This window comes from Polyodon spathula, chromosome 7 (genome assembly GCF_017654505.1).
Source record: "Polyodon spathula isolate WHYD16114869_AA chromosome 7, ASM1765450v1, whole genome shotgun sequence".
Lineage (NCBI taxonomy): Eukaryota > Metazoa > Chordata > Actinopteri > Acipenseriformes > Polyodontidae > Polyodon > Polyodon spathula.
The window spans coordinates 12,443,743-12,561,730 of NC_054540.1; the positions used below are offsets into that span (position 1 = coordinate 12,443,743).

The 117,988-nt window shown below is 35.9% G+C and overlaps 7 protein-coding genes across 10 annotated transcripts; 3 read left to right on the forward strand and 4 right to left on the reverse strand.

Annotated features, from left to right (window-relative positions):
- The first annotated feature begins 6,851 nt into the window (after positions 1–6,851).
- Positions 6,852–24,412, forward strand: LOC121319049 (cadherin-related family member 5-like). Its single transcript, XM_041256272.1, has 15 exons — positions 6,852–7,066; positions 10,121–10,255; positions 11,000–11,208; positions 11,474–11,530; positions 11,640–11,732; positions 13,259–13,345; positions 13,777–13,887; positions 14,257–14,427; positions 14,914–15,004; positions 16,632–16,738; positions 16,947–17,147; positions 17,466–17,597; positions 17,902–17,980; positions 21,523–21,716; positions 23,460–24,412. The coding sequence occupies exons 2-15, from the start codon at positions 10,165–10,167 to the stop codon at positions 24,096–24,098; spliced, it is 2,262 nt and encodes a 753-aa protein (XP_041112206.1). The 5' UTR covers positions 6,852–7,066; positions 10,121–10,164; the 3' UTR covers positions 24,099–24,412.
- Positions 24,413–35,550: 11,138 nt separating this feature from the next.
- Positions 35,551–47,468, forward strand: LOC121318179 (interferon regulatory factor 5-like). Its single transcript, XM_041254585.1, has 9 exons — positions 35,551–35,849; positions 41,893–42,101; positions 42,620–42,803; positions 43,213–43,238; positions 43,923–43,950; positions 44,203–44,574; positions 45,069–45,458; positions 46,009–46,127; positions 46,471–47,468. Exons 2-9 carry the CDS (start codon positions 41,928–41,930, stop codon positions 46,666–46,668), a joined length of 1,491 nt encoding a protein of 496 aa, XP_041110519.1. The 5' UTR covers positions 35,551–35,849; positions 41,893–41,927; the 3' UTR covers positions 46,669–47,468.
- A 2,200-nt stretch (positions 47,469–49,668) lies between these two features.
- LOC121318178 (transportin-3) lies at positions 49,669–72,113 on the reverse strand. 2 transcript variants are annotated; one of them, XM_041254583.1, is made up of 24 exons: positions 71,837–72,113; positions 69,597–69,797; positions 66,129–66,202; positions 65,700–65,856; positions 65,161–65,304; positions 64,428–64,603; positions 63,671–63,809; positions 62,396–62,542; positions 61,686–61,793; positions 60,868–60,959; positions 60,631–60,770; positions 59,942–60,133; positions 58,132–58,223; positions 57,679–57,755; positions 57,319–57,379; positions 56,836–56,976; positions 56,395–56,511; positions 56,056–56,150; positions 55,739–55,895; positions 54,775–54,942; positions 52,058–52,170; positions 50,957–50,995; positions 50,778–50,867; positions 49,669–50,465 (listed from the first exon to the last, which is right to left on the reverse strand). In XM_041254583.1, exons 1-23 carry the CDS (start codon positions 71,954–71,956, stop codon positions 50,807–50,809), a joined length of 2,811 nt encoding a protein of 936 aa, XP_041110517.1. In that variant the 5' UTR covers positions 71,957–72,113; the 3' UTR covers positions 49,669–50,465; positions 50,778–50,806. The 2 variants fall into 2 exon arrangements, with proteins under 2 accessions (XP_041110517.1, XP_041110518.1); XM_041254584.1 differs by lacking the exon at positions 50,957–50,995.
- Positions 72,114–81,407: 9,294 nt separating this feature from the next.
- opn1sw1 (opsin 1 (cone pigments), short-wave-sensitive 1) lies at positions 81,408–84,455 on the forward strand. The gene is made up of 5 exons (XM_041254586.1): positions 81,408–81,753; positions 82,030–82,198; positions 82,787–82,952; positions 83,345–83,584; positions 83,990–84,455. The coding sequence occupies exons 1-5, from the start codon at positions 81,408–81,410 to the stop codon at positions 84,107–84,109; spliced, it is 1,041 nt and encodes a 346-aa protein (XP_041110520.1). The 3' UTR covers positions 84,110–84,455.
- Positions 84,456–85,511: 1,056 nt separating this feature from the next.
- On the reverse strand, positions 85,512–92,940 carry LOC121318181 (calumenin). Of its 3 annotated transcripts, none has more exons than XM_041254588.1 (7): positions 92,850–92,940; positions 90,661–90,898; positions 88,667–88,860; positions 88,056–88,222; positions 87,545–87,605; positions 87,176–87,375; positions 85,512–86,976 (listed from the first exon to the last, which is right to left on the reverse strand). In XM_041254588.1, exons 2-7 carry the CDS (start codon positions 90,885–90,887, stop codon positions 86,872–86,874), a joined length of 954 nt encoding a protein of 317 aa, XP_041110522.1. In that variant the 5' UTR covers positions 90,888–90,898; positions 92,850–92,940; the 3' UTR covers positions 85,512–86,871. The 3 variants fall into 3 exon arrangements, with proteins under 3 accessions (XP_041110522.1, XP_041110521.1, XP_041110524.1); XM_041254587.1 differs by lacking the exon at positions 88,667–88,860 and adding an exon at positions 88,921–89,114; XM_041254590.1 differs by lacking the exon at positions 88,667–88,860 and adding an exon at positions 88,921–89,114 and having other exon boundaries at positions 92,843–92,938.
- Positions 92,941–93,462: 522 nt separating this feature from the next.
- On the reverse strand, positions 93,463–100,586 carry LOC121319007 (protein FAM71F2-like). The gene is made up of 7 exons (XM_041256240.1): positions 100,444–100,586; positions 98,425–100,295; positions 97,976–98,139; positions 97,223–97,493; positions 96,380–96,516; positions 96,224–96,252; positions 93,463–93,683 (listed from the first exon to the last, which is right to left on the reverse strand). Exons 2-7 carry the CDS (start codon positions 98,575–98,577, stop codon positions 93,463–93,465), a joined length of 975 nt encoding a protein of 324 aa, XP_041112174.1. The 5' UTR covers positions 98,578–100,295; positions 100,444–100,586.
- A 3,089-nt stretch (positions 100,587–103,675) lies between these two features.
- LOC121319008 (general transcription factor 3C polypeptide 6-like) lies at positions 103,676–109,172 on the reverse strand. The gene is made up of 5 exons (XM_041256241.1): positions 109,119–109,172; positions 106,975–107,055; positions 106,412–106,475; positions 106,051–106,095; positions 103,676–105,794 (listed from the first exon to the last, which is right to left on the reverse strand). The coding sequence occupies exons 1-5, from the start codon at positions 109,170–109,172 to the stop codon at positions 105,679–105,681; spliced, it is 360 nt and encodes a 119-aa protein (XP_041112175.1). The 3' UTR covers positions 103,676–105,678.
- Between the last annotated feature and the right edge of the window lie 8,816 nt (positions 109,173–117,988).

Sequence of the window (117,988 nt, forward strand, 5' to 3'; positions counted from 1 at the left end):
ATACTTATTGATACAGACTGATTGATTTAGCCTCATAGTAAAAGAAAATCTATTTCTGATATATAGTTTTTCTTTTACTTTTCATATATTTACATATATGTACCTGTTCTCCATATGAACGGATAACTGTACATTGTAAATGTAGAGAACTTTTTTTTTTTCTTAAGGGTTAAACTGAACTACTACAGAAGTTTGTGGTATAATTAGGAAATTTCAATTTCAAAAGTAAAAGGACAGCAGAGAACTGTAGCTCTAAATCCCCAAATCCATCATTCTGACATCAAGCCACACAGTGTGCAATCCTTTCACTCTTAATAACAAATGACTGAGTGGAGACTTTACACTAGATCCATTACAATGGCATTGTTAGGCAGACAGTCCAACCCCTTCGTAACATACAGCTACCTGCTACATTGCCTGCAGTCCTTTAAATAAAAATGAATCACAAAATCCCATCTGCTACGATGCTAATACACTTCTTATTATATTACAACTACATGTGACATAGTGTGATCATCATCATCATCATCATCATCATCATCATCATCATCATCATCATCATCATCATCATCATCATCATCCTACTCAAGGATATATTTACATAATATAGCTTAAAAGCAATATCTACTTTCCAGGAAGGTCCTTTCCCTAATAAAGGTTTTATTTTTTTATTTTATTTATCTAAACCGGGAGAAGACCACATTGTCTCTCACAATTGTTCCATTACAAGATTGTTTAACTTACAACTCGTTTCTTATTTAAATGACCTTGTTGAAGAACAACTAAATAATTGCAGTCCTGATTGGGTGCCTACCCCAGAGCTAGACCAGTGGGATTTGGGTAAAATAGTGAAATAATGTAATCTTTCTACAAAGTAAAAACAGTATAATGAATTGAAATAGCATTGGTCTCCCATTGAGTGCCGAAATTGTGATGAGGTACCAGTCCCAGTTTTATAAATCATTATGTTCAAGTTGGAATTACTGCATTGTACTGCATAACAAAGTTACTTGATAATGATATCTTACAATATCAGGATACAAGATGGTGGCTGCTGGAATATTCACCATCATCAGGATAATAAGTAAAATGTAAAGAACAACAAAATACAATGTAATAATGTCTTAGCCATAATAATAATGACATGTTTTGGAAATGCCAGTAACAGAATTACAACATATTGTATGGTATCTGAAAACACTATTAAACTATGAGGTCGGGCAATTCTAGATTAATACTTGAACTGATAAAACATAAATCACATTGCGCATAGCACATAGTATAATACATTTATATAGAATATAACAAAATGGATAACTGTGGCAATGTTGCCCCGCCCCTGTGTATTTCAGTGTTGCATGTTGCGTGTTGTGTGTTAATGTTGGTGTTTAATCATTGGTACGCGGGATATAATATGGGTTATTGGCACAAGTGTTTCAAATGTATATTTGTATTTAGGCACGAGGATTGCACAGCACTTCACTTGCAGGTAAAATGTAATAATATGTGAGCAAAGGGAATTGTACTTTTATTAATTCACGTGCAGTTGTACCGAGACTCCAATTGAATGATTGATTACCAATCGAGTCTTGGTACAGCTGCATAGAAGCAGCATGTTTTCACTCACTTGGGGTTGTGTGTTCAGTGAGTGGAGAACGGGATTGGAGACGGAGGTAACAGTTAGAATAATAGTTAAAATAATATCAGCTCACCGTGTTTGTCTGTGTAGTCCGTTTTGTTTGTATATTTATTTTGGCTATAGTGCAGTGTCCTGTGTTTTGTTTGTCTTACAAGCTTTTATTTTTCTGTTTGTTGAATCATTAAATGTTGAGGGAAAGCAAGCACTCAGCTTCACCAAAACTCCATGTCTCTCTGTTTATTCTGTGTTGGTTCCTAGTTCTGGTCTGAGGTCACCCACTACAGCCGTCTTTGTAACAATAATATAGCAAAATGAATATAAAGTGCAATAAAATAGATATAATATAAAAAGAATGGCAAAAACTGCCACCTGGGAGACTTGGAGTGGAGCAGCAGTTGAGCTAGCCAAACTATTGACGTCTGTTTAATTGTCACTGAGACAGTGGGGATTGTCGGGGTTCGCTGTGTACCTGCTACCTATTTGCAGAGTCAAATTACTCTCGGGAGGAATGGGGGAAGGGAAAAATGTGCTCATTATTGTATGCAGTAGAGTTGTTTTTGTGTTGTATAAAATCGCAATACAAATTTGTTTACAAAAAAATGAATGGATAGAACAAGTAGCAAAATTAATATAACATATTGAAAACAGATATAACATGTAGATGAGCTGCTTCAGGCAATGAAGACCAAATTGTAATGCCCAGTAACAGGCCACGAGGACCATGAGAGCAGAACATTAAATAAGATCATTTTTTTCCCATATCGAGTTCTTTTCTATGGCACTTGCCTTTCTGCCAGTGCAGGAAAAGATCTTTGTAAAATCTCTTGTTTTGTATGCTTTACATTCATTTTGCTACATGTTATAGCCATTATGGACATACCTATTCTGCTACATATTGTATCCATTTTGCTTTATGTTCTACCTATTTCATTATATGCTTTATCTATTTTGCTATATATCATATCCACTGACTGACTGCCTCATATTATGTACATGTTATATCAGTTTCACTGTATGATAAATGTTACTATATACATTATTTATATTAGACTATATGCTATAAATATTCTGCTACATATTGTATCCACTTTGCTTTGTCTGTTTTGTTATGAGCTATATCAGTTCTGCTGTGGTTTATACATCTCACTATGTGCTATATACTGTATATTCTACCATATATAATATCTATTATGCTATATGTTCTATCCATTTCATTACATGGTATATCCATTCCATTGTATGTACAATACATTTCCGTATATGCTTTATCTGTTTTATTATATATTAAATATATTGGTTACAATATGCTTAACCTATTTTGTTGTATATTACATTCTTTCTGCTTCATGTGATATGCATTCTTCTATGTAGTATATGCAACGCGGTATGCTAATTTCGAATTGAACGTCCTCTCATATTGTAAAGTTTTACTTTTGTTTCACTGTCTAAGTTATCCAAAACAGATCCTGAACAAGAGTCCCATAGCCAAGTGTATCCAGCTGTCTGTGCTGCTGGATATTGGATGCCAGCATGTTTTGTTAACGGTTAGTATCGTGGGGGAACTCTATCGTTGTGGTTTGTCTGTTAGGGTGAATTTCAACTTTGCATTCGTTCAAGTAAGATGTTATTTTCAGTACTGCCACCCAGATAATGTTTTTTATAACTGGCAATAGAGTATTTTAGGGTTATTTGGTGTTTTTCCTACACCATGACACTCACTAAAGGAAAATGGTTTTCCTCCTTTGGTGAGAAACACATGAGTTATTAAATGTGTGAGAAAGATATATGCACTCTCTGCATATAGACAGTCACATTACAGTATACAGAAATAACTATGATAACCACTGTTGTAAACTGTATAAATGAATTATTAACAGTCACAGAACATTCCAGAGGCTTACTCCTTCACACAAGGCTGTTTAATGTTTACTCCTACTGCTCTGAACCATAGTGTAAAAATGATCAGTCCACCATTGCACAAACATTTAGTGAGTGACTAGTAGTTGTACAATTCCTTATATGATTTTACACAGTCAGTATAGGAGGGGAGTTTGGTACATCAACAGTTGTAGACAACTTAAAAATAATAATAATTAACATTGTCTTAGTAGTATTATTATTTTTGTAACTGATTACTTACTAATTGAGAAATAGAAATAGATCATACCTTAAATTGGACCCCAACTAGGATTCTTGGACATCTATGAGTTTACATCCCAGCATTGCTGCTGCAGCATTCAAAGAATTCCTTGCTCTCAATCATGCAGGGAGAGGGGGAACACTATAGGGGTTACTGGGACCAGAGGAGCCCACTGCAACAGCAGGCTCTGCCATTCACAGCAGGAGCTACTAAAGGCAATGTGTACAGAGAGAGCCTGTTCTGAAGCGAATAGCAAAAACAATCAACTCAACATAGCTACAAATCTGAAATGCTGCTGATATTAAGGACTTTATGTTGTCCCTGGTCCATAATAGAAAAGAGTGAGGTTTTTCTTGTGGTTAAGCTAAAATATGGAACTTTCAGACACACTCTGGGAGAGAATCAAATGACCACCTTACATTTAGTTCCAGCCCAGCTGCAAAACTGGATAAGAAAAACCCTGACAGCAGTGCCAAGAAGACTGTGTGTTAAATCCGCAGAATGCCGGCATTTCTGAGAGCAATGCTTTAAAATATTTTGAGAAAATAAGATTTGTTTTCCTTTACCTAATGAATCCTAATTCAGCCGAATTTACAAAAAGTAACACGTGAAGTTAAAGAAAATAATTGTTTAAAAGGATGAGATGATGTTTTTGGATTTACTTATCTAAGAAAAAATGTTACATGTGCATGCTAATACGACTACAACAACAACTACTACAGCTACTACTAACACTACAGCTACTACTACTATTACTAATAATAATAATAATAATAATAATAATAATAATAATAATAATAATAATAATAATAATAATAATAATAATAATAATTACAGATTCTTGTTTTAATACATTGGTAAAACTGTGACCAGAATGACATTTGAGAATGTTAATCTGCTAGTTGAAATGTGAAGAGCTCTGTGAGAAAGTTGGGATGAGACTGATTAAGAATGAATCCATCTTAACTAACAACAATGACAAGATTTAAAGATAATTAGACAGATAGATGAAGGAGTGGTTAACTAACTACTCAGCCAGTTGGGTTGTGCCCATTACTAACTGTAACACATTACAGTTTTACATTTTTACTTAGATTTTACTGACTCATTTGTTCTGGTGTTAAAGTTTTAACATGTTTTTTTTTCTTCAGATTCTTTTTTTAAAAATAAATTTAAAAAAGTATTCATATATCTAAAAGGTTTCAGATTTAATCGTGAAGTTTCGATTCCTGACTTTTTTCAGAGGCTCTCTAGGGACCTCTAGTGGTAGAAGGTTATAATTGTTTTAAGAAGTGGAAGAAACTGGTTGTTGCACTCAAACCTGAAGCAGAGACGCACAGAGGAGGCCAATGTTTTTTTTTTTTTTTTAACAGAAATTCATACAATAGTTAAAAAAAAGCAAATTGAATCACTGTACTGACATGCCTCAGATTGTAAATATTGTATCGTATTTGTATTGACAGAGCAATGAAAAATAAAAGCCACAAAAGTTTTCTGTGCCTTTAACAGGAGAGACTTGGTACTGATAAAAAGAATGCAAAGTATGTGCAAACAGTATACAAGCTTTCAAATTTGTTCTAGCCTTAAATACAAGGGCGTGCCAAGCATTATATGTTACTTTGAGGCCAAATTCTTTTTAATCATCACATCTAAAATCACTCTGTATTATATAGTAAAACATGAACAGCATTAACATAAATACATTACAATACATTATATACTGTATAAACAATGTCAGCCTTTCAGCCCCATTAATGCTATTCAGTAGGTTCTAGACATTACCAATGCTAGTATGCATGCCAATTGATATGACAATGCGCTACATTCAATACGCTACCTGGATTTCCTTGTTAGACCACACTTACCCCTTCAAATTGTGATGGATAGTACTGTACACTGATGATAATTTAGGAAACCTTCAGATATTTTTTTAAAAATGTGATAAAACCCCAAACCTCTTCACACATTCTGGTTTGTAAACTTCTTTTTTTTTATTTTTTTTTTTTTACTTTTTTTCTATGACATTCACCAGCTTAGAAACAAATTGCTTTGAAAGTAAGGCAAGTCAGACATTTTCATCTGAGTTGTGTAATTTTAGAAGCATTGATGGTTAATGTTTGACACCTGCTTTTATGGAACTTGGATCGTTGCGTGTAAAATTAAACAGGTGGGGAACATAAAGATTCATTATGAACTACATGTGTGACTGGTATATGATACAGAGGTTTGTTCTTTTTGGGCTAGAACTAGATTGGTTTCATGAATACGTCACTAACCAGGGAAATCATCTAATCTTATCCCGTGCAAAGCCCCTTAACAGTGGATCAGGAATGACAAAAATAAAAGTGCAGGTTACAGTTAATTAAAGTAATTCATTCAGATTGAAGGAAAGAGTTTATAAGGGAAGAAGCGGGCTGGTTATTGACAAGGCAAAAAAAGGGACGGGAACAATTTCACTTTGCAGGTGCAATGACCCAGGTAGTGTGAGACAGTCTAAAAGCATGGCTTGTAAAAAATCTAGAAATTACTTTCTTTTAAAACTGTATGTTTGGGACCTGTGTAATGAATGGATGTGCATGGCGGAGGAATTTTTTTAATGTTTTGTTAGCTACAATTACTTAGAGAGAAAAATGTCCAGTTAGTCACGCTTACTATTTTACCTCTAGTGGTCATTTACAGAAAATATCACATGCCTGGCATTTCACAGATTATTTACAGAAGGACACTAGTCTCTGTACCCTGTTTTACAGAGGAATGCAAATCGGTGAAGTACTTTGCCCTAATTTTGTACCGAGTTTTGAATGAGGAATATCATTGTACTGCAATTATTAAAATACCTGGTAAGGTTCCTAACAAAAGCAGTGGGACAATCAATAATATTTTTAGTGCTGAGTACCTGCTGTTGTGAAAATTGGTTTGCATTTTTCTCCTGCTTTATTATTTATTAATTTTTTAACTTAACAACAGCAATGACAAACCAGTTCTCCTGATGGCGTCATCATTCTCCAGTTAGTTAATGCTTAGCTGAGCGCCTCAGTTTAACCTCTCTGTCAGCTGGTAGTCATCCTGTCCTAGAAATGCGTTCTAAGCCCTTTCTGCTTGGGAGAATCTTAATTCCATGCAAACAGACAACTCTGTCAGTGGATCGTGTTCAACAGTGTAATACATTCAAATGTACAAAGGTAGGCATGACCAGAACAATACAGAGAAGGAATATAAGGGACACATTGGGAATATGTACTAGAAACTAAACAAGAGACTGAGCATCAATTGAGGACTCCAAAGAAGTAAGAATTGAAGATGTTTTATATAAGTAGCAGACTTCTATAAGTACTATTGCTAAATTCAAACCTCTTATAGCATGTTCTTTCTTTCTTTCTTTCTTTCTTTCTTTCTTTCTTTCTTTCTTTCTTTCTGTCTGCTTATTTGAAACTTTTCGGACACAAAAAGTAATTATGTCTAGCCTGAGCCATGTGCTTGTAAACATTTCATACAAAGAAGACCTTACCAGCACAGTATCTTGTTGAATATGTTTAACTAAATGATATACTGTACATATGTAGTATTATACTTATAATTCTTTAAAATATTCACTACAATAAAAACATATTGTTTGGCAGTTATACTGTATATTACAAGGATTTAAAAGTACGGTTTGATTGAATCTTGTCAGGAAAATGATACAGTATACAGTATACAGAGCACATTCATCTCTTTGTTTGTAGGGACAACTTACTGTACTATTATTACCTGCTTTTGTAATGAATGTCTACCCAAAGCTAATATTATGATTACTACTACTACTACTAATAATACTAATAATACTAATAATAATAATAATAATAATAATAATAATAATAATAATAATAATAATACACTATGTTAAGGTCATTGATGTACCTTTCCAGAAATGTGTTACCAAAAGCAAAAGACCCCAATCCCTGCTGCTCGCTAGTTGTAATTACAATTGCATTTTTTTGCAATTGACGATGAAATGTGGACCATGTATGCTTGCTCTCAATGGGGGAGTATATTGTGAACAATTATTTTGTATCTAACTGAGTTTATTAACAGAGAGCTGTGTCACTCTGTCTGCTACAAATGCAGCTTAGCTGTTTAGGTGTAGCAGGCCTCAATGTGGACAGTAGTGTTCAATACCTGGTCACTTTCTACACAATACATCATGATAAAGTTGTAGCTTTCAATCAGTTCCTTACATAATGCATGACCCCCAACTATGCCAGGGGGCCCAGCGCTTATACAAGCTGGGTCAGGGTGCATTACTATTAAGAAGCATGTTTTAGAATCTTGTGACTTTAAAGCTATAACTATCTGCAGAGTAATTATGTAGGACAAAAAATGTCAAGTCCTTTCATCTGAAACCCAATCAGTTATTACATGGCATTCATCCACCCTGCAGACAATCATAAAATAAAAGCCTTTTTGCTTCCCTTTAATTGGGTCGGTAACAATTTGTTGAACTTGTTATTAATGTGTGTTGGCATTCACAATACAACTCAGTAACAACACAAAGAAATACTGGAACCACATTGTGTCATAATCGCTAACCCGCCTGAATAACACTTCTTATTAAACTCTCATTATGTCACTAATCCTCGGAGCTAAAATAACTAAGTGGAAATAGTTACTGTGTTAGACCAAGGAGGATTTTATTTGCATTCAGTCATGAACAATACATTCAATATTTTGGCAGTAATCTGAATAGCGTATTCTGTGCTGCAAAACCCCACACTTGGTGGGTGTGTGTCAAGATCTGTTTCCATCACAATTGCACAGTAATGGGATTACTTTTCTCTGAATTCAGCTATCCATATCTATCCAGTTTTATAGCCCTGTTCTTTAATGTACTTTTATCCAGCATTCAGACATGAGCCACATTCAAGTAGGAATCCGCCAGGTCCTATTCCTGACAGTATAGTACATGAACACAGACAGGGAAGATTTTTGCTGTGTCCACAGGCAGTATCTCATATTTCAATTAAGCATAATTCCTTCAATTAAGCACTGCTCGTGTGAAAGCTGCATGCTGTAAATACTTATTTTTACTGGTAATAATAATGACTAAAGATAACATTCAAACAATGTTATGCCTTAAATTACAAAAAATAATGCAGGAGGTGTGCACAAAGCCAAACCCAAACTGTCATAATTAAACCTACCAAAAACTGACTTATTTTTGATTCTACCAAAAACCCTTTTAGCGAACTTAAGATTCTCTCAAGTTTTTAGCTTTTTCAAAAAAAAAAAAACATTTGAAAACCATAGAATTATTATAATCCAGGATTTAACAAAATGCCATTTATATATATATATATATATATATATATATATATATATATATATATATATATATATATATATATATACCTGTATATACATTGTGATTTTAGAAGACTTTTTTTTTCTCCTGTCAAATGCTCCTGAGTAAATGTTGTGAAATACTGTATATTACCCAATTGATTTATGAGTATATTGTCCAGTATATTGATTTATGAGTATATTGCCCAGTTTATTAAATATTCCAAAAGGGTTGGCAATATGTTTAAAAACATAATGATGCGATATGGACAACTTAGGACAAAGGTAACATAATGTTTTTCTTGTAAACTTTGCAGGGTTCTGTAACACTAACTGCAGAGTGTATAGGTTCCCTCATGAGGGATTACAATTGACATAACTAAATGCATGCAATGGAAACAGACATGAGGGATATACAAACAAATGCTGCTTTCATATAGGCTACATCGATTATGATTATTCCTGTGACATTCTTTAGTATTGCATGCCTCATCTGATGCGTGCACAACACAAGCTCACATCAAACTACTGTATGTAAAATACAATATACTAATTTAGCAGTATTCACTAACCCATTATTCAGAAAATGCAAAAAATGTAAATAAAAACAGTAAATTAGTAATGTACTTTTACCAGGTGCTCCCCTTTTTTTTTTTCCCAAACATGATTATTCATGTGTAACTAAAGCCCCCTTCACACTGGCACTCCTAGCTACCTGGGTCACAACGGGTAGGTTCTGACCTGGCTAGATCATGCCAGTGTGAAAGGGAAATGCCCCCTGATAACCCAAAAAACAAAGCACATGTGTTCCCAAGGCTGGTGGCTCCAGTGTAAAGAAACCATCCTAAATAAGATTCAAGAGAATTATAAGGGATGAATGTCTAAAAAAAGATCATCTGTATCTTAAGCTGGGGGAGGTGTTGGCAGAGAAATGCCTAATGCTGGATACAAATGCTTAATGCTTTAAGGGTGAATATATGTTTAATAAAACCTTAAGATAATGTATTTCACTTTTATTTCAGGACAGTGCGTTCTCAGATTTGCCTTCGTACATCGATAAAGAAGAATGACAGGATTAAATACATGCAGCATGCTGAAACTTTGGAGTACACTTATCTGTCAGCTGGCTGTAAGCCTGTCCTACCATATTGTAAAAGGTAGATTGTTTTTCCTGGCCTAATACATGTAGAAATCTACTAATTCAAGCATGTAGCTGAGGATGTGCCTGGCCCCATTTACAATGAATATATATATATACACATATATATAGTCATTATCAGTAAATCTGTAACAATTTGTAACAGGTGTATTTCTATAGTGTGCTGCGATGTATAGAGTTTACCCATGTTCAAACACAGCCCAACTCTCCTGAGTTGTAAACCATGGTAACACATACTGAACAGACATTAATAAAGACCTCTAGTCAAAACATTTGTCAAATCATTTCCCTGGTTTCTTTAGCATTTCTATTGTATAGACCACATTCTTAAAAACAATTTACACCAAAATCAAAATATTATTGATAGCCGAGTCCAACTTTGATGCAGGCATTGATCAGTTTGTAAAGGCTACGTGAGGCTGGAATTTACTGGTGTAACACATAAATTGTGGAGATTATTTTTCTCATTGATAACCCCTATTAGTAAAGGCATGTTGTAAAACATTTTCTGTTAGACAAATCAATCTTGTAGGCTAAAAAAAATTCTTAAGTATTAGCACTGTCATTTGCAACAGAGGAGGCAGAAGGTGAACATGAATTCTACTCTAACTCATACAGGATTAATACACATTGGGTTCATCATATTAGCACCTGGTTAATTACACCACAGTAAGATTGTCTACAATTGATGAGATACGAGAAACAATAGACAAAAAACATAATGATCTATTTTTCTCGTCAGCTAATCTGTGTCATGGTGGCAGTGACATCACAGCTGCTGTCCGAGAGAACAGCCCAAATGGAGAATTCATTGCAAATCTCAGTATAATAGGGAACCCTGGGGTCAACAGCATTCGCCTGTGCCTAACTGGAGATAACGCTGACTGGTTTTTCCTAGAAGGTAAAACCATCAGGTTAAACTCTTCTTCCACAAGAGTACTGGATCGGGAGGTAAACAAACTTACACTGCTACATCATGGTAATGTATACAGCATGAGGCCTGAAAAAAAAAATGTATATTTATGTTACTCACTATGTGTCCTGTAGTTATAACTGTAAATGTTTTCTTTTTTAAAATAATTGCAAGATAAATGGATCACTTTCAGTTCTTATTAGGAACAAATGCTATTTTGTAATGACAGCATGTGCTGTAGTTCAAATTGTGGTCTAGCTTCAGTCAAACCATGTGACATTCTTTGTTTGTTTCTCATTAAAGGAACAGGGTTCCATTTTGGTGGCATCCTTGACCTGTTATGAAAATGATGCAATTCAGGTTAAGTTTTCAATTCTAAAATTGTATTTGACATAAATAAACAACTGTGAAGCAAATGATTCATATGTAAAATGGCCGAAGAATTAATCACCACTTTGTTTTGTTTTAGGCTATATATCGAATCATGGTTGAGATCCTTAATGAAAACGACAATAGACCCAAATTCCTTCCACACTCAATTCAGCCTCTGAACATAAGTGAGGTAAGATATCTTTTTATCCTTTTGTCTACTTTTAATGTCTTTTTTCTTACTTCACTTTTCTTACTCACTGGGAGACAATACTGTCTGCTTTTGGTTTTATAATAAAATCATTTTTGATTTTATTTGACATGCTATTCTTGTAATAAGAGATACCATACATATTTGCAAGGGTTTAAATCTTTAATTCTATGCCGACTCTTAAAGTCACCATTCCAACTCAAGATCATATGTACTACATTTGAAAGAAATAGAAAATCTTATGGGAAGATGCCCATGCTAAAGAGTAAGTAGTGTGATTCTGAAAAATGTAGCGTTATTATATGTCAGCAGGTGTTGTTACAACAGTTTAAATAACAAAACTCCAATTTTTCTTTTCATTGTTAACATCCTGACACCTTTTCACACTTATAACGTTAAAGTCTGTTTTTCAAAATGGCCGCTATAGTGCACTGGGGTGTGAGATCTGTCTGCTATCTAAGCACTACAAGAAGAGCGATTAAATAAAACCAAAAAGATAACAAGTGCTCTGGCTTTTCTGTTCCATAGCACATCACTGATCATTATTGCTGTCTTACCTGTTTGACAATGTGGGCAATAATCCTTACACTATCAGTGCACTAGAGCGGCCATTTTGAAAAGAGCTTTGAAACAGACTTTAAAGTTATAAGTGTAAATATTGTCATGATGTTAACAATGAAAATAAACAAATACAGGTACGTTATTGAAACAATTGTAGCAGCACGTGAGGATGTGTAACGCTGTATTTAAGCAGTTATAGCAGCACGTGAGGATGTGTAACGCTGTATTTAAGCAGTTGTAGCTGCACATGACGATGTGTAACACTGTATTTAAGCAGTTGTAGCAGCACGTGAGAAAGTATAACGCTATATTTTTTTCGGAGCCCCTCTGCTTACTTTGTAATAACTTTTGTTAAGCTGTCTGTGGGCCAAGGCAAGATTCGAGTGCCATTTCTAACAGTTTGAAAGAAGTAATATACTGTACATATAGTAATGTTCTTTACATTGTTGTATACATATAGAAAGGCTGGAAAGGCACTTCAATGCCATTCAAGCACAATAGGAAGTTACATCTTTACAACAGGTCTCCAGATTCAAAGACCAAAATGTCAACTGCTGTACTGTGCTGAAAAAAAAACAAACAAAAAAAAGGTTTTATATTAATAAAACTCAGTCAATTAGCAGAAAGAGTTCATTACAAACACAGTAAGAACATGAAAATAAATTGCTGATAGTACATTAAACTCAAAGAAAGCTCATATGCATTCAAATTCAAAACTGTAATGTTAAATTAAACAATGGGCAGCATAATTCAGCTCCTGAAATACAATGTTGTTTTTACATGTTTGCTTGCAATAACTGAGATTCTAATGGATTGGTTGATTGAGGTGATTGAATTTCAGGCTATAAGAAATAGACTAGTATAATTATGTTTTTGCCTGTCCAGATAACAGACAGTCCAAAAAAACAAACAAACAAACAAACAAAAAAAATGGTTTGTTCCCACAGCTGACGTCAGTGAACACTGTTATATTTGCAGTGCAAGCTCGAGATGCAGACCATGATACTATTGTATATATTATTGATACCACTTTGGTAAGTAAAACTTTGAATCTCTAAATTGTGTCTCTACATAATATATCACTGTAGTATGAGCCTTAACTATAAAGCTATTGTACACATTTTATGAAAAAGATGAGTGAAAAAACAAACAAACAATAAACAACAAAACAAGGACAAGGCATTGAAAATGTATTGTCTGTCTGAGCATTTATTGTCCATATGTATAAACTGTTTTAAGGATTTGTTTATATATATATATATATATATATATATATATATATATATATATATATATATATATATATATATATATATATATATATAAGTACACCCAACACATATTACTGTATATATATATATATATACACACACACACACACACACACACATATATATATATATATATGTATTTTCTCAGATTTAAATTACACACTGCATTTATTTTTTTGTCCCTCTCTTTACAGCCTGAAGCCAGCTACTTCAGGATAGACTTGCCAAACAGCGGTAGAGTTGTTTTGGCCAAACCACTGGATTATGAAACAAAATCACAACTGGAATTAATCATTTTTGCTGTGGTATGGTGTGATAATATCGTAAACCTTTAGAAAATATATGCTGAAATGATGCTCTGTACAAAATAATTTCCAGTGATAATACTATTACATGCAGCGTAAGTCCATCTTGGGGATCGCGTGGATATTGATATTGTTTTTGTATAACTTCATCAGATACCTGGGATAGGCTTACGGTATTATAATACATGAACTGTCAACCATTATTCTATATGTACAGTATTTTTTAAATGTATAAATATAAATGTCTGCCTACTTGGTTTCTCGTATCATCCCATGTAAATTGTGATCTACCTGTATTTAGGATGAAAAAAAAAAAACAAACTTTATACTTTGTCTGATGTTTAATTCACCTTTGATGGTTTAACACAGGAAATGAATACAGACCAAAAGTATAATACATCGGTGACAATAAAAATCAATGTTCTGGATGGAGATGATCAGTATCCGCAGTTTCTCCCATGCACCCCCTGGTCACAAGACCAGACCAGATCAATCTGCACAAACCCAGTCTATACAGTGAACGTTACAGAAAAACAGCAGGTAACCACCATGTGCTTCTTTATCCCTGTGATCTCATATACTGACATTTTGTTTTTCATCTTAAACTTGTTCCAATTCAAACACTACAGAAATCAAAAGCTGTAGTGTATCATGACATAGTCTACAGCGACAGAGGAATCCGATTGGTTGTAAAGCTTGTGATGGTGTATAAAACCTCAGAAACACTTTCTAAACATGCCGTTGAAATTGCAAGAAAAGTCCTTAAATGTTTTCCCTAGATACTTCAGTATGCGATGAAAAAATGTTGTATTCATGTTTTGTTTTGTTTTTTTCATTCATTATAGATAATTAACCTAGTGTCTGCATCTTATTTAGTTATCTACTGAATAATATAGTACTATTGAATCTTTTAAGATGTGATATAAAACAAGAGCTTTTACCTTATTTTTCTATTTCATAAAACATAACCTCAAACATTGAAAGACATATGAAGGCTATATCTTAATAATGCATATTTCTTTACAGGGTGGTTCTTTACATTTTTCCCCTGGTCCAGTTTATGCAGAGGATGGCGATAAAGGTTTAAGGACCCCAGTAAAATACACTATTCTGTCAGGTTGGGCTCAAGTATTGAAGTACTGGTGTATAAATATGTATTTAAATAGGGTGGTTCTCCTTGTAAATGTAATATACAAGTAGGCTTAACAGCATATTGTCATGAAAGCTAAGAAGGAGCTTGAATATATGCCCTTGGTAAAAGGTGCAAAAAGAAAAACATAGTACTAAATAGGACAGACTACAATGGTTTGCAGAAGTATTCACCCCCCTGCAAAGTTTTCACATTTTGTTGGCACCTGAGCATACGCCATGACACTTTCAAATTAGACTTTACAGGTAGAATCTACACAAACTACTCCACATTGATAAAGTTAAAAAATGCATCTAGAATATAAATATGTAAGATTTACAGAGAAAACAGATTAATCACAGTTGCTTAAGTATTCAACCCCTTTGATACTGCAGCCCTAAATCAGCTCAGGTGTAAATTATTTGTTTGAAAGGTCAAAAAATTAGTGAAATGGTTTCAGCCTGTGTGTATTCAAAGTGGTTTAACTTGTAGACAATTTCCCTCAGGTATATAAAGACTTTCAAGCTCTAACTCACATAGTGATCCAACAAAGCAACTATGAAGACCAAGGAGCTTTTGAAAGAAGTCAGGGATAAAGTGGTAGAGAGTCACAGAGCAGGAGAAGGGTACAAAAAAATTTCAATGGCGCTGATTATCCCTCTCAGCACAGTGAAGTCCATCATTAAGAAGTGGAAGATGCACCATACCACCCAGACACTACCCAGATCAGGTTGCCCTCCCAAACTGAGCAGCCAGGCAAGCAGGAAACTGGCTCTGGATGTCACTCTGAAGCCAACACTGACCTTGAGAAATCTGCAAATTTCTGTGTCTAAGATGGGAGTCAGTGTTCACACATCAACAATAAGCCGGTCCCAACACAAAGCTGGCCTGTATGGACAGGTGGCAAGAAATAAGTCATTACTCAAAAAGCCCCATCTTAAGGCACGTATGAAGTTTGCGAAAAAGCATGTAGATGATACTGCAGACATTTGGAAAAAGGTTTTGTGGTCAGACTAAATTCCAAGCGTTACGTCTGGTGCAAACCCAACACTGCACATCACCCAGTCAACACCATCCCAACTGTCAAGCATGCTGGTGGCAGCATCATCTTATGGGGATGCTTCTCTTCAGAGCCAAAGCCACACTGGAGTGGTTGAACAATAATAGAATTACTGTTCTTGAGTGGCCCAGTCAAAGTCCTGACTTGAGTTCAATCAAAAATTTATAGCAAGACTTGAAGATTGCAGTTCATCGACAATCCCCCCAAAATTTATCAGAACTGGAGCAATTTTCCCATGAAGAATATGCAAAAATGTCACCATCCTACTGTACAAAACTAGTAGAGACGTATCCTAAGACTCATGCAGCAATTGCTGCAACAGGTGCTTCTACCAAGTACTGACTTAAGAGGCTGAATACTTTTGCAACCAGTAAAATTTCATTTTGTACATTTTCTTTGCAAGTTTTGCTTACATTTAACCTCCTCCTCATATAACAGTGTTTAGTTTAATTGTGTTAATTATTGGTAGGGTGAATACTTCTGCAAACCACTGTATATGTGCATGGAAACAAGCAACTGATCCAAAATACATGTATAATTTCCTTTTCCACTTAGGCGCAGATAATGGCAGATTCACAATAAACAATGTTACTGGGGAAGTTGTTCTGACAAGGCCTGTGGAAAATAGACTACTGACACCAACCCTTAGGCTACAAATTATGGTAAGAACCACATTTCTTTACTTATGAGGGTGTTTGAAAAAAATCCCTAGAATAAGGCTCAAATGTACACAGTTAATAATACAGAGAAACTTGCTATATGTTGAATCTTTGATGTCGGGTTTAATGATGTAAATGGAGTAGCATACTTTTAAGTTTTATGATAATGATTGTGATTAACTATTCACTACAGGCATTTCCTTCATTACAGGCATTCCAGGTAGATGATCCAAAAAAATACACAGTGACTACAGCTCTGATAAGAGTGTTAGCTGTGAATCGCTTTCCACCACAGTTTAACCAAACTACATACAAGGGGTTTATCATGAAAAACCCCGGCCCTGCAGCCCTTGTAACTACATATAGAAATGCAGTTCTACTGGTACAGGCCCTTGATCGAGATTTCAGAGAGGTCAGTGAATTGACTTTCTGATGGTGTAAAAAAATCTTTTGAGAATTACATTAAAGTTCATGCAAACTGGACCAGATTGTTGTTCTCTGAAGAGCTTAATCCTAAAATATAAAAGTTTCATCACAATTTACTAAGTGCCTCTGTAGGCATATGTTAAATATACTGTAAGGAAGCACTTACTATAATAGTAAATAAATAAAGTGATTTGTTTATCATCTTAAAATATTATTATATCAATAATTAGCAATATTATTTTTTTCTATTTTGTGTGAAAATAGGATGGGATGGGTTAAAAATCAAATATTTTTTTTATTTTAGGGGCTGAATCCTAAAATCCATTATTCTCTTACATCAAAGTCCAACAACACTAGGGTCTACCAGATCACACAAGAAGGACTGCTAATTGCCAAAGCAAATCAGCTCCGGACGCACGAGAAACATTTCTTGGAGGTCAGTTTTAAAGTTTTGTGTCTATATAGTTGGACATATAACAAAAGAACGAAAGGATTTCTGGAACAGCAGCTGTAGCTGTTGTGGCAGTGAATTAGTTCCTTTGGAAATTGTATTATTGACAATTAACAGTAAACATGCATTTTTGTTCTGGTTCTTTATCTTTGCAAAATGTTTTTGGTGTGAACACAAAACGTGTCAGTCATGTTGCAGTGTCCAGCTACTTATCCAACTATTCTTTGGGATACTATTAATAGATGTAAATATTGAATAAATGCACAGTTAGCATGGTTTTCCTTTGCAGGTAATCGCAGTGGATCAGGAATCAGGGGAAACTGCAAAGGCCTCCGTTGATATTGAAGTTCTACATAATGGTCAAGAAGGTACAACATAATAAATCATAAACCATAAGCCTAATATTTTACTATATAGGAATTCAGTCTTTAGTTTATTTGTTCTGTTATTCTTGGTAAATTGTTAAAGTCCTTTGTGTTGGCACATTATGTATCAATACTAGGACAGTCTGGAGGAGAATGTGTGTTTACTTTTGTATTGTGACTTCACAGCAGACTATGTATTTTAACTCATGTGCATGGCTCAGCGAGACTGATATGTGTGCACTGAACTTGAGTGTCACTAATAATTCGTTTTTATGTAAGTAATTATAGCTAAGCCTTAACTCATTGTCAGGGGCAATCTGTCTAAGAGACTGGATTATCTTAATGATCTTCTTTAGCATCAGTCATGTGTACATGATGGGGGATGGAGAGATATTTAAAAAAAAGTATACCACATTGGTTATTTGATTATTTGTTTTGGTCAAAAGCATTTGTACCTTAGTATGACTTGATTCTGGTTATAAACCATAAAGTCTCAGCATCCATAACTAGTAGTGGTTTGAGCACTGTGGCAAGGTGGTTTGCAGTGCGCAGGTGCAGATGACAGACAACAAAGTTCACGGTCCAAACAATCCTTTATTTTTATAATCCGGGTTGTTTGGCAACCGTTAATAATAATCCCTGGCAGTACACAGCAATGTGTACTGCACAGTGAAACCTCTGGGTTCAGTCCCGAAATAATAAACACAGTATAAACACACACAGTACACAAACACTATCACAAGTAGAGCGTGAATGCTAACGTACAAGTGGTGAAATACAGTTTATTAGTCAACAGTAGTGCAGTGCTGTCTGGGTTGGGGCTGGCCTTTAGCAACAGCTCCCAGTATGTGTTAGCTGTCTAACAAAAACAAAAGTTTACAATTAGTATGACAGAAACAAACAAACATTAAAAACTCACGGTTCGTATCATAGTCCTTCAGTGGTTCTCTCGTAACCATAACAAAGGAGCAGTTCGCTTGGCCACATCCACTTGGTTAGCGAGTGCAATCACTTTTCCTCCAATCCGCGATTGCAACATCGCTTCCTGGCTGGGGTGTACTATGGATCCTCCCCCTTCTTGGAAGGCCGACTTCCCACTGATCCTGGAATGAACTGCCAAGCCATCCAGTCCAGGGCACACTGTTCCCTTTAGACAGCTCCCTCACAGGTCGGGAGGGAGATTTATAACCAAGATACATTCTTTCTCTGTCACAAGCACTTATTGACTTAGGTGTTGATTCTGTTATTGGCACCTTAGGTTCAGGTTTCAAAACTGGAAAAGTGCTTATGATAAGAGAAACTAGCTCTAGAAGAAAAGACACAAAGAACAGTTTGTCTAAATTTAAAACAAAGTTTCTGATTGTTTGGCCAAAATCTGTGAAATGGTTGGTAATTTTTGAAAGCAGGGAATGGTTAATAATTAGTTAAAATGAACCACTTTTACTTGTAGCAAGGGGTGAAATATTAAGATTACTAGTACTGTACAAAACAAAAATGAATTCTACAAGGTAGTCTGAATGCTTTAGGGCACCCTCTTGTGGTTTACTGTGTTTAAGGAACCTGCTTTTTCAGCTAACATGGACATAGATGAAGAGCACAATTTTCTCAAAAGCAAAGGGCATCCATTCTACAGGTATGGCCAAAAGTTTTACATCACCTAGAATTTATATATATATATATATAAATTATACACACACACACTGAACAAAAATATAAACGCAACATGCAACAATTCCAAAGATTTTACTGAGTTACAGTTGATATAAGGAAATCAGACAATTGAAATAAATTAATTAGGCCACTCCTCTTCAATGGCTGTGCGAAGTTGGTGGATATTGACGGGAACTGGAACACGCTGTCGTATACGTTGATCCAGAGCATCCCAAACATGCTCAATGGGTGACATGTCTGGCGAGTATGCAGGCCACAGAAGAACTGCAACATTTTCAGCTTCCAGGAATTGTGTACAGATCCTTGTGACATGGGGCCGTGCATTATCATGCTGAAACTCGTGATGGCGGCGGATGAATGGCACGACAATGGGCCTCAGGATCTCGTCACGGTATCTCTGTGCACTCAAATTGCCATCGATAAAATGCAATTGTGTTCGTTGTCCGTAGCTTATGCCTGCCCATACCATAACCCCACTGCCACCATTGGGCAATCTGTTCACAACATTGACATCACCAAATCTCTCGCCCACACGACGCCATACACGCTGTCTGCCATCTGCCTGGTACAGTTAAAACCGGGATTCATCTGTGAAGAGCACACTTCTCCAGCATGCCAGTGGCCATCGAAGGTGAGCAATTGCCCACTGAAGTTGGTTACGACGCTGAACTGCAGTCAGGTCAAGACCCTGGTGAGGACGACGAGCACTCAGATGAGCTTCCCTGAGATGGTTTCTGACAGTTTGTGCAGAAATTTTTCTGTTGTGCAAACCCACAGTTTCATCAGCTGTCCGAGTGGCTGGTCTCAGACGATCCCACAGGTGAAGAAGCCGGGTGTGGAGGTCCTGGGCTGGCATGGTTACACGTGGTCTGCGGTTGTGAGGCAGGTTGGACATACTGCCAAATTGTCTAAAATTACGTTGGAGTCAGCTTATGGTAGAGAAATGAACATTCAATTCTCTGGCAACAGCTCTGGTAGCCATTCCTGCAGTCAGCATGCCAACTACATGCTCCCTCAAAACTTGAGATATCTGTAGCATTGTGTTGTGTGACAAAACTGCACATTTTAGAGTGGCCTTTTATTGTCCCCAGCACAAGGTGCACCTGTGTAATGATCATGCTGGTTAATCAGTTTCTTGATATGCCACACCTGTCAGGTGGATGGATTATCTTTGCAAAGGAGAAATGCTCACTAACATGGATGTAAACAAATTTGTGCACAAAACTTGAGAGAAATAAGCTTTTTGTGCGTATGGAAAATTTCTGGGATCTTTTATTTCAGCTCATGAAACATGGGACCAACATTTTACATGTAGCGTTTATATTTTTGTTCAGTGTGTGTGTGTGTGTGTGTGTGTGTGTGTGTGTGAGTGTGTGTCTATATATATATATGAACATAATTTACATCTTTTGTCTGCATGTAATCAAAGAAACTACAAAATAATATTGCAAAAGTATACCAGAAGCTATAATAGTGGTACAGTATTTCATGTTAGATATGTCACATTTTATAGTTTTTGTCAGTTTTTCAATAAATTTATGGAAAATGACAAAGCGTTATGTAATTCAATATGTTAATGTAACATTATTCAGCAGGTTTCTGAAGCACAATTAGTTAACTCTACAGGGTGATGCAAAACCTTTGGCCATAGCTATAAATATTAGTATCCAGAAGACATATTTTTTGAAAACCAAAACAGAAAAAAAAAAACAAAAACAAAAAAAAAAGAGAACTGATTAACAATTAATATACAAATCATGTTAGCTGCCATGGTATAATAAATATAGCTTATTGTTAGTAATGTTTTAATATAATATAATATAATATAATATAAATAAATAACATTTAAAAAAACACACACATCTTATTTGCAGCTCCAGAAAGTCCATTCGGAGGAGACAAACTTTATAGTCTGGTGGACATGGCTGTTCTGGGGGGCAGCATGGGAACAGCCCTGCTTCTTCTCATTTTAGCTGTGTTTGTGGTTTTCTGCTCTGTGAAGAAACAAAGAAAGCATCAGGACATTACTGACAGGGCTTCTGTGGCTATGGATAAACATCCAAATGTGGTAAGAAATGAAATGTAATTTCTCATTAACTAACTTGCGTTTCTACTTGTGTGTGTGTGTGTGTGTGTGTGTGTGTGTGTGTGTGTGTGTGTGTGTACCGCACTGTATGTCTCTGTAACAACTATATATTTGTATTAAATTATTCAAATAGATGTGATAACTTTTAGATTTCAATTCAAATACAATACATATTTTTTACAAACAAATAAAAGCTTGGTTTATACTTCCAACTGCGACCCCATTTTTGGCCTCAGTCAGTGGTCTCCGACAGTCAGAATGACAAGTCTTTTTTAAAAAGGAGTACAACTTTTTCTTGTGTGTCTGCGACTGCAAAATGCACAGGGTCAGATGATGTAGAAAAAATACAACATTTGTCACATGGTCGCAAGCCAGTGAAGCGCGATAGAGCGTGTTTTTGTGGAACTCTTAATAGAAGAAGTTCATAAACATGAACAACAGAACACGATTTTAAACTTGCCCCTAAACTGAATGAAAATAAAACATAAACAAACTTTTGCTAAAATTATTATTGGTACGTAAATAACATGTGCAGCAAACTTTGCAGCTGACATATGGCTTTTGTCTGTGAGAGAAGTACAAACCAGCCTTTATTACTTCCATTATAGTCTCATATCTTTTCAAGTGCTTTCTGTTGGTGGTCCACTATGAAAGGCGCTATTTAAAAATAAAGATTATGTATACTGTGTCAACCACATAAGCATGTTGACTAATAGAAAATTAAATCCAAATTTATTTACAGAATGTGAAGAAATATTTTTTTTGTACAAAGAAACATCCTCCAGGTTTCCAGCTTGCTACTCTAATTATTTCATGTAGCTTTCTTCTGTACTTTTGCACAAGGTTTTTCATTACTTCTGTTTACTCCAAAATTAGTTTTTGTTCTGGTTGAATACTCTAAACTGAGTGAGTTTATTATACCTTTGGGTAGATGGAGCCTCTACTTATTGAGAAAGTTCATGAGAAGCCATCTTGTGGCAAAATGTAATTTTCCTTTGAGGTTGATTTGAAAACATGTTGTGAAATCTGCCTTGATTTAATCAACATCCTTTTTCTACGGATAACCACAGATTAGTGGAGTAATCAAGGCTGATTCCCCAATGCTGAAAAATATTTCAATAAAATCCAGCTGTGTGGAGGGTTAATCTTACAGGACTGAATACAGTATGTTAAACATAGTATAAAATATGACATAGGTTTGGAAACAAATGTTTCAGCAATGTGCTACATTTCTAGCAACTTTCTATTTCTGTTAAAAAGAGACTTCAGTCTGGTGACTAACACATTGTAAGGTTTTAGCATGATAAAGGTAACAATATATTTTTTTTCTTTTGTGTGTGTGCGTTTCTGGTGTTTTTGTTCTGTATCTGTAATAATCTATCAACCTTTTTTTTCATTACTGCTTTTTTTCTTAAAAAATGCTGCTAAAAAGAGCTTAAAGTGTTTCCAGTTGGTGAGTCTAGGTGTTTATGGGTGTTGGTGGATTAACACAGTGATGTGAAAAGTAGATTGAAAGACTATATCTTTAGCAAAACATGTGTTGGTCCTAAAAGACACCCCTCCTTTCACCCAAATAATATTTTTTTTGTAGAGGTTTCCATATTGTGTCCCTCATTTATAGATGGGAATGCAGCAGATGCCACCTAATCTTGGGTTTACATAAAACTCACAACTGGTATACCGTTAATTAATTCAATAGTAAAATGTGTTTCTTCGCATAAACAGGTTAACCCTGGAAAATCCATGCCCCTTGTTGAGGAAATCTCCTATCAAAATGAAGGATACAACTTAGATGAAGATGAGGTTTGCTCAAACATCAGTGACAAAAAAGGTCACACAAAGAATGTCGAGAAGGCAGATGTTATACCACATTTTTTAGAGAAAATGAAAAATAAAGAAAACAACCTTACACAAATTCCAAATGATATAGTGCAAGCAAATCTGGCACCTCAGCTGGCAGCAGGACATAAATCATCATCTATCATGTGCAATGGAAAAATGGTTGACAGATCTGGCTATAAATCTGTGTGGTTCAAAGATGAAGTACTACCTAAAGAAAGTAATTTCAACACAGGGCAATATTCTGTTGTCCAGACACTTGAAGTTAATTTGGAACCTGTGCAAAAAAATGAAAAAAATGATTCTCACCCTTTGAACAAAGAGGATCATGTCACATCTCAATTCGAAGATCCAGCTGCTGATATGATTTGTAAAACAAAGAATGAAACACCAGACATTCATTTAGAAGAATCAAGTGTGATACAACAGCTAAGCAGTTATTTAAAAGATCTGGCAGAAAATCAAGATAGTGTTGATGGACCGTTAGAAAACCCTTATAAAAAGTATGTATGCAGCCATTTATGAAACATGACATGAAGACACGTCTGAAGAGCAGAACTATGAAAAAACTACCAGTGGGCCCCAACATTTTGAAGAACCAGACTAGTAATAATGAAGACACAACTGAAGGTTTTTTTGGTAGGTGAAACCCCTTTGTTACGAATGAATGAAATTGAAAGTACATCACCTACAGCAGTAAATTAGTTTCCTTTGATAGAGTTTGAGCCACAGAAGCAGGATTGTGAATGCAGAACACAGAGTGGACTTGTATTTTACATTCAGGATTCTATTAAATTACACTATGTAACACAATTTTTGTTCCTGGGTAGTAAGTGTTATTTCCTAATTGCTTATGCCTCAAAAGTATAGAAAATGGCTATTATTCCCCACAAACTTTGCTTTGCTTTGCTATTTCCAATGAGAAAATGGGCGAATTTGTGTCTTTTCGTTCACATAAAGTCAGAAAAAAACAACACATGAATCCAAATTAACATGTATTTATACTAAATACAAACATGACTACAAAAGATTTAGAAGTGAGTAGTTTTTCAAGATTTACGATTATACTGTAAATCACTTTCACGAATCAGCCCCCAAATGTAGTCTCCCATCATGTAGCGGAGTTCAAAGTCCAGTATATCCTGGTGGAAGCGCTCGCCTTGCTCCTCCGAGCACACTCCCATGTTCTCCTTGAATTTATCAAGATGAGCATCAAAGATATGGACTTTGAGGGACATCCCACAGCCCATTGTGCCGTAGTTCTTCACCAGAGTCTCAACCAGCTCCACATAGTTTTCGGCCTTGTGATTGCCCAGGAAGCCCCAAACCACTGTGACAAAGCTGTTCCAAGCCGCTTTCTCCTCACTAGTGACCTTCTTGGGGAATTCATTGCACTCCAGGATCTTCTTTATCTGTGGTCCAACGAAGACACCGGCTTTGACCTTTGCCTCAGACAGCTTAGGGAAAAAGTCTTGAAGGTACTTGAAGGCTGCCGACTCCTTATCTAGAGCTCTGACAAATTTTTTCATAAGGCCCAATTTGATGTGCAGTGGTGGCATCAGCACCTTCCGGGGGTCCACCAGTGGCTCCCACTTGACGTTGTTCCTCCCCACAGAGAACTTGGTCTGCTGTGGCCAGTCCCCCCTGGTAGTGCGCCTTGGTGTCCCTGCTGTCCCAAAGGCAAAGATAGCAGGGAAACTTGGTCAAACCGCCTTGGAGACCCATCAGGAATGCTACTATTTTTAAGTCTCCTATGACCTCCCAGAAAAATGCAGATATGTATCCACTTAGGCAGCTGGAACTAAACTGAACTGGTGGGCTTAAGGCCCCTGTATTTATACTACTATTTACATTACTGGAACGTTCTAGAAGTTACTCCAAGTTTACTCAGCACTGAATCTATCTGGAATGTTCTGGAAAATAGGTAAATTTCAAAATATCACTGTCCTGTTCACAAACGCAAAGTTTGTGGGGAATAATAGCCATTTTCTATACTTTTGAGGCATAAGCAATTAGGAAATAACACTTACTACCCAGGAACCCAAAAAAAAAAAAAAAATTGTTACACAGTGTTATCTGTGGAATAGAAACAGGCAAGATAAAGCCAACATTTTTAAAGCTACTCAAGCAGTACTGAGTACATATGGGAGTTTTATAAAACTACACAACGTGTATATTCATTTCGATTATTTTTGGTTTTTGGTGTTACTGGAATGTGTAATTAACCACACAGTAAACTATTTAAAATTAACATGTTCATGTGCATTAGCCATTTCATATATATTGTCAACCAGAGTATTAATTTGCGTCTTCACTAAATTATTTTTAAATGGACACTAATGTCTTAATGTGTTTTATGTCAGAGCGCATATTCTGTTGACATTGACAAAAATGAACATGGATCCTTTGTAGTATTTATATGCATGGTTGTGTCTGTCATAGCAATTAGCCATACAAATCTGCTTGTAACTTTACTCTGACTATGTCCCATATAGTGACGGGTGACAATCCTATATAAACAAATAAATACATTTTTGTGACATATACCAGTATAGGAGTGTTTTTTCCTTTGAAAAGAAATCCAGTCTCAATACCAATGATAGGCACATAATGCAGTTGTATAGGCATGTACAAAATTTTGTAAAAATCAGTGTAGAAATTATAGTAATTCAAAACTGGGTAATCATGACATGTATTTAAAGAAACTACATACAGAATTGCAGGTCCAATACAAATGGGTCCAGTAAATCAGGACAAACCCCCACAACATAGAAATTTGAATAATCCCTACTTTATTGATGATAATGTGACATACAGAAATTCATTTTTGCTCCAAACCTGCTTGGTTTGAGGGTCCTCCACCTGGCCTGCTGCACGAGGCAGTAGACCCCATAACAGATTGTACCATGGGGTAGCTAAAAGGGTCGAGTTGGGGGAGGAAGAAAGATCATACACAACAGAGTGGTAAGTTACCAGTCTATTTATATTGCTCTGCTAGGTCAAAATTGGATAACATAATGTGTGTATGAGGAAGTCCTTCCTCTTTATTAACTTCATGTTCAGAGGAGGTTTATGAAAAAGCTGCCACATGGAGAAATGTGATTGCATATGGTTTAGTAACCCTGAATTACATAATCTATACACACCTTTTGTTACAATTTACTTTAATGAAGCTTAAATATAAGTACTGAACTTAAACGGCAGCTAATGACAATGTACACATTTAAAAATCCTAATTATTTACAGATTTACAGCATACATGAAACTACAGACTAATAATGGATATATCTACACTTTTTGAATGAGATGTGATGGGGATGTTATATTAATTTCTACAAATCTGAAGGCTTTCAGGATTACAGCTACTTGAAGCGCCGCTCCTTTCAGCATGTCAATAAAGATATTGAAAACATCCCTAAGGCTTGCAGACACATTAACCAGAAGGATCACCAGAGGCTGAAATACATGATTAAATAATGCAACCAGGAATGGCTTTACCATATGATCTCCTATTGATGTAATTAATCCCAAAATTATAATCTGAAAAACAAAAAAAATATGCATATATAAATATTTTAAAACTAGACTTTAAAGGCGGGTGGTCTTTACATGTTTTACTTCCACCTTTGATCTTATATATAATGGCAACCGAAAAACTTAGCGGGCAGTTGCAAATCCCAGTGAGGGGCACAGGCAGACACATTTCTGAATATTGTTAAGCAACCACTAAAAGCAATTCTTTAATAAATCTAATTGTGGTGTTGTTGATGAATGGAAACATAATGAATCAAAAGGTAGGTTTTATGCTCCTTATTGAAAATGGTAGCACTTATGAACTAACTGTAACCATCTGTCTGTATTTGCACCAATCTTTACCAAACTGTTATCATACATTCCTATAGATGTTTCTGGTTGCATTTAGTTTAAATTGTTTTGGATATTATTTCTGGTCACAAATGTTAATGGACTATTAAACATAAAAAAGCATAATGTGGGTACTCAATTGTCTGTTATGTTAACCTAGGCACAATGTGTTATTTATTTTGCTAGTATTACCTGAAATATAGATTGACTAACACAGTTAATCATCTCTATTAGAAATATAGTAATAAGGATAACAGGGATTCTTAAGATTCCAAATAATTTCCTCCAAACTTGACGAACCATCTTTTCAGAGCTGCAAAATGAAAAAAAAAAGTTTTGGAACAGTTCAGACAATGATGCAAGCCCGCATTACTCAATTTGTTACAGAGTTTTTTATACTATTGATACAATTATATTATTACAATACCTGAATGACATTCAGATCAGGTTTCGGATGTTTGATCTACTGTAAATATTTGCTGGCAGGACTTTCCTTTAACAGTAAAGATCACATCTGCTGGCAGTGTGCTGCTGAAGTCAATATGTTGTCACTAACACCAGCATGATGCAAAAACACATATCTAAAAACCTATTGCTGTTTTTCATTCTCACCTGCTGAGATTGATTATATTTTTGTAAAGCAAACAAACACCAATGACAAGTAAAGTTTACAGCATTTTAAATGATGAATGGCACTAGACAGTAACTGCATATTTAACACTGTACACAGTCCCCAAAGTTATGCAACTTTATTAATCCTGTTCCGTGCCCCTGATCTCTGTGCGCCGCTTTAACCAAGATATGTACTTTAATGATGTACAGTATCAAATGTATTTAAGAAGGTTTGGTATAGTCAATTGTCACTGGCAATTAAATAAACTACAAATCAATATTGGCTCCATGAATAAAACCTGCACAGCAATTCTCTTACTAACGACATACAACTGTTAAACAAATACAAAAAATGTTGCTTAATGATGTAAATATTGCTTTGTTCAGAACCAAGTAGAAACATTTACGAAAGTAATGCAGCTGTGGAATCATAACCTACCTTGTTATAAAATTACCCAGTTAGTATCTTTGTGGGTGTGCCATGAACAGGTTTACATTGTATTTGCTATCTGCTGGTTGAAAACAAACTAAAATGGAGAAGTTCGAAATACAAGCCTACCCTTAATATGTGCCACCACAAATATCCTATGTTCGTTGATTTCCATCCTTACCTTTCTGCCAGTTGAATGTGAATAGTCTCATGTTCTTGTCTGGTCTGATAGCAGTGCATGTGTCCATAATCAAAATAGTAAATGTGTCTACACAACAGTAAAAGAAATAAACATAAGAACCCTGTTCTTAGGCCATTTTTTGAAGTATTGTCTATTAAAATGGATGATGCATTTCACACTTTACATGAATACATATACATTACTCACCGATTATCCTTGTAGCTAATATCATCTGTGACATTTCCTGATTCCCTGCTGACATGTCCTAATGTGAATGCATGGTTGACACAGCCAAGCTGTACACACAAGAGACAAAACACAAATGAAAAGCTGCACACACCTGCAGTGGTTATTTCAAGATTGCTGTTTTATTCTGCAATTGATTAATCAGATTAAAGGATGTGTGAACCTAAATAACCTCATAAAAATGTTTCTTTTTTCATCTCTGGATCAATATGGCTAACATAATAAGTAGATAACAATTATAACATTTGTGTTTTTCCCCACTATTAGACCCAGTACAAATTGCCTACTATTTAATGGCAAAAGAGTGTGGTGATGAAGACACAGTCATTTCTAACATAACAGTTATCTTTGGAAAATGCTGATCATACTTGTGAAGCTCCCAGACTTCCACAATGTGTCCATGCAAATATGTCCAAGTCATGCTAATTGTGGTGCAGGTTGGGTTCTATGCTCCTGGAAGCTATACATGTACCTAACCTAACCTTCTATAATATTTCAATTCTGAATTAAGGAGTGACTTTCCTGTGCTCTTTGGGGAAAAAAAAGTTAAACTCAATATAAGAAAGTAAAGTGTATTCTTTTTTAAATAACATGTTGATATTATTTCTGCTTAAAGTCACATGTCTTCAAGACCAGTACCTCTTTCTGTTCATAGGCAGCATCAGATTCTTGAGTCTGTTCACTGTCAACTCCATCCACTGGGTTCTGTCCAGTATCAGAGTTCCTGTTTTTGTAGGCAGTATTCAAGCTTCTGAAAAGTGTGCTCGTGTTTACAGAACTGTCTACAAAAGAACAACAAGAAGGACCAAGAAAAGCAATTCTATGCTATGGACATCAATTCACAATAGGTCTTAAAGAGGTAGTTTTGAAAGTCATGTATTTGGCTAATGCATATGTTTTGGCTAACAGGTATTTTCATTTTATCATATGATATCTGGTACTACACTAGGTTAAAGAAATATATGTTTGCAGTCCTTGTTTTCAGAAAAGTCTTGCACTTTCATGTTATTCACAATGATAAGGGCACCTGTGACAATGTTGCTAATGTTAATAAGAACTCATCTTCAACTATTTTATTGTGATAGAATAATACTATTGTTACTTTAATTTCATCCTTATTTTTATTCAGATATTCAGATTGAGATTCGGCATCTTCTGACAAAGCGTTATAGTCACAAACCTTCACACTTTATTTAAAGGTAGGGTGATTTCTGAAGCTAAAAAAAAAATCTGACCTTTTTGGTCATGCCCCTTCTGTTCTTTTGCATGAGGTTTAGGATCCTGTCTTTTAGCAAGAAACAGGAAGTCATTGTTCTCATGCACCATTTTTTCATTCTGGGATACCACTGCACCCTTAGAAGACGAATCTTCTTTTGATTGACCTTTAGCAGTGAAAAATACATACATATGTTATTGTTTGCAGGATTTGTGATTTATCAATGTTTTCATTTCACTAGCTGGGATTATACACTACTCCAGATTAAATGAGCAACATTTCAAACTTGAATTTATCCAAAACACAATTAAAACTTAAATACTTCAAGAGAGCACTCTTTACACAATGAAATTAACAGATTTACGCATTTTAGTATGTGAACTGATACTCATGGAATTAAAAATGTCTATATATTTTTTCTCTGGAGATCCATTTTTCCTACAGTTTGAAAGTGGTTTTAAGAAACACAGAAAGAAACTTAAATGCAATGACAAATATTTTGACTAGAAGCCTTTTTCAATGTGACACTGAAAAATAATTCTAATTGAAGCATTTGGCAATGAATTAGAAGCCTTTTTCCATGTGACACTGAAAATGAATTTTAATTGAAGCACTTGGCAATGAATTTAGGTTTCTTTCGGTATTTCTAAACACTATTGAGTGTTTAATAGTTACGGATGAGTTTGAAAGCGGTTCACATACATTTCTCAGTATGGGCTCCTCTGGCATAATCTCTACATTAACGGGCATGCTTCTATTCAGATGGCAGATGATGACTTGGGGGGGATCCTATCTTATTCTTCAGTCAGTGCAACTCCAAGCTCTGTCACATACAGGATTACAACTCTGACAAACACAATTTCCAAGGTGGTCCCAAAGGTGTTCTATGGGATTAAGGTCTGGACTTTTGCTGGTCAGTCCATAACATCTATACCCTCGTGATTAAGATAACCCATGACAATCCTGGCTGTATGACAACAGGCATTACCTTGCATCAGAACAAATATCACCAGTAAATGGTTTTACTACAGGGTTCAAGACTGTGACAGTTCCGGTGATCAAGGCAGGAATCACAATTCCCTTAGGTGTTGTGGGGTCAATTGATGAGCTGTAGCTGATCTTCTTGACCTCACCAGACTCATGCAGTCTGTTTACTATGGTGACTCCTTGTTTTTCCTTAGTGCTATGTTGCAGAGATATCGGTCAGTACATCATGTGGACGACTGTTTCACGGTCTTGTCTAGGACGTCTAGTGTACAAATCTATGGTTTGATGAAGTGTCCACAATCTGGAAACTATGAAGATGTCACAGCGAATTGACGAGTCTCCAGTGTTAGAACAGCTCTAGCAGTCTGAACATTCAAAAATGTCTGCCTGCCACTACCTGACGTAATCAGGATCGATGATTACCAAACCAACAATAACAGACAATGTTATCACCTGAGCAGTCACTTGACTGATGATCAAATCTGAAGTCTAAATGGGGGTACCTGCTTTTAACAGGGCAGCTAGTACAAAATGCATCTCAACAACTGTCACAATTTATTCAAGAATGCATATAACCTAGTGAATGCCTTAACAACTTTTTTGAATCTCATGGTGGGGTTTTTTTGCCATGCTTAGGCTTTGCTCATTTAATTTTTGCACTGGTGTATTTGAAATGATCTGCCTTGTGATATTATTGTAAGTGGTGCATCTATTATGCACCCTATTTGTATCATTGTCATTCTTGTAACTCATCTTCTTCCACAATACTATTTTAAGACCCAATAGACAAAATATTACATCACAATTCCTTGTCAAATTTGGTACAATGCAACTTACCTTGTTTTTCCAACAAAGTAGGCTTGTACTGTGTACTCTTCTGAGGTTTATTAAAGGTTGAAGAAGATTTTTTCTTTTGATGCTGAATTTGATTATTTGGACCTGTATCTAAAAAACAGAACATTTAACAACACTGCAAGGGCAAAGAGACTTTTTCTGAAAGGCATAAACTACCCAGAAAAACAATTTAACTGGTCATGCTTCCAACTTATTTGCTTCTTTGTGATGTTATATCCTTAAAATTATTTTATTCCATGCAGAATCTTTACCTTTGCCCTTGTACTCATTTCTCATAGTGTTAAACATTAAATTAATTGTTTATATAAATATATGTACCTTTAGTGATATCACTGTAAATTGGTATTTTATCTCTTGCAATATTTGTTATAACTTGGGACTCTTCTGCACATGGATTCATTTCAAGGTCTATGCTTGAGCAGGATCTAAAAAAAATAAAACCACAAATTTCATGAAATTAAAAATGCCATTAACCTATTTTTAGCAAATGGTTAACATGCCACAGTGATACACTATTACCCAGCGTGATAAAACTACTTATATCACATTTGATTGGCCAAGTTGATTATAAAAAAAGATACAGTAAAAATGTGATTATCCAAATCCTGATTATCCAAACACCTCTTTTATCTGAACAGCCCCTTGTCTTGTGTGCTGTGCTCTTCTGTCTTGTTTGAAAGGAAAATGTTCTATTCTGCCCTCAATTTCTGGTATCTACAGAACAATGTAGCACCGTAGGTTATATATGTACAGGTAAAGGGGTGAATTCTATATTTTAGGAGGCTTCTAAATTGGGAGTCATGTAAAAAATATCACTGTCATAATCTGTTTATCTGATAATCAAAGTTTTACTGTCTATAGAGAATTTCAAGCCAGGTACCTTTAATAAATAGAATACACAGATAGTGAATTGACACACCTATCTGGAATTTCCATCAGATGGCTTGTTTCTATCAGACGGGTGTGTCAATTCACATAGTTTCATATAGTTTGTTTCAGATGGAAATTATTTCACCAAAAAATATTAGAAACGGTATATTACATTCATTAGAATTTTGAAGTAAACCTGCTTTTTTTTGAGGAAATAAAAAGGCATAAAATGAATAAATTCTGTTTAACTAGCAAAATCTATTTTAACTGTGACTCACAATAACTGGCTTGCTCCTAGCTGCAATGAATTTGTTTCTGGCTAATGTTACACATTTACAGTGGTATGATGATTCCTTATGTCTTTCTTCTCTTTGTAAAATACGGCCTGCAGTCTTTACCTGTTATGTTTTAAAGATGATTGTTTTTCACAACTTTTTTGATAATTTTTATTATTTTCTTCAATCTTTCCTTCATTGCTGGACCAACTTAGTTCTGTATCACTGTCCTTTAAAAAAAAAAAAAAAAACATACTTTGAATGAAACAGTAATCAACTAATAAATATAAATGTCATCCTATATATATATTGTCTACTGTAAAAGCATGAATATACCTTGTGACGACCAACCTCAGTATAGGGCAGGTTGTCACAGGTGACCGACGCATTTTCAACCGTCTAAATATCATATTTCTAATAAAGTTATGAAAAAAAAACAAAAAAAACAAAACAAAAAAAACATCAATTTGTCGGTGAATTTGTATTCTTCAATATAACGAGACAATAGAAGAGAACCTCGCAGCATGGCACCAGATTGATGAAAACAATAAAGAGTAAAAAGTGTGACAACCAGCCCCGGTCTCCACTACAGTATTTAATACTTTTTCTGTTGCCCCAGGCACGTTTTAAAGCATTGTCCAGCATTACAAGCACACACAGATAGTATATTTGAATGCCTTTCGAAATTGTAACCTAATATAAGAATACATAAATAATTAAATACATATTGTTAGTTGAAAATAATTTATTACCATTTTTGTTGGGACACTTTCCTACAGACGGTTTTTTGATGTTTTGCGGTCCATAAAATAATCAGCTATATTATTAAATAAATCTTTGCCACAGTCCAGAGCAGAAGACAACCATGCAACCATCATAAAAAGAAAAACACAAATAAAACCGACAGTAAGAATAATGACAATTATTTCAATGAGAATATCAATGTTCATTGTACAAAAAACATGCTCTGTTAGGGTTCAATTGACACTGTGTTCAATCCGGTCTTTGAAAAATACTGACTTGTAATTATTGATAGATAAACCTCAAAACAATTATTTCCAGTTGATTCCTCGGCAGTTCGTTTTCAAACAGCTGTTGCCATGGAAACGGTATGTGTCAGAGACGTGAAATGATGTGGAGCTGTCACTCAAGCGCTAACCCGTACAAAATTTAACGCACCCGCTTTTTTCACTGGTATGCGAAACCGAGAATTGTAAAAGTTACATATCTCGTTTGTAGCCTAGTTTGGACAATTTGTTTTACTTAATAACACTCCAGTTAAAAATCGTATCTATCCTAGGGCAGGAATGGAGGTTTCCTAGGTTCCGTTAAGAGGAAAGTTGTTAAACTTATATTTTTACTTTATGTAATCATGTGAAAATACAGCTCAAATGTGTAAACTGCATCCATAGCAGTGCGTGACAGTGATAAAATGTTTCAATAATCCTGCCACCTAAGATCAACAATAGGCCTATTTGTCTGCGATTGTATTGTATTCTGAATAAAACCGACAGTAAGAATAATGACAATTATTTCAATGAGAATATCAATGTTCATTGTACAAAAAACATGCTCTGTTAGGGTTCAATTGACACTGTGTTCAATCCGGTCTTTGAAAAATACTGACTTGTAATTATTGATAGATAAACCTCAAAACAATTATTTCCAGTTGATTCCTCGGCAGTTCGTTTTCAAACAGCTGTTGCCATGGAAACGGTATGTGTCAGAGACGTGAAATGATGTGGAGCTGTCACTCAAGCGCTAACCCGTACAAAATTTAACGCACCCGCTTTTTTCACTGGTATGCGAAACCGAGAATTGTAAAAGTTACATATCTCGTTTGTAGCCTAGTTTGGACAATTTGTTTTACTTAATAACACTCCAGTTAAAAATCGTATCTATCCTAGGGCAGGAATGGAGGTTTCCTAGGTTCCGTTAAGAGGAAAGTTGTTAAACTTATATTTTTACTTTATGTAATCATGTGAAAATACAGCTCAAATGTGTAAACTGCATCCATAGCAGTGCGTGACAGTGATAAAATGTTTCAATAATCCTGCCACCTAAGATCAACAATAGGCCTATTTGTCTGCGATTGTATTGTATTCTGATGTGGTGTGACGGCAACGTTTTGTTACCTCTAGTTGTTTCAGCTAATTTCTCCCAAGCAGTGGATCACAGGTTTACGCAAATTAGTTTTTTTTTTTTTTTTTTTTTTTTTTTTTTTCACTATACAGATATAAAATAAATAAATAAATAAATAAAAAGTATCCCATTCTGATTCCTGGTGTAAACTCAAACAGGCATATTAAACGGGGTAATCTATAAGTTATTTTCACAGTTAGGTGGTCGCCGGTGAGTTTATCGTATTACAGAAATCTACGTGTTGCTTATGTCACTGCGACCCGGAAGGGTGGGACCATAGAAGTTCTGCAAACTTTGCGTCACTTTCGAATCAGGTTTTATTCCACTGCAAGAAAACCAGGAAGCAGAGGGACTTTAAAACAAACCAAAAAAAACAAAACAAAAAAAAAAAAAAACAACAATTAGGTTTCATGTTCTAATCGGATCATTATAAATGAGGTGTAGACGGAGTTGAAATGTATCCAAGACTGTAGCCTATTTGAACTTGAACTGAACTGTTGTCGGTGCGATATTAATTTAAATTCTGAAAGTAGCTGGGGTTGGAACACTGAGGAAACTGAAGGACGAGTTAAGTATAGCAGTTTATACGGGAGTCTAGGTAAGTTGTATTGAATCGTGACGTGTTTAACAGACAGTTAAGCCAGATAAGCCATTTTGGTGGCTGATGCATTTTGAAGCGGTTTCACCCAACAAGCGTACTAGATAAGCTTTTTCTAGAACTCAAAGAAATCCTCATTGTTTACTTGCTTTGTTGTTGTTTTTTTTTTTTTTTTGTAGACCGTTTCATGACTTTATTTCAGTATTTAAACACTGATATTTAATGGGTTGATGTTTTTTTTTGTTGAATTTTGTGACTTTTTAGTGTTGAATAATGTATTTTATTCATAGTCTTCTCATTTTTTATGATTTATTTCTAAAGAACTTTCCTGTTAACACAATAGCATTTAGTGAACAGAGTGTAGTATTGTGATTCTGTCACACAGTGCTTCCCTGTTACTGTCCCGGAGTTCAGATACTGTATTACTGAATCAATCAGTAAAATACATTCATTAGTTAATTATAGTTGCTTTAATGTAGTGTTAATAGCCATGGCTTTATGTTGCGCTGTTTTTATTTTTATGTTTTGTTTCTGTTATAAATCATTGAAAGATGACATTAGGTGTGTGTACTATTCTTTTTTGGTGGAAGGTGTGACACAAGTAAATCTCAGCAAAAATAAAATCACGTCTTTCACAAACAAATAGTAAGTTAGGTTTTTTATAGTAATGACAAGGGCATATTTATGTAGGTTAAATACAATTATCCAAATAAAGTCAAATGACTTTTTCCATGATAACCTTTAAACCTACAGTAGCTGATGGTACTTTTTAAATATGTAGGCTACATAATCAGTTGCACTAGACACACACAAAGAAAATGTCAACAGCTAACATATAGGGCCTCCTTCAAATGATGGGATCCTCAAACATCACGATAACTCAGTAACACGCTTTTTAATAGAACTTTAAAGTCTCATTTAACACACATCAATTGCTTTCATTTCCGAGAATAAGTCCAATAAATTGTGTGTGTTGACTATTTTAAATCTTACGTTATTTTATTTGTGGTAAGACATACAGTATTCTAAATTCTTTGTCGGAGACTGGCGAGAGTCAAGTGGTAAAACGGTGACATGGTAAAACAGTAACCCATTTCCTATTCACTTTACTTGATAATGTACCTTACCTTACAATGTGTACATTGCATGTGCCTTGTGATTGTCATCACCACCATTGCTCAATAAATGCTCACCAAAAATACGTTGTAATGCCTTTGTAATTATAGCTTGTGGTTTCACAATGAATTAAATCAATAAAATCTAACACTGAAATACTGTACATAGGAGGATACTGTGATGTGCATGAGCAGCCATTATACATTTCTAACTTTCAAGTAACACAAAGTAATTAAGCAAGGATAAGTGGATATGTTAAGTCACTTATAACTGGATCATTATCTATCTATCTATGTTGGTTTCATTTTTTCCATTATTGACCTCCTGAGATTTTGAATGCTGAATGTGTGATAGAATTTGTGGGGATACTAAGCTAAAGAGGCAAGATTAGTTTTATTTATTGTAATGTTTAATCAGCATGGGCCCTTGAGCCCTTTCTTTTTTTTAAGATTAGGACTTTGTTGTGTTGGGACTATACCTGTACACCTCTCCACTGTCCATTATCAGTAAGTCTTTTTGTTTTGTCGCAATAGAAAACATCATTCAGTTGCGAAGCAGGTTTCTATTGTAGAGATCTGGCAATGAGGGAAAATACTACTTTACCTGTATATGAGGCAGCTAGAGGATCTGTGAGGATATCCATGAATGTAGGAGGATTGGAAAGTATGTTATGAGGAATACTTTTATTCAGGCTTGTCCGAAACAGAAGTATGCTTACCATATTATCTTGTCTCTGTGTTTTAGAAGCATAACAAACTAACTTGTAAGGTCCCATTTCCCAAAGAGGATGGAATATCCCGCTCATTGTAACTTCAATAATACTGTCATGTTTCAAATTTTCATTGTTCAGGGAGGGAAATAAAACTCCTATTGCATAGCAGTTTCACTTATCCTAGTTTGATTAACCATAGTGTATACGCAAGAAGCCCATGGTAAGTTCATACTCACCGTAGGCCATTGTAAAAGATAAAAGGGGAAGGTTCATGTAGATTCAGCTCACGCATACTAATAACAAAGCAAGGATCAAGCCAGGCGTATATTACAAGCACATAAAATGCAAATGGAAATCTTAATTCTTGATTTAAGCTTGAAGTTGTGTTCTCGTATGTCTTGCTTAATCCAAGCATGATCCTTACGTTTGTATTGGTCTTGGTGCTCGAAGAAATTGTGATGATTCAAGCCCTGTTAAATATTGTTGCATGTTTGAAGGACAGAGAAAGATTCTTTTATCTCCGTACTCTGCTGTAGTTTTGCACATGAGGGTAGATGTTCATCCAGTAGAACCTAATTGATTTTCTTATAAGCAGATGTGTTTGTGGATTTATATTAAAATTAGGTGATGTGAATGGAGGGAATTATATATAAATTTATTGTCTGGAAGAGACTGGATTTTTTATTTTTTATTTTGACCCATGTCTAAGGTGTGTTCAGTCAGTTGAAGTGTATATCACCACCGTTGACTATTGTTTTTAGAGCTTAAAATATTAAATGTGAAGGGATTAGAAAAAAAATACTTTTACTAATGCAATGAAAACTCAGAGAATTATTTTGCTACAAAGTTGTTAAGTTGATATGTTGTCTGATAGTGTTTCTTTAAATGCTCCTCAGGCTATAGAGTTTCACTTCCATTATTGCCAAGTCCTTCCCCCACTTAAAGCTTCTTGTCAAACTGTTTAAATTCACCAGACCATCCTACTGCATTTAGCCATCTTCTTAAAAAGGGGAAGTGTTGAAATCACTTTTTTTGCACAAGACACTCAATTTAGCTTTCAGATTAGGGTTTGATAGAATTGAAAATGAATTCACACTGTTTAAAAAATGTATAGTGTAAACTGCATCGCTGTTTTGACGGTTGTCAATTAAATTATGGCAACAATAGAGCAACCATTTTTTCCCATTACGGATGTTGTGGAATTCTACCAATCTTTTTATAGGCTTGGTTTGTATGTGTTTTAAATTAAAGGCTTGATTTCTTATGCTGTCCAGAGGTGCTTCTGCTATGTCTTGAACTTGTAATTGTGGCATAAATAGTGCAACGATTTAAATATTGCATTTTACCTGTGAAGAACAAATTTCGAGCCTACACTTCATATCCTTTACATAATGTCAGAATCTCATTAAATTATAGTATCACACTTAGGAACATGTTCTAATCTATGGGAATGAAGGAATTTAAAACTTTATTTGTACATCACCTTTTTCCCAAGTTATAATTACACAAAGATGAACTTGCAGATTATGGTATGAATAAATATTAAGGACCCTACATACCGGAACAAAATGAATAGAACCTAATACTTTTGATAAATATCTTTCACACGACAGGCGACACAGGGGAGACACCAGGGCGACGCTGGAGCGACGCAAAATAAATAGGATTCAATCCTATTATTTATGGTTTCTTAACGTGACAACTAGGAAATTCAGTAATCAGAGAACAGCATTAATGCACAGTGTCCACCAGGGTGAAGCTGTATCCAAAATGACAGAGGAAAAAATTACTAACCGTGGAAAAATACCCAGAGCTTTATGGCAAAGAACATTGCAATTATAATGATACAGAGATGAAAGATAATATAACTGGAATAGCCTGGTATGTATGATGTATTGCCATATATGTTTAAATATCATCAGAGAAGACAATCATAATTTCCACATCTTGTTGATGAATATGTACCAGTCTTGTTCATAGTTTTTTCATCTGTCAGTTTTCAAATCTGTCGCATCGCGTCTGTGTCGCTTCACGTGTGTGTGGTCATACCGCTGTGAAAGTATCTGATCACCTGATGAAAAAACGCATTGTATCTGGTGTGTAGCGGCCTTTACTGTTCCCTTTGAGCTACATAAGCTGTGAGTCAAACACCATGCTTGTCAAAGACAAGCCATCTCTCCTAAGTTTGTATTCCCCTCAAATTAATTTTAGTATTTATATACTTTAACATAAGTTGACTTTTGTTGAAACAACTTTTTTCCAATGAGATTTTTTTATTCATTAATTTATGAGGATATTGATATTTCTGCCTATTTTCTTGAATTTTTGTATGCAGCCAAAAGCACATACTTTACAGTAATGGTAGATTGTTACGTGACTGTAATTGCAAAACAACCATTAGATTGCCTTACTGAGCACACATTGCTGGTGATTTTAACTAAGGTCAGCATCACATGTCAGTGTCTGTCCTACAGAGATGGGGATGCTTTGACTTAATTCGCAAAAACATAGACAATACTAGTTTTTAAGATGTACTGTTTATATCAGTCAGTATGATATGCACTATTTACATTTTCTGCTATTATCAATGCTTGGTATGTTAATTTCAGCAGATTAGCTGTGTTGCTGATAGCTTATTAAGGTGGGTTAGTGAACAGGTTTCAACTGACTTCTGTCAAGAGAATTTTCCAACAATTAGTCAGAAGTAAATAGTTGTTTAAAGAACATCGAGGTTATTAAAATTAAATGGATTATATCATACTGCATCCCTCACACCCACTTTTCAATCCACTCACACAAAGACAAGTATTTTAAGAGAAAGGCATTTGTCTTGAAATGCAGTGTGATACAGCTTCAGCACAAATAGTTGGGAAAAGCAAAAATCATACCTTAAGGAAAGACTAGTCATCCCTAGTTCTGTTACAAGACTATGGTAATGGATCGCATTTGGTTCTTGTGAACACATTGTCATCAGACTGCAAAAAGCTACTTGCTGAAAAGCAGACATTTGAATTTGAAAAGGCGATCTACCAGATGGAAAACCCAAATACAAAAATAAATAAATAAATAAAAAAATATCAGCCTCCAGGAGCCTGTTGGCAGGAAATACTGAGCGGACCAGCCAGACTGCTGTTCTGTGTGTTCTGACATGCACCGTACCAGGAAAAAACACAACTTAGCACTCTGACATGGGTATGAAAAATACATCTAGTCACCACGAGCAGTGTCGACATAGCTTAGTCAAAACCAGAAAAGCAATTCTTGCCCAAGGATTTACTGTAGTTGCTTAGACAGTCGGGTGTTATTACCATACAAATAGCTTAAAATCACAAGCATTAAAAAAATAAAGCAACCAAGACCGCTTCACATCCCATCCCATCAAACCCATCAACACATCACTGTATGGAATCCATTTGATAAGCAAGGGCCTTTAACCTGAAGGTTTCATATTACTGGTTGTTATCCCAATTCCAAGCAAATTTTCAAAGTTTATTTTTTATTTTTATTAAAACAGTTAATTACTACAAAACATTACTTATTTTATCGAAACAGGTTTAAATTAACTCATAAATTAGATAATGTATTTGTTGTTAAAACTACTGTGTGCTACTGGAATATTTTAAGTTAGTCAGATGAACAAAGGCTTTCTTGGAATCTATGTGTAGATAGTTTGAATAAACCTGCTTACTGCTCATGTTCTTTTTTGGTCCTTGGGCATCTCCATAAATATTTGAACAACATCCTCCAATAACAACAATGCTGCCCTGCTGCTGAATCGCGTACAAACTCTGTGACTTACTACAACTTATTCTCAGTAGTATGCCATTTTGTTTACATAACTTAAATTCCTTCTTCACTTACTTAATTTTGGTGATCCATTCAGAAATTCTGATAAGAAATATGGTTTATGTACAGATGTTTGGGAAATCGCTACATTTTGCGGTTGAGGCCTGAGGAAATAACTGTTAAATGTATGAAAATAACTATTTAAAAAAACACGTCTGCTAAAAAAACTAAGCAAATGGCCACTTCCTTTTTTGCTCACACTGGTTGACAATGCATCTCAATAAACACAGGCCTCTAATATGAATGTTAGTTTATTGTACAGTATTTTTAAGAGGTGCATTTTGGGCTAGTTGAATGTTTTGGCTTTGAAGCATGTAAGCCCTATAAATGATATAAAAGGACGGGTTCTCTTTTTTTTTTTTTTAAAAGCCTTTTTAGGTTGGTGGTGGGGGCACTTTCATAACATGAGTCTCCAGCCACGGCGGATGCGTCTGAAACCCTGGCTGATTTCCCAGGTGAACAGCGGGAAGTACCCTGGGCTGCAATGGTTAGACCATGAGCAAACACACTTCCAGATACCCTGGCGACATGCTACCCGCTACGCCCCCATGCAAGAGGACGAGAACACCGTCTTCAGGGTAAGTCATTTAGAGTCATTTAACTGTTGGTGATGCGGTCACCACTAAAGGCACATTAATTCTGTACCTACTCTGCACTGAACTGATGTTCAACATGAACCTTTGTTGACACTGTCGCAGTGGATTTTAACAGCTCAGTTCAGTCCTCCCAATAGAGTGCCACTCATGAGCCACACCAATCACGATACAAAGAGCTTCCAATAAAAGCCGAAGCCCTGTGTATGCAGATGTTTTTAGACTCTATTAGTAGGGTAACTGTCACTAGCACCTTTGATGAAAAGAGGAAGAAGTAAAAAACTCTGCATGGATACAACCAAAATTAAGTTGTTTTTGTCCATACGATAATTTATACAATTCAGTGGCAGTAGGCTACAATTTTCCTCTCGTAAGCTTTGTCTAATGTTTTTTTTTTTTTTTTGTCAGACAGTAAGCCAGGTAAGTGAGGCCCATATTTCACGATGGTGTCCTCCCACCCACTTTGTGACTCTTAGTTTCAGCTCTATTTTCCTGTTTGGCAGGCCTGGGCTTTGGAGACTGGGAAATACCTGGAAGGTGTGGATGAGCCCGATCCAGCCAAGTGGAAAGCGAACCTGCGCTGTGCCCTCAACAAGAGTCGCGAGTTTAAACTGAAGTACGACGGGACAAAGGAAACCCCTGTTGAGCCTTTTAAAATATACGAGGTGTGCGACCAGCAATGCAATGGTAAAAATAAAGAGAAAAAAAAACAAATTAATTAAAATGCATTTTTCTTTTTAGTCTAGTGTGGACAGCAAAACACAACTAGTACATATTGAGTGCTGCTCTGTTTTGCCACATCAACATCCTAACAACTTTAAATACGCCTTTCTCCCTACAATTTGTTTTGTGTTACTATTATAAGGGAATATTCTTTTTTTGACAGGTTGTTCAGTGCTCTTAAAACACGTTTCACCTTAGCATTTCAATTCCATTTTAATAAGAAAACAAGCTGACAATTATGGGGCCACATGCAAGTTAGAACACGTTTGACAAGCCAATTCTTTAAATAATAATAATTACAATAATAAGCAAAGTGTTATGCTAATAATGAACTGTGTGTCTTCAGGTTATATATGCTTTTTTTTCTCCCCAGATGCAGCCGAAGAGGAGGAAGAGGAGGTGAGATTTAAAAAAAATAAAATAAATTGTGTTCCAGCTTTTGTTGGTTTACCCAATTATAACTGGTGAACGTTGATTGCCTGGGTAGATGTATGGCAAGAGATGAACATCTTATTTATGGAAAATTCAATTTGCTCTGGAACACCCAAACATATTGGCGAAAAAATGGTGGTATTGATTTAAAAATCTTTGAAATACATTGTTGCATACCATGAATTATAAAGGTAAATTATATAGGTAAACACCATACCAAATGTTTCTTTTGTCTTTCCCTACAATATATTGGATACTGGAATACAGAGTTGCAAAATTAGTGACTTAATGAAATTAGGTTTACTTTCACGTTCATTAACTATGTCACAGTGTTCAGAACACCCTACAAAGTTCACAGTATCCCCTTGTCTGTTGCCATTGCTTGTTTTAGTTGCATCAATTTTAATGCATCATCAGATAACTTGTACTTTTCTCAACATATAAATGTTTTCTGAGGATCACAGTGTATCCAGATCACGCTCCCTCCTGCAAAAAGGCTGGTTTCTATTCCCACAGTACTCATTTCAATTAGAACTCCACATTGGTGCACGGAGAAGCTGAGCCTGGATACACTACAATGATTTGCTTCTTCTTACTGCACTACTTTCCTTGTTAAGTAATATCAGTCTATATATTTTTTGTTATTTATAGCTTCCAAACCTAGGTGGCCTCTCTATTGGTAAGGAATTTTATGTTCAGTTAAGTTTCACAGTAATGTAGCATCAGTGTCATGTTTGTCTATGCCTGGTTCATTTAAACGTTTAATTCCATACAACAAACTGTTAAATTGGGTTGTTTCTCATGTCAGTTGTTTTTTTGTTATCTAAATGTTTTGACAAAGACAGATCTCAAGACATGGCTCAAAGTACCCAAATGCTGAAAGCTGATGCACCTGACTTTTCAATGTGAAATGAATTGTTCTTCTTTCCAGCCCCCACCAGTTTCTCATCTTATCCACCATTCAAGCAGGAACTGCAGTTCGACCCCTGTATGAATGGAACCTTTATTCCTTGCAGTCTTCCCGCAATGGAGCCAATGCCTTGCAACATCACCACCAACCCCAATGGCAATCTTGGTATAAGAGATGGTTCTTACCAAACTGTGCCTGTGACTGCTAGTAACATGCCTTTGCCAGAACATACAGTGGGAAACCTCGGACATGGAGGCTTTGCACATGCCAATACCCCGGCTGGTCATGTAGATATGGAACATGGAACCATTCCTGCAGAAACACTTCCTCAAGTAGAAGTACCTCCACAGCTGTGTATTAACGATCTGCTCATCAGTCCACATATGCTACCATGTAAGACGTGTTTTCTATTTCCTAGACAGTATATAATCTAACCATTGGCAGGAGGCCTCACAAGTGCTGCATATTGAATGATAAACCGCCAGTAAATCTGAGATCTGTCAGGCTACTTCAGCTCAGTAAATGTGGGGTTAGGTGTCATATTCTTAATGGCATGGCATGGCAAACTGAAAATCAATATAACCCACTCTGGATATGTGAACCCATGCTTCTGAACCAACACTGGGCATTGACTAGAAATGTCTATGTGTTAATTAATTGTCAGGTTAGTAATATAATACACCCCTGTCTAAGTGCTGATCATTCTCAGAATATTGCTCTTGGGAAATCTTAGAGGATTTCTTACAAATGTTTGGTCTAAAGTACCGTATGTAATTGTGGAGTTGGTGATTCCATTGATTGTTTAAGTGTTGTATGGCTGGCTGGTTGCTTGCCAGTACTAAATTAAAATGTTATATAATGTATGTTTTATCATCTTTGCATTTTAGTGACAGATTTAGAACTAAAATTCCAGTATCGTGGGAAGCAAGCTGGGACCTTGACTGTAAGTAACCCCCAGGGCTGTCGTCTGTACTATGGTAACTTAGAGCCCATGCCAGACCAGGTGGAATTGTTCGGGCCTGTGACGTTGCAGCAGGTGCTGTTCCCTAACACAATGGAAATTCCCAACGAGAAGCAACGTTACTACACCAACCAGCTACTGGACGTCATGGACAGAGGCCTCATTCTGGAGATCCGCGGACAGGATATCTATGCCATACGCCTTTGCCAGTGTAAGGTATACTGGTCTGGACCAGCAGTCTCGGAGGAAGCTGGGCCCAATCCTATCGAGAGGGAAAAGAAGATCAAAATATTCAGCTTGAACGACTTCCTTCATGGTGAGTAGATTGGTCACCTTTATCGTGAAAAGTGAGGGTGTGTTTATTCAGTTGACCTAAACAGTAGCATATCTAAATACCTCAGCTGTTAAAATGATTAAAATAGAGCCCTTCCTGTCAGTTTACATACAATGACATTGATAACTGTGTAGTACCTGCTTCTGAGGTTTAATTGATTATTCTAACTTAATGTCCTAAAGAGTCCTCCCTGTTTCCCATTACTCTGCTACAATATTAACCAACTTCTTTACCAAGAATGCATTAAGCTTCACATTCTGTAATTCCTGATATGCTCTATTTGTCACATAGAAAAAAAAAAATACCCCCCTTATAACTGCAGGAATAGGATAACGAAGGAAATAAAATATACATTGAGTCGCTTCCCTGACATAGAATTGCAGTAATAATTACTGAACTTGTACTTTATGCTCCAGCCAGGTAAATCTGCCTCTGTCAAGTCTAATGGGTTTATTGTTCCTTACAAAAAGAGAAAGGCTTATTGTAGTACGGTCACAGATTGATTTTTTAATTTTTTTTTTTTTTGTGACAGGACTGATCCTGTATCAGAAAGGAGAAACTAACGCCCCACCTCCCTTTGAAATATACTTCTGTTTTGGGGAGGATTGGCCAGACAGGAAACCAAAAGAGAAAAAGCTTATTATTGTCCAGGTAGACACTGACACCAGCCTTTCCAAACCCATAATAATGTTTAAACCAACAATATGAAATTAAGAGGAATCTGCACAGGAACCAGCTGTAATTGCTGTGGGTCATATTTTAAGTATTTGCTATTGTGAAATGTATCCATCTCTTACACATATGTAATACTTTTTTAATTATAGAGGCTATAGTCACATGAACTTTCACAAGAGGCAAATAATACTGAAAACAGTTTTTCAACCAAAATACACTATTCTATTGGCTTTGCAAGCATAGTTTTATTTACAACCTGAATTTGCAAAAATGTTTGTTTTGTTTCGGTTAACCATTTTGTTGCCCTATTCTGACTCAGGTTATCCCTGTGGTTGCTCGCATTCTGACCGAGATGTTTTCTGGTGAACTGTCCTGGTCAACAGACAGCATCCGCCTGCAGATCTCCAATCCAGACTTGAAAGACCAGACAGTGGAGCAGTTCAAAGAGCTTCACCGGATCTGGCAGAACCAACAGACTCAAGGGCAGTGGGGCGTGCAGCAACCAGATCTTCACTAAAGAACTGAATACACTTGACAACAAAGAGCTCTTAAAAACTCATATATACTGATGATCGATGTGTAGTAGAGAAGGATAAAAACAATTGAACATAAGCCATACTGATCCAAAAGACTTAACAGAAAGAAGAAACGAAAAACAGTATGTGCTGAACACATTGGCAGATCAGCATGGCTTGCCTTTTGTAATCATTTTAAAGCACGACCCTCTTTTGGCACTAATTGTTTTGCCACTTCATTTTCTGAATTTTAGATGATGGATTGAAAGTGTTGAAATCAAGAAACTTGAAATTTGTGGGCAGTCTGCATATAGCTAAGTCCGCACAAGCTTGATTTTAAAAAAAAAAAAAAAAAAAAAAAAAAGGTGTAGCAACCTTGAGGACAACAAATGGATGAAGTTATGAACTTTATTTTTTTTAATAATGTTACTTGCCTCCAACAAGTGATAACCAGTGACGTGTAAAGGATGATGATAATTAACCATCTGCTAGTATTTTTAGTGCCTGATATGTTCAAAGTCTCAGGTCTGAATTTGTTTCTGTCGGCTGCTGCAATTAACAAGCTTATTTTACTCATTAAATTATTCCTTTAATGGTGCAATATTAAGATATAGTTTGGTAGGGTGGAGGGTATCTGTAACTATTTAAATTCAGAAACATTAAAATTAATTGTGACAAGAGTAAAAGACGACACTGCCTACATTTCAAGAATGTGATCCTTTTTTATTTTTTTTTTCTTGCCAACAGATTTACATTTGGAATTCACTGAATCGTAGAAATTAAATAACTTGAAATGAACTAATAAAATAAGTCTTGAGTTTTTAATTATACTGGTAATAGCAACCCAGGTTGTAAAAGAATAGAAAATAAGTGTTGATCTCATATGTGGAAATAATCCAAGCGCCTGCTGAAATCTGAGCAAAGTCATGGTGTTTGCAGGAACTGTTGCTGTAATATTGACAACTCATTTGTGTTCCTTTTCAACCCTTCCCTTTTCATCTGGGGCTACCACCTCCAAAATTGTGTCTACATTACCCAAGAGCACTACATTCCATCAATTCATTATTATCTAGGTATTGTATGCCAAAATAAAGCATATTTACCAAATTATGCCAGGTATCGTTACCTGGATGCCTGAATAATAGTTACTACACAATATTATTTTTCAATTAAAACTCTTAGTACTTTGAATTGTCATATTTGTCCAAATACCTCTTGGGAGGATACAACAAGTACAGTACTGGGGCCACTTGTGGTAAAGCCTGACATGCAATGTAATTGGTGCGGTTGTAGGACTACTACCAGGTGAAATTGCACAAGATGTTGAAATTGACGGTTCCATTATCAAGATGATGATAGTAATACAAACGTGGCATACAGACTTTAGAACTAGCTTGCTAGTTTGTTCTGGTATTAATGAATTTAACTTCTTAATGAAGAGAATAAACATAAATGTTGATTGAAACACCAGGTGCAGTATTTTTGTACAAGCAACTATTTAGGGTTCAAGACACTTCTACTGTCATGGTATTTAGATGCTTATTTGATTAGATTAAGAGATTGCTATGGTGCAAAGGATAGAAAGTACAGATCCAGCTTTAAGGTGAAGGTTCTGGTCCAGCTTTCTTGATTGATTTAGCCTTTTGAACATGAACAGTATCTAAGTACTTCAAAGCCAAGCATGGTCAATCTTATATTAAGATGAATATTATACTAGGTAAAAATGTAGAACTTTACTTAGTTATGCATGTCACACGTATGGACCTGAGAATAGTGTGAACATATTTAGAAAATGGGTGTGGCTCTAAAGTTGCGCTAGTGTTGAACAAATCCAATCAACATGATACAATGGTGAGTGATTCACTGCCACTGGAGGTACTGAACAAGTGATGGGGTAACCAGCTGATACACATGTTGACATTCTCTTGACATTATATTGACATAAAGATGACTGATTAAAATGTTCAACTCTGACCAAGTTAAACAAGACACGGGATAACTATTAGAATAAATTAAACCCAATACATTGTTTTTACCCCTTTATTTGTTTACAACTCTCTTTATGAGATCAAGAACTGGCTGGATCAAATCAGATTTGGATCAATATTTGAGCAATCAGTTGAGAGGTCAAAGTGAAGAGTGCCATTAGATTTTGCCCAAGGCTGAAAACATGAAGTTGCAAGCTGAAATAGTTTGAGAGCAGTTGCAGAAGAGGAGCCAGCAGCTTTCCTCATGTGGATGCTTAACGACTGCCACAAAAGGGTGAGGTTTTCCTGTATGATACCCACTATCGGACTTGACTAAGAATTAAAGTATATAGTTGTGTATCCAGTGTAAAGGCAATATCTCAAATCTTCGGGTCTTTTTCATCAGGAAACCAAAGTCACATGACCACAACATGGCAGCCATCTTAGGTCACAGGTCAAAGTGAAGTTGTACAAAGGAATTACCTTGACAAGCTTCCTCACAATTGGATAAGGAGCTCTCTATATATCATTTCAAAATTCAAGTGGCTACCACATCACCATGGATAAGCATCTCTAGTCGGTGATAAAATCAGTGTTAGACACAAGGAAATATTTACTGGATGACAAATAACTTTTTGGTATGTATTTTTGGTAGCTACACTTTAATGATGCAAAAGCTATAAACATTGCAATATGAGAACAAGCAAGATTGTTTTCCTCTACAGCTTGTAACCAACAAATGTTAGTTGGGAGTTCTTTCTTACGTTAAATATCATACTGAGTTAGTAGAACACCCTGATGAACGGCATTCAATATTCTGTAGTGGGAACTATCCTTACTCTCCTCGATACACCATCTAGGACACTTGTGTAATCTAGACAGGGGGTTATGTGAGACAAACCAGTCAACTGTAGTTCTAGTGAAACAAAAAGTGATGTGACCAATGGTATTCTTAAACCTGTGTGACTAGTTCAATGCAAACAGGACAATAGAAAGCCCTGCCTTAGCATAAAATCAAAATGCTTAAACAAGTTGTGTCCTCACTTTTATTTATTGTTCATGAGATGGCTACAACACCAGATGGAACAGCATGTCGGCACAAGTCCTACACCTCAGCAGCCATCTTTTCATGGTTTAATTCCAGATCTGCTGCTGGAGGAGGGAGGAAAAAAAAAAAAAAAAAAAGAAAAAAAAAAAAAAAGCCAGAGTCCGCTTGTCAGTCTGTCACAGTCTAGCCTGGATTCAGATCAGAAAAACTCCAGCCAATGTTTAAAAAGGTAATGGGCAACTGTAGTTCCAAGCCCGGACTCCCAAGGTCTTTTCGTGATTGGAATCTCAGATTTGCTTTTTATTTTTTATGGCACAGACAGCAAACCATGTTTGGTCATTCTCAAGACAGTCCATGAAAATAAATGATTTATTTACTTTTTTTTTTATTTTAAAAACTCACAGAAGTCTTTATTTTTAAATACCAGGCACATCCATTTCTTTTTTTTTTTTTGACGGATTCTTGATTTGCAGAAATCCAACCAACGCTGAGCAAATGTATTTATTTATTCTTTTATAGCACAAGTCCCCCAGGAAATAAATCTTCCATTCATGCTGTCTGCCCGGCTACAGCCATCTTTACACCAGGCCTGACGGACTCCCCCCCCCCCCCCCCCACTTCATTCTTGCAAGCCATGTAAGTCACGGTAATGCTGAAATGTGTCCTTTGCGCATTACATAGTAGACTAAATCCCATTTGTCCTTCATGAGGGAGTTCCCTTTTTATTTGCAGACAAACTATACCTAATGTTGTTAACTCCCAATCTTGCAAACAAAATTCAGACCTGAAAAATAAATTTTAAAAAACAACATGATCATTTAGATCTTTTATTTAAGAACATGTAATCAAAGAAACTACAAAATGATTTCGCTAAAGTCCACCGGAAGCCACAATAACAGTACAGTATTTCATCTCGAATTCAAAATAAAACATTTGTCTGTTTTTCGTTAAGTATATGGAAAACTACAAAGCAGCATGAAATTCAATATGTTAACATAAGTTTATTCAGCAGGTTTCACTTGACTTTATGATGCAACATTTGTTAATGCTGTAGGGCAATGCAAAACTTCTGGCCACAGCTGTACATTGTCCTTACCTGGTCTTTAGGCGACTGTGCAAGCATAGCTATCGAAACAGTCTGGTGAAGTCTCTTAAAGCCCAGCACACATGTTTGCAGTCTTCAGCACTGAAGAAAAGCAAGCACAGAAGGTTACTAACAAAATGAAATAGGACTTATCATGTATGCATATTGATCAATCCAACTACAACTATTACCTGCTGAGGGTGGGGCACTGTGCTGTAAGGGGTACTGTCCTGTGAATGGGACATAACACATAACCTATAAATACTTTACAGCTGTTTATGTTCAGAAAATTAGGGGAGAAATGCCTTTTTGAATATTTAACTGGGAAAGCGACACCCAATGATTTGTTTTAACATATAAAAATGCCACAAGGTAGCAAAACATGACTTTAAACGGAAATCAATTGTTTTGCAACACACAATGGAAGAAAGAATTAGCTACAATTATTTTAGCTAAATAGCACAGCGATTCTACCAACGTTTACCGGTACACCAAATGAAAAATAAATATACCTCAAAAGATAACAAAGCCTCTCAGTGATGCTAAGCTAAAGTCACTAAGGAATAAGAGGTGTACAACAGGTGGTTCCAAGGAGGAACTGTTTCAAATGCTGATACAGCATATGGTGTACAATAAGTCTAGTTTCTGTTTGAATTGCCCCCACAGGGGGGCAGTGGTTATTTTTGGAATTGGGTTTGAATAAGTTTAAAAGAAGGTGGTTAGTAATGGAACACAACACTTGAACACTCCTAAATGCCCGTTCAAACTTGCCCAGGTATCCTTGTCTCTCGTCCACATTTACAGATTTTGTAACAAATTAAAAAGTAGACAATTCTTTGCATGCCTACACAGGTCTGTACATGAATCTTTACATATCATGAGTCATCAGGGAAAAGCAACTCAAATAAGGTACTTCTGCAAGTATTTCTTACACAACACTTGCTAATGGAACTATACCTCAGTATGGTATGTGGGTAGGACTGGTTTCCTGCATATGGTCAACTTCTGTCTTTTTTTGCAATGTGAAAGATAGCACAGCATGGCCGTTACGAAACAAGGGCAAAGACCCTGGTGCATTGGCTATACTTATAGACTCGCATGATATGCTTAAGAAATCAGCATGACCGTTTAGAAGCTACCCTGAATTCATTTTTTTCCTTTTTCTAATGTATTAAACATTTTATTCTCATTTTTCTTTTCTTTTTTTTTTTAAATATTTCAGTCATGTATTTAGCCAAATCTGCCGTTTAGGATTACGAAAGTCAATAAATCAACAAGTATTTTCTCCTTACCTGGTTACTTGTTTGTGGAAGTCTGTGAGTTGCTTGTGTGTCACTGTCACTGCTCCACCCGATGTCTCTTTAGGGAGTCCCTTCAATGCATTTTCTAGCCAGCGGCAAAATGTCTATTTTAAGAAAAACTCACTTTTATTTATTGACATTTACCCCGAAAAAGCACAAACTGCAGAAAAAAGTTAAAAGCCAAAAAAGCTCTATACATTATTTACATTTTAGCACACACATAGAATTCATTTTCATATAACACAATATTATAAGCCTGGGCTGATCCTAGTATGTTAACACTGATCCAGAATGGTTAGTAAATTAAAACATGTCCTGATGTATTGTAGCATTTGGTATATTCATAGCAGTGAAGGCGTAATTGTGGAAATTCAACACAATGATTTATGTCAGATAGACACACACACACTACCTTTAATTTAATGTTTAGCAGCTTACAAAATCCTAACTATGTGCACTTAAGAAAATGGGAGTATTTACTTTAGGATGGAAATTACAATGATCTAGTAAAGCATGGAGTCAGGAAGCTTTGACTGTATCCATGTTGCCTTGTATGACTCCTGTTAAAGTCAACATCCTCTAATTTCTGCTCAGTCCCTTTGAAGTTACATTAAAAGGGTGTGACTGTAGTCTGAATACTCTAACTTGACACAGGCGATTGCTGCAAAAGGTAGACAGGCACAGACTAAATTCTGAACTGAAAAAAAAGGTCAGACTAGACAGTCCCTAAAAAGGCATATGCAGCAGTATACTGCCACAACAGTAGGAAACATTGTTTTAGGGCCATCCTGTGCCCTCTTGTGGAGGGAAAATGCTTAGACAGGTCTAATATAGCAAACAGAAAATTTTACAATAAACACTCATCTTAATTATAAAGTCATCAAAAGAGCACAGTAAAGCGGTTATAAGACTACTTTACTGATGAATCAGATGTGATTTATAGGTTTAAATGGGTTCTTAACATACAATAAAAAACAGGCTCTTACAACCACTGATTTAAAAGGTTGTTGGTACAAAGAAAAAACATGTTAACAGCAGGAAACAACGGATTATATGGTCTTAAAAAAAAAAAGGGCAACCTTACAAAATGAATCAGAATATTTGCTTGTTAAGAAGCCTCACTAATACAATTCTGCCCATAATAAAACATGAATATAACTTTATAAAATAAGTATGTCAGCAACTGTAAATACAAAATCAAAATGACATGAAAAAGCAGATTGTGAACTACACCCAGATTGACGCTCATTAATTCGTGCTAAAAAAATGCACGGACCAAGTTTTATAACAATTGAAAATTCACTATAGATAGATAGATAGATAGATAGATAGATAGATAGATAGATAGAGATTGATAGACACACACACACAGTCAACCCTCTTTATACCGCCAGGTAAGGGCCATGGGCAATAAGCAAAGGTGGCGTTATAGTGAGGGTCAACAAAACAAAGATAAAACACACACACAACCTTCTATATCTGCAATAAATTTAAATGTTTTAATTTTTGTGTTATACAATTACAGTACATCCAGGCCATTTTAATAAAATATGAATCTTACTTCATTCTATTTTTTTTTATTTATTTTTTTTTAATTCACTACTAGTTCTTAACACAACAGTAGTTCTGCTAGTGACATTTTCTCATCTTTTCCCATCTGTATGAAAAATACATGGTTACTTCTGAGGAACAGTTAATATAAAAAAAAATTAATAAAATTGATTCAAATCACCCAAACAACTCCATAAAAAAAAAAAAAGCGTATGATTTTTATTTATTTATTTATTTTTACTGTTAAACATGTTGAATATGTACAGGAAAACATTTTTTTTAAATGTACACACACACACACACACATACACACACACACATATATATATATATATATATATATATATATATATATATATATATATATATATATATATATATATATATATAATATATATATATATTTATAACTTAAAAACTGATGTTTTAGTTTAAATCAGCCTTAATTTGTGCAAAACTTGCATATAAGCAAACCTCTTACTATACTTTTTAAACATTTACTGTGGTTTATAAGTCACTTATTTTAGACTGCGTCAAGCCTTTCTCAGGTTAAACAAATCGACCCGTTCCATCAAGGTAAGCCATTTCTTTTAATCCATTAGAATGTCTCTGATTGTTCTTCGATTAGTATTATATGCCTCACTTAGGTGAGAAAACATTTGCTATGTCTTGCTGACTTGCTTTCTTATTTTCAGATGCATACATGCAGATTTTTTTCTTTTGCTCTGGTGTTAAATGTAGGGTTGACTCGCCATGTTGTACTTTCTGTTTTGCATTGGGAGCGGGAGTGTTGATGACATCGATATGAACGTTCAGTTAACAATGTATTAGGAAAGCGAGTCAAAGGTTAACCGCAACTTTGTTGTTTTAATTGGCCATGAATATTTCACTGATGCTACAATGAGGGAACCTGCAATGCTTATATTTACGTTTGCTTGGCTTGGAAAGTTGACGGGTGGCGGACAGCAGGGTGGCGATATAACAGGTAAAAATAGCACTGCTTTTATATTAGTGACATTTGTTCAGAGGGAATAGCTGGCTGTATGCGAGGGTGGCATTATAAATGGAGGGTGGTAGCACGTGGGACAACTAATAATATTTATTTATTTATGTAAAAATGTGTGACACAGGGACAGACAGTATGGTTTTCTGCTTACCGGCCGGTCAAAGAGCATGATCTCCCAGATTACCTCAGCCACATCAGGCAGAGTGTAGGGGGGCAGGCAGAAACAGCATGTGTGAATCAGCTGGTTCACCAACTGCTGCCCATTCTGGGACATAGCCTGCTGAATCAACTGCTTGCGCATCTCAAAGTCATCTTCATGCTACAGAAATAAAAAAAAATATAATAAAAAAACAGATTTAAGATCTAATCTATATTGCCAGTCAGTTACAGCTCCGCTCAGTTTGGATTGCAGTGTCTGCTATTACTGAAGAATGCATAAGCTATAAAAACTTGTTTTAGACCACAATGATCCATATACCAACTCAAAAACATAGTAGCAATTGCAGCAATACAGTTTTAACTCTTAGCGGTCTATTTATTCAGCGCCCGTCAGGCGTGCCATGTCCAATTTATTTTCACACTCGCCGTTTAAAAGTAAAACAGGTTTAAAAGGCAGTGGATATCAACAGGACACTCAGTCCTGCATCTCCAGCCAAGCCCCACCCCTTGTTCACTGCATTTATCACACACCTCTTCATAATTATGCATACTGAAATCGTTTATCACCAAACGTCTCAATAATGCGATCCAAGTCATTATTTTATCTCAAAAAACTTTGTAAATGTCTGACGTTCTTTGAGTGCTGGATGCGGAAGCAGCTATCTCCTTTGTTTATGTTTGTGTTATCTCTGTTGTGCAGGGATCTGTATTGCTTAGATCCGCCCCTTTTTTCGTATTCTCTCTGTCTCACTCGGCCATTGAAAGGTTTTCTCTGCTTTTTATGGAGAAAAAAACGACTAAAGACCTGTGCTTGAAGTCTTTTTGATGATGTCGCACAGGGTCCGTCATTGGCCCGGAAAGGGAAAATTGCAATGTTCGACCTGGGTCTGACATAGGAGCGCAAAGGGTTAAAAGTCACTAGTCAGAAGTGTCTCTAGTGTGGGAACAACACTCACGTCATTGGCGATGCCTGTGTGGATCAGATCTCTCATAAACTTCATAACACTGCAGTTGGCATCCCTATGATCAAGGCTGGTGGCAGCAATGGCACACTGGATAATATGAACTATAATTTGGCTACGCAGCAGTGTGACAGGACTTCGCTGGATAAACCTACAAGAGAATGTGAGAAAAAACAATGTATAATTCTCCACTCAATATATTGCACATACATCTTGACTTCTAGAAATCCTGTGCCGAGGCCGAGGGCCAGCAACCCTTTTGACAAGCGTACACAAAATGTTGTTACTGCATCACCAAGCCCATCCTTTACCTCGTTGCCAATCGGAAAAGATCATCCACAGTGTCTGGGTGATTCCTAAGACCATTAGGCTGTTCCAGCAACTGGAAAGTGGGCATACATAGAGCCTATAGAAAAAAGCAAAGCAACAATTATAAAAAGGTGTTAAAGACATAGTGTTATGTTGTATTTAATAAAACAATTGCTATAGAGAATGGAGAGGCATCAGCCATTTTGCATATGCATATTGGATTCAGATCTAATATTACAGTTTAACTACTTTCTCTTCCATTGTCAGAAGAAAATATATTTTGGAAAAAGGAAATTGTTATCCACTACTCTCCATGCAAACACAAACTATGTGTACAGTACCTGTAGCATGTCAAGCAGTCCTTGTTGACAGCCCTCCTCCATTCCATATTCATCTACCAGGATACTCCCCAGGTACAGGAAACATGAGTGTGGATAGACCTGATATACACTCACCATCTGTAAGGGACAACAGCAAGGTATACACAAGACATATGTAAACTTAGTAGTGCACTTAGTAGTAGAGATATGGTATATTAGTATGCTATAAACTCTTATTAACCACAACATGTAGGCTATGAACACAAAAAGCAGATAATTATGTTTTAAATTGCAGGCAGCAATAATACTTCAGTTGGCTGTTTAAATAGGACTCCTGCTCTTATCACAAAATGTTCACTCATAAAATACTGCAGTTAGCTGAACTGGTAAGGATTTAGTGCCAGTGAGGATTTCGTATCAGTAAGCAGAAAAAGTATAAATCTGTTGCGGTGCAATCCCTACCTGAGTAACAAGAGGCTGCAGGAGTGCAGCTGAGCCCTTCCCAACACAGCGCACTGCAAAGCGCAGGCAGCGACAGCACCGTTCCACAATTCGGTTATCTGCTTGGTGCTTGTTCAAGGTTTCCGACAAGACAGGCCAGATCTAAAGGAAAAGGAACAGCAAACGTAAAGCCTAAAACTGCACACTGTTTATTTTAACCACAAGTTCTACTTAAAGATTTTATTAAACTTATCCTTGAATGTTCCTCTTATAGATGGATATAAAATACAAGTTTGTTTAATTTTTCCACAAATACAAACCTGCAATGACTGGCAGGGGAAGGATTACAAATAATAACACTGCTGCTGTTGGATGACAATGAGCTGAACTAATACCTGTGGTGACACAAAACTCTAAAGAGGAATTCAACAGTTCTTACCATCAAAATAAACTCACGATGGCCTTGGGAATGTTTAATAACACTTAACTGTTGAAACGACTTACTTCTTGAATAACTTTTTGACATGGATGGGTTTGTCCGTTTTCTACAATAGGGTTTGTATGCCTGATTAGAAGAAAAAATACATGTTTATTCCTGCCTCCTGGCTTTTGCAAGTGGCTCATCTGCTTGTTTTTAAAGATAGTTTGCACAAATTATTAGACTGATAAATATTTCTTACATTGTGCCACTTTCTAAAGAAGCATTCTACTGGTTTATTAAAAAAAAAAAAAAAAAAAAAAAAAAAAAAAAAAAATTTGAAATTGTCAAAAGTATGTTAGTTGAAATAAAGAAAGTTTAAATGATGGTAGTTCAATACTAAGACCACAAAAAAGTAATAAGAAATAAATAAAATAATCACTTACCTGAATATTACTGCTAATCTATCTAGCCACACAGTGGGATCTGAAGATTTACCATTACTTGCCTCCTGTGACAGGAGCTTTAAAGAAAAATAAAAGACATTTAGTTATAGAAGACGACTTTAAATTACTGGGAATGTTAAATCTTTGTTTTAAGACCTTGTTCACGATGCAATATTCCTTCTTTATGCTTTATGTAAGCTGTTGCTCAAAAAAGTGTTTTTTTTATTTACCGTTTTAATTGATTAATTGGGTTAGTTGGTTTATTGTTTCTATGTAACATGAAAGTCTCCTACGCAGCAACTGGCACTAGTGTCAAAACAAATGTGTGCATGTAAAAAAAAAAAAAAAAGCACATCTTTGCATTTCCCTTTATAGTAATTTTATTTGGTTTCTTATTTGTTCAACAAGATAAGTATTTGGCTATCAAAAAGATAAAGACTGAGACTTTCTTACCTTTTTAAGGGCTATAACTTGAACTGCGCACAGATCACTTAAACATTCTGCTATCTTCTCTAGAGGGAGCCTGGCTAGAACTAATGCTGTTCCTGGATTTAAAAGATACACGTTAGAATACATTGCAGATGTACATACAGAAATGCATTTAGTGAATTAAAGATAACCTTTCATAACACGTTTTACTCAAACATCATCAACCTTGTATTATTTGTCTCTAATTCTTTTTTTTGTAGATCACTCTCAAGAGCATGCATTTGAAATGGTAAAAATGCACTTCAACTACTCGCACACTGATTCTGGTAGAAAGTAGGAGGTGAAGCAGATACATCACCATATGCTTCACTGCTGTAAGTTTAGGTAGAAAGAATCTGGGAGTGGGATTATGCAGAAATGAAACTATTCTGCAACTTCTGATGGATGAGTCAGACGAAATTGAGAGCTCAGACGTTGTTTATAAATTTCAAAGTTTAGGATTTAGGCCACATTAATTTGCAAATTAATTGGAAAATATATATTCACGACTCCAGTAAAATATATAGCATTTAAATTAGTGTCTCATTCCTGCATTATGACGTGAATGACTGAATATTTTGCAATGTGAAACTCTACAATGTGTTCCGCTCATGAATGTATTGGCCAGCTTTCATAAAAGGGCGCTCTGGAAGACAGTCATAATAATTTAATATCTTGCAATCTTTCTTCCTCTTTTGCAGTATAAATGTTGTGCACTGATTAATGACGTATTCAGATACAACAAAGTACTCAGCTATCCATAAAACAGCACTTACGTCTAGTCTCTATTCAAATTAGCTAAACGTAAATTTAAAGCTGGTTGTATTACATTTTTACTACTATCGCTCAGCATCAAACTAGTCAACATTGCTGGCTGATTTCTGTTAGTGATGAGTCCCTCATGCCAACTTCATGACATAGCAACTGGGCAGACTTCACAGCCAGATGACTTTGTGGAGCGGATGGTAAAGTGGCTTTTTAATTAGTGAAAACAGCAAGAAAATTATATAAAAGACTAAAAATAGTGGTACTTGCTTCCTTACTAAAACATCTGTTAAAGGCAAGCATGCAACATCGACCAGCAGTTGCCGCTGACATTCTGTCTGGTGTGGACTTGCCCATACATTGCATCCACTGAATTGGTTGGAAGTGTAAGGCAAAGCTTTGCCAAGTTATACAGATGTGGAAATCGATTAGAAACAGTCCCAAAACTTGGTTATCCAAGGGCATCTGGCATACTTTAATAAAGGCAAGATATACAGCATGTTCGCTGTCATGTTATTTGTCCCATCCAATAATTACTTTTATTAGTACCGAGTCAAAACAAAGAAAATGTGGCTATTTAGGGTCTGAAATTGTAACTGCGTTTAAAAAGTAAGCAGCAGGTTGTTTGAAGTGAGGTGGCTGTGCTAGATCTTACCTGTAATACTGATTTAACTTGGCTATAACCGACAGGAATACTTCTCGTCTGCGCTGACTTTCCAATTGTATGTTCTGTTCAGCAGCCTCTGTAGTCTTTCATTTAATGTGATTCTGAAGCTAAATAACGATCAAGGGTATTTTCTCCAACGACACTACAAGATGTGCAAAGCAATTACCTCCTTCTGCATGTACAGTTTCTTTGGGAAATATCTTGACATGATCATCAGCCGAAATATACTTTGCTTTTTTTTTTTTTTTTTTTTTTTTTTTTTTTTGCTTTGTCCTCCATTTCTGGTATTTTACCTCCAATGCTGAAAACTAGATTAGTGGACAACTATGACAAATGTGAAGTGAAACATAAATAAAAAATTACCTTTCAGGAGCCCAACAGCTGCATCTGCCGACAGTGCAAAAGAGTCAAGGGACCGGGCGATGTCCAAGAGCCCCTGGAAGTGCTGAGCCATGTGATCACGGCACACTGAGCAGATGTTGTGAATTGCTTTAGCAGCTACGGACGCCAGGGGCTTCTCTCTCAGCCCCTTCATTAGATAATTAAGCACTGGATCTGTAACACAATTTGATGGAAGGTTAGCCCTATATCTTGTTTGCTGTACCTAAATGGTTATCAAACTACAGTGCTGGTAGTTTACTTAAATATCTCCCCAGTCTTGACTGTTTGCCATTATATACATTCATTCAGGAATAGATGCTCTGCTAGCTTAAACTTATGTTTTACAAGGAATCACAAAACAAACTTTTATCTGGATTCATTTTCCATTTTGACTAAAAATTGTGATTCTGTCAACAAATCCACAGCGGCCAATTGATACTTGTACTATGTAGCACATTGAATTCATCAGTTGAACTCAAGAGTTTCAAATAACCCAATTTCACCAATTCAGCATTTACTGTTTTTTATTCATTTACAAAGTATATGATCCTGGATTTACACTAAATGTGTTAGGAGACAAACAAAGTCAATGCAAAAAAAAAGCAATATACAAATTGGAGGTGTCAAACATGTTTAGCATTCATGCTAGTTCAAGACATTAAAACACACACCCAAAAATTGAGGATTCCGGTCAACAACTTCACTCATCTCTCCAACCAGTTCAATACTGGTGTATCTGACAGCGATGTGTACATTCTGATTGAGGTGAACAACTGCTTCAAGCACTTCTGTAAGAGTCGGATTATTCTCACTGCAGGGATAGGAAAACAAGCGCATAAAATCATTTTCCAAGTTCTGGGTCTGTGGTCAAACTGTATTAAAAAAAAAAATCACCAAAAACTACTCACGGATCAATACTCTTTGCTATAGCAGCCATTATAAAAAGCACTGCCTCAGTCACCTCCCATGGCGGATTACCATCTTTTAAAGTGGAATAGAGCTAAAACACATAATATTCATACATTCAATTCATGAACTGTTTATTATATTCATAAATCACTCACATCCTAAATACAAAAAGACAAATTAGAACCTGTCATATCTGATCCCCTCTATTACCTGATGGACCGCTGGCATACATCATTTACACACGCTGCTACCAACTGAACTGAACTGCTGGAAACTGATCCATGGACATTTGATCATGGGTCGAAAACAGTAAATGCAACTCTTAACAGGACAGAATGGATTCAGTTGCAGATATGCTGTCACTTCACATAACTGCCCAGTTTAACAATCTTAAATAAAAGAAAACAAGACAGCAAGATATTCTTATAATTACTGTAACATTAAAAAGCATTTTCTTCCCCCAACCTCCAAGGCCAGTTTTTGTTTGTGTGCTCACTTTCTTGTTGTGTCTCGGGTTAACACGCATGGTGCAATAAGACTGTCAGATTACTTGGACATAAACTGAGAAAGCATGGCACGAACTGTTTTCTGAATGCAACTTTGTGCCTGACATTGTTTATTTATAACGCACCCCCTGTTAATAAAGAAACTGCAATGGTGTACAACGATTCCCTTTGAGATATAATATTTTTACATATCCGATGGATCCCTGGAACCAATTAAATCCAATGTGTCAGGGTCTAAAGTAACAAATAATTGCTTGCTAGTTTAAAATATTTTATCTTATTAATATATGTGAAATCAACTATGTATTTACCTGCGTGAAACATTCCATGGATCCAACCAAAAAAATCAAATCCTTCACAAGATCTGAGACCCTCATTCGGAACTCTCCAAAATCATCTGTGTCTTCAGGTATTCCTTCCTATCAATTTAAAAAAAAAAATCAAAAAGAACGTATTGCGAATCTCTGGTCCACAATGCAGAAAAGGACTTATACCACTTTGCAATTACGGATCTATGACGTGTGCTTGCACCATCCCAGGGTTGGTGACTATTGATCTGCTCTGGTGATCGCTCTTACCACCTATACTAGACTGCACTTTATTTACCAATTGCTCAATTAAACTTAGACTGACACTATTTAGCCACGCATGACCTACTGAAGAAAATAACGCATTGCATGCAAAAAGGTGATTTTAAAACATACTGAATGTGAAGCTTATAAAATACAAACGAAATGAATAAAATACTATTTCTTTAAATATTTTGTTGGTCAATAAATAATAGCACCAGTAATACAGAAAATTAGGACTCCATGGGCACTACGCACAAAAATATTATAAAATGTGTATCACGTAGTAGAATTACAACAAATTCTTATGAAGATTTAATTTGTATTTCACTTCGGTCTACAAACTCCTGACCAAGAGGACGTGTCATTGTCAACATTAGTATTGCACAGGTCCAGCCCCCACCCTCACCCCCACTGGTTATTCTGCAAGCTTCAAATCACCAGCTACTCACATGATCAGGGTCTAGTTGACAGTGCCTTGCCAATGCATGCAACAACCTCTGGATGAATGGTCGAAAAAGTCCATGAAGCACTGGGTCACTGGTTTTATACAGGTGCTCCCCTAGCCTATACCAGAAGTTAAAGGAGATCTCTACTACCTGTAAACGGAGAGACGTGATAGGAATTAAATGCACATTTTGGCTACCGACCAGTTAATTCCATAACATTATCTCAGTAAATCCAGGTCTGTACTGCATGGACAAAATAAACTAAAATGTCCTGTCAAACCAATGATATTTTATAAATAGCCAACATTTCTCACTGACACCAGCACACAGATCATGTTTTTATTATCAAATTACAACTTAGATTTTCAACTTAGATAGTATTAGTAAATTCTAAAAAAAATGAATGCAAAATAAGACCATAAGAGTTGAAATGACTTGTATTTGCTAATGCAATCATTAAGAATACACACACACATATATATATATATATATATATATATATATATATATATATATAGTGCCAATAGAAAGTGTCCACCCCCTTTGTAATAGCAATCCTAAATTAGCTCAGATGTAACCAATCCCCTTCAAAATCACACACCAAGTGGCCTCCACCTGTGTTAAATTGTTGTGATTCACATGATTTCAGGATAAATTGAGCAGTTCCTGTAGGTTCCCTCTGCTGGGTAGTGCAATTCAAAGCAAAGACTCAGAAGTCCTTGAGGAAAACCTGCTGCCCTCTGTAAGAAAGCTGAAACTGGGGCAGAAGTTCACCTTTCAGCATGACAACGACCCAAAGCACACAGTCAAAGCTACACTGGCGTGGCTAAGGAACAAAAAGGTAAATGTCCTTGAGTTGCCCAGTCAGAACCCCAACCTAAATCCAATCGAACATTTGTGGCAAGACTTGGAAGACTGCTGTCCATCAACGCTCCCCAATGAATTTGACAGATGAGAAAAATATTGCCAAATCTAGGTGTGCAAAGTTGGTAGAGACCTATCCCAACAGACTCACAGCTGTAATTGCTGCCAAAGGGGCTTCCACCAAGAATTAACTCGGGGGGGTAGAGACTTATCCAATTATGATTTTTCAGTTTTGTAACTTTTAATAAATAACTTTTTTCCCCCTTAACAGTGTAGAGTATGGTGTGTAGAGAGGTAGAAAAAAATCCTCATTTAAATGCATGAAACTCTGAGGCACTGACACAACAAAACGTTAAAAGTTCAAGGGGGTGTAGACTTTCTACAGGCACTGTAATATATATATATTTTTCTTACTTCATATTGTGGGTGTCCTGCACAGATAAGCAGCAACTCTAGTGTTCGTAGATCTCCCATTCCCTGACCGGGACTCCTCACTATCGTCTCCAGAAAGGTCTCACACAATTCCGTGAAAATGCGACAATAATTCAAAACTCTGTAAAAAAAAAAAAAAAACAACAACAAAAAAAAAAAAAAAAACACATTGTCTTGTCTTTGCCTACATGTGCAATATTCATCATTGCTTATTACGCTTGTGTATTCTTAAATGTGTCTAAATCAAACCAGGAGTATTGAATGTCTGTACTGTAATATCTGAGTTGCTGAAGAGTTACTTGTTACCCAAATGTTTTTACATGAACTTGAAGAACTAGCTAGCAGTAACTGTAAACAATTTCAAATGCATGAACATTAAAAGGGTTAGAGCTAATTAAATAATTCCATAAATCATTTGAATCTCATGTGTGTAGTTTTGACAAAAGCATATTTTATTGCAAAAACACAATTTCATAAATAAAAATAAATATTTATCACATCGATTTATCAAAAACCTATCACAAGCTTTCTTTGTTATCCTTAATGCATTTTGCATATTGGCAGACTATAACTGGGTCAGCATGAAGGTCGTAAAAATTAGGTCATGTGTGCGTTTAACATAATGGCAATTTTATTAATATAATATATATATATATATATATATATATCTATAACAACTATAATAATATAATGAGATTTTATACTATAAACTTTCAAATAATGAAAGTGAAAGCATTACTTGTCCAAGTCTTCCCGTGCCACAGCCATGTGGTATGCTGTCTCCAGCGTTAGGACCCCTTGGAATAGTTGCATGGCTAGGGGCAGGTTGTTGTCTACGTTCTCAATAGCGTACAGAGACGAACACACACAGTCTGAGGCCGCCTCATGCAGGTTGGTGGAGGTATCGTCCCTTTGCTAGAATTCAAACACAAATATAATGATACAGATCTGAAACCTGTAGTGCTGGAGGTTAGCTATTTTATCAACAGAAACCTCAGCAAATTAAAGAACTAGAAAATCCCCTAATACAACATTCACAAATTATTCTATGACTCAAGTTACAGATAGTCTCAGACTGATGCAGCAATGACCCTATTGGATTTACAGGCCTGAACTCAGGTGAATGTGCATCACACAGCATGTATACAGGTCTAGAAAGATAACAGAGCAGTAAGGAATATGTTATATCAAGGTTCATCATCTACCCCCAGATGGTATTATTTTTAATTCAAGCCTCAAGCTATTAATTAGTCATGCTAGTGTAACTTTTTATTTAAAGTTACTTTGTGCTGAGTCAATACCATTTTAATAAAATGATTTAAAAATACATCAGCACAGGCCTTGTACAGGTCATTTTACATAAAATAATAAAAGGAAAACCCACATTTTTTCACAGGTGGTCAAAGTGGAGATTCAGAACCCTTTATGAAAAAGCGCCATGAAGTTATTCCTCTATGTGATGTTTTACTTACCAGCACCTGGAAAAGTACAATAAGCAGCTGGTTATTTGCCATAAAGTTGCTGTCCAGAACACCAAGGTTGAACCAGCTCCCAAGGCAGCGGAATGCCTTGATCAGCATTTTTTCATTGTTCCCAGTTTTCTCCACACAGGACATCTGTGATGAAAAAAAAAAAAAAAAAAAAAAAAAACTTAGAGAAGTGTTCCACTGCCAACAAAATATTAAGAGTTGACATCTTTTCACTGAAGTTAATGATGAAAGATCTGCACACATCAGATGGCTTCTCGTTTGAAGAATATTACTAATTATTTTATGCAAATATGCTTAATATAAAACTATAAGAACACATTTGAAAAAGCTTCCACCTTTCTACCAACAAACACTGTCCCACTTAAAAACACACACTATTTAGTCATTTAAATATTCAAATATTAGCAACATCTCAGAATTAGCTAGCAGAACAGTTATCTTATCATCACATTTTTTACTGAGGTGCTGAATGTAAATCATAGTAGCCTGGCAATAGTGTTAGTGACCATGTCTGTACTTACCAGTAGAGTTACAACAGTGCTTGAGTAGTAGGCCAGGTCCTCAATGATCTCAGTGCGGCGGTTAGCACCAATTCGCAGGGACCGACTGTGCACCTCCTCAGGCAGAACAGTGAGGATTTCAATCAGGAATAAAAGTGAGGACACATCATTGCTGTACCTGAAAAAGCAAACATGACAACATGATCACTGACGCCTGAGATAGTTCAGCCTTCTATAGAATTGTGACCTTAGAATCATACAAAATACAGTACCATTCAAATGAACAGATATTCATTACTGCAGGTTTCTCTAAATTAAGTAGCTCTGTATAACAATTACATTGCAACTGCTTGCCACTTCAGTCAGCATATATGGGCCTCAATCCACCAGTGTTAAAGTTGTTTAAATATGAAAAGTGTTGCGTGTTTATGCATGTATAGCAAGACTTACTTTTCAATAAGTGTGTGAACACATCCTTTCCAAGATGCCATCTGCAGGGCAAGGTCAGCTATTGCTAGAGCGAGCTGGAAAACAAGACATATGGACAAATTAATTATGAAATATGTGTTCAGCTTAATCACACGCACAAAAAAGTAAGGAGTACCCAAACACTATATAAACTATTAAGGACCTGGCTGAAACTACTTTTGCAAAAACAAACAATATATTGGATTTATCACAGGGTATAACAGATTTTGGGTAATTGTTTCTTTATAAATTTACATGGAAAACACTCTCAAAAGCATACTTTACACAAATTAGGCATAACAAATAGTTTACCACCTTACCAAGATTGTAATGAGTAGAATATATTACCTAGTAAAAAAATTGGTTATATTGAATCACATGTTTAACATTATTTTTAATAATTTCAGTTTGGTCTTTTGACAAGAGATCATTAAATATATACTACTATTCTAATCCTTAATACTGAAAATATTGTAAAAGTGAGATCAAGATACTGAAGGCACATTTAATCTGCAGTGTCTTGCAATAAACTGTCTGTCAAGTTAAATGAAAATGTGGAGTAAATGTATATAATTTGAGTTGAATCTCATTTATCTGGACCTGTCAAGACCACAGGCTGAATAAAAAATGTACATAGTTGGCTGTATATGCAGTTATTTTTTCAATGTGTGATATGCATCACTCATATGGCAGTAAATGGTTCATTTCTACAGGACAACAACGGTAATAGAAATTTGAGAGAATATCATACAACTGTGTAACAAATATAACTAGACTAGGGCTGCAGACATACAAGATTTTTTACATCACGATACAAGCCGAACAGAACATTACGATACCCCGATAAATGACCACCTGAATCTAGAACCGATATTTATTTTTTTTTACATAATTTTAAAGAAAATAACAATTGTATTAGCTGTGGCTGCCATATTAGGTCAGTGGTCAAAGTCATAAAAAAAAAACATTGATCGCCAACTCTTATGTTTAGATGTAACTGTTTATTTTCGATAGTAAACACACCACAGTCAGCACGTTGTCAATTTTAGATATTTCCAAACCTTTCTTTTTTTCACTACCACAATCTGAGCTAAATTTAGTGAATGGCATTTTTTCTACTGCATCAAATAACTTCCTTATTACTGTCCCAAGTATTTCTATGCATGCTGCTTTCACCGTTCTTGAAAGTCATTTTGATAAATAAACTGACCCTGCTTTAGTACAGAACTCAAGTTACATTTACTGTTTTTCATTATGGTGACGTATTAAATTACCGTGCCTGCTTGTTTGGTTGAAGAGATTATCAGCTCATCATCTAACTAGAGAAGCTCCTGTGCAATTAGGCTAAATCACCCTCAAACTCCTTTATGTAAACAGTGTAATCAAATCTATATTATATCTGGGATAGACGCGGTTACTAAAGAAGATGAACAAATGAATGCAAATATTCATTTTAAGCTACATTTTTACAAACAGTACTCACATAGATTTGGTCGTCATCACAACTGTTGCATGAAACTGGGTTACTGTATTCTGCTGTGTTGATACAGCACTTCTGGACTTCCAGGCATTTGTGTTCAGTCACATTGTTACCGTTCTTCTCGCACTTCAGTTTAAAGCATGCGAGTTTTCTTTTTTTTTTCATTGCAAACCAACATTATAATGCATTCATAAATACGGACATGTTTTTTGACAGTCCCCCCAAAAATGTATTCACATTATCAACCATTTTAATCACTGTCTGGAGCCCTGCATAATATTGAATATGTGCTTGGTTTAGGCCAGTGGTACTCACTTGTGGCTCTTTCAGTGATGCTGCACAAACTGATTATTCGATTACTTGGATTGGGCTCCCCACAGAAATCAGGTACTGACATTCAAGCAAGGGTCATTTGTGCCTACTGGGCTAATTTAACATTCAAAATGAAACAACTGAAGAAACATCTGCTTGGATTGGTGTGGGGTGCTGATCTCCACAGAGTCTACGAAAAGCATCAATCATCACAAATTCAAGTAGCTGTTTCTTCATGTGTTTCACTTTGATTGGTACATTAGCCCAATGAACTCCAATGGCAGGCACCTGATGTCAGCACCTGACTTCAGTGGAGAGCTCAATCCAAATAACCAGTTTGTGCAGCTCTCTTTATTGCATCCAAATGAGTACTTCATTGAACAAACTGGTTCAACTGGAACAAGAACCTGGACTAGTCAGTTCAACAGTGAATGAAACAAGGTTCTTGTCTGAATGTTATTGACAGCCATTGGTTTATGTTTACGTTTCCGGTTACATGGCCAAAAAATATTCAGGTAGGTAGGCAATAAAAAGTTTTTTTTCCGTTCCTGGTCAATAATTACGTCTACTATTTGTATATACATTGAGCATAATAACTAAACATATTCCAAATGTATATTTTTGCTATCATTCTGAATTGTCAGATTTTCTAACTATATAATCTTAAAAATAATCCCCTTTTTATATAGTGTCATTAAAATGCAGGTGCACTCAAATTAGATATTTGCAGTTGATGTAACAAATTTACAAAACCACATAAGCTCCCCTCACAGGGATGTTTACATATGCAAACCCCTCACTGCTACTTACTATTCGTCTTGGAAAAAACACATTTATAATGTCTTACTTTGTTGATTCTGGATTATTTAAACCATAAGTACTATTCACAAAAAAAAGGGAAGAACAGTTTCATCGCTCAGATGCAATTTCGACATGTGACAGGCATATTGAAGACAGATGGGATTTTTGCACGAGGCACATGAGGTTTCTCTTTTGGTTCTTTGATGGCCAAATTCAGCACCTTTTTCTTTTGGATTTGGGAATATCATCTGCAGGGTATTGGAACAGCAGGCAGCGGAGTTCTGAGAATATCCGCTGTAAGAGAGTCGAGTTTGCAAGATACTTTGTGGTTGGTCATTCTGCACTCCATAAAGGGACAAGCTAGGGCTTTCACAAGCGCCGTGAGGAATTCAGGGCATGTTAGACTCTCATACCCTCCTGTACTGAAACTCAGAGCAGCCAGCCCAGCATGAACGCTACCATACAACTGGCTCTGACTTGACATGAAACTACTAGAGGGTACAGCAAGTGGCTGCGATTAGCAGAAGAGCAGTGGGCATTTTAAAAGTGCTCTGGGTTCACGGGAACCGTGGACAGTAGTTACAGGTTAAAAGCAGTTTTTATACTTTTAAAAAGAATGCCTACTAGAATCAAATGATTGATTTTTATCTCACTGAATTTCTACTGTCAGACATTTACAAACTGTAATCATTGTTACTGTCGAACTAAAAGTTTGTAACATTGATGCTAATACAAAACATAAGGCATCAAGTAACTGGTTGAGTCATTTGTCTTTTATTAAGTCAGGACACTGACAGATCTAACACCAGGGTTTTAACTTGCCTGACAACAAGCAATATTGTATTATTATGCCTTACCTGAGTGACAATGACAGGAGAGAGGTCCTTTAGATTCTGTATGTGTGACAGCAGTGAATCCCTCAGGGAGATGTGCGTTTCTGCTGGAAGTTCATAAAATGAGGTCTGAATTTTCATCTTCATTGTCTGTGCTGCGAAATAACAGGATTCCACGTCTTGTTTTAGTTGCAGCAGCTGATCTGCTATCTCCCATGCATACATCTAGGAAAGGAAATTTACAGATACAAGATATTATAAAATACATTTATTATATATATATATATATATATATATATATATATATATATATTATAGTTTTTTATAGTATCATTTTGAAACTCTAGAGCTATATGCAAGTTCAGTCACTGGTTAAGTCACAGCTCTTCTTGAAAAACATCCATAATAAATATCCATAATAAATCAACAGAACTGTAAATATAGTTCAATTTGCTCTAAAGTTACCATAGCTGTAGATCAGCCTCTTAGTACTATTATTCTAAAATCACAAAGTAACATTGAATAACTACTGTATATTCTCTCCACGTAAGAAAAAACAATGCCATGATGCTGTTTGCACTTATAGATCCCTTTCTAAATTCTGTCCTGCCACTGATATACTGCGTGACCCCAGGAGTCACATATCCTCCTTGTGCTAGAGAAGCAATCTTGACCACAAATGGTTTAACCTTATTTATATTGTCGTACAAGACAACTTTAAGCTTTTGGTTTGCTAGTTAGCATTACCTTCAGAATTCCTCCTGTTCCTATGTACAGTTAGATTTTAATTATGTAGTAATTCTAGAAGAAACTCATTCAAATTGTGTGACTGACGTTTTACCTAGATGCATCTTGTTGTTTTTAAAAAAAAAAAAAAAAAAAAGAAAACACCTGTATAACTATTAGATATTCTATCAATATAGATACTACGTACGCAATCCAATAATATATTCAATGATTTACAAGTGTACCTGGTGTAAGGGATAATATGCTTTCATTCAAGATATTGAATGCATGTAATACAGTTTCACTTATATTAGTAACTTCGAGAGTCAATATGACGTTTTAAAGACCATTTGTGACGTCAGTGCCTGGTCATTTGGTGCGTTAGGTAATTGATCGCCTCAGAGGGCGCATTGCTTAGCTCACTCAGATTACTGATTAAATCTGCTACGTAGCTGATCAGGAGGAGCTAGACTGAGCATGCCGTCAAGTGGGTTCTTTAACTCTGCTGCTCACTTAACGCACCCACGGTTTACGATAACTGAATAAAAATAATAACGCCTCCAGCCAAATGTCCCTCGGACGTTATTGTAAAAAAATAAATAAATGCAAACTCATTTACAAATGCATATGGCCACCGATCTCACCTAATGTTGGTGACTGTGCTAAAATTGGTATGGAACTCCAGCGTTCTACTTTGATTTTATACTGGCAGGGCCCCTCCTCCAACCCCGATTCTGTTCACTGAACCACACCGAAAATAAATAAATACGTTTAAAAAAGCCTACAAAGATACATTTAGTTTTTCAGATTTGCGAATTTAAAACATTTACACAAAGAAAAAATACATTTACGTTAACAGAAATATATCTGGCGACTTTAACTTGTTCCTTTACATTTCATCACAATGTTTTACAACACTTCCTGTCGGTGCCTGCCCATCAAATGCGGAAATATAAATGCAGATACTGTCAAGCGAAACGTACAGTGCCGAAAAACAGTGATACGTCAACCAAAATAATATTTTATGTGCATTTATTTTGTTCAAAACCACGTCAAACCCACCACAGCCGAAAAATCTAGACAGCACAGTCGCCTAATTTTCAACACAAATCACATGCTTACTTTAAACCGAGCATGGTCAGCACGGATCATTCTGTTACGATCGTAAATACGGCAAAACATGTTTTAAAACATGAACTAAGCCGCAGGTTTTGTGATCACAACTGGGTTTTTTATTATTATTATTTTACATATTTCCACGTTGATACAGGCTAGGTCCCCCTGGAATATAGAGCTCCCTAAAGACTTAATTCTGTGTATGTATTTACAAAAAAAAAAATAGAAATAACCTTTCTGTGTTCACAAAGGTTGATACATCAGTGATGATATTTCCCTTTTTAGTCCTTACAGATTTAGTTACGTGTCTTAAAATATATCAGTTAGAAATAAAAGTACATTTATTCACGGCTTCCTTGCAGCCATACATGTATTTGGTAAAGGCCGCATTAAATCCCCGGAGTTTCCCAGCCCCTCCTTACCGATCTCTGCAGTTCTCCGAGCCACACAGAGGCTCGCTCTTTGCCGGCGGGGTCCGGGTCGTGATAAAGAGCCTGCACGGCCTGATAAACCAACTCAAGGGACGGTTTGCCACCCTCCATGCCGCCCCACGTTATAAGAAAGCAAGACTAGTTATTAACAATATACGTGTTCTGTGCGGGAATGCTCAAGGATTGTTGTTATGATATTTATTCAGATCGTTCATTCACTGCCTCGACCGCCATCTCAAACATACAGGAACCCCGCGTGTACCTGGAATACGCCCCGTATGGAACCAACCATAGGAACTACACTCACGACACAGTGGACAAGGGGAGCTTTCTTTGAGGTGACACACACATTAAAATGTTAAAGTTTTAAGTGTGTCATGTTTAATATTTTGAATTGTAAAATGTCTTTGATTCATTTATAATGTCATTCTCACTGTAACACTGAGTGAATATTGTTGGGTTGTGTATTTTTATTTTCCGATACAGCAAAACGTATTGCATGTTGCAAGCACAACCATTTGTGTTCATTTATTTTTTTTTTTTTAAATGTGGTGTCACTGTCAGAGCTGCAGTGTCCCGAAATCGTGCTGAATTTTACCCCAAACGTAGAATATTTTTTAAAGTCCATTTTGTTTACATTCCTGAAAAGTTGTTTTGGATGCAAACTTATGCCCAACTAGTCAGACTGGCATGTTGGTGATGCAAAACGACAACTCTTAAGACCTTTTCTCAACTGGATCTGTTCTGTCATTTATCATCCGTCATCTGAAAAAAATGCGTCAATCCATTGCACACTATGGCTTAATATCGTAGTTCAGAGCGCTGATGTGCATTGGAGGCTTTGTAGTAAATGTACCTAGTTTTACTATTTTAATTCAAAAATAAATCCAATTCCGTTGTTAAATCTTAACTTTGAACACAAAACATATATAAAATATAGTATAAACTTAATGATCAGCGAACGCTGATCCTAAACCACATTATTCTTTAGTGCATTAAGAAGTTAAACCGTTTGCTAATTATTACAAAAAGTCAAACAAAACCGAACCAGGTAACTACAGACTAACTACAGATGAGATCCTCCCAATAGTACTCGAAGAAACGAAAGAAGTTATTTACAAACCGCTGACCAAGATCATGCAACAGTCTCTTGACACATGGGTTGTACCGACAGACTGGAAAATTGCAAACGTAATACCGATCCACAAAAGGGGAAACAAAACTGAACCAGGTAACTACAGACCAATGAACCTGACTTCTATTATATGCAAATTTATGGAAACTATAATAAGATCCAAAATGGAAAATTACCTATATGGTAACAGTATCCTGGGAGACAGTCAGCATGGTTTTAGGGGAGATCCTGTCTAACTAACCTGCTTGATTTTTTTGAGGATGCAACATCAACAATAGATAACTGCAAGGCATATGACATAGTTTATTTAGATTTCCAGAAAGCTTTTGACAAAGTCCAGCATAAAAGATTAATTCTCAAACTGAACACAGTAGGGATTCAAGGAAATGCATGCACATGGATTAGGGAGTGGTTAACATGTAGAAAACAGAAAGTACTATTTAGAGGAGAAACCTCAAAATGCAGCGAGGTAATCAGTGGTGTACCACAGGGATCAGTATTAGGCCTTCCTAATCTATTATTCCTAATCTACGTTAGTGACTTAGATTCTGGTATAGTAAGCAAACTTGTTAAATTTGCACATGACACAAAAATAGGAGAAATGGCAAACACTGTTGCAGCAGCAAAGGTCATTCAAAATGATCTAGACAAGATTCAGAACTGGGCAAACTCATGGCAAATGACATTTAATAGAGAAAAGTGTAAGATACTGCACACATGCAATACAAATGTGCATAAACTACCATATGGGAGATACTGAAATTGAAGAAGGAATCTATGAAAAAGACCTAGGAGTTTATGTTGACTCAGAAATGTCTTCATCTACACAATGTGGGGAAGCTATTAAAAAGGCCAAAAGATGCTCATATACATTGTGAAAAGTGTTGAATTTAAATAAAGGGAAGTAATGTTAAAACTGTACAATACATTAGTAAAACCTCATCTAGAATATTGTGTTCAGTTCTGCTCACCTCGCTACAAAAAGGATATTGCTGCTCTAGAAAGAGTGCAAAGAAGAGTGACCAGAATTATTCTTGGTTTAATTGGCATGTCATATGCAGACAGGCTAAAAGAATTGAATCTATTCAGTCTTGAACAAAGAAGACTACGCTGCGACCTAATTCAAGCATTCAAAATTCTAAAAGGTATTGACAATGTCAACCCAAGGGACTTTTTCAACATAAAAAAAGAAACAAGGACCAGGGGTCACAAATGGAGATTAAACAAAGGAGCATTCCCGTTTTTACAGAGAATTGTGAGGATCTAGAACCAACTCCCCAGTAATGTTGAAGCTGACACCCTGGGATCCTTCAAGAAGCTGGGATCAATAAGCTACTAACAACCAAACAAGCAAGATAGGCCGAATGGCTTCCTCCCGTTTGTAAACTTTATGTTCTTATCTCGTCCCCCCCCCACCGTGATATTACACAACTGCTTACAGTTGTCATGACAAAACCATATGACCAATATTTTATTTCAAACACCTGCTCCTGTAACAAATATATCTAAAAGTTGGGAAGCTAGCAATGAGCTACTGAAAATGCTGTATAAATTCCACCACTTTCATCTACTGTCCCTCTTTTCTGACTGCTAAGCCCTGACCGCTCTTGCTCTGCACACTTTTTTTCTTATATGTGTCTCCAGCTTAGGCCATTTTTTCTTTACTTCCTCGACTACAATTGAAATAAAAAGTATATGCTTGTAATAACCTATACTGCACAAAATCCACGTTTTCATGTTTTATAATACATATCATTCAAGTCCACGGCAGTGTCTTTCCAAATGTGTTCTTTTTTTTTTTTTTTTTTTACAAAGTCTTTGTAATCATTGTTGGATTTATCATAAAGTGATTTTGTTTACTGTCTCCATGGTTGATGTAGGTTAGAACCCTATTAACAAACATTTTGGAAGAAGACCCATTATAGAGATATTCTAACAGCAATGCAGGCCATTCGCCAGATGCGCACAGTATTATCAGTTTTGTTAATTTAGATCTTAAAATACAAAAAATATGTGACCCACTGTGTGCTTTAACTTTAATGTTCAGAGATGATATGTTCTTTTTGCAAAAGACAGTTTTTTTTTTTCAAGCAGTATATATATGTTTACTGCAAGTCATTTTTAAAATGGCTCAATCACTATAATAATTTGTTTGCTGAATACTTATATTTTATATTCATCATTGCAGTGTTACAGTTGCATGAATCTCTTGTAGGTTGTCAGTTGAGATCATCGATTCTGAAACTGTTAAAGGACTGCAATGGCAACTAATCAGTGTTTGTATTGTGTCTAAGGATTTTCATGATGTGGCACATAACTTGGCATTCTATAATAGTATACATACAGTTGAGGGTGTTTAAGCCAAATAAAACATAGCATCATTGTTTATTTAGAACCCTATAGTATATTCTCTAGGACCATAAGAGTAGTTAAACGGTTAAACATATTTTTAATTGCACAAGCACCTATAAATTCTAATAAAAACATGATTTAGAGAACAGGCTGGCCTGGCCTCCATGGTGATATAGATTAGACATGGAACCCTCTGCTTAATTGGGTGACTCCCTCGAATTCCCAGCTGTTTGGATGCCCCCATTTTGTTACTGAAGCAACAAGATATGTGTGTAGGTTTGAAAAAGAACGCCAAGGTATGAAAAAGAGCAGTCTTTGTCTGAGTAAGATTGACTCAGAGAAAGAGGAGCACAGAGTGCTAATAAAATTAAAACCATTACACATATTAATCAATTGCATTCTTAATTCACATATTTTAACATCAGTTCTTCCTACAATACCAAAAGAAACAAAACCAGCAGTATTATAAAATCCACCCAAGTATTTGTCTGGTGAATGAAACAAAAAATCAGTGATATAACTTTGTGTTTGAAAATCACTATTGTGTTCAGGTATTCTACCTCAAAATGAAAAATAATGTGGCATTTTACATACTAATCATTTGCCTATTTTATGTTTGTAAAAAGGGGCTCATACCATTTTATATTTTGGATAGCAAGCTATTTGAGATGGGTGAAATATACAATGAAAGACCCACTTCTCAGTACCACAGCAAAGGTGTATGTTTTGAATACAGTTTTGGATTTGTACTGATTGTAAAACAACAACAATTATACTATGCTCAGCAAGGATATTAATTATTGACAGGTAATATAGGCCAAAAACTGTAGCAACCACTAGAGGGTGCTTGATGCTGCCAAACAGTGAGAGTCAAGGCGAGTAGTTTTGACAACTTTGTGTAACAAAATAAATAAAATAAAATGTGTTAATTGTGTTAAGGTTCAACACTGGGAAAAATAAACAATATACACATTGTATATCTCAGGTATCAATGTACAGTTAAACACTGGAGAAGTATGGTTTGACACGTGATTTCATTGCAATTGCTGTGTTTCGGAGCAAATGCAGCAGTTCTAGTGAATGGTTTGACACAGAGCTGCACATCTGATCTATGGATAGAAATTTCTAGAGGTGTTTAATCAGTGTTTGTGCTGTGACTGTTGTACTGTTTATCAACGTGGTAGTGAAGGCTAATGCCCAGTCTACAAATGCCTTTAGACTGCACAAAGTCAAAAAACCTGAGATACTGTAGGTGGTTTAGCAGTCTATCAAACCAGGCTGATATATTCTTCCTGTGTGGGCTGACACAAGCCTTGTTGAATAAAACTGACACTGAACATAACAAGAACGAATGTGTTTCAGCTGCCTCTCTCTCTCTCTCTACGAGCTGGTCTGATGCAATGAGCTTGCACACAGGATGCAATTCCTGCCATTGTTAAAATGTTGACCTTTATTACTGGGGTTGTGCACTTTTTCATATAAACAATTATTTTTACAATTATAGAAAGTGCTTTCACCTTAACGTGCTGGTAAAATTATTCAATCTTTACAGGTAATTGTTTTATCTTTTAGCTTCATGCTATATAGAGTGAATACAAAAAAAAATTAAATTTTTTTAAAAAAAGTAGCCTACATCACTTCATTTTTCTCTTTTATTTTCTCAATGTAAACAGCATATATGTGCTACATTTTCAACATTTTGTATTTGTTTCAAAGTAGGCATGCTTAGGTCAATCTGCATTCTAAATGGGGGCTAGAGGCTAGTGCTGGAGACTCATAAGATTAGACTCATAATAAAAATAGCTGAGACAATTGAACTGTAATACTGAGCTGCAAGGATATTATTTAAAGATGGTTCATGAAAAATTAATATAGACTCATCAGAATGCCGTATGAGGTTTGGGGTATAAATGTTGAAGCAGAAATTAAACAACGATTTTTTAATGAAAGAAATATATAGAACTTTATTGACACTTTTGCAAACTTTTTTGTTTATGTCTGTGTGATTAGGCGCCCCTGATCAAAGCTGGTCTGCACCCTTGAGATAGTAATCCCAGACTTAACTACTGCAGTTTAGTGGCCTTCACTGAATCTCTCCTATACAAACATTTGATGATCAATAATTGAATTACCACCTGGCCACTTTTCTAATTAATTAATTCAAGCATTCCACACATTCTTAATAAACAATTAAACATAAATTAACAGGTGGTTGTGCAAAGGAGGCCATCTTGGCCCAAGACTGTTTCTCTGCATCTGAGCCAAGATGCCTGCCAGCTAAAAAAAATATATCTCTCAGGCCTCTCAGGCCTCTGCCCTGTCACAGCCTGTTTTAAAGAAACGTTTTTAGAGAGGGTTAGGAGTTAATAGTTACATTTACAGACAGGCTACTTTTAAGAAAGCTAGGTAAAGCTTTATGAATCATATTGTTTATATACTAATTCTGTTTCCTTTACTGTTTTACTTTAGTTTAATTGCCAGTAAAGACAGGTCTTTGGTTCATTAAATCATGTATTTTGCTTTGTACAGGATATGATGTCAATACAGTACATTATACTGCTTTACTACCTAATAGACAAAGCAAGTGTTAATAAAACACACCTAGTTGCAAAGTAATTAACAGAAAACAATAGAGCTATCATAAAATAATATTTACAAGGGATAAAGCGCATGCTTGTGAAAGCAGAAATCCTTCCCTGTGCATACCCGCCAGTGTTTGAGATTTTCATTTTTGCTCCTCAGCTGCTTTATTTAGACTTGTTTGTCCTTCTCTGACCCAGGTCGTATTATTCCCATGCACTGGAAAATCACAGCTTGGTTATATTACAATCCCAGGTCAGTGAAAGACATTACTCCTGGAGATCCTGCATGAAAAAAAAAAAAACAGAACGGAAAATAATTCAAAAAATGTTTTTAATTTTTTTTTTTTTTATTTGCATATCTACTACAACATTTCTTGTATTTTTAGTCACACTAAACCAATCAAATGATCTGGATGTTTATTAGCAAAATGAAAATATAATCATTTGTAATATATAATATTTAAATGGATTGAAAAATGTTCACACCTCATAAAATGTACAATATAAGGTTACATTTAAGAAGTGAACTGTAATATTCATAGCCTGATAATAGAATGCAACATGGTAAACTATACCCATATTTGCTAAATTATTAATATATTTTACCTGAAATTACCTGAAATAAAATCTGAAGTTTAGAAAAGACTAAAACATTTGGAACTGAAAAAGATTTCAATTAAGCACTTACCAGTGTTTAAACCTGCAATTAAACACATAAAGGGGTTTTGGTAAGAGCCCTTAAAACATTAAGGTTACAGGTGTATCTTACAAGGCAGAGCTGACAAGTCAGAGCTGTAATAAGACAACATCTTACCTTCTCATAACCATATTGAGTAAGTGAAGTTGAGTAATGTTTTACATTCATATGAATGCCTTTCAAAAGACTAAAATTACAGTCGAATATCCAATATTTGAAATTAAATAAACAATCATGATAACTTCTAAATACAGGCCACAAAATCTACAAAGCAACATCAATTCCCACTTAGCTGTTTAGTAAGTAGTCAGAAAAGGATGGAAATTACCTGCATTCATCACAAAGTCAAGTGTCATGTATACAAGAAAAAGAGACAAAAGAAAGTTAAAAGAGAGTGAAAAGATAAAATCTTAAACCGGATTACGACAGAAAACTAAATTAATCCAAACAGACACTACACTAGAAGAGCTAGAAGAGAATGAAAGGGGGGAATACTACATCTAAACTGAGACAGAGAGGGGGAGAAAAAGAGAGGAGATGAGTGAATGAGAAAGCAGGCAGAAGAAACAGAGGCAGTGAAATAAAAAGCTAAAGAAATGGGGGGACGATGAGTTGGCGTTAGTGTCTAACCCTGGTTTGAGATTAGCCGGACTAACTCGCCATCCAGAAATGAACTAATCAGATAGAGCAGTCAATTCGTCCTTTATCCCTCTGCTATATCCCTAGGTTTGGGGAGTTAAAGCGCTCTGCTTGGTAATCTCATTTTAGGATTACAGTGATCCTTTTTCCATGGCCCTGGCTTGGTCACTGCAAAGAATTTCTCAGTTCTGCTAATGCTCTCGATAGGAGGGCACTAGGGAGTTAATCCAATCACACCCCTTACTTATTAACAAACCAGATTAACTGCAATTCTGAGGATGCTCTTCCCTGCTGGCCAGGTACTGCGAAGTCAGGTGCATGTTCCTATGGCATACTTTACATATTGCATATATCTAGAGGAGTACCTCTCCAATTGTGAGGAAACTTGGTAAATACTCTCTTTAGCACAAGTAATTATTGTTATTTTAATCTGAGGTTATATGGAGGCTGTCTGTCTGCCTTTCTGACTGTCTTCCAGTATGTCATATAAGAGTTTCACATATATCTATCTGGATTCTGGACTGATATGGCTACTATTTCATCTTTTAACATAGATCTACTTAACTTCTTGTTAAATTGTGACATAACTTGCCAAGGACCTTTAGTACAAGTTATTGAATGCATCCTAATCTTTGGCAATATGGACATTGTCTGTCTGTCTGCCATATTGCATTTTTTCATTTGACTGTGTCATATTCATGAGGTATACAGAGGCTATCTGTATGTCACATTTACATTTTTACACAGTGAAGTGCCCATCCAGTTCTGATGAAAGAGGCACCCTGTCTGTCTCTCTTCTTCTATATGTCACACTTTGTACAGATATATAGAGAAAAGTGCTTATTCACTTGTGATGCAACATTGGTCTGAGCAATCTATTAAGAACACCAGAATCTACCAACTAGTGCTGCTATAATTTAGAATGTACTGGTGTGGCAGGTCTAAGAATAGATGACTTCTGCATGGTGAGGATTTATTCATTCTCCTCCTGAGCCTGCTGAATGGGTTTGTATGGTTTATCTTATTTTCACATTATAGTCACTATTAATGTGTATGCAAGACTTGAATCAGTCAAGTCGTCTACAGATCCTATCTGCAGATCAAGTGCAAGAGAAGTGATTGAGGTGCTAGGGTTAATAATAATTGAAACTGCTCATGAAACACTACGTTGCCTTGAATGATATATGAATGTTATTGGACTGTGTTTTCTTTCCTCTGCAGCTGCTAAACAGACACAGGAAGCCACAACATGTGAACATTAGCTGGCAGATTTTAATTCTGAGGATGTGCCAGTCACTGGGCTGTGGAGATCCATATTAATTTCCTTCCTTGCTTAATAATAGGTGACATGTTCTGTATTTACATTCTCTAGTTTTGTTTTAAGGCTACTTAAATACATTCTACACAACTTTAATATGAACTGTAGGGTCATTCATTGTTGTTTTGCTTTAATAGTATCGTCTTAATTATCTACTGGCACTGTGTCTTAACCCAGCATACATGGGGAACATGTTTCCAAAGGCAAAATGATTCATGAGACATATTTCTCAAAGTATAAACCAGGTCCGCTCTAGGAAAACTATTCTGATATTTAGTAAAATATCAAAAAGAAGGCCTATTCAACCAAATGTATTTAACATTCTTAAAATAGGGCCTTCTCTGGGAAATTAAACTATAACAAGAGTGTTGTGCTGTAATGTATTTAAATCAAAATAAACATGGACATACCAGTACCACACTATACCTGAAGATAATACTGTAGATTGTTGATGTAGACTGTAAATTCACCTGCATGTTCTAAGATGACACTGACTTGCCAGGTAACCAGGTCAGTGTGATAAAAGTTCTGGAAACAGAAGTTATGAAGTGCACAAGCTCTGAAAGTAATTTGCTCTGTCAATGACGTCAATAAGCTCTTCCCCAAATACCTCAACTCAACCCTTTACACAAACGGCTTAAATTAGAGTCCCAAACAAGATTAGCATCCTAAAAGAGTTTAAATGACAGAAGGCAAGGTTTTTATCAATCCTTAATCCCAAACTTTGTTCATAAGAAGATCAGGATTTGAAGCTGATCTTTATAAGTGGTTTAGGACTTTATAACAGGGTCTCTCCGAATTTCTCATTAATGCACAAGACAAGAAAAGGTGGGCTGAGGATGGCAGGGACTGAAGAATTTTACCTTTTCAAAAACATATCCTCAGTGGGTCCGTGGGATGGACCCCAGTACCACATTGCCCCAAAATGGGCATTCTACTTACAGACGATATTTATGGGTTTTGTGTTTTTTGCAGGGACCCCTTTAAATGCCATTGTGCTCATAGTAACAGCGAAGTACAAAAAGCTACGACAGCCACTCAATTATATACTGGTCAATATATCCTTTGCAGGTTTTATATTGGTTACCTTTTCAGTATTCACAGTATTTGTCTCAAGTTCTCAAGGCTACTTCATTTTTGGGAAGACAATATGTGCGATAGAGTCATTCCTGGGATCAGTGGCAGGTAAGAATAGACAAGTTCATTCCTCCTTACATTCTACATTTCTCCTTTTACCTTTACTTTTCCAGATAAGTGATGGTTGTGGTTTCCTATTAGTAAAGCTGGATTAGTCTACAGTCAAGCCTTAAATTAAGACTAACTCCTAGACTCATACCTAAACAAAGCCTAAAATGAAGCTTTGCCAAGCATAGTGCTGAAGGAATATTGAAGCCATTTCACAATTACATTGTAGAACTCATCAGTCTCCAAGGTTATCAGTCAACATCTTGTGTTTTACAGGGTTGGTGACAGGATGGTCTCTTGCCTTCCTAGCCTTTGAACGCTACATTGTCATCTGCAAACCCTTTGGACATTTTCGCTTTGGCTCCCAGCATGCACTGATGATTGTAGCCACTACCTGGGTAATTGGGTTAAGTGTTGCACTGCCACCATTTTTCGGCTGGAGCAGGTACGTTTTATGTTCCTTATCAATTTTATAATCGTAACTCATCATTTAATTTAAAAAAGGCTCAAAATCTACAATAACACACATTTGCCAAATTATGAAGCTATTACAATGAATTGCTTATTTAAAGAAAATACATATTTAGTATCTGATACAGGGGGCAGTCCTACTTGGTTGTTAAGCAGACAAAAGATCAGTGTAATACTCATACTGCATAGACATATATTTAAATTGTTTGTTTGAGGGGATGTGATTTAAACACTGTTTTTTTTTTAGTTGTGTTATAAAATAAATTGCTGTTAATTGCATACTGTCTTCAATACAACAGTTTTTATATTTTGTCGTATTTATCGCTAATACGTTTTAAATATATTTTTGAGTTTCTTAAAAATCCCTAAAAAAAAGAAGCTATACAACAGAAAGGACTTTACCGTGTTTGCTTATATAAATGACTTCTAACCTGGGATAATGATCACCGGTTATTTGAGATTATCTATGAGGCTTTGTATTTAATAATCTAGTTAAATATATTTTTGTACAGTTGTTAAAAAATTGGATTATAGGGCTATGGCTGCAGGTATTTTGTTTCAGATACATCCCTGAAGGCCTTCAATGCTCATGTGGGCCTGACTGGTACACAACGGGCACCAAGTACAAGAGTGAATACTACACCTGGTTCCTTTTCATTTTCTGCTTCATCTGCCCACTCAGTCTCATCTGCTTCTCATACTCCCAGCTTATTGGAGCTCTCCGAGCAGTAAGTGTTAAGTGTTCATTTCAGATGATGTTCATTAACTGGGGAGCAAACCACTGCTTCAAGCTCCTCCAACAATCATCCTTTGAGGCAGCTGAGACAACTGCTTGTTCATTTTTTTCAGCATTCCCTGATAATTATAATTTGTTGGCAAATTAAAAAAAAATAATGATTCCTTTTCGAGTAAAAGATGCTGTTGGGTGCTGAGGAATATATAGTAGAGGAAGTACAATTTGTATTATACATTCCTTTATCTGTAGTTATTCAACTATATATAGTACCAAACTTTACCTCTTTATGAATGAGACTTAAGTGTTGCTGATATCAGAGGACTGCAGTCTTCTCCCACAGATAGTTGTTGTAATTGAGTTTTTTTTTTTTCATTTTGATTCTAGGTAGCTGCCCAACAGGCTGAGTCAGCAACGACACAGAAGGCTGAGCGTGAAGTCTCCAGGATGGTCATTTTCATGGTGGGCTCATTTGTTTTCTGTTATGGGCCCTACGCAGCACTTGCCATGTATATGGTAAATAATAGAGGGAATGATCTGGATCTGCGTTTGGTCACCATACCGGCTCTGTTCTCAAAGAGCTCCTGTGTCTACAACCCACTCATCTACGCGTTCATGAACAAGCAGGTAGGATTTACAACAAACAGATTTCCTTTCCTGAAGAAATTAACTCTACTCTTCCATTCTGATCTTTTATAACTTTTACTCCTAAGTCATTAAATAGTATGTTTGTGTCAGTGAGAAGTCTTTTTTAGAATATAAGGTTTGTTTTATAACTAAGTTTCTGCTTAGTATTACCATACACCTTCCTTTGGCCAAAGACCGGCATGGAATACATTTCATATCGAACGGAAAAACGCTCCTATTTAACACTTTAAAGCCTCAATGCGTTTGAAGACATGTTGCTGTGACTTTGTTTATTCCCAATAGCCATATATTAATTGAAATGTTTTGTACTGGTTTGAAGACTAACCATCCTGTACTTGGGATGAAAAAGAATAACACGTAGTATCTTTTTACTTGTCTCCACAGTTCCACGCCTGCATCATGGAGACTGTGTTTGGAAAAACCATGTCAGATGACTCTGAGGTGTCCAGCACAAACAAAACCGAAGTGTCAACTGTCTCCTCCTGCCAGGTCAGCCCCAGCTAAGAGGGAAAGGATCTTCCTTCACCAAGACCACCTGTTTTTTCACCCTCATTGAGAAATAGACGGGAAAAGTCAATAGAACAAAAACCTGCTCAAATACAGAGCTACTTTTCATGTTTCCTATACTGTAGTCACAAAAATGAATAGCTTGCGCTTCAAATGTAAAACTTTGAAGACTTGTCTATAAATTTTGCATCAGCGCCAATATTTAAGAAAACAAAATACAAAACAGCAGTATACACTCTTGTTAAAGCAGTTGTCTGACTTTTGTTATGTGCAGAACATACCTTTTTGATGACACTAAAGGCTATATTTTCATAACCATATACCAAAAATACAAGTTAAAAAAAAAAAGCACCAAGACAAATACCTTTGTATAAAAGCCTTTAGTTCAGAAATGCTTCTCAAATGAATTAAATTATATATTGAGAAGAAAGCGATGCATATAGCGTGACAGTACGCAAACAAATGTAGTCATTAAGGAATATGATGCAATGCACACTTCACACACTTTTGTCTTAATGCAATTTTATATTGCAATTGATTTTGGGATCAGTAATATCCAAGTCCCCTTGACATATTAAAAAATAAATAATAAAGGCTTCATTATTGTTGACAAATAAAATATAAAGAACCTGGTAAGTTTAATGTTACTAATAGAGCTATTGATAAAAAGAAATATCCCTTACAAAAGGTTACTTATTTTAAATGGTAAAAAAAAAGCAAAAAAAAAACCACACACGTCTGAATTCATGATTTATTTGAAATGGTTTTGCCACTGTAACTCAGCAAATTATTACAGGAAAGATCTAACACACTTGCAGTAGTGAGATACAGTACAATTTCTAGGACAGGATAACCAGACATTGCTCCTCTGCCATGATGAATTGCAATCTTGTTTTCCCTACTCAAAAGAGCATTTTCAGTATATTATTGTAGTACTTTACTCCAAATTGCTTTCAATGTTATACTTACTGTAGCTTGTACTATGCATAAATAAATGTTTACCTGAACTATATTATACAACCATTTTTATTCAACTGCTATTTAGAATGTGATATACGGTCTCCTAAATAACTGATCTGAATAAGTAGGGACCAGAAACAAAAGGTGTTGGATACATGTAGATTAATTCTGCAGTCAATTTTCATATGGAAGCACTTGCCAATAGATCAGGACTATAATACAGGCTTTTATGACCAAATTCTCAAATGATGAGGCTAAGTAGGCATTTTCAGCATGAAAAAAAGTAAAAGGTCTCTATTCAGGAAGAACATGAACATACATAATGAGGTCAGCCACGTGTCTCTCCAGTAGCAAGGACTTTCCAATTAACAATTACTGAATTTCAGTTAGTGTTGAACTCTCATGGAGTTAATAAAACAGTCAAATAAAACGGCCAAGGTTTTATTAAAAATGTTTATTGTTGAAACATGACTGTCCATTTAGCATTACATACAATTGAAATGACTTAAAGAAAATAGTGTTCATGCAATATTTCAGTGTGTGGTACAATTTCTTAGATTTCCTTTTGACCACAAGTTACTAATAGCAGTAGTAAGTCATTTAAAAAAAAAAAAAAAAAAAAAAACCTGCATCAATTAGTTACACACGGTTTCAAACACTGACTAACAGCAACAGGTACAATTCAATATCGCTCTGTAATGTACCCACCTTTCATACAACTTATCATTGATTAATTATAATTTATATGGTAGAGTGAAATACAAATTGACCTACAAAATGTTCCAAGGAATACAGCGATACATTTTTCAAAACCATGACCCTTATATATAACAGGGTAATGGGTTCCATTTCTGCCAGTCTTCCAACCAGGACCTTACATTCTAAACTGGACTATTGCCTTCACCTGATCCTGACTGGGCTAGTATTGCCTTCACCTGATCCTGACTGGACTAGTATTGCCTTCACCTGTAGTATATGTCCCAACAGAATGTTTCTCAGGAACATTCTCAATTAACTTTACAGTGCACATATTACAGGGTTTATACATATTTTAAATTGCTTTTAAAAGGCAACATTCAAAAGGTAAATCTGAAGTTGCTTAAGAGTACAAAGTGAACGCAGCAAACTGCCGTTCACCAGAGAACCCCTTGCACATATTCAACCTGAAGCAGCAGGATTACAGTTAAAGATAACCAAGGCATACTTTTTATTCTAGGCTTTCCGATATACCCATCTCTATCAAAATATGAAAACGTTTCTGGACAAATGTAGTATAGTGAAAATTAACAGCCTTTTAACAAGCTAAAACACAGGAACTGCCAACTTAAACTTGGCCTTTTGTATTAAAAATGATCAATAAATCTGGGCTGGTGCTCACATAGGCTTGGTTATGAATTTCATTACAGTTTCAGACTACCTAAGGAAATAACTGCAATGGATGAATGCTTATGATCAGTCTGTTGAAGAGTACATTACTTGTGTGTGCAGAAGACAAATGGTAAATTATTCTCTCCTCCAAACAGTTGTATGCCAAAACTCCATTAAATATTCCTTGAATTACACATAACTAAATACTCAGTGTATTTGCAATCAAAATACAAAAAATGTAAAAGGGCTAAAATATGGAGGCGAGTGAAAAAGGGAAGTGTCAAAATGATGCCCTGCAGTGATGTTGTGGGGCAGGACCCCATTTCTCTCAACAAAAACAAAAAGAATCTTGGGAAAGAGAATGTGTTAAATTGAAGAAGTATAAAATAAATTAGTTAAGAAACTGGTTCAAGTAATAACTAACAAAAACTTTAAAACTCATCATGCCGTACTAAGGCCTCTCCAAAATCAGTTGCTTGACTTCCAACAAACAAGTCATACTTATTTACTATTTCTTCTTTGGTAAGTTTGCCATCCTAAAAAGAAAAACAAAAAATAGTTAAACATTTATAGTTCAAGGCGGCACTTAAAACATGAATATGAAAATAGTTTTTAAAGACGGCAGTTAAAAACACGCAGGTTTAACATTTAAATTGTTCAGTGCCATACTAAACAAAAGCTAGTGCGAGTGCAAAAACACAGGCATCCACAGTGTACAAGAGAACTGCCTCTCACCTTGTCCTGGTCAGATTCATAAACAAGGTGCTTTGCCTCAGCTTCAGCATGGTCGTAGTCTGAAGGCATGATCCAGTCCTTGGTCTCCTCTTTGTCCATCCTACCATCTTTATTTTTGTCTCTGAACTCCACAAACTGTTCCCGCTCAGTTTTCACCCACTCAGGCTCCTGAGGGTCTCCTTCATGACTATACATGTCCCCTAAAAAGTTTGAAAGGCAAAAAGTGCTTTTGTAGCACAGATGCAGGTCAACATATACCCCCCCCACCCCTACTTTGTAGCCATTACATTTAGGCATGAAAAAGGTTTGATAAAAAAAAAAAAAAAAAAAATTATATATTATATATATAATTATCTATCTATCTCTTACCAATATACTCTTCTAGATCAATAAAACCATCTCCATTCTTATCAATATCTTCCATTGTTTCCTGGGGATTGAATAGAGGGACAAAACTTGTTACTTGTGAAATACCCAAGTATCATATCTTTGCAGCTTCTACCATTATAGGAAGTCAGTCACAACTGCCCCCAGTGAACTACCAACATCAAAATATGAAAACTGCAGACAAACTAGCTACAACCAGAGTTCAACCTAAAAGGTGTTAAACTCCATCTTGAATCTATAAAATTTGGCAAGGGATTTCATTTTATCTCCCGATACTATGCTGGAAGGACAAAGGAACTGTGGACAAGGTTTTCCTTTAATGGTAGGTTCTAAAACACACTTTGCAGAGGAATTGAGAGTCAAGTGTTTCTTGAAACACACTTATTTGCCCAGACTTCCTGATTTGTTTCAACTGGTCTGTATCCGTATAATACATTATATCTTGGTTTGCCACTTCACTACTGTAGTTACTATAAGAATTTGAACAAATTACCAGAACTACAATATCCTTCATGTAGTCATACTCTTCTGGGTGCAGGAAAGCTGTGAATTCTTCTTTGGTGGCAATCAGGTTGCCATCCTTGTCTGCCAATTTGAAACGCCTCTCATCCCTCGTCATCATCTGTTTGTAGTTGAAACCATCTTCAGGGTCTGGGTCATCTGAGAAGAAAATGAACAATGTAATCTAGACAGTAACAAAAATGACATTTCCTTGTATGCAACCCTATTTTTAAAATGGCATGTTCAACAAGTGGTAATTGCAGTTATTGTTTCACATTTTAATAACACAGGGTCAAGTTACTATTAAAGTCTAAATTAATACAGCACCAAAGCCCAAAATGCAAGCAAGCCAAGGTTCCTCTGTTCCACAAAAAGGCCATTTTAAAAATAAGGGAAACTTTAAGGATGCCTTGTTCAATGCCTCGTTGTCTACAAGAATTCAGAGAGAGGACAGAGGAAGAAAAGTTTCAAATCCAACTTGAGTCTTCCCACATTTATGCTAACATTTGTTGAAGTATGGGTACACAGACTACTTGAGTATCATCAGACTTCAAGCCGTTGACAAGTGGCTCACTCTGGGGTTTCTCACCACAACCTTCTTACCCAGATATGTGCCATACGTGACATTTCTGTATTCATCCCAGGAGATGGACCCATCATTGTTCACATCGAAATCATTCCACTGCCGATCCACATTATCATAGATGTACATCTTCTGGGCCTTTTTAATCCAGGCCTTCAGCTCATCCTCAGTCACATACCCATCCTTATCCTCGTCAACCTTATCTACAATCATTCTACAAGAGAGAGAGAGCCAGGAGGTTGTTGCTTGACATTTTCTAAAAAGAGAAGCCTACCTAGAATGTAGCCGTAAGTGGCATTTTTGTATTCCTCCCAGGATATGAGGCCGTCCTCATTAAGGTCGTGCCCCTTCCACTGGCGGTCTACGTCTTCATAAATCCAGCGCTTTTGCGAAAATTTTATCCAATTTTTCAGCTCCTCTGGGGTTACAAACCCGTCTTTGTCTTCATCTATTTTATTTACTATCTTGCTGCAAGGCAGAGAAGAAATCCAGGTATATATATCAGATGTAAACAAAACAAATCTGAAAACTAGGGCTGGATATTTTACTTTTGTTTAAGATCATTTAATTTAAAAAACTGCATGGAGACAAATTACCTTGTTCTAGCTTTAAGAAGCTTGTATTACTCTACAGTCAATGGATATTTCATCTTGAACTAGGCCGAACTAAAGAAAGCAAAGTTACCTGTATTTTAGTGCAGTTTTAGTTTTCTGGCACTGTACTTAAAATACTATTGGACTAAAGATTATCCAGCCTCTAGTTTTCCAGATTTACATGCATAGAACACTGTTAGTTAGTTTAAAATGTCAAAGGGACAACAGAGCACTATCGCCACTGCCAAGCATAGAGGCTACTAAGTTTCCAACAAGACCACATGCAGTCCTATAGTTAGAATTATAATACACAGGACAGGATTACCAAGACACCCAGAACAACAAACCACACAATCAAATGGCCACAGGTGTGCAATGTTAGCAAAGTTGGTACTCCTTTAAAATCTAAAATTGTGCAGCCAATCAAACATTTATTTTTTATTTTTTTAAAAACACAAGGTTATAATTGATCAGGGTCATCATTTCAGTAAATACACTGAAGTTGACACATTCAGAGAGCAATGGCAACGGCTCAATTTCTGATCAAGATATTAAAAGGAAACACTGGCAATGTACAATTAGAAAATGGAACAAAGATGTTCTTTAAAATAGACATCAAGAGGGATGTCTGTGGAAGTAACCGATGAGATGTATTAGAAAACATTGCACTTGGCAAGATACACAAGATGCTAACATTTAACACCGTCTTTAAAAGCTTTAAAAACAACCAGTAAATTGTGAAGATGTTTCTGCACGTCTCATTGTGTGTTAAATTGGCGATTAGTAATGTATACAAAACCAAACAGTTTCAATTAAGAGTAAGCCATTCTTTTGTTTGACATTAATGCAAGAAAAGCATGTAGCAATGAATGAGGTCTCAAGCAACCAGTTTTTCAGAGCAGTTGTAACTTATTTGCAGACACCCTTATCCAAAGTGACTTGTTATAAAATATCACAGTAATGTTGTAGCTCAAATCAGCAACAGCAAACAGTTAATTCATGCATAAAAGTGAAAATTGAAAAAGTAATGGGGATTTGTAATGTGGATTACATATGTTGACATCGCATTTAAAAACAGATCATAACACACAAAACCAAGTGCTATAGTAAAACACTGAATTGTGTATTCAACCTTTCAGACTAATGGAACAGATGGGCTTTCCTTTGTTCTTGACAGAACCAGGTTGTATTTCCTCATTGCACCAAGACCATTTCATGGTTTTCAAAACCATGTTTACTGCACACTTAACCAAAATGAATAAATTGCCCTTGACTTGAATGCAGTAGCAAATGGAACAGGCTGGAAGTCCTAATTATTAAGTCGATCACATCAGCTAACCCCCCCCCAACTTCTATAAATGACATTTCTACCAGGTGTAATCTTACTCCCTAGAGTAAAGAGAAGCCAGGCATTCTTTTACCCAAGCCTTTCCTTGCTCTCCTCTGGGGTGAGCTGGTCAAAGGTTTTGGCATCCTCTGCTCCCAGGAAGGCATCGTGATCATAGTCAAAGTTCTCGCCATCATCGTGCACTTTGTCACTGAGCTGGGGGTCATGGTGAACGCGGTCCTTCTTCTCAGTGGGTTTGCTCAGAGTACACACCACACAGAGTGCCAAGCAAAGTAGAATCTGTCGACACTCCATTTTCATATCCCAGGCTTCTGGAGGAGGAAAGAGTGACTTACTTCAACAAACTGTTTAAAAAAGTAGTAGAATTGTGCCTTTTTGGACAACAGAAAATTGGTAGTCTGTGGAGCTACACCTGATGCTATGTGCAATTTCCTACTGTACACAAATTCATTTTTGCACCATGAATACCAGTTCAGTGCATAAATTGTTTCTAGTTTGTTTGGTCCCCTTCCCCCTCCCTAAAAAAAAAGACAAAACTTTAAAACAAAGAAAATAAGAGCATAGGGTCATCATTTATAGTATACTGTATCATGAACTGGTCTGGGCAAAGCACTTTTCTGAAGAATCAGAAAGTTACTGGTTACCATGGAGAAAAGTCCTAACAATGTGAACAACTTAAGCACAATACAATTCCAAGTTTCATCTTTCGATTCTCCAGCATCAACAATTTCATACAAGAACACCACCAGGTTGTTCTCTGTCCACATCAGCAGACAAAACCATCAGAAATACCCAGTAGCTTGTCAATTACACGTGACCTTGTTGGGGCCTGAACTAGTGCAAATAGCCCTGTAATTATGTAAGTTCACAGAGCATTTGTCAAAGTGGCACAGAGTGTACCCTGAGCTCATCTGTGTCCACAACTGATCAAACACTCTTTTTGCATCTCACTGATGTGTGAGAACAAGTGTTCTCTACATCCTGCAAGTAATAGGCCAATACTAAATATGCAGTTCTATTGTAAAACAAGTGTGACCAGAACCATTTTTTTCTCCCGTGTACAAAAGGAAGAAGTTGTTGCTAGTAAACAATGGAGGTTTTAATGTTCTAGCACAATAAGTAGTCTTGCACTAATGGCTTCTAGTGTATGTTCTTGATTTTGTTTCTTCCCATTGTGCTGCTTATAAACAAAGTACCAACAGTTAAGTGAATAATAAATAGGATTTTTATTTATACCATAACAAGTCTATTTTAAAAAAATAAATAAATAAATAAAAAAATAAAACACAACCTTACCAAATAAATCTTAATTTACTGCAAACTTAGACAAACACTTGGCATTACAGATACACAAATGACTTTGCATACAAGCACAACAAACTATTACTTTTGACTATTGGGTATTCTTTTTTCTTGCCACCTTAAATGTCTTAGAAACCTAGTTGAAAGAATGTTTATGTTTGTTACACAGAAGGTAAACAGCCAATCTGAAGGCATTAGCTGAAAAAACTAACTGTCTGAATGAATTATTCCAATATTTTACCTGGCTGAACTAGCCATTGGGAACCTCTGTACAAGCTTTCATTACTGATAAGCCTTAAGCATCGGTCCAAATACTTCAGAAGTCCCGCTTTTAACAACCAAGAAAACCCAATGTGAAGGTTCTTGCGTATACTGTGTACCAAAATAATAGAGATTTGATACCATAACACATTATAACTTTAGTTATAGGCCTACTGTGCAAGACTCTGGTAACTTGAGATGGTCTCTAGTCAGACACGGATAGCTTGCAACACACTGCACTGTGTTAGTTGTTCGTCTTTTTTGTTAGGAAAATAAATACTGAATTCCACATGGAACCAAAACAAAAGCGCCTAGGGGCGATTCTCTAAATAACATTCAAATAAAACTACAAGTTATCCGAATAAACAGACAAATGAAATTAGCTGACAGCAGCACACGACGAGTATTGCCGGTATATTAGAAAGTGATAACTAAAAAAAGTTCTTCGTTTTAATACACACGACGTTTCAAATATACGAGGACTGAGGTGATAATCCGTTATGTACACACTTTACCAGACTGATGATGCAGACGAGATGTCGTACATAACGTCTGCTGCAACAATACAGTGCGTTCTGCTACATGTAAACATGACTTAAAAAGAAGGAATATTCAGCATATACAAAGCAATAAAATAAAGCTAAAGCCCATTAAATAAACAAATAAAATGTATTTCTGATTTAAATACATACCACTCACCCTTTAGTTTCTTGATAGTCTCTCTAACTACCACCCAATCCACTCACACTGCCGGATATACGCCCTCCGGCCGTCCCATTTCCTTTATAAAAAACTCCAGCGAGCCATTCACATCTAAGATCTCGTTGATCACGCCTCTCACATACAGCCACTTCGGCGGCTTCCGATTGGTCCACACCACAACTACATGAACAATCAGATTGGCTGAGAACCGCCACGTCTCCACGGTAGACAGGGAGTGGTGAGGGGGGGCACTCGAAAAATTAGATGCTTTTTGGCGGGGTTTTGTTTGACGTTTTCACCAGTGCTAAGGTTATGGCCTTAACTAGCTGAGCAAGCAGTAATAAAGCTGGGATATACTAGACATACATTATGCCTGGTGGTGTTTATTAGATAGCACTTACCGGACAACATATTCTGAATACTTCAGTAATATGTATTCTGGATAATCTGTTTACATGCAAAAAATTCCTTTTAAGAAACCTACATTGTTTACGTTTTTTACTCCCTGAGAAGGTAAAGCTGATGTATGACCTAATGTTATTAGAGTCATAATAATATCATGAATTGCACACAATGTATTTCACATTTATTACATTGAGCACAGTTGTGGCTACAATGTCTTAAACCCCCGCCCTGTGGCAATGAGGCCACTGAGACGGGAAAGTGGCATTAGTGCTGGTGCGTCTTGTTCCCAGAGTCCATAATCCATCTCTTCATACGAAATATCTTCTGATTGCTCTTTAGTGTCTTCTAAATCACTCTTTGTCAGATGCTTGTGAAGACAGTAATCACACTTGTTGCAGTAACAAAAGCTCAATGTTTGCTCCTTTTCTGGAACACAGTCAAAACACACAGTTAAGTAGTTTATTTAACAAAATGAAATAATAGAGACATTCCAAATTAGGTTTTACAAACTCTAATGTAAACATAGGCCACTTTTGCTATTGTGTATGTAGCAGTCATTTTCCAGCTTGCATGTCTGCAGCTGAGCTGTCCTCTAGCAGCGAATGAGGATTTAAACACTGAAAAATAAGTGCTTTTCATTCAAAATATTTATTTTCACATTTTCACCAATTACCATAAACAAACACAAAAACACGGCACTTGTTGATATTAAATCACTGACATGTGCACAATTCCACATAAACACAGGATGCAGTCACATTTGTGGTTTGTGAAACGTGGTCCAGATACTTTGGAATTAAGGACTCCATCCTCCATCCTCAGGAACATCAACACCCACATTTAAATTGGTTTTGTTGTAGTTCAGGTGATTTGCATAGTGATTTGTGGGTTTTCATTAGCAGTGATCTGCTTATTCTGTTTTATGTTACTTTAAAGGTTGTTTTAAGGAATTGTTAAAAAAAAACACATACAGTGGCTCTCAAAAGTATTCACCCCCCTTGGACTTTTCCACATTTTACTGTGTTACAACATTGAATCAAAGTGGATTTACTTAGGAATTTGTGCCATTGATCAACACAAAAAAGTCCATAATGTCAAAGTGAAAAATAAAACCTACAAATTGTTCTAAATTAATTACAGATATAAAACAGAAAATAATTAATTGCATGAGTATTCACCCCCTTTGCTGTGACACACCTAAATAAGCTCTGGTGCAACCAATTGTCTTTAGAAGTCACATAATTATTTGAATGGAGTCCACCTGTGTGCAATTAAGGTGTTTTACATGATTTCAGATGAAATATGCCTGTCTCTGGGAGGTTGGTTAGTACATTTCCTAACAAAAACTACATCATGAAGACAAAGGAACATTCAAAGCAAATCTGAAATAAGGTTCTTCAAAAGCATCAATCAGGGAAAGGATATAAGAACATTTCCAAGGCATTGAATAGCACCTGGAGCACAGTAAAGTCCATTATTAAGAAATGGAGAGAATATGGCACAACTGTGAATCTGTCTAGAACAGACAGTCCTCAAAAACTGAGTATCCAGGCCAGAAGGGCACTAGTCCGGGAGGCCACCAAGAGGCCTATGGCAACTCTAAAGAAGTTACAATCTTCCACGGCTGAGCTGGGAGACACTGTGTATACGGTAACAATAGCCAGAGTGCTTTACAAAACTGGCCTTTATGGGAGAGTGGCAAAAAGAAAGCTATTGTTGAAAAAACTCACATCAAATTTTGGCTAGAGCTTGCCAGAAGGCATGTGGGAGACTCTGAGACCAAGTGGAAGAAGATTGTATGGTCTGAAGAGACCAAAATAGAGCTTTTTGGCCTCAACACTAAGCGCTATGTTTGGCTCAAGCCTAACACCGCACATCATCCTGAGAACACCATCCCTACTGTGAAGCATGGTGGCGGCAGCATCATGCTATGGGGATGTTTCTCTGCATGAGGGCCTGGAAAGCTTGTGAAGATAGAGGGCAAAATGGATGGAGGAAAACCTGCTGAAGTCTGCAAGAGACCTGGGACTTGGGAGAAGATTAATCTTCCAGCATGACAATAACCCCAAACATACAGCCAAAGCCACACTGGAGTGGCTTAAAAACAAAAATTGAGAATATGTAGAAATAGTTGAAAATTGGTGTTCAGCAAAGGTCCCTATCCAACTTGACGGAGCTTGAGCAATTTTGCAAAGAAGAATGGGCAAAAATTGCAGTGTCCAGACGTGCAAAGCTGGTAGAGACTTATCCAAATAGACTCATGGCTGTAATTGCTGCCAAAGGTGCCTCTACCAAATATTGACCCAAGGGGGTGAATACTTACGCAATCAATTATTTTCTGTTTTGTATTTGTAATTAATTTAGAACAATTTGTAGATTTTATTTTTCACTTTGACATTATGGACTTTTGTTTGTGTTGATCAGTGGCAAAAACTCCTAATTAAATCCATTTTGATTCCATGTTGTAACACAATAAAATGTGGAAAAGTCCAAGGGGGGTGAATACTTTTGAGAGTCATTGTATTTTCTTTAATTAAATCCAGTTTGCACTTCATAAGGGGTAATTAGTTTGTTCTAAATTTTCCAAGCACTATTTAACCTAAAATAATGTTTATAAACACTCAACATATATTACTGTGATTTTCTGGGATGGACAAAAATATAATGTGTTATAAAAACGACCATACTGTATATAACTATATAATATCATGTACCCTATGGTTTTATTTTAAGATATAAATAATGTATATATATATATATATATATATATATATATATATATATATATATATATATATACCATATTGTTCAGGTTTGGTAGCCCGTTTCACAAGGGATCCTAGAAACAGAACAAACATGTCAGTCCATACACATGTCAGTACATACACATTGACCATTTACACATAGAGAATGTTGGGATCTTATAGCTGTCATACTTTAACCAGGGCTGAGAAGCTGAATCTCACCTCTTTGGTAGCCCGTTTCACAAGGGATCCTAGAAACAGAACAAACATGTCAGTCCATACACATGTCAGTACATACACATTGACCATTTACACATAGAGAATGTTGGGATCTTATAGCTGTCATACTTTAACCAGGGCTGAGAAGCTGAATCTCACCTCTTCTTTTCATTGACATCTGTTGCTTGCAGGGATGGCTTTCTTTGGAATGGCATGCATTTCTGAAAGGGTGACTGGTATTGACCTCGACTAGGGTTCTCTTTTTTTCCTTGTTCACTTTCTTTCTGATGTTCTCTCTAAAAAAAAAAAAACAATAGAGGCAATATTTCAGGTTCATCTTTACTTGGAAGTTGGAATAGGGGATGAGAGCTCATATGTGCAGTATTAGCATCTGGCATGATAATGGGCCTCAGGATCTTGTTACAGTATCTCTGTGCATTAAAATTGCCATCAATAAAATGCAATTCTGTTCATTGTCCGTAGCTTATGCCTGCCCATACCATAACCCCACCGCCACCATGGGGCACTTTGTTCACAATGTTGACATGGTCAGGTGGATGGATTATCTTGGCAAAGGAGAAATTCTCACTAACAGGGATGTAAACAAATTTGTGCACAAAATTTGAGAGAAATAAGCTTTTTGTGCATATGGAAAATTTCTAGGATCTTTTATTTCAGCTCATGAAACAAAGGACCAACACTTTACATGTTGCGTTTATATTTTTGTTCAGTGTATATAGTTTGAGAAAAAAAATGCAGTAGTTTAAGTACAGTAGTCTACTAAGAATGTGCTAGAAGAGCAGTGTGACTGGTTTTAGGAGGTACATCAATACAATATGCTAGATGGATATTGTATGGATATACATGTGCTCAAATAACATAATTCTAAACTTATATGTCATGCTGAAACCAATTTAAATATTGGCTAACCTGAAATATAATAAATTACCTACAGTACATTCAGTGCAATCTATATTGTTTTTGCAAATGGTAATCGCATACCTGTGTTTCACAGTCCTCCAGTGATGTAATAGATGAGGAGCTGTACGAATCACAAAAGTTTGTCCGAGGCATATGAACAGATGGGTCTTTAAAAGTGATGGAGAGTCCACAGCGAAGGATGTGAATTAGACGTGTCCACTTCAGGAAGACAATATCTGGATGATTACTGTCCAGCAACAGGTAGTAAGATTTCCCATTGGCCATTCGCAGTTTAAGCAGGTGTTTTTGTTTCTCGCAGACTGTTAATTTTACAAACTTGAGCGGAACTATTCTTCAAAGAAAATATGGAGAAAGTGTTAAACAGCATGTTGTCAAGAGAACGTGGCTGCTAATTTACAGTAGGTGGAATATATTGAAAGATTATTGTGGGGGAGTACAAGGAAATGCATATAAATATATAAAGTTATATTTTCATATATATATACACACACACACACACACACACACACACACACACACACACACACACACACACACACACACACACACACATCAATGTTAACCGCTTGTCTCTACAGTTCAAATGCAGTTAGCCAATTGTTAACAAGTTCTGATATTATTTTTAAATCTATATGCTTGAACTGATACCATGTGTAGTTCTATGAAATATTAAACTAGTTTAATCTAGTGTTATTATTTTAAATTTCACTCACTTCACATGAAGGACTATCCTGGTCTTTTCAAAGTATGATTCTAATCAATATTACTGAAATTATTCACTGACGATCCTGTCTTAATATTTCATTCATGTACCTGGAGAGTTCTGTGTAGGGTGTTGCATTATCAGGTTCTGGAACCTCTATCCTTGCAATCAGCAGTATGTTTGGGAGAGGCAGTGATGGCACAGTAGATGTTACACCAAGTGTCAGGGTTATGGGGATGTTGTGCAGATCTACATTGTTTCCATTCTTTGTCACCTGTAAACCGTTGAGAATACAATTGTTTTTCAATTGAAATGTGAAACTCACTCTGAATTTGACCCCACACAATTTATTGAGGTGGACCAACAGGTCTGATACGCATACACAATCATATTCTGAATCTTATTCTAATCAATCAAATATAAAAGTGTGGAAAATATACAAGTTAGGACATTATAAAATACACTCCTGCAGCTGCAGCTTCCCATAGGTCATTCATCTCTTGCTTCTGAAAACAAAAGTGACTATTAAGTGAAATAAAAACCATTGGATGTACTATACTTGTATGAAATCACTTTCAAACACTGCTGACAGCGGAAAGAGGTTGTACTCCGTAGATCTCAGAAGTTTAGCCAACGGTCCGTTTTCAGTTGACTGGACTGTCTCGTCCAGTTCCCAAGTGGAGACATCTGAACTTAACTTACGTCCCGCCATAGAAAACAGAATACAGCTTTATGCCATCCTGTTGCAAGATGTATTTAGCCCACTGTTCAACTAAAACAAAGCAATTAATGTATTCCTGGAAACTGACCTTCAGTGAGGTAAAAGTGTTATTTAAAAAGTGTGAGGAGCCAGCCTCTATTTAGTTATGTCCATTACAACTGATAAAAAGTATATATTAATTTAAAACTACAAAGGAGCTGTGTCATAATAACAGATGACATCATTTCCCTACATGGTTTACCTAAGCATATGATTGCAAATGTTAAACACTTTTAGTTTACAGTTAACAGTTCGGCAACATTAAATACACTGTAACATATACACCATGCTAAATGCATTGTGACCTAGTGGCACTATTGACTAAGTAACAAAAAAAGAAAAAAAAAAAAACTTTTCATTTTCCTGTTTTTGAAACGTAGGAAACAGCTTTTCTTCAAGGTAATATACAGTACTCTAATGTGCAGAGTACTTTCCAACTTTATAATGCATTACAACATCTTACCACTAGATGTCCGTAGAAGGATGTCATTAAAGTTAAGACTGTAACAACTACAATAACTTTTTCATTATTAGAATCTGCTACTACTGAAATGCTTTTAACATGTTTTTATTAAATTATTTACTCCATTATTGATTACAAGGGTAGGAAGTTAAAAATCGATTTTAATGTTGCAATAATGAAATTGATAAGATGTTTCTTAGATGTCACACAATAAAAAAGAAATTAACAAAAATTTAATATTTTTGAAAAGTAACAGCACATTAAATAAACACATTAACAGTGGCTTAAATTAACTGTCTTTTTAATACAGTTCAACACAACACAATCCTATTTCCACATAGAGACTCCATACATTTCAACTACCGACAGAAAGCATAATATTGTCCTGGTATTGTGATACATGTACAAGGAAAGGTATGTAAGGATCTAAATTTAAAAACATTGAAAAAGTGGTCACCGTGCCCTAAATCCATAACCATGAAACAGGCAACCAAGGTACTCAATACAGTCGTAATAAATGTGCATGCAAAGTTTCATCTTAAAGTATATGAGCTAGCGCCAGTCGGTTCCCAAGACATACCCTTTCAACTAGCTCAGACAAGCAGATGTTAGTTTCATACAGCTGACATTAAGAATTAAGGAATGTCTACGGTTTAGTGGATTTTTCTCTTTAGCGTTCACTGTAACAACAAAAGTACATTTTAAAATCAAAACACAACAAGAGTTTTTCAAATAACATTTTTCACCTTACCAGTCTTGTTTCTTTTTTGTTCACATAAAATAGTGCAGAAATGTGTACCAATAATGATTTCTTATCTTTTCTATCAGATACTCAACAAACAAATAATAATAAAAAAATGTAAACCGCACGCTGTTAAGGTTACAAATATCACTGTAGTTGTTATGACCCCACAGCTTTGGTTCTGAGGGACCCCTGTTGCAGCAGAGTTGCTGTGCAGGGACAGTGCTGGTATCCAGTCCATGCATATTCACACTCCTGGACTTCAAGTTTCTGAACAGGCATCAAACTGCCTAAGGAATCCACCAGTCCGACGAATGCAGCTGCCAGTGACACTATGGTTCCGAACACATAGATTTTCAGGACTCCGTTCATTTTTGGCGATAATGTTTAACTGCGAGTCCAAGGGAGAGTGTTTCTTTCACGTAGTGTTTTTGTAATAAATATTCAACCAGGGACACGTTTAACCTGTAAAAACAAGAGAAAGAAAAATGCAGTTAATATAACAGAACTTAATAATTACGAATAATTACCAGATTTAAAATGTACATGAGATTTAAAAAATCTAATATATTCGTTACTGGTTACAGTTTGTGTTTAAATAACAGAAACTTACCTGGTAAGAAGTAGATGAGCACAACTTGTTCCTGTGCTCAACTGAAGAATCACTTTGGTTTGACGATTTAAAATGTAACTACAGTAATATACTATCTCGCTGGATTTCTTCTTTCCTGTAACTTGCTTTACGCTTCAAATAAGCTTATATCAATCCCCTGTGACGTGTTGCCCTAGTAGCCCCCCCCCCCCCACTTTAGCTCATTACGCCCACTAGCCTAACAGTGGGAAGTTCTCAGTCATTCCTTTTACTGGAACATTAACATTGCCCAATTTAACATAAGGTTCGAGAAATTCGTAAATGATTGTGTTTTAACTGGTACCTATAAATTACAGATTTAAAAACACGTGTCTTTGATACTCTTTTGTTTCATACACAACCAAATGGTATTTTAATTTAGATTACAATAAATGGGAATATGGCCATACGAGTTTTAATATCGACTAACTATTTCCTGTGTGTGGAAAGCAATTTGAAAGGCAATTTGGACGCTATCCACATATCAACATTATGTACCGGTACGCAAAACTACCCTCACACATACAGTAGACCTTTTACATTACTTTGGGCTGACCGAGATAATACCGAACGTTTTCTATGCAGTGGAATTTCCCTAATCCCAAGTGTGAATTTGGGTAAATTGTGAATGTGTGTAAATCAGCTCTTAAATTTAGTTTGCAAAAGTCAATCATATTTAACGACTTAATAAATCAATGGTAATTCAGTTTTAAATTATCTAAAAAAATAAAATAAAATAAAAATCACCTTACTAATATTTTAAATTATAAACCAACCAACAAACCATAAGGTTAATTTCATGTCATGGCAGAATTACATTACAGAAATATCTTAGAAATCCTGTTTATCAAGATCTGAAGTAAACAATAATAATTAAGGTAATTAAGGCATATTTTTCTTCACTGGACATACTAGGAATTGAATTCCACACATCTTGTCATTGCCCTTTATACGGGAATGCTACAGATTAGCTGTGCTGCTGTGTATTGCTAGTAATAAATAGTTTACTTACAATACTTACAATAGTTTGTCTTAGTACTATTGTATCAATGTCTGCATATCTACTAATAATTAAAACCATTGTCAAAACCTAATCTCTGATCTATTTCATTATCGTGGTCTGACTATGACATTAGGGTCAATACTCCAAGTGTCAAGTGACCCTAATTCACAAAGCAGAAAGGTGTTAATAACATATAATAACTACTGGGCCTTCAGCACCAACACCAACAAATGACTTCCTCAGTGCTCAAGAATCCTGATCTCACTTGGAGTTGGTAGCAACACATTTAGAAAGCCTGTAGCGCTTGGTGGGGTTTGCAGTTTGCCTTGAGCTTTTACAGCCCAGATACAATTGTGATCAGTGAAAAACCCAGATAGACAGTGGTCTCTTCACCAGCAATACATGCTTCCAGTATTTAGTTCACACTTTTAGCCTGCTTCTAACATTTTGGTGAGTGAAAATAACAAGCTTATGGTAAATAATCACACTCAATCATGGACACATGCTAGCTGTATTTTAATACTGGCAGAAGCCATTTATATGAACCCACTGAACTGTAACCTTGTTCTTCTGTTGAACAACTTTTGACGCCACAGTTTACAAACCTGTAAATTCCCAGTATAGCCTTTCACTGCTCCAATGCTGCTTACTAATTAGCCTTGTACACATTTCTGCTGTTGTGAAAATGAAAATATTTCAAATGAGTAACTTGGAAAACTTGGTCAGAGGGTAGCCTACTCAAGTGTAGACAACCCCACATGTTCTGAGCCTGTACTTTCAGTAGTAATGCACATCATGTTCTAATTTTAAACTTGACCTTCAGTCCTGACTGACTGATCAGAAGTCTTTGGTAACAACTAACTTGGAATAACTAGTTCTTCCCAGAATTAAATGTGCCTCTAATGAAACCCAAGCCCCGGATGGGGAAATTAACACAGCATTTTTAGATAGCTTTGATGGTTATTCTTGCATTAATCCTATTTCCACCTGACCCCAGTAGAATTAATTTACTTTACTTCACTTATCATAATTTGTTATTAGCCACAACCATCTGACAACATATTTTTGGGGTTTTACATTGAGTACCATAGCTTCTTTTGTTGTTGCAAAGAAGCCTTCTTTTATGTAAAGAGAAATGCAATAATTATTTAGATTAGCTGTATTTAAACATTGCAGACCTAAGTAGAGGTCTAGGAAATATAACTCCACTTAAAACAGTAGACCACTCTAGTAGTATAGTTCCATATGCATATGTTCCATTCAAAGCTTGATGGTTCCTGAAATCATTTGCTATTAGTTGTTGGTGCTCAGTCTGAACAGGTGTTGCAATCTTTAACACACCACACCCACTGAACTCAATTGTCTTGAGTAGTCTGACCTCCTACCCAGTTTCTACTGTGTACAGAACATACACAATTCTGCATTCAAATACAACCAATGAATTATTGGTTTAAAATGAAATCAACTGTAATTTTTTTTTTTTTTTTTCTCAATTTAGTTCTTATGGTCCTTACATAGGATCAGGAGTGGATGTTGATAGTATACAGTGCACATACATTCAACTAATATATATATAGATACATATATATATATCTATATTGATATATTATATGGATTATAATATATATATATTATATATATATATATCTATTATATATAAAGGATAATATATTTCCAAGATTCCAATAGAGTTCCGTATAAATAGAGTTACCGTGCAAACAATTTGCATTGATGTCTGGTAGGGCTAATAGAAAATATATGGTTAGTTTAAGAGGTAATAAATGATATACACGATGATGATTCTGTTATTCCTGTTTTAGTTCGAAAATAAGTGTTTTAAAAAAAAAATGGAAATTCTAAAATGTACAGTAGGACTAGACTGGCTCTTATAGTTCATCATAGAATCAGAAAAAGTGCCAAAGGTTTTAAAGAGCCTGTCAGTTATCATTTAAAACATTAATACAGTTAAACATTTAGAGTAGATGTGGATGTACTTGATCTTGTATTACTGCTGTAACCCACTGAACTCCCTTTGTTGTTACATTGGCCCGGCGCTTCTGTGTTACAAACAGCTGTAAGTGAATAGCCAAACTAATTGAAAACACACTCCCTTCAGTTGACTTTTCTCTTCTTTGGACAAAGCTGTCAATGTAAATGCCAGGCAACATGAAAGCCATATTTCTGTACCAAAGGTCTATTTACTGGGACTTGCATGTCTTTATTAAAAAATAAAAAATAAATGCAAAATTACATTTCCAGTTACACAATCATCTACACTAAATAAAAGTTACCAGCAGTGTGTTACCAGTAGACATTTGTGCTTAACAGTGTATCCTAACTGTTATCATATATGTCACTAGATGGCAAAAGTTTGTGCTGCACTTTTTTTATTGGTTCTGCATTGAGATCCCCAGCACAGAACATAATGTAATTACAGGCTACAGTGAATCACCATCATCAAGGACATTTTATCAATGGAACTGTATCTGTCTGTCAATTGCTGAACTACTTTGGAATAAAAACTTAACTGTATATATTTTTACACATCCAAAAGGTATTACAATTAAACCCACATTGTTATCTACACAGCTGTTGCTATGTATACCTTGTTGAAAATGACAGCAATAAACAACAGTGGTCAGAGCAAGTGATCATGCCAGTGCAAAAGGCTGTAATGCTGGCCATGAGCTTGAAATGTTAGTTCAATAGCTAGTTAAATTGCTTTGTTGTAAATTTATGTTATTTTCTATGTGAATGTACTTGTTGTAAGCATTTATCCAGAATTTTAAATGCCATCCAGGTAACAATAATTGTGTGTTCCAATTCTTAACTCAACAGGTTAATGAGTCCAAAGTAAAATGTCATTTTCATTATCCTGCAGGCTGCACAAGAGCATGGACTAAAAATACTGTACACTGGAAGAAAATACATATTAATTTACAAACTTAAAGTTTACCATTAGATCTTACTGCTTGAGAAAACACAGAAAAACAAATCTTAACAGAAATAATTAATAATGTTCATCAGTTGGGGCCAGGGATACACATTCTACAAATGCCTTTTATGTATCTGCTGTGAAACTCCTTGTGAAGTAGGAGAGGGAGTCCTTCCTTTCTTGAAAGCCTCTCAGAAACTCAAAAACAGTGAACCCAACAACCCCAACTCTGCCACCCCCATGCCCACGCCCAACCCTGCCACTCCCACCGGGGCAGAACGCTGACAAAACTGTTTATTTTCTTGAAAAGCATTAGTTTAATTCTAAGATTTCAGTACAGCATTTGGGAATAAACCACTTCAGCAACAATTGCAGCTGGTGCATCTGGTACTCCCTGACAGCATAAACTATTGAAGACACACAACAGGACATTATAATGGCTGTTCAGGAACCAAGGCACAAAACACATTAGAGGGGTAAACACTTTTTGGGGTAAATTACATTGCAATTGTAATGAGTGATGAACTCCACTATGAAACACATTTTATAATATTTTAAATAGGTAGAAAAGTAGCAACTAGGATGTTAGAATGATGCACAGAGCTTGTTTGTTGAACAAATGCAGCCTGTTGAAGCCAACCCCCCCCTCACTGTTCTTACGCTATAATTGTAGAATATGCAACACAACTGTACTTGAAAAGAAATACACCCATTCAACAACAATTTAACAAATCAATTCCTTTATAAAAATATATTTTGTTACCATGTTATTACAGTAAGCATTTTTTTACCATACATGTTAGGGAAAGAATGTGAGAAATGGCATTTACAAAACACATTAGTCAGTTGTGTGAGGGACTGCTCATTGCCTGCCTGTTCAAGTACTGTATGTGACAACAGAAAGCCAGTCACTTTAGAGGATCACATGCAACAACATGATCTGTATTGCCAGTGTCAGATTCAGGTTGTTCGGAGGCCGAAGTAGCCAGGTCAGTGGCAGAGCAGTTTGTTTCTTGACTGAGGTCGACAGGCTCCGAGTCAGACCTCACCTTCAGAGGGAGAGCTGAGGTGTGTTTCTACCACCACTTCTTTGGACTTCGGAAGAAAATTGCAGATCATATTGGGGCAGCCTGAAAAATCTCCATCACTTAATTGGAGTACTTCTATGCCCCCCGCGTAAAACATAATTGTATGAAATTTATTGAGGACAATATTGAGAGAAGTCTGACATGAGCAGTCTTTAAATACTTACATATTGAAAACTAGATTTAAAATCTAACTAACCTGAGCTCTCCTCCCCTTCTTTCTTCTCAGACAGGAATGTCCGCTTCATCATCAGTTTCTTCACTGTATGACATTTATATTTTAACTGGGGCTTTACTTTGGACTCCAGATCTAAAACAGAAGACCTCTGTTAGGAAATAATGTACTGTTAAATATTAGGTGCGTGTCTATTGGTATGGACTAGCATCTAACAGTGACATCAGCCAGGAGGAATGGAACTGAAGCAGCAGCACGTTATACCCACAATCTTTCACAGTAGCCCATGGTTTTCACATTAAGCCTGCACTGTCTTGGTAGGGATATTAGATTTGTTTGAATGCATTATTAACCAGTGATTGAACACATTAACAATGAAAAAGGTACATACTGTGCTCTGCATTTTCTTCAAATATGACACATGTTCCTAGAGCATCTATTGATCCAAAAAGGGCAAGACAAATTGTTGGAGATTAAAATGTGAGTGGAAATATTGCTGTAACAATATAAAGGAAAAAAAAAACTATGATTGTGTTGTAAAAGACAACACATACACTGCAGTGAAAATACATGTCAGTGACAACACATACATGCCAGTGAAGAATTATTTATTAATTTTTAAAAATCGAACAAAGTTCAGCCAAGGTGCTGATATACAGGCATCTGGTCTTATCAACAACTCCCCCAGGGCCAAAAACAGCATTTGGGTCAATATTAGGGTTGACCTATGTATTTAATACATAAAAACTCACTTTCATATTTTCCAGCAAACACATATCTGCCCACTTGCATTACAGGCTGCTCAGTGTCTATTCCCTAAAAATGGATAGTATGTTTTAAGTCTTCTGCCTTCACAGACTGCAAGATACATGCACAGGGTATTGAACTATTCACAATATGCCAATCTAAAAACATAATGATATTGTTTGCTGGTTTTGATTCTATTTAAAAGTGCAGAGTACTGTATACACTCTGAATTTGCATATTTTTTTGATAACATTAATTTGGCAAATTCAGACAGTATTAAGTGCACCTTTAAAACTGATGTTTGTCCTGTTTCATTAACTACAAAAAAACCTATAAACTATAGCTTTGTCAATACATTTACCATATACTGTAGTTTTAAAGGAATACTTTATTTTCTCAGACTTTTGCTAAATATTTAATATACTATGTGTTTACAGTATTATCCAATTACATGTGTTCATAAACATAATGTACAACTGTTTCAGCACATAAACAAATTAAATAATAATAATAATAATAATAATAATAATAATAATAATAATAATAATAATAATAATAATAACTTTACCACTATCTTGCACTTGTCCGCACATTTTGTTAAGTAGTCTGCGTCGATGATTCCTGACAGCTCAAACACCACAAGCTGGTCCTAAACACACAATATTTGTTGGTAATAAAGGTGAGGTGGTGCTATTTCATCACCCTTTTTAAATAGCAATCGTAAGTGTTCATACATTTAAAACATGTTAATGAAAATGTATATTAAAGCAGTGACTATGGTTGCAAATAAACCAGAACTTCGAGTAAAACAGGTAAGCAGTTATTCTGAGTTATTTTAAAAAGGCTACTATCCAGAACCAACCCCATAAATTAATGTTGGCCTATTCCACCCCTCCCCGACACAAATTTACGTTATTCGTTGTCCAATCACAAACGGCTTGGTGTACGATTACGAAACAAAACTGGTTCTCATTCATAAAGGTATAAGAGTATATTAAGAGGGTGATTTGCCCCATGGGATTAACCAATGGCAATTTAGATATCGATTACAAAGAGGATACAACATAAGATTTTTTTTCTTTCTTTTTGTATATGGGAGAACTGTATTGATAACCGTTTCTTGTGTTTTGACCATGAAGTTTCAAATGCACTAGGGAGGCGCACTACATGCATGTGTGAAGCATCTCCTCGACAATCCCAACATGGATGTCATTTCTGTTTTATTTCATTATGTGGTAGAATAACCCACCTCACCCACTCAAGAAGTGCTCAATCAGAATAATGACCATGCTTGGAGAAACATCTAATTTCGCCTCACTTTACCTACACAATGTACGTAGCTACTAATATCTGTATTCTTTTTTTTAAAGATAATACTGATAAAAATCACTTTAATATAAATTAATAATTATATTTGGAGCCTTCTCTTAAATATAATATTAACCCACTAACTGCGCAGTTTGACGGTAGCCGTACAATTTACATTACCTACAAATTGTACAGTACGGCGCTAGTTGTATCATCCGTATTATAAAAGTTTAGTGTAGAACAGCTTCTCACGACATTCATCAAACATATTTAAGTTGATTTCAAGATAATTAAAAAAAAAAAAAAAAATTAATTGATTTTTGTGAAAAAACACTGACATGTCTGAAATCTATAATATATATATATATATATATATATATATATATATATATATATTAAACGGTAACTAATAATATTATCAGAGAGGTGTGGAGAAGAAGGGTGAGTAGTAGGTACAGATAAAGTAAAACTACTGTATTCGAAGCTTTGTGACGATGTTGTGCCCGCGGCGGTAAATGGTAGCCAGTCGGTTGTCTTTGTATCTTAGTCTCGAACACATTAGTTAGAGTCTCGTCACAAGAAATAGAACAAGACTATTTCTGCTCTGCTCGCGGCGGCGCCGTCTTTATTTTTTTTAAAAAAACACATTTTGATGTTATTCGCCTAAACCTACCGGAGCTCCATATACAAATTATATTTTTGCATTTGAGTGCCCATTTCCCGTTCCCGCCTTCTCCACTGATTAATTTAGGACGTCTCACATGAATTATTTTTTGTTGTTCTTTCAGCTTCATAAAATGGACACTATATATAAATAAATGTTTCATATTCCCTCACTGCCTGCAATTATATGTTATTTTTTTTTTAAAATTATCATTAGTAGTCGTTTTTTAACTGTATTGAAATGTTTCATATACATATGTTGCGTTCCCGGTTCCTGCATGCAGACGCATCACACAGGGTGAGGGCGGGTGCGAGCCCTGTACCTCGCACTAGGCATAGCGCCGATACCGCTGTACAAAAGAGCCGGCTAAAAATTGGTCGTTTCAGGAGTTGCATGTCAATCGTGCACGGGGCCATGCTAACCACCTCCGCCTCCGAACACAAAGTCGTCCTATTTAAATGTCTAAAAAAGGACACAACACTAAATTCAAATTAGCAAAGTAGTCGTAGTAGTATTTAGGGAAGTGTCAAATTCTAACCTGGAATAATAACATCCCTCCTCTCAAAACTGTGTTTTTGTATTTTTTGTTTGTTTGTTTTTTGCTATAAGCATCCTATGCTCCCCGACCCTGACCTGTTCTGGCAAACTTTTTAATATTGACATTGATAAGCCTTTCCCTATCCGACCTCGCCCCCCCCCCCCCCCCCAATGTAATGTCAACATCTCTGTCAAGCACTTACCTTCGTATGAAACATGCATGAACTGAGTTCGATACGGACATTTTCCCTTTTCATATCATCAGAGATTTGTATTATATCTAAATATAAGTGTTTAAATCTCCTTGTACTGCCTGTAGAGCACTCAGAGAGTCAGTAACAGACCACTCCATAGACAGCTTTACATTAAATGGGACAAATCCTCCTTGCATTTACTTTTATGTTTTAAAAAAAGAAAAACACCTGTTAATTTAGCATAAAACACATCTAATTTGTAAACGTCTAAGCAAAACGACAACTCAAATAGCTTGTTTTAACTGGGTATGAACAATAACAAAGTAACTAACCCATCACCAGTCTGATGTCTTCCCATGGTTTATGATATCAGCCAGGTGATGGTTTAGTAAAAACACATCTGATGACTTTCACTATAGTGCTGGTTGTATTTTGATTTTTCTCTGCTGGTGCTTTTAGTATTTGGATTTTAAGAATACGAGTTTGAAGACTTGACTATTGTATATTTGAACCCAAAGATGCCTGATTCAAATACCAACACTTTAAAAGTAGGGATTGTGAGTAAATTCAGTAAATACCTGACTTCACAGCATTATACAAACTGTGTCATGGCTGCTGGGCGTGAGATGAGAACAAACCAGGTGCATTATTAAACTATTATAATTATACTAGGCTAACCTTTAAATGTGTTTATTTTTTTATTTTGATTACTTTTCAGATGAAAACAGATTTCTGAAGTGTTTTGATAAAAAATAAAATAAAAGTGAAATAGGCTTGGTATAATATTGTACATTTTCTTATGTAAATTAATTTATCAAACAAAGTTTTGTAAAGTCTGTCAGTTTACAACAATATAGGGAGTTATTCTGTACTGCATATGTTACAGGACTACCAATGTGCAGTATTTATTATAGAGTATGTGTACCCTGCTTTATCAGAAACCAAACACTTACTTACTGCTTGTTTGTTTATCATTAACAAAAGTTGATTGTGATGTACTGTGGAATCTGCTTGCACCTATGTGCATATATGTGTCAAAGACTGCTTTGTGTGTGTCTTGCAGATATGGGATGTGAAGATTCAGTCTTTCAGAGGAAGCCAGGTAGTGGTGGAGCTCAAAGGCTGTCGTGGGTTGAAACTCGTGGTTGACATAGATGGATCGGTAAGCTGTGCTGCTTCGTGTATAGAACCTCAGAACCTGTTTCTGAACCTGTTTCTGAAATGGAGCTTTAAATCCTTAGTTACCAGTACTCACTTAGAGGCTGATGGGGAAGATGTCATCTGTGTCTCTGAAAACATTAGAGATGAGCACCTCTGGACCCCCTGTATAGCCAACCATTCCCATGTGGTTTTCTTCAATATTAGGAGCCATCTTTATTTGGAGGCAGATCCAGAAGAAGACCAAGTTTGGGTAGGTGCCACGTACCCTTTTAATGAACGCTGTGGTTTTGTCATGTTGTTTGACAAAGACAAAGCATAATACCATCTGAGAAAAAGTGATGGTTTATATGCGTCTTCAGCAAAAAAGCTGGTCAGCAAGCCCAGTGAAAAGACAGCTTTAACTCTTTATCTAAGACCTGGCTACCTGGCTTCTTTTATTGATGATTGTGGAAGTCTCTTGTTCCCTCATGGGAGAAGTGGAGCTTTATTACCTGTGGTAATTATAATGTTGATTTATAATTCATTTTTTAGACAGTTATTTACTTTTTCTTTTCTAAAAGGACTCAAAGTTTGTCAAAATGTGTTATGGACATTTATTAGCATAAATTCATAATCATGGTCATTCATAGTGCCATATTTATTTGAGCTGTGGCTTGTGACTTGTAGGTCTAATAAAGATTATATTTTAGTAACCAGTGGCCTCAGCATCATGAAATAAGTGATTCCATATCAATGTCCTAATTTTAAGAAAAACAATCTGAAAAATAAACCCCCAAAACCTCAAACGGAAGGTCTCTGAGTAGGTCACCTTGCAAAGTGCAACATCAATATGCAAATGAGCAGATTTACATTTCCACATGAGTTGGTTTCTTATGAACCTCACTAACCATGTTTTTTTTTTTTTTTTACTTTATTGCAACATGCCAACCATACGTATGCAAACATTTGACATGTTCAAACTTCAACTTTTTTTTAAAATTTATTTATATTTTTGTATAGCCTTTAAACAAGAAGTGGTTCAATATATTATAATTATGAGTCATTTTCATTGTATGTCCCATATGCATGTAATGTTTAAATACAGTAGGTTTACAGTGTGGATTCTGTTTGATAGTACTCGATTGAATGCACATGAAGTGTCAATTGCACACCTATTCAGTGGATAAATATTAACTTGTTAATTCGGAATGGAGGCCTAAAGGTTCAGACTTTTCAGATAAGTAATGCGTGGTAAACAGCCTTCAAAGCAATGTTTATGTTTTGGAGGTAAACCCCAGGGCAGAGCTGGTAAAGATTCAAACTCCTACCTTACCCTGGTAATGAACATTTCTTATAATTCTAATATTTTTCTTTTATTGGTTTTACTGATAGAAAACCCAATGAAGCTTAGAATGGTTCCATATTAGATACTTTTCAATAGCCCTAATGACTAAGATCTAAAAAGAGGTATTTATATATACTGTCCCCTATGTTAAGGTACTGTGACTATGTGTACAGCAGCTGCTCTTCAGTTCTAGTTTAGTGTCATTGATTTATGTAATGTTGGCTAGAACAGCCACTGTGTCTATGTTTGTAAGCTCCAGCATCATCTAGTGTACAGCAGTGTATTGAGAGCAAATCAAAACGAAACTTGGAGCTAATCGCTTATGATGTTGCTGGCTCTTACTTCTAAAAACACTTTAGTTGATCTGTGTTAAATATAGCAAGCACCACCCAGAATGGTAGCAAACATCCCAAAAAAGAAGAAGGTGGTAAGATAGCGAAGAAAATTGAATGTGAAGCTCTTGTTCATAAAGTTATGCCAGCAGCCACTTTGAGTAATTCTTAATGGACTTGTGATTGGTTTCATGAGCTTTTTGCATAGTTTTAAAACCCTGGTAATATGTATTTACTAGAAGTAAAGCCTCTTTGAGCGGATCACTGCATACAAATGACAAACATGTGTCAGAGTTAGAGACCAGTTAGAGACCAGTTGTTGGAATCCCAGACTCATCCACAGGTGTCAGGTGTCAATATTATTGGTTATTGTATAAGCCACAACAAGGGCCTATGAACATGTTTTTCCACCTTGCCTTAGAGAGGGAGTAACAGTGTGATAGCAGATGGAGACAGTGATAGAGCAATTCCTTGTTTGAAGTGGAGTGGCGATACGGTAAAGTGTGTTTCCAAGCATCCAATGGAATGTACTTTTCATGCACAGTACGTTTAAATGTAGAATTTGGACTGAGCAATGAAACCTAAATTAGTATGCCATCACTTAATTAAACGTTTTATTTTTTATAACTTTTTAGGGCCAAATGAACAGTTTGTGGTACAGCTGGCAAATCGGCCCTTCTTGATGATGCGTGGTAAATACGGCTACGTTGGTAAATCTATCCACCATGCTGTTTTGCAGTGCAGCTTGCCAGAGCCCAAGCAGATCAGTTTGATTCACTGCAAGCATGGATTCTACCACTTTAAAGATAAAGGAGAATCCATAGACAAATCTGCTGCTAGATACTCAATGGTAGAATTCCATCATTTTAGAATTTTATGTCCAATATTTTGAAGAAACATTATATCACTATGATAACATTAAAAGCAATGCTAGATGCCAGAACATAACAATGCCTTGTTGCAAACTGTTGAACTATTGTACTGGAATTCAACCTATGCTTTTATAAGAATGATACAAACAGTAATGAATAAATGTTGTTTTTATGCAGGGCCAAATGGTAATTTCTGGACAATGACAGAAAATTATACATTTGAAGCTGATGGGAATATCGTTCTGAATTTCTGCATTGAAATGCGGGGCATCAATCTGCTAGCAATCTTGGCTCCCAATGGCTGCTATCTACATGGGGAAAACAGTGGAGTTCTCAGTGCCACTGGGCAGACAAACGATGAGGACTGTCTTTGGGAATTTTAAACAGTTACATGTAGGAAAGATGATGAACATGATAAATACAAACCTAAAAGCTGTCTGAAATAAGTCTACACAAGTATTAATTAACCCAAGATATAATTATATATTAGATATAAATTCATAAAATAACTGAAATAGATGTATATAAATAAAAACAAAGTATACATCAATATATTTAATATATATAATCACAATTTTAACTATCTATCTATATCTATCTATCTATCTATCTATCTATATATATATATATATATATATATATATATATATAATTATATTTGTAATAGGTGAAAAAAATTGTAAAAAAAAAATATATATATATATTATAAATATATTTATATATATATATATATATATATATATATATATATATATATATATATATAAAAATATATATAGACGACTTAGATTGCCATAGGAATATTACTGTGAGCGTGTGACAATTCCAATATGACATAATTGCACATACAGCACACTGAAGCAGGGCTCAAGTATACAAGCTTGGAGTTTCTTGGTATTTAAACATTAAACAAAGCAGATTCATTCATTCAGAACTAAAACATAATTTGCTCTAGTGCAAAGTTTGCACCACTTGAAATAAAGCAAGGAGTTAGTAAGATATACAAAATACAAGCAAACAAGCCATATTTTCCCCAAAAGGAATACACAGCTAATGCTTAACAATTATATCTTTCGACTCCCATTCCAGCCAACAGTTTAAAAATCTGCACATCATTATTTTGTCACCGTCAGCTGCATAATTAACTTCATGCTCAAATTCTTTGCAGGATTGTTTAATTGTTATGTGTGCTTTAGGCATTTTAGAAACAAATGTCTCTTCTTTTCCATCACAATTTTAATTCCCAAAAGTGGTGATCGACTCACTCCAAATTATACATCTGCGCAAATGCCGCGTCTATGGTAACTGATGAGCCTTGACAACTATAATTGCAACTATTTATTTCAAGTATTTTTTGTATAAACCTCCCAATTAAAAAATGTCATTCTGTGTTTGCTTTATGATGATTTTTTGTTTTATTTCGTTTTATATGTTGCACTTCGTTTTATTTTGTTGTATTTTGTGTTATTTCGTGAATGGCGCTTTGACTAGTGTAATGTGTAGTCTATACATTATCTTTTGCAAATATTTATAACTGACATGGTGGCAGTATTTGAATGACAGGTTACTGCTTTTGCGTTAACAAGTGATGATTCCTGTATTCTTTTGATAACAAGTTAGTACCATTTCAAGTAGCTCTTTGATGGGTGAAATGTTATTTCAGTGGATATAGGTCATGGTGATCTACTTTTTCATGTTAACTGATTTTACAGCCATGGCAGGATTGAATGACACTGACATACTTTCTATTTCTTTGTGCTAAACTTAGAACCTCCCTCCTGTCCAATACTAGGCCCTTAAGTTTGTGTCATGCTGCCTCATGATTGGCTGTGACAGTCATTGTCTGTTGACTCAGGTCATATCCATTGTCCTTTCACAAATCCTCCGCTCATTCAATATCTCTTACCATGACATAATCAAGGGTGTTTGGTTTTTCATTTTAAAATGTTTCCATTTTTGTTGATTGAATTTGAACCCTTTTTTAATATTAATGACAAGAACAATTAATTGGACTTAATTTCTAATAATAGCCGGGTCTGTAGACCAATAAAACACCAATAAAAACAGATGTCTCTGTCACTAAGAAAGAGAATGAAAAATGTAGGTCATTTGAATAAATTTGTTTTGTACTTCAGATCTCCGGTGTCCACTTCCATGTAACCTCTGCTTAACCTTGTTTTCCTGAAAGAGGCAGGACTCCGGGCCACCGGTAAGAGGCTTTTCTAAATAAAGCTCTCAGCAACTGTCACAAGCAGTCAGTCACCTGCAGATGAAGTTGTCAAGAGGGCCCTTAGCAACGTAACAACCTTCTCCGCACCAGATTCTCCCAGAGTACATCATCATCGTAACTAAGCTGGGGGTTTGAAAGCACCTGGCCATGAGCTATGGACAAAAGCAAAACAGCACCACAAACACAGTAACATCAACGGCAATGTAAATCCAGTTCTGCTTGAACAGTATATTATTAATCAAACTCACACAAGGCATATATATATATACATATATAGAATAGGAGAAAATGAGATACACAACATAGGAGCTGGATGGTTCTAGCTAGGATTGACTTTCACAATGTGAGGTACTGTAATTAATTTTGTATTTGTAATAGTTACAAAAACAACACTATATTATTCAAAATGGGTAAATCGTGTGTTGCAACAAGCTTTACTTTCTGTATGACATTTACTTGTATAATCTGTGTGTATGTTTTAAGATTTGGAATGAGCTTATGTTCTATATAACATTTACTTTAAAACCTCTGCTCTGTATAACTAGGAGCATGTGTGATGAGAATGTGGTTACATTTCAGGGAAGCAAGTAAGCTAACAGTAGGGCTCTTCATTTTTGGTTTTAGTTTTGGTCACGTGATGTCCCTTTTAAAGGTATATTGAGCAGCTCAGTTTCTTAATTAAACTCTTGGAAAAGCGTTAATTGTGAAACAAGATCACTTCTGTTTTTTCTCCTGTAACTTAAATGAGAGTTTGATTCTGTTTTATTGATAATGTAAAACAAAAAAAGGCAGCTCCTTATTTTTAATTCAGACCGAACACAAATAATTTAAGTTCATTTGCTTTTCCTGAATTTAAAATGTTAATGACTCATTGCAAAAATGTTATAACAGTTTTGCAAATACAGAACTGTAAATCCATAAATAAAGCCTTTTATTTTGCGTTTTTCACGTATGAAAAAAAAAACATAAACATTTTTGGCTCAAAATCAAATTCCACTAACAGTACATACTTTGTATATTGCAACAGGTTACCAACATTTCTGAAGCAAAATATGTTTTATGTGTGATTCACCAAATATTTTGGTCTCAAATATTTATGGCTTTACAGTAATAGTTTCCTCTTAATTATGATATAATTACATTAATTTAACTTCACTCCCTTTTTTTGTTCAATAATGAATTAAAATTAAGGAGCTGCCTTTCAATTAAACAGAATCATAGTCTGAATTGAGTTACAGGAGAAAAAATGAGTGAACTTATTTCACAATCAGCACTTTTCCAAGAGTTTTCACAGCTTTTTGTAAAGCTGTTAGGGAAAAAAATACAGTTACTATTGAGAATTGAAGGGTGTCTGGGGATATGAGGTTCTGGAAACAACAATTAACAGGAGAATAGTTAAATGGAAATTAAGTGTTAAATATCTGGGCAAACCTCAGTGACTTCAACTCTTGAGGTATTAGAGTACCTGACATCATTGGTGACACTCTCCTTGCATAAAGGAGAGATAAGGAACCGAGTACCTCCGACTCTGTCTACAATTCTTCTTTTTAATTGGTAACCAGGTTTCACCATACATGTAAGACCAGGTTGTGGCAATCCCAAATCCAGGGTTTAACTAAAACCCATCAATTTTGATGTAGTGATACAGTGAACACATACAAATCTACCTTCTGGAGAAGCAACATGACAGTATTTGTGTAACTCCCTCTAAGAGACCCGTTTTATGTCACTTTGGGATTTGCATTTGTTGGTCACTCTCTCTGTGCAAATTATATCCTTCTCTTGCACACACACGCACACCCACTCTGTTGTGATAAAGTGAGTGTTTTTTTTCACATACTCCAGCCCCTTTTTTAAATACTCCAGTCCTCTTTATAAAGTGACGTCTGCTTCTGTCACAAACAGGGTTAAGCTGGCAGAGAGGATCTCAGGATAACAAGAGGACAAAGCATTCTCTCTACCCTTCACTGATCAACCTGCCCTACAGGTCTGCTACCTAATATATTTCTCTTCATTTGCAACTGCCACTTTGACTGGGACCAGAGTTTTGTTGGCAGGCCGGAGATACGAGGACTACCACATTTTGAACAGAAACACAATACTGTTGACTTTTCACACTGAATTCCAGACTTTTCATGAGTGAACAACTGAGTAGCTCATGTAATTTTTGGACAATAAATTAACAGCACCTTTCCAGCAATAATATTTTCTTTCTTTTTTTTTTTTTTTTTTTTTAATATCTTCCAAAATATTTATTTGACACTTATTAATTAACTTTTGATTTCTTCTTGGAAGAACGTTTTGATTTAAAGATTTGTGAAGTGAGGTGTTGAAGCTTTTTGTCTTTCTTGAACTTTTCTTGGGGGGAGGAATTTAAAAGACAGTTTGAAGACATCACCCTGGATTTATTTGTCATGGATGGTCATGGGTATGACAGCTTTGGGGAAGGGGAGAGGGATCCCTATCAGATTGATTACCGAAGGATTGTAGGGGACACAGAACCTGCCAAGTATCGCTTGCCTCCTCGGGAGAATGACCACCATATTCATGGAACACCTTTGCAAGGACACCCCCATGGGCATGGTCATGAGACAGCTGCCCAGAGGTATAGTGCCACACGCATACAAGCTGGATATGAACCTGAAAGGTGAGGCATTCCTTTGGAAGGGCATTTATTGATCTAATTTATTTAGTCAAGCATATATACTGTACTGTACATTCATAGGTATATTTATCAGGACATGCTGCTCAGTGTCACCAATAGTTGGAAGTCTCAGTTCACAAATTAATCATTCATTCATTCATTCATTCATTCATTCACATTTCCACTATATAGATAGACATCTGACACTAGGTGTGATTACAAAATACAGCAGTATGAATCATTTTCATCCCCACGTCATGCTTGTAAATTTAAGTCACTGTCATTTTAAAAAGCTTATAAAAGCGGTGCATTTAGA

What these genes read in the sequence shown, in the direction of transcription:
- LOC121319049 (XM_041256272.1), top strand. Translation starts at nt 10,165, where the DNA reads ATGACAGGATTAAATACATGCAGCATGCTGAAACTTTGGAGTACACTT. An exon ending in AATTAATCATTTTTGCTGTG is followed by an intron (nt 13,888 to 14,256) that starts GTATGGTGTGAT and finishes GGTTTAACACAG; the next exon opens with GAAATGAATACAGACCAAAA. An exon ending in CCCTTAGGCTACAAATTATG is followed by an intron (nt 16,739 to 16,946) that starts GTAAGAACCACA and finishes CCTTCATTACAG; the next exon opens with GCATTCCAGGTAGATGATCC.
- LOC121318179 (XM_041254585.1), top strand. Translation starts at nt 41,928, where the DNA reads ATGAGTCTCCAGCCACGGCGGATGCGTCTGAAACCCTGGCTGATTTCC. An exon ending in CCGAAGAGGAGGAAGAGGAG is followed by an intron (nt 43,239 to 43,922) that starts GTGAGATTTAAA and finishes TGTTATTTATAG; the next exon opens with CTTCCAAACCTAGGTGGCCT. An exon ending in CAGTCCACATATGCTACCAT is followed by an intron (nt 44,575 to 45,068) that starts GTAAGACGTGTT and finishes TTTGCATTTTAG; the next exon opens with TGACAGATTTAGAACTAAAA.
- LOC121318178 (XM_041254583.1), bottom strand. Translation starts at nt 71,956, where the DNA reads ATGGAGGGTGGCAAACCGTCCCTTGAGTTGGTTTATCAGGCCGTGCAG. An exon ending in GTCAAAAAGTTATTCAAGAA is followed by an intron (nt 56,977 to 57,318) that starts GTAAGTCGTTTC and finishes CTTTTCCTTTAG; the next exon opens with ATCTGGCCTGTCTTGTCGGA. An exon ending in CAGTGCCCCACCCTCAGCAG is followed by an intron (nt 50,868 to 50,956) that starts GTAATAGTTGTA and finishes GCTTTTCTTCAG; the next exon opens with TGCTGAAGACTGCAAACATG.
- opn1sw1 (XM_041254586.1), top strand. Translation starts at nt 81,408, where the DNA reads ATGGCAGGGACTGAAGAATTTTACCTTTTCAAAAACATATCCTCAGTG. An exon ending in ATTCCTGGGATCAGTGGCAG is followed by an intron (nt 81,754 to 82,029) that starts GTAAGAATAGAC and finishes TGTGTTTTACAG; the next exon opens with GGTTGGTGACAGGATGGTCT. An exon ending in ACGCGTTCATGAACAAGCAG is followed by an intron (nt 83,585 to 83,989) that starts GTAGGATTTACA and finishes TTGTCTCCACAG; the next exon opens with TTCCACGCCTGCATCATGGA.
- LOC121318181 (XM_041254588.1), bottom strand. Translation starts at nt 90,887, where the DNA reads ATGAAAATGGAGTGTCGACAGATTCTACTTTGCTTGGCACTCTGTGTG. An exon ending in TGAAGGATATTGTAGTTCTG is followed by an intron (nt 87,606 to 88,055) that starts GTAATTTGTTCA and finishes TTCAATCCCCAG; the next exon opens with GAAACAATGGAAGATATTGA. An exon ending in ATGAATCTGACCAGGACAAG is followed by an intron (nt 86,977 to 87,175) that starts GTGAGAGGCAGT and finishes TTTTCTTTTTAG; the next exon opens with GATGGCAAACTTACCAAAGA.
- LOC121319007 (XM_041256240.1), bottom strand. Translation starts at nt 98,577, where the DNA reads ATGGCGGGACGTAAGTTAAGTTCAGATGTCTCCACTTGGGAACTGGAC. An exon ending in TTGAAAGTGATTTCATACAA is followed by an intron (nt 98,140 to 98,424) that starts GTATAGTACATC and finishes AACGGTTTACAG; the next exon opens with GTGACAAAGAATGGAAACAA. An exon ending in TGGAGGACTGTGAAACACAG is followed by an intron (nt 96,517 to 97,222) that starts GTATGCGATTAC and finishes TTTTTTTTTTAG; the next exon opens with AGAGAACATCAGAAAGAAAG.
- LOC121319008 (XM_041256241.1), bottom strand. Translation starts at nt 109,172, where the DNA reads ATGAAAAGGGAAAATGTCCGTATCGAACTCAGTTCATGCATGTTTCAT. An exon ending in CGGACAAGTGCAAGATAGTG is followed by an intron (nt 106,476 to 106,974) that starts GTAAAGTTATTA and finishes ATCCATTTTTAG; the next exon opens with GGAATAGACACTGAGCAGCC. An exon ending in GTTTGCTGGAAAATATGAAA is followed by an intron (nt 106,096 to 106,411) that starts GTGAGTTTTTAT and finishes TTGGATCAATAG; the next exon opens with ATGCTCTAGGAACATGTGTC.